Below are 144,179 nucleotides of genomic sequence, written 5' to 3' on the forward strand. Positions count from 1 at the left end.
TTTAAAATGATGTCCCTGCCACGATTTTTGTACGCGCTCCAGAATTCGTTCGACATTATTCCGGCGAGCTATTTTCGAGAGGTGGAGAGCTTACAGAGGCGGCTAGTTTGGGACGGACGTGCGCGCATTACCCTTGCTAAGTTAACGCTCCCCTGGTACGACGGAGGTATGGCGCTTCCGGATATCATGCAGTATTATTGGGCCTCTCCGTTGAGTGCGATTAATCACGCAACGTACGCACCTAGCCCAAACCCGGCATTCGAGATGGACAAGCATCTGTTACCGGGTGGGAACTATAATAGGCCACTCTATTCCAATGTAGCAGGGAGGAAATTAACTGGACCTACCAAGATTGCTGTACGAGTCTGGCGTGATGCGAATGTGGCTATGGGTTGGAGAGATCGACTGACTCGTGCAACTCCTCTGTATGCGTCTGAACGATTGGGATGCCTCTGGAAAATGAAAGGTTTTGAGAAATGGGACATGATTGGTATTAGCAGGGTGGGCGACATCTGGGCTAAGGGCAAAATTAAGACTTTTGAGACACTACAGACAGAATACGAGTTGAGTGACAGGGAGTTTTTCAGATAGGCACAGGTTCGCCACGCTTTGACCTCGGTTTTCACTGTCGGCGTCGATATCCCTGAGACCTCCCCGCTCGAAGACCGCATGCTTGATGGTCATGTGCCCAATAGCACGATTTCATTAATATACAAGAAGTTGGTCAACAATCGGGCGAATCTCCTTGTACGTCTTAGGGAGGTCTGGACTGGAGATGGGTTGGAACTGGACGATGAGGATTGGCAGTCCACGTTATCCTCACCTAAGGAGGTGGCTATTCCTGCCCGTCTCCGCCTTGTTCAACTTAAAATTCTCCATTGTGTGTATGTCACTGGCTCTCGCTTGGTTTGTATGGGTTATTCCACTGATGGGTTATGCAAACGTCGCTGCGGAATGGTTGGAACCTTCCTTCACATAATTTGGGAGTGCCCAGAGGTGGCCGCATTCTGGAACCGTGTACTTGCAGTGATGGAGAGGGTCACTGGAGTTTCGTTGCTGCCTGAAGCCAGGCGATGTCTTTTGAATGTGTGGGAACCGAATGATTAGAATGTTGCTCAGACCCGGTGGGCGACCCTTGGGAACAGGATTGCCAAGAGAGACATTGCACAGTTGTGGGGTTCCCAGCGGCCGCCCACTGTATCGGTATGGAAGGAAAATATGGACTGGTGCATGTTTAGAGAAAAGACTGTATACGTGGCTAGGGGTAGACCTAGGACATGGAATAAAGTCTGGAACCAGTGGAATGCCTATCGTGGAAATATATGTACACCCCCTTTCGTTGAGAGCCTAGATGTCTCCCTTTCCCCCTTATCTGACATTCCATGTATCTTTTACTTTATGTTACTGTTTACCGGCTTCCCCGCTGACTCCCCCGACTCCTTGTTCCAGTTATATGTTGAATAACATTGCACTCAGAGTCCTTCCCGTGTGAACACAAGTCCGTGTATAGTGTACTATTGCCTTGGGTATTGTTCTTTCTTTCTCTTTTATATTAAAAAAAAAACAAAAAAACAAACATAAATTAAGACATGATCCTGCGTTTGATACGAACTTCATTCTGAATCGCTGCCGGGCCTCAGGGATGTCGGCTGAAGAGCTGTGACAAATAGTAATATACTTGCTTCTATTTTTAATTATCGGCGCCCCTGTGGTTGTAGGCCCTTGCTTGTAAAACTATTGGAATGCAAAATAAAGGTTTTCCAAAAAAAAAAAAAAAAAAAAATTGTAAAGTGTTGCTGAACACACTGACAAATTCAGATATTGGGAGACTGCTGGGAGTAATGGCAAGGCAGGAGCCAGGGGGTAGTGTCGGCTTTATGTTTAAATATGCAGACCCTAAATATTTTAAGAAAGTCAGGCTCAAGATTTTGAGAGGCCTGGCTGAGACCTGTTATAGGGTCAGAAAAGCGTTAAAAATACCATATTTCGAGGGGGCGTGGCTTGGCGGGCGAAGATGGCGGTCGCAGCTTTGTAGAGCTCACGCCGGCCCGGACTTAATCCGTTCATTTATCCTTGCCCCCGAGCCCGCAGCTGATACCCAGTGACTGGCATCGATTCAGGGGAGTCCCCTGCCTGCTCCGGTGTCTTGATTCTGCGCTTTTATTTCTCCTAAGACCCTGAAGTGGTGACGGCGACGTGCGGCCTGGTGACCGGCTGGAGACCGGGACCTCGAGTTTCGAGACACCCAGTGGCGGGTGTGGGCGCGCGGGTGGTGGTGGCGTCCACCGCGTAGCCTTCGGCCCTGCTCTGCAGCTGCATCTGCCATCGGATCACAGAGGAGCCGATCATTTCTACGCCTCGGGCGGACACTCGTAGGAGGCGAGGTGTGGTGGAGGCCTGTCCCACCCTTGTGAAGCCGGGACCTCGAGTTTCGCGATGTCGTGCCTGTGCCGGCCCGCCCTTTTTCTCTTTGGGGACTCCTGCGCCGACGTTCCTTGCCGGGGCCTGGGGCCTGGGGCCTCCAGCGCTCGTAGCAGCTCCCGAGTGGTTACTGTGACCCGTCGTGGGCGGTGTCTGCCCCACCCGGTGTGCGATCCGGACGAGCCCGAGATCGACCATGACCAGGGCTGGTGGAGGCGGCCCGCCTAAGCATGGCCCTATTGATAAATTCACCGGGCCGAGCGGTGGCTCTGGGGCGGCCGGTGGCAGCGGCGGACCTGGGCCGGACAATGCAACGATCCTTGCGGCCATCACCCAGTCCGGGGACATGCTTGATGCTAAAATTGGGGCGGTTGGAGCGGACGTTACACTGCTGCGCCAAGACCTCCGCAACGCGGTGGAGCGGATCACCGAGACCGAATCCCGGATTACAGTGACCGAAACAGACATTGGTGCCCTGAAGAAGAGGATGGCGGAGGTGGAGTGTATTCAGAAGACACTGGCGGCCAGGGTGGAAGATGCCGAAGGGCGCGCACGGCGGAACAACCTCCGCTTCATCGGCTTTCCGGAGCGGTGCGAGAAGGATGACATGGAGAGGTTCTTGACCCAGTGGCTGGAGAGCTGGCTCCCCGAAGGGGCACTGTCCGCGTGTTTTGTGATCGAGAGGGCGCACAGGGCCCTAACCCAGCGGCCGCCGGAGGGTGAGCGTCCCCGGCCTGTTATCGCCCGGCTGCTGAACTACCACGACCGCGATGTCATCCTGCGGGAGGCGAGGAACAAAGGCTCGCTCACCTATGACAATCATACCATTACGATCTTTCCTAATTACACGAAGCTGGTGCAGCAGCAGAGACACTCCTTTGTGGCCGCTAAAGCCAAGTTGCGGGGCCTGAAGCTCCAATACTCCCTTCTGTATCCGGCCCGCCTGCGAGTGGTGTACCAATCCCGGACACATTTCTTTGATTCGCCCGAGGAGGTGTTCCGTTGGACAGATGAAGCAGTTCGACTCAGGCCACATGCCCAGCCGGGGCTGGACCCAGGCAGGTCCCAGGGATCGTCGCCGGAGCGGACGAACCGCCCGAATCGAAAGGGACGACACCGGAGGTCTCGATTGCGGAAGCGGTCGGCCTCTGCCACTGCATCGCAGGCTGATGGCGCGAGGGACTCGGAACACTCTGATACAGGCAGCTGAACATTGATGGGGACTGGACCTTGTTTGCCGGATAATGTGTTGCCCTGAGTCGGCTGGTGAGACTGTTCTACTGTGACTTTATACATGCCAGTCCATATACGTCTGAGGTATCCTGTGACTCATGTCGGGAACGCTGTGGGGCTCGGGAGGCGCCTAGTTTGGGCCTCAGACCCTCACGGTTGTGGGTGTTGTGGTGGGGGGGGAGGTGAGTGTGTGCTGATTGGGGTGTTGGGATCCATTGGTATGGCGGGCCCTGGGTCCTCCGTTTTGGACCCGGGTCTCTCCATGCCGCGACAGATACTTCACAGTTCTTTGAGGTATTGGGGTGGGGGGAGCGGGGCGAGGGGGGGTGTTGTTTTCTGGCTGACGTTGGGGGTGTCTCCTCATAAGGCCCTTCGGGTTGTGACGTGGAATGTGGAAGGGATGTTGGATAAAATCAAACGCGGGGCTGTGTTACGCTGGGGGAAACGAGAGTCGGTGGATGTGCTGCTGCTTCAGGAGACCCACATGCTGGGTTCTAAGGTCCTTAGCCTCCAGAGATTCGGCTTCCAGCAGGTGTACCATGCGGGTTTTACTAGGGGCTCACGGGGGGTGGCTATCTTGGTCCATCGCAGGGTGGCATATGTACATGAAAAGCAATGGATTGATCCCCAGGGCCGCTACGTTTTCATTAAGGGACTGCTGGGCACTGAGCAGGTAGTTTTTGGTAGCGTGTATGCCCCCCCTCCCCTGCAATGGGCCTTGTCTGAGCGACTGTTTGCGCTGTGGGACGAGATTCCGGATGTGCTGACCCTGGTGGGGGGTGATTGGAACGAGGTTATGGATGCGGGCTTGGATCGCCAGAGGCGGGTGCCAGTTGTTGTGGATCCCCCTCCTGCTGCTGCTCCCACCAGACTACGTGCAACAGTGGATAGCCTGGGCTGGGTTGATGTTTGGCGCCATTTTCATCCTGCTGTGCGTGAATTGACATATGTGTCGGCGGTGCATGGGTCCTTCTCGAGACTTGATTATTTGTTTGTACCGGGTGCCTGTCTGAGCCGAGTCGGGGATGCTGTGATACTCCCCAGAGGCCTGTCTGATCATTCCCCCGTTATGGCTACTATAGCCCTCTCCTCGAAGAGACAGCCGTTTCGATGGTGGATGTCGTCCTGGCAATTGCAGCAGCCTGAGTATGTGCATCACCTGCGTGAGGCGATTGATCATTATTGGCGAAAGAATCTGGTGGACGGTGTGGATGCAATGGTGGTGTGGGAGGCGCTGAAACCCACGTTGCGGGGTGTCGACATTGCTTGGTGCGTGGCTGCTCGGCCGAAGCATCGGGAGGCCATTGTGACCGCCGCCGCCCGCGTGGAGGAGTTGGAGCAGCGTGGCCGGGATGGGGCGACGACGACACAGTACGACAACTCCTGCAGGCCCAACAGTCGTACGCCTCGGTCCTCTACGACGAGCCAAGGCAGGCATGGCTTGCCACGCGTAGTAGGGTATATCTGTGGGGCGACAAGTCCTGTACCATGCTTCACAGGTTGTGCCAGGCGACCTTCCAGCCCCTTGTTTTACCGGGTCTTACGGCGGAGGACGGCTCGGTTATGACGGACCCAGACATGCTCGCAGCTAGCTTCGCCCACTACTATGAGACGCAGTACGCCCCCCGTGACCTCCTGGAGACGGGTGAGGTCTCCGCCTATCTTGACGACCTACTACCGCAGGCCGTCACTGACGAGACCAGGACCGCTCTGGACGCTCCGCTCACGGCTGAGGAACTCGGGGAGGCCCTTGGTCAATTGAATACTGGAAAGGCGCCGGGCCCGAGCGGCTACCCATGCGAATTCTATAAAAAGTTCCACCTCCAGTTGGGGCCCCACTATCGGCGGGCGCTGGAGGCGGCGCGGACCCGAGGGGAACTGCCGCCTGACTGGCGCCATGCCGAGATTGTGGTCTTCATGAAGCCGGGCAGGGCGCCGGACAGGCACGACTCGTACCGGCCCATTTCCCTTTTGAACATCGAGGCCAAGCTTCTGGCAAAGGCCTTGGCGAACCGTCTGTTGCCCCACATTGCTGACCTGGTCCACCCCGACCAGCCGGGTTCATGCCCTATAGGGCCACCCGACATAATATCCGACGGGCACAGGCGGCGGTTGATGCCATGGGTACCCGGGGTGAGCAGGCGGCACTCCTACTGGCGGATATGGACAGAGCCTTTGACTCGGTGAGCTGGGCATACCTATTTACTTTATTGGCCCGCCTCAACCTAGGCCCGGTGTTCTTGTCGTACGTACGCCTGCTCTACACTAACGTGACGGCCTCGGTCCGAGTGGCCGGGGCTACCTCCGGGCGCTTCCGTATAGGCCGGGGTACTCGACAGGGCTGCCCCCTGTCCCATATCTCTTCGCCCTTGCCATGGAGCCCTTGGCGTCGAGGGTGCGGGCGGATGCCCAGCTGCGCGGCTTTGTCTGGAACGAGGATCTGGTGGATAGGATCGCGCTGTATGCGGATGACGTCCTCTTTTTTCTCTCTGACCTGCAACGCTCGGGTCCCCGGGTTCTGGAGATCATGCGCGTGTTTGGTGAGATCTCGGGTCTCCGGCTCAACCTTAATAAATCGACCCTGTGGGTGCTGGGCGGCGGAGTTGTCACTGACCCCTGGGCTGAGGGACTGCGGGTGGCGACGGATGGCCTAAAATATCTGGGCATTTTCTTATCGGAGTCGCGCGTGGTGGCTTGGGCTCGTGGTGTCCTGCCAGTGTGGGAACGAGTCCAGTCCGATGTCAAGGCTTGGTCCAGGATGCCGCTTACTATCTTCGGGAGATCGGCCATCTTTAAGATGGTGGCGCTCCCGCGTCTCCTCTATCAACTCCAGAATTTCCCGTACCCCGTTGGCCAGCAGTGGTTCCGTCAAGTTAATTCTGTATTGGGCCGCTTCCTATGGGACGGCGGCGCGGCCAGGGTGGCGTTGAAGACATGCTTTCTGTCTATGTACTGTGGTGGCCTGGCCACCTCGGACCTCCTCTCCTACTACCAGGCATCCCAACTACTGGTTCTTAACGAATGGTGGTACGGCGATAGAGGGGATCCGGCGTACGCCCTGGAACGATCGCTCATGGGTGATCACTCGCTTCACACCATTCTATATTCGCCTCGCCTGCGCCGTGTGCTGCCATCGGTTACCAAAATAGTCTTCGCTGTGTGGCGGCAGACCCTGCGCCGCATAGGCTGGTGGGGTAAATTGACGGCCGAGACTCCACTTTGGCATAATGGTCTGCTCCCGGAGCTGGCGGCCCTGTCCGGCTTTGAGGGCTGGGAAGCCATAGGTGTTACGCAGCTGGGCCAGGTCATGTCCGGCACTACCCTCAAATCCTTTGAAGAACTTTGCGCGGAGTTCCAAATGCCTCAGTCCCAGTTCTTCCTCTACCTGCAGCTGCGACATGCCCTCACCCCGAGCATCGCCGGTCTGGATTCCCTGCCGGAGTTCGCCCGGTGAAGGCTAAGGTGTTTATGGGGGATCTGGGGGACAGAAAGGTTTCCAGGATATATCAGACGTTGGTCATCCACTGCTCCTTTACCCTGCACTCTCTTCGGGCGGCGTGGGAGGTGGACATCGTCCCTCTCGACGAGGACGATTGGAGGGAGGCGCTGGAATCCCCACGTGGAACCGCCATTGCTGTCCGGCTCAGACTCATCCAATTTAAATACTTGCATCGCGCCTACTATACGCGTGAACGGCTGTGGAAGGCTAGGTTGATTGCTTCCCCGGAATGCTTGCGTTGTGGGGCAGTGCCTGGGTCCCTGATGCACACTGTGTGGACGTGCGGCCGGCTGACTGGGTTCTGGAGGGGTGTGTGGAGTTGTCTGTCCGAGGTCCTGGGCTGGGACCTTCCCCGTACTCACCGACTAGGATTATTGCACAAAATGGAGGGGGTGGGGGGAAACATTTATAAGCGCCACTTGTTACTCTTGGGGCTTGTCGTGGCTAAGCGGGATTTGGCCCGGGCATGGAAGGCGGTGAGGGCCCCCCCCTGTCTGCGTGGAAAGCTGGGCTAGATTATTTCATGGGTCTGGAGAGGCCGATCTTTGAGGCGAGGGGCTGCCCGCGCAAACACTACAAGATATGGAAGCGGTGGGCCGACTACCGAGGCCTGTCTTTGGATCCCCCGGCGGAGCAAGAGGAGGACATTGGACTACAGTGACATTGTTGGCCTGAACGCAGCTAAGCTCTGGTTGCACTACACCTACATATTTTGTTCTATTGCTTTATATACACGTGTGGTAGGGGGGGCTGGGGGGGGGAGTTTTGGGGTTGGGGGGGTCCGAGTTGTGGGATAGGGTGGGTACCTGGGGGGGTCTACATAATGAGCCTCTTCTTGAGTGTGTTTCATCACTTGCTGCCTCTGTGATTTGCTGTACTGATATTGTTGTGGTGATCTCCGGTCATGGGGACGCCACGTTCTCACTGCTCATTTGCTCAATAAAATTGGTTTTGAAAAAAAAATACCATATTTCAGTCAAATGGCCCCTATATGGGACTCACCTGGCTCACCGGTCTGGACAAAAGATGCACTAGCTCGACTTTTGAGAGAGGCTGGCCTAATGAGATGGAACCACATCACACAGGATGGCCTTTTAATAAGTTGGGAATAGTGCAACCAGCTCTCGGAACAACAAATGTCCAGGTTCAAATATATGCAAATACATATTTGGTTTCAGGACCCAGGTACAGTGATAGGAAGTTCAAACGTACTGGAGGACAGACTTCTGAATGAGACTGTACTAAAAAAGAAGTTTGCAACAATATATTGGCTGTTGGTGGAATTGGAAGATGGGGCCTTCACACTACCAACAGAACTGTGGGGAAGATGCTTAACGGGGTCTTCGCTGGAAAATAAGTGGCAAGTATCAATGGCTATGGTATTTAAAATAGTAAAATCAGCATACATAAGAAGAAACCACCTTTTCTCCATCCATAGAGCCTATTGGACGCCCCAGAGGTTGTCAAAGTTCGGGAGCAGAGGAGATGTGATTTGTCCTAGGTGCGGCAGTCCAAGAGAGGATGACATACATATTTTTGTGGAGTGTCCGGAGATTCAGCCTTTCTGGAACGATGTGAGTAGAGTTCTGTCTACTGTGCTGGACATGGACATTAAGGTAAGCGTCTTGTTGGTTATTTTCGTATGCGTAGACTCCCGTGAAAGTATAACCGTTAACAAAGCGAGGCTGCTTTTTTACTCTATTCTGCGGGCATGCAGAGAAATTTGTAAACAGTGGATAGCTGCATCCCCTCCAAAGCTTTTTGATTGGCTAATTTATGTTGCTAACCTGGATATGAAGGCCTTCAAAAAGCACGGGTTTTGGTCTCCCTTATTAGAGTTTTGAGAGCAATAAATAATCTATGAAGTCCGGTGATTACGCCTTCCTTGCCTTGTCTGGTCATTGCGTCCGTCCCCCATCCATTTTGCATATCGGCGCATGAGGGAGAGCAGGGGAGAGACAATAAGGGAACATAGGATGGAAGATGGTGCTTCAAATAAACAAGGGCACAAAAGGATGAAGCCGATATCCTCCCTTTCCTATTCTCTGTCTCCCTGTTTCCAGCACAAAAGGGCACAACACTCTATTTACAGGTGCAAGTGGAATGGAGCTTTCTTAGAGGCAAATGAGGACAAAAAAAAAGGGCGCAAATCCACCAGTCCAAAGGCCATGGCTCGGATCTCTAGAAAGCCGAGAGTATTGCGCCCCCATTAATGTCTGGAAGTCCATTGGCACATTCAACTGTTCTGCCCCCAGAGTCCCTAGAGGCAGGCAAGCTCACAGCTTCGTTCCTCCAAAGTCTAGGTCAAAAGATTGAAAGAACGTTAGAACTAACCCGTAACCTGCTGGGGCTGGGGCTACTATTGCCTCCACGGACCTCCACCACAAAAACAGACCACTATATCCTCAATGACAGCTCTGATGCCGAATGGCAGAAATGACCTTCGACCGCAATAAGCAGCGCTACCAATAGAGCCCTAGTGTGGCAGTCATTTAAGATGGAAGTCCAAATAGATCTTCAGCAATATATTGCTGGAAGCCTAGTCAGCATAATTTCCAGGGTGGAAGAACTGGAAAACAGGATCACCCAGTACCTGGTCTCCAACCCGAGGGAATGTTCCTGATCCTGCTCAATCCTCATGGAAAAATGGGCGTCTCTGCCTGAGGTGCTAGCGGGCATAGTAGAGATAGCCAAAGGAAACAGGGAGATGCCAACCTCGAGCAAAACGGCCGACAGGGAGATGATTAACAGTCATCCTCAGGCAACGCGACAGATGGAAGGAGACCTATCCGGCCCGAAGATAACGGTCAGATCAGTCCAAATAGTGGAACACAGGATCGAGAATTCCGCCCACAGATCCAAAGTAGTCCAAGGCACTCAAAGCCCCAATAGAGGGTGAAGTAGAGGCAGCGACGCCCTGGCAACTGTCCCACAAGAACATACTCCCAACAAAACGGCCACTCCAGAAACCACTCTATCAAGGAGAGCAAAAAAGAAGCTGAAGAAACAACTGAAAAAAACACTGCTAAGAGGGAGACAATCGCAGCTATGGAAGACCGATGACCTACCTCCACAAGGAGACACCAAAGTTAGCCAGCCCTATCCAATCTTCATAGCCAAAAACTGGGGCAAGAAGGACCTTCCCATCGCCCCGTCTCCCGGAGACTCGCATAAGCAGCCAACCTTATCAGGCAACACCATCACAAAGGGCCAAAAGCCGGCGGCAAGCTCAGGCCAGCTCATAGGCAGAAAAACAATTGTGGAAATAAGCCCTGCACCTGTCGTAAAAACTTTTCAGCCAGGGACGGCCACAATGCCGCCGCAGCCGGGTGGCTCCAATGCACTCCGGTTAAGCCTCGTGCACCCCTCCGGAACAAGGAACAATAAAGGCCGGATAAGCAGGTCTCAAGTAGGACCTGTCATAAGCATGCAAGGAAGCACAAGCTCAGGATCAATCACAGTAGAGCACGTCCTAGGAAGGGGAAAGGCAGCCCAAACTCTGGGTCTTCCAACAATCACCCATGAGGTAGTACTAACCCCGAGATTTTACAGCACGGGCCAGTACGACATTCTGAACCGGAGCAAAAATCACCGCCTTTTTAAACACCCATGACCAGATTCAAGTGGAGGATCTAAAATGGGTGAGATTCTTGAGCATCAAGGGGGACACACACTGCGACTCAATAGTGGTGGGCCTGAAACAAAACAAAATACAACTAGCCATCCTGAATAACTCTACACAACTTGCCGAGTGGGGAATTAATGTTCAGCTGCTCTCCCTCCCAAAATATCCACACGTCTTAGCACCAGATAATGGGGGCAAGGGCCCCTGGTTGGTCTGCATGGAACAGACAGCTCTGGACTCCTTAGCAGAAGACGAACGGGCTCCAAGTACCCAATGGGTATCTGGATTTCTTGCCGAAACACCCACTGGTTCATCTGCGTAAGTCCCCTTGAACCGGACCTGGCAGGAATTTCAAGAAGCTGACAGCTGAAACACCAGGTCTGGCAGCGAAGAGGACAGGTGAGGAACATCTTCTAAGCAGCAACTAACCATAATCTCATGGAACATTGCAGGGATCAGTAAAATCTGTGGGAAAAAAACTTAAATGAGTTCCTGGAAACTGAAGATATACTCTGCCTTCAAGAGACTTGGGCACTGTCCAACACCCCATTGGCAGGGTACCATGAACATTATGGGCCAGCAACAAAAAGGAATCTCTTTGGCCATCCGTCTGGCAGTTTATCATGTATTTATAAAACATGCAAGTACCCTCGCTGCAATAGACATTAATCTGAACTCTTCCGGGCAGCAAGCTCTACAGATCGGTGGCCTGAATTTCAACTCACATCCACTGCGCCTTCTGATAATAAATTGCTATATCAACCCGGCGAAGACCACCATGATAGATCAGATGGAGGCACTGTCATAGAAATTAGAGGACCTTTTAAATAAATTCAAATCATATCAAGTTATCCTAGCGGGAGAATACAACCTGAAGGATCTTGATAAAGCTGAATCCCCCCATCAGGGTCCGGGCAGGGCTGCTCCCCTTTATGACCTTCTTGCTCATCACAAGCTGATCACAACCCACGCATGGAAAGAAGCACGCTCAAAGGCCTGGTGTCCGAACTGACCTGGGACAGCTCCAGAATCAACTACATCATGGTCAGTAAAGCAATGGCGGCTAGTCTGGAAGACTTTGATGTTGTGGATAGGATGGAAAGCGACCACTGGCCACTAAGTGCGGTGTTTCAGCTGGAAGTACCGTCAGCCACCAGTCTCCAAGTCATTGGAGAGTCAAGAGGGGACGAAAAACACAGTGTCCTGAGGAGGATCAAATGGTCTGACAAGATAGGCAAGAAGCTCCAAACCTGGTTGGATCAGAACCAGGAAGGAAGCTCATCAATGTCGATCTCACCCATAACGAACAGGGAGAACACAGTAAAAGATCTACAACAGAAGATCAGTCACCACCAACCACAAGCCCCCAGGTTCAAAGTTCAACCAACTGGCAGAAGCATATGCCTAACCAAAGACATACATGAAAGTAAATGGCTCCTGCGCATGGCACTCTTAATAAAGAAAAAAGGGGGCAGAAAAATGGAGGGTCAATCAGTCGCATCACTTAGGGCAGCCCTGAGGAAGAAACTGTGGGAACACAAACAAGCCCACATAGAGAGGGAATGGCTTAAAGTCTTCTCCCTGCTTATGCAGAAGAATCCAGCAGGATTATGGAGACATACAAATCAGGTGAGCAGCAGAGGAGTTCTAAGAGAAAACGGAGTAGCAGAACATGCCAGCCCTGAAGAGACCAATCAATCAAAACACTTGTATAGTGCGCTACTCAACCGGAAGGGTCTCAAGGCGCTTGGGGGAAGGGGGCCGCTACTGCTCGAACAACCAGGTCTTGAGTTGTCTCCTGAAGGCGAGGTGGTCCTGGGTCAGTCGAAGGTGGATGGGGAGGGAGTTCCATGTCTTGGCCGCCAGGTAGGAGAAGGATCTGCCTCCGGCGGTGGCTCTTCGGATGTGTGGTACGGCGGCGAGGGTGAGGCTGGCGGACCGTAGCTGGCGGGTGGGCGTGTGGAAGGTCAGGCGGTCGTTGAGGTACTTGGGGCCTAGGTTGTGGAGAGACTTGTGTGCGTGGGTGAGGAGCCTGAAGGTGATCCTCTTGTTGACGGAGAGCCAGTGCAGGTTCCTCAGGTGGCTGGAGATGTAGCTGCATCGAGGGATCTCCAGGATGAGTCGGGCTGTTCAGCTGCTCTCCCTCCCAAAATATCCACACGTCTTAGCACCAGATAATGGGGGCAAGGACCCCTGGTTGGTCTGCATGGAACAGACAGCTCTGGACCCCTTAGCAGAAGACGAACGGGCTCCAAGTACCCAATGGGTATCTGGATTTCATGCCGAAACAACCACTGGTTCATCTGCGTAAGTCCCCTTGAACCGGACCTGGCAGGAATTTCAAGAAGCTGACAGCTGAAACACCAGGTCTGGCAGTGAAGAGGACAGGTGAGGAACATCTTCTAAGCAGCAACTAACCATAATCTCATGGAACATTGCAGGGATCAGTAAAATCTGTGGGAAAAACAACTTAAAGGAGTTCCTGGAAACTGAAGATATACTCTGCCTTCAAGAGACTTGGGCACTGTCCAACACCCCATTGGCAGGGTACCACGAATATTATGGGCCAGCAACAAAAAGGAATCTCTTTGGCCATCCGTCTGGCAGCTTATCATGTATTTATAAAACATGCAAGTACCCTCGCTGCAATAGACATTAATCTGAACTCTTCCGGGCAGCAAGCTCTACAGATCGGTGGCCTGAATTTCAACTCACATCCACTGCGCCTTCTGATAATAAATTGCTATATCAACCCGGCGAAGACCACCATGATAGATCAGATGGAGGCACTGTCATAGAAATTAGAGGACCTTTTAAATAAATTCAAATCATATCAAGTTATCCTAGCGGGAGAATTCAACCTGAAGGATCTTGATAAAGCTGAATCCCCCCATCAGGGTCCGGGCAGGGCTGCTCCCCTTTATGACCTTCTTGCTCATCACAAGCTGATCACAACCCACGCATGGAAAGAAGCACGCTCAAAGGCCTGGTGTCCGAACTGACCTGGGACAGCTCCAGAATCAACTACATCATGGTCAGTAAAGCAATGGCGACTAGTCTGGAAGACTTTGATGTTGTGGATAGGATGGAAAGCGACCACTGGCCACTAAGTGCGGTGTTTCAGCTGGACTACCGTCAGCCACCAGTCTCCAAGTCATTGGAGAGTCAAGAGGGGACGAAAAACACAGTGTCCTGAGGAGGATCAAATGGTCGGACAAGATAGGCAAGAAGCTCCAAACCTGGTTGGATCAGAACCAGGAAGGAAGCTCATCAATGTCGATCTCACCCATAACGAACAGGGAGAACACAGTAAAAGATCTACAAGAGAAGATCGGTCACCACCAACCACAAGCCCCCAGGTTCAAAGTTCAACCAACTGGCAGAAGCATATGCCTAACCAAAGACATACATGAAAGTAAATGGCTCCTGCGCATGGCACTCTTAATAAAGAAAAAAGGGGGCAGAAAAACGGAGGGTCAATCAGTCGCATCACTTAGGGCAGCCCTGAGGAAGAAACTGTGGGAACACAAACAAGCCCACATAGAGAGGGAATGGCTCAAAGTCTTCTCCCTGCTTATGCAGAAGAATCCAGCAGGATTATGGAGACATACAAATCAGGTGAGCAGCAGAGGAGTTCTAAGAAAAAACGGAGTAGCAGAACATGCCAGCCCTGAAGAGACCAATCAATCAAAACACTTGTATAGTGCGCTACTCACCCGGAAGGGTCTCAAGGCGCTTGGGGGAAGGGGGCCGCTACTGCTCGAACAACCAGGTCTTGAGTTGTCTCCTGAAGGCGAGGTGGTCCTGGGTCAGTCGAAGGTGGATGGGGAGGGAGTTCCATGTCTTGGCCGCCAGGTAGGAGAAGGATCTGCCTCCGGCGGTGGCTCTTCGGATGTGTGGTACGGCGGCGAGGGTGAGGCTGGCGGACCGTAGCTGGCGGGTGGGCGTGTGGAAGGTCAGGCGGTCGTTGAGGTACTTGGGGCCTAGGTTGTGGAGAGACTTGTGTGCGTGGGTGAGGAGCCTGAAGGTGATCCTCTTGTTGACGGGGAGCCAGTGCAGGTTCCTCAGGTGGCTGGAGATGTAGCTGCGTCGAGGGATCTCCAGGATGAGTCGGGCTGTTCAGCTGCTCTCCCTCCCAAAATATCCACACGTCTTAGCACCAGATAATGGGGGCAAGGGCCCCTGGTTGGTCTGCATGGAACAGACAGCTCTGGACCCCTTAGCAGAAGACGAACGGGCTCCAAGTACCCAATGGGTATCTGGATTTCATGCCGAAACAACCACTGGTTCATCTACGTAAGTCCCCTTGAACCGGACCTGGCAGGAATTTCAAGAAGCTGACAGCTGAAACACCAGGTCTGGCAGTGAAGAGGACAGGTGAGGAACATCTTCTAAGCAGCAACTAACCATAATCTCATGGAACATTGCAGGGATCAGTAAAATCTGTGGGAAAAACAACTTAAAGGAGTTCCTGGAAACTGAAGATATACTCTGCCTTCAAGAGACTTGGGCACTGTCCAACACCCCATTGGCAGGGTACCACGAACATTATGGGCCAGCAACAAAAAGGAATCTCTTTGGCCATCCGTCTGGCAGTTTATCATGTATTTATAAAACATGCAAGTACCCTCGCTGCAATAGACATTAATCTGAACTCTTCCGGGCAGCAAGCTCTACAGATCGGTGGCCTGAATTTCAACTCACATCCACTGCGCCTTCTGATAATAAATTGCTATATCAACCCGGCGAAGACCACCATGATAGATCAGATGGAGGCACTGTCATAGAAATTAGAGGACCTTTTAAATAAATTCAAATCATATCAAGTTATCCTAGCGGGAGAATTCAACCTGAAGGATCTTGATAAAGCTGAATCCCCCCATCAGGGTCCGGGCAGGGCTGCTCCCCTTTATGACCTTCTTGCTCATCACAAACTGATCACAACCCACGCATGGAAAGAAGCACGCTCAAAGGCCTGGTGTCCGAACTGACCTGGGACAGCTCCAGAATCAACTACATCATGGTCAGTAAAGCAATGGCGACTAGTATGGAAGACTTTGATGTTGTGGATAGGATGGAAAGCGACCACTGGCCACTAAGTGCGGTGTTTCAGCTGGACTACCGTCAGCCACCAGTCTCCAAGTCATTGGAGAGTCAAGAGGGGACGAAAAACACAGTGTCCTGAGGAGGATCAAATGGTCGGACAAGATAGGCAAGAAGCTCCAAACCTGGTTGGATCAGAACCAGGAAGGAAGCTCATCAATGTCGATCTCACCCATAACGAACAGGGAGAACACAGTAAAAGATCTACAAGAGAAGATCGGTCACCACCAACCACAAGCCCCCAGGTTCAAAGTTCAACCAACTGGCAGAAGCATATGCCTAACCAAAGACATACATGAAAGTAAATGGCTCCTGCGCATGGCACTCTTAATAAAGAAAAAAGGGGGCAGAAAAACGGAGGGTCAATCAGTCGCATCACTTAGGGCAGCCCTGAGGAAGAAACTGTGGGAACACAAACAAGCCCACATAGAGAGGGAATGGCTCAAAGTCTTCTCCCTGCTTATGCAGAAGAATCCAGCAGGATTATGGAGACATACAAATCAGGTGAGCAGCAGAGGAGTTCTAAGAGAAAACGGAGTAGCAGAACATGCCAGCCCTGAAGAGACCAATCAATCAAAACACTTGTATAGTGCGCTACTCACCCGGAAGGGTCTCAAGGCGCTTGGGGGAAGGGGGCCGCTACTGCTCGAACAACCAGGTCTTGAGTTGTCTCCTGAAGGCGAGGTGGTCCTGGGTCAGTCGAAGGTGGATGGGGAGGGAGTTCCATGTCTTGGCCGCCAGGTAGGAGAAGGATCTGCCTCCGGCGGTGGCTCTTCGGATGTGTGGTACGGCAGCGAGGGTGAGGCTGGCGGACCGTAGCTGGCGGGTGGGCGTGTGGAAGGTCAGGCGGTCGTTGAGGTACTTGGGGCCTAGGTTGTGGAGAGACTTGTGTGCGTGGGTGAGGAGCCTGAAGGTGATCCTCTTGTTGACGGGGAGCCAGTGCAGGTTCCTCAGGTGGCTGGAGATGTAGCTGCGTCGAGGGATCTCCAGGATGAGTCGGGCTGTTCAGCTGCTCTCCCTCCCAAAATATCCACACGTCTTAGCACCAGATAATGGGGGCAAGGGCCCCTGGTTGGTCTGCATGGAACAGACAGCTCTGGACCCCTTAGCAGAAGACGAACGGGCTCCAAGTACCCAATGGGTATCTGGATTTCATGCCGAAACAACCACTGGTTCATCTGCGTAAGTCCCCTTGAACCGGACCTGGCAGGAATTTCAAGAAGCTGACAGCTGAAACACCAGGTCTGGCAGTGAAAAGGACAGGTGAGGAACATCTTCTAAGCAGCAACTAACCATAATCTCATGGAACATTGCAGGGATCAGTAAAATCTGTGGGAAAAACAACTTAAAGGAGTTCCTGGAAACTGAAGATATGCTCTTGCTTCAAGAGACTTGGGCACTGTCCAACACCCCATTGGCAGGGTACCACGAACATTATGGGCCAGCAACAAAAAGGAATCTCTTTGGCCATCCGTCTGGCAGTTTATCATGTATTTATAAAACATGCAAGTACCCTCGCTGCAATAGACATTAATCTGAACTCTTCCGGGCAGCAAGCTCTACAGATCGGTGGCCTGAATTTCAACTCACATCCACTGCGCCTTCTGATAATAAATTGCTATATCAACCCGGCGAAGACCACCATGATAGATCAGATGGAGGCACTGTCATAGAAATTAGAGGACCTTTTAAATAAATTCAAATCATATCAAGTTATCCTAGCGGGAGAATTCAACCTGAAGGATCTTGATAAAGCTGAATCCCCCCATCAGGGTCCGGGCAGGGCTGCTACCCTTTATGACCTTCTTGCTCATCACAAGCTGATCACAACCCACGCATGGAAAGAAGCACGCTCAAAGGCCTGGTGTCCGAACTGACCTGGGACAGCTCCAGAATCACTACATCATGGTCAGTAAAGCAATGGCGACTAGTCTGGAAGACTTTGATGTTGTGGATAGGATGGAAAGCGACCACTGGCCACTAAGTGCGGTGTTTCAGCTGGACTACCGTCAGCCACCAGTCTCCAAGTCATTGGAGAGTCAAGAGGGGACGAAAAACACAGTGTCCTGAGGAGGATCAAATGGTCGGACAAGATAGGCAAGAAGCTCCAAACCTGGTTGGATCAGAACCAGGAAGGAAGCTCATCAATGTCGATCTCACCCATAACGAACAGGGAGAACACAGTAAAAGATCTACAAGAGAAGATCGGTCACCACCAACCACAAGCCCCCAGGTTCAAAGTTCAACCAACTGGCAGAAGCATATGCCTAACCAAAGACATACATGAAAGTAAATGGCTCCTGCGCATGGCACTCTTAATAAAGAAAAAAGGGGGCAGAAAAACAGAGGGTCAATCAGTCGCATCACTTAGGGCAGCCCTGAGGAAGAAACTGTGGGAACACAAACAAGCCCACATAGAGAGGGAATGGCTCAAAGTCTTCTCCCTGCTTATGCAGAAGAATCCAGCAGGATTATGGAGACATACAAATCAGGTGAGCAGCAGAGGAGTTCTAAGAGAAAACGGAGTAGCAGAACAAGCCAGCCCTGAAGAGACCAATCAATCAATCAATCAAAACACTTGTATAGTGCGCTACTCACCCGGAAGGGTCTCAAGGCGCTTGGGGGAAGGGGGCCGCTACTGCTCGAACAACCAGGTCTTGAGTTGTCTCCTGAAGGGGAGGTGGTCCTGGGTCAGTCGAAGGTGGATGGGGAGGGAGTTCCATGTCTTGGCCGCCAGGTAGGAGAAGGATCTGCCTCCGGCGGTGGCTCTTCGGATGTGTGGTACAGCGGCGAGGGTGAGGCTGGCGGACCGTAGCTGGCGGGTGGGCGTGTGGAAGGTCAGGCGGTCGTTGAGGTACTTGGGGCCTAGGTTGTGGAGAGACTTGTGTGCGTGGGTGAGGAGCCTGAAGGTGATCCTCTTGTTGACGGGGAGCCAGTGCAGGTTCCTCAGGTGGCTGGAGATGTGGCTGCCTCGAGGGATCTCCAGGATGAGTCGGGCTGAGGCGTTCTGGATGCGTTGTAGTCATTTCTGTAGCTTGGCCGTGGTTCCGGCGTAGAGGGTGTTTCCGTAGTCCAGCCGGCTGGTGACGAGGGCCTGGGTGACCGTCTTCCTGGTTTCAATCGGGATCCATCGGAAGATCTTGCGGAGCATGCGGAGGGTGTGAAAGCAAGAAGAGGAGACGGCGTTGACTTGTCTGGTCATCGAGAGAGAGGAGTCCAGGATGAAGCCCAGGTTGGGTGCGTGGTCTGTCGGCTTGGGGGCGGTGCCCAGGGCTGGGGGCCACCAGGAGTCGTCCCAGGCTGAGCGTGATGGTCCAAGGATGAGGACTTCCGTCTTGTCTGAGTTCAGTTTCAAGCGGCTGTTCTTCATCCACTCGGCGACGTCTTTCATCCCTTCGTGGAGGCTGGTTCTGGCGGTGTCGGGGTCTCTGCTGAGGGAGAGGATCAGCTGGGTGTCGTCGGCGTAGGAGATGATGTTGAGGTTGTGTTGGCGTGCGATGGCTGCGAGAGGTCTCATGTAGACGTTGAAGAGGGTGGGGCTGAGTGATGATCCTTGCGGGACGCCGCAGATGACTTCCGTGGCCTGGGAGCGGAACGGGGGGAGGCGGACTCTCTGTGTTCTTCCAGCGAGGAACGAGATGATCCACTTCAATGCCTTCTCTTGGATGCCGGTGTTGCTGAGGCGTTGGACTAGGGTGCGGTGGCAGACAGTGTTGAACGCGGCGGAGAGGTCCAGGAGAATGAGTGCCGCTGTTTCCCCGTTGTCGAGAAGGGCTCGGATGTCGTCGGTGGCTGCGATGAGGGCGGTCTCGGTGCTGTGGTTGTCTCTGAAACCGGACTGCGAGGGGTCGAGGGATCCATTTGTCTCGAGGAAGGCGGCAAGCTGTCTGTTGGCGATCTTCTCAATGACTTTGGCAGGAAAAGGAAGGAGCGAGATGGGGCGGAAGTTTTTGAGGTCGGTGGGGTTCGCTGTTGGTTTCTTCAGTAAGGCGCTGAGCTCGGCGTGCTTCCAGCTCTCCGGGAAGGTGGCGGTGTCGAAGGAGGTTGGATGACGTCTCGGAGTTGGGGTGCGATGGTGGAGTCGGCCTTGTTGAAGACGTGGTGGGGGCAGGGGTCAGTCGGAGATCCGGAGTGGATGGTGTTCATCGTGCAGGCTGTGTCTTCGGTGGTCACTGCGGTCCAGGTGCGGAGGGTCGTGGCGGGGTGCGTTGGTTCGACGGTAGGGTGCGAGGATGGTGATCCGAAGCTGTTGTGGATGTCGGCAATCTTGCGGTGGAAGAACGAGGCGAGGGAGTCGCAGAGATCTTGTGAAGGGGTGATGTCGTTGTTGCCGGTGCCGGGGTTGGAGAACTCCTTGACGATGCTGAAGAGTTCCTTGCTGTCGTGGGCGTTGTTGTCCAGTCGATCCTTCAGTGATTTCTTCTTGGTGGTGCGGATGAGCTGGTGGTGCTTGCGGGTCGCGTGTTTGAGGGCGGTCATGTTGTCAGTGGTCAGGTCGAGGAGCCAGGCTTTCTCGAGGGTGCGGCAGGTCTTCTTGGAGTCCTTGAGTTCGTCGGTGAACCAGGGGGCCTTCTTGCTTCTGGGTTTGCTGGGAGGGTTCTTCAGTGGTGCGAGGTCGTCAGCGCAGGCTGTCAGCCACTACGTGAAGTTGCGGGCTGCTTCGTTGGGGTCCGGTGTGCTGGCAGGTGGGTTCTGGCTGAGGGAGGTGGTGAGATGGTCGGCGGTGATCTTGCTCCAGCTTCTGTGAGGAACCTGTTGCGGGTGGTGGTGGGTAGTGGTTTTTCTGAAGCTGAAGTGGACGCAGCTGTGGTCAGTCCAGTGAAGTCCGGTGGAGTGGCTGAAGGCGATGTGCTTGCTGGATGAGAAGACGGGGTCAAGCGTGTGGCCGGCGTAGTGGGTGGGGGTGTTGACCAGTTGCTTGAGTCCGAGGTTTGCAAGGTTGTCCAGCAGGGCGGCGGTGTTGCGGTCCTTGTTGTTCTCCAGGTGGAATTTGGGGTCCCCTAGGAGGATGTAGTCGGCGGAGGGGAGGGTGTGTGGGCTAATGAAGTCCGTGATGTCTTCGCTGAATTGTGTGCGTGGTCCCGGGGGTCTGTAGATGCGGGTGCCTCTGAGGGTCGTCTTTGGGTCGGTGTGAATCGGGAAGTGGAGCTGTTCAGCGGCGGTGAAGGTGTCGTCGGCGTCCGACGTGATGCGGATGGTGTTCTTGTGGGCGATGGCGATGCCTCCTTCGGTCTGGTTGACGCAGTCCTTCCTGATGATCTTGTATCCATCCGGGAAGGCGATGGCGATGTCGGGGGCTGAGGAGGCGTTCATCCATGTTTCGGTGAGGAACGCAACGTCTGGTGATGTTGTGTCGAGCAGGTTCCAGAGCTCGACGGCGTGTCTGTGGACGGAGCGGGTGTTGAGCAGGATGCACTTGAGACCGCTGCTGGGGTTAGGCTTTGCTGGTGCGGTGCATGTTCGGAGGCAGGTGAACTTGCAGGTTGTGCAGGTGAAGGGTCCGTGGAAGCGTCTCAGGGCGGCTCGGCAGCAGGCGGGGTTCCGGCCGGCATTCAGTGCGTTGAGGGCGGCGGCGTCGTAGGTCTGTCGGGTCGTCTTGCATCGTCGGCGGGAGCCAAGGGTCCTGGCGCTGGGCACGGTCCAGGCGCGGACGGGCGCAGACGGGCTTACCTTTGGCGCGCCTTCGGCGCACAATCGGCGCGCCCGCTGCGCGTGACCGCTGCACGTCCGCGCGGTCGCCATTTATGGCGAAGTGGGAGGGAGGGAGGAGCAGCTGGGAGGCGGGAGCGGGGAGGGCACAGAAGGAAAAGGGGGCGTGGCCGCTAGCACGGTGGTGGGAAGCGGGGAGCGGGGCGGGCAAAGACTATACAAACACGGCACTGGGGGTACAGAATGCAAATGAAAACAAGATGGGGACGAATAGATAAAACAGCAGAAAAGGGAAGAAAACTGTTAATGTAAGGCACAAATGGTGAAAATACAAACAAAGTGATGAAATACGGCACATGTGGGGAAAAAGAAATACAGCACACGCAGTTGCGGCGAGGGTCAGGATCAGCGAGGCAGAGGGTCGGAGTCAGCGAGGTCAGCGAGGCAGGCTCTGCGAGCAGCAGAGGGGCGAGGAGCACACGCAGCAACTGGTGGCATTGCGGCACGGGGGTGTCCTGAGACAGGTCACACTCACCTGCGCCGCGCGGTCGCCATTTATGGCCAAGTGGGAGGGAGGGAGAAGCAGCTGGGAGGCGGGAGCGGAAAGGGCACAGAAGGAAAAGGGGGCGTGGCCGCTAGCACGGCGGCGGGAAGCGGGGAGCGGGGCGGGCAAAGACAATACAAACACGGCACTGGGGGTACAGAATGCAAATTGAAAACAAGATGGGGACGAATAGATAAAACAGCAGAAAAGGGAAGAAAACTGTTAATGTAAGGCACAAATGGTGAAAATACAAACAAAGTGATGAAATACGGCACAAGTGGGGAAAAAGAAATACAGCACATGCAGTTGCGGCGAGGGTCGGGGTCAGCGAGGTCAGCGAGGCAGGCTCTGCGAGCAGCAGAGGGGCGAGGAGCATACGCAGCAGCTGGTGGCCATGCGGCGCGGGGGTGTCCTGAGACACCCCTGCGCCGTGGGGCAGAACAACCTCAACATCCCAGTGCAAAGCCAGGAGTAATGACTCCTAGCCCCAGCATCGCCCCCAGGGGCCAGATAGCCTAGGCTAAGGTGCATTGCACACTGCCAGCCCAGATAAACCCTCAAATGATCATCAAGACCCTCAAGAAGATGAAGAACGATGGGTCTCCCGAGGTCAGTGAACTCAAGGGTAAGATTGGAGCTGGGCTTGGCAAGGCCAGACCTGACGTGCCAGGGGGAGATCATAAAGCTAGCAGAGCACAACCTCACCTAAGTGAGGCCATCACACCACAAGCCTGAAGTAAAATTATTTTTATGAGACTAAGCACACTAGGAATTGCCGATTTTAACCCTGCATGGGCCCGCAGGGGGAAAACCACAAATTGCAGACTCCTATGTTGATGTCCCAGCCTCATCAACGAACGCCGGTGACTCCTGCGCCCAATTTGTATAACCAACAGTACAAAGTCTTGCCGTGAAGCGTCAGCCTTGTGCTTTTCCTCAGCAACCACCACGATGCTAGCAATACTGGGGAAATTCACACACCAGGTTAGGATCGCCCTAAAGGCTGCCAATGAACACAATCAAACCCTGGAATTGATCACTTTAATTCCAGCGGAAGAAGGCAGCCAGGCCTCCAACAAGCACCAAAGCACCTGCCCCTCTTCCTTCCCCCAATTAAGATTGCACCATCCTATGGACTCCAACTGAAGTGCCATGACGAACGGCTTATAGACTTGATAAGTAGACTGTTTTTAGCCACTACTGGGGGCTGCTGGCTGGTCGAGCGGTAGTTTGGATGGGGGGGGCGCATATCTTCCAAACAGAATCTGAAGTTTTTACTAATTTTAGTCTTGTCGACCGTTTTTTTACTGTAAAGATTTAATTAATTGTACAGTGAATAAATAAATACCAATACCTTACTTTATGGAAGGCTTTTTGAAAATAAATCTCTGAATCTCAGTGGTTAATCTGTGACTTTGGAAACTATACAAGGGAGTCTTTAAACGACTAAGAGACCCTTAATAAATAATAACAAGGATTATTAGTAATACTTGACGGGAAACCCCGGAAGGTGTATGATATTATTTACCATATGCAAAGAGTGAGAGGTATTGTGATGGTCTTGACAAAGATGGTGTAAACCAGAATGATACCATCGTAACACTTTGAGGTTTATGATTCCTAATCTGTGAGGGGGGCTGGCACAACAGAAAACAGCAATTCAGCCATTAAGAGGACTACAGTCCATCCTGTTATGGATGCTAAGGAAATTTAAAGGTGGAAGGGAGTAAACACCTTTCCAGAATGACACATGGTCTATGAATGACGGTTAAGGGGGTTTACTAAGAAGCGGTAAAATTAAAGGAGGCATTTTTCTTTTTACACCACGACTTTCACAAACAGCATGTTAAGAAAGCGAGGTATTTGACAACATTTTTGAGGGGATATTCTTAAAATATTTAAATATTTGAGTGTGCCTTACTTTTTCAAGAGCAGTAACTCTTGTCCCTTGCACAACAATCCACATATTGACTAGGGTAGTCTATTGCTGCTGTTGAAGTCCATGGGCAGTTTTCTATGCTTGCACTCTAGCATTCCTTAGAGCCTTTTTTTGAAGGTTAAAGTATTTAGTTTGAAGTCTTGAATCAACTGATTATCCCCTTACAATGTATGATTAAAAGAGAGGGACATCCTGAGAGGGTGACTTTATGGTCAGCATGAACGCCCATCTTTTGGAGCAGTCTGTTTTCAACAGTGTTTAACTAAAATCTACCCCTTTTATACATGCTTTTCCCATCAAGAAAATGAGAGCTTATGGAATGGATCAGCATGTGAATTAGCATACCAATGTGCATCATGGTAGATTTATTTCCTGCATCTTGTGTGTATTTATGATCTTAAAGGTAATGGGAAGGGTTCCTATTGAGTGCTAAACCATAATCTGTGAATGTGTGTGGGCTATCTAAAATAAAAGCCTTTTCACTTACATCTCCACATTATCTCTTAGCCACACAAGGAAGATGGCCACCTTAGCCGGTAGCTTACATCCTGTGTACAAAATCTTGCAGTAATATCCTGTACCAATGGACTGGTTAAAGACCCAAGAAGTTGGGGTTAACTCTAAAGAAGACTCTGTGTGCTGCATGGTGTCCTGGTTGGAGGCACCATGATTGGCCTGGCTCAGGGCCTGAGGGGGGAGAGAAGAAATCCTGGAGGTCATCTCAGGGAGCCGTCCTATCCCAGAGCGTGCAGAGGGAATCCCCCCCCCCCCTCAACTGCAGAGAACTGGAGCTATGCCTTTGTTGGCCCTACCAATAGGCCAAACAGTGTCTAAAAGGGCAGCTGAGCCTGGGGAGGAGCTGATCGACTTTAGAATGTACAAGGAGTCCTTTATCCTGCTAGGGGACTGTTGACAGAGATGTCTCACTGCACCCACTCTGCCCCCACCAGTCGTTAGTGGAAATGCGAGGGGAAGTGGACATTGCTCAAGACCTCACAACACAATATATAGAGGGGGGACAGGGAGCTTTTTAGAAAAGGAAGAGGTCCATACCAATACTCCCAAGAGTTAACGTAGTACTCACTAGGTGGTAGCTATACCTAAAAAGAAGAAGACAGACAACGTACATTGGTTGAGAAGATATAGAAGTGGTCTCTCAAGAGGCGATTCAGTTATAGATTTATTTATTTATTTTATTTTATTTTATGTTAGAGATTTTATATAGCGCTGGCTTGACCCAGAGGTATTAGAGCGCTTTACTTGATAGAGCTAGTTACGGTAAGAGACAAATTACAGCATAAAAGAATAACAAAAACATTAGAGCGCTTTACAAGACTGAGGTACATATGGTAAAACAAAATTACAACATTCATAACATTTACGACATCATTATAGGATAAACAACAGGTAAGACAGAGAATAACAAAAGGCTTGAGGTTATACATATCATGTAAACAGATATGCAGAGAAAAGAGTTGAAATACCTATAAGATACGGAAGAGCGCAGGTAGAGAACCCCAATATTTATTGAGGAGGTGAATTTTGAGATCTTTTTTAAAGCTGGTGTAGGAAGGGTTGCATTGTAGGTCTTTGGGTAGGGCATTCCAGATGTAGGGGGCATTTCCGGAGAAGGAAAGGGATTGAGTGGATTTCTTTTTTTAGCAGGGGTGGGACAAGGAGGAGAGCGTTAGTGCTTCTTAGGGGTCGTGTGCTGCCCGCTTTGCAGAGTTTATCGGCAAAGAATGGTAGTGCATTTTGATGGAGGACTTTGTGTGTGATGCATGCGTTTTTGTAGGTGGATCTGCCTTCAATAGGGAGCCATTTTAGAGTTTTGAGAGCTGTGGAAATGTGGTCGAACTGTTTACCTGGCTGCAAGGTTGAGTACAGATTTGAGTGGAGCTAGATGGACCTTGGGGGTTCCGGTGAGGATGGCATTGCCGCAATCGATTTGTGAAAAGACCAGGGATGTAACCACTAATTAAAAATCTTCAGTTGGGAGAAAGGGTTTGATTTTCTTGATAATAAAGAGAGTGAAGAGGGCACCTTTAGCTGAATTTTTGATGTGGATATTGAGGTTTAGACTGTTATCGAAGGAGATACCAAGAGATTTTACTGAGTTGGACAAGGAGAGAGAGCAGTTGAGGGCATTGAGGTCAGAGATCCAAGTTTGAATGGGGAGAGCGTTGTTTTTTGGGGAGAAGAGGATGGTTTCAGTTTTTGGGGGGTTGAGTTTGAGATGATTAAGGTGGAACCAGGACTGGATTTTAGTGAGGGTGTTATTAAGGTGTATGATATCAGCGTGGGTTTTGATCTTGTAATAGAGTTGGGTGTCATCAGCATAAAGATGGTAGTTAATACCAGCTTGATTTAGAATGAGGGGTTACATAAAGAGGTTAAAGAGTGAAGGTGAGAGAATAGATACCGGGGGGAGTCCTAGGTTGACCAGAGTGGGTTTAGAAAGACAGTCTTGAATTTGAATTTTGTTGGGCTCGATGTTGAAGATAGGAGACAAACCATTTGTGGGTAGTACCATTGAGGCCAAAGTGATCTTTGAGCACATTAAGTAGGGCAGAGTGGTTAAAAAAGCTGCAGAGAGATCAAGGAGAATAAGAAGACATGTCTCACCACTATCAAGGGAGTGGTGGATGTCATCAACAATGTTTAGTATGGCAGTTTCAGTGCTGCAGCCTTTTCTGAAGCCTGATTGTAAGGGTTCCAGAAGGTTTAATTTTTCGATGTGTTTGTATGATTGGAGCAAGACATATTTTTTCGAGGGCTTTAGAAAGAAGGGGGAGGTAATTGATGGGGCAGAGGTTGTTTAAGTCATGAGGATCAGCATTAGTGTTTTTGATAATGGGGAAGATTTGACCAAGTTGGAGGGAGCTAGGGACACTTCCCGTAGCAAGGGAGGTGTTGATGATTGAAGTCCAGGATGGGACGATGATGTGCTTTAGGACAAGGTTAGAAGGGAGGGAGTCTTTGGTATGGGAGGATGGTTTTAGTTTAGTAATAATGCTGTGGACTTCGTGCTTAGTTACAGGGAAGAAATTATGCTAGGATGCACTTTTTTTTGGTCGGGAGTATGGGAGGTTGGGTACGAGAGGAGTAGGGGTGGGAAGGTGCGTGCGTAGTTTAGGGCAAGAGTAGAAGAAGGAATGTGTGATGGGGGGCTAGGGGGATGTGAGGTGGGGTGAGTATGAGGGGGGACCTAGGGGTGTCAGGAGTGTGGAGTGTGAATTAGAGGAGATGTCAGGAGAAAGTAGGGGGTTGGTTGGGTTCTGCGTTGAGTGGAAGGATTGATCTATTTTGGCGATTTTTTCTGAGAAGAAGTGAGCAACTTCTTCACATCTAGTGGTTGAGGCTGTCGGGTTAGGCGGAGCTGAGAAGGTTTGGTGCCGGATAATGTTGAACAGTCCTCTAGGTCTGTTTTTGGCTCAATCGAGTTTTAAGTTTAGGAGCGGCCAATTGGTCTAGGACATCGGTGACGGCTTTATTAAAGTGATCAGTAAGCCCATTCGCGTTTTGGGAGAGAGGAGTGAGGAGCAGTTGAGCTCGTATTTTGGACTCAAGCTTGCCAGGAGGGATATGTTTTACGATTTCTGGTTCATTTCATAGGTTTAATTTGTTTCGAGGTGAGGGGAGGCGGCGTGATGGAAATGGTAAACAGTATGAGGTGGTGGTCGGACTAGTCAATGGGGATGATGTTGCTCAGAAAGGCTAGGTCATTGTTGGTAATAATGGCATCCAGGATGGTTTCTTTGGTGTGGGTGGGGGACTGACAAAGGTGTTTGAGGTCATTGATCTCGAGAAGGTTGGTGAAGAGGGTGGTAGTGGGATCATTGGTGTCGTTCAAGTGGAGGTTGAGGTCTCTAAGGAAGAGATTTTTTGAGTTGGATAATGAGGATTGTGTAATCAAGACAGAAATGTCATCAATAAAGGGGTGTGGATCACCACAAGGGTGGAATATAGTGTGTAAACGAATAGAGTGGGCGCCTAGAATTTTAAGTTCAGCTTCAAGGTATTCGAAGGTGGAGTGGCCAGAGTTGTTAGTAAGGGAGAGCTGAAGTTTGTTTTTGAAGATTATGGCCAGTCCACCTCCTATTCTTTCAGATCTGTCTATTCTGAGGATAGAGTATCCGGGGGGGGGGGGGAGAGTAGATCAAGCATGCTCGTTGAGTGTTCATTGAGCCAAGTTTCGGTGAGGAACGCAATGTCAATAGATTTACTAAGGATAGATTTGGAGATTTCAGTGGAGTGTTGGACGGCGCATCAGCAGTTAACAATCATGTAGGCGAGTGGATTGGGGTTATTTTGGGAGGGAACGCAGGAGTGGATGGAGGTGAGTTGAGAGAGGGGTCCGGGAGAGGGGGGAATGGAGGGAATTCTGTTGGTCGCTAGAATGACAGGGATGTAGGAGTAGGGGGAGGTGGGTTTTTGACTGAAGTACTAGGATGGTAGGAATTGCGGATCGGGAGAGGTGGTTCGAGGTGCGGCAAGGCCTAGACATACGGTTGTGGAGTGGAGAAGTATTCCAATGGTGACGATTGAAGTTGGCAGAGATTTTACCGTTGGGGTGGTGGGCATTTGCACGCGAGAGTTGGGTTCCTGAGCTGAGGGATTTAACATCTTTTCTAAGTCCGGAGATTCATTCATCAATAAAGAGAGGTTGTGTTTGATGTTGTGTAGGGTCAGGGTTATAGGGATGTAGGGGATTTCTAAAGGGGAGGATGAGGGTGAGAGGGAGTGGATAGTGTTTGTTGTAGACAGGGGGCAATTGTGTGTATGGTGTGTGAGGTCAATGGTATTGGAATGAGTAGAGTTAAGGCAGTTAGGCGTGGGTGGTGGCATGATGGAAGACAAGAGGTTTAAGAACTCGGGAATGTGGATAGAGATGATATGAGAGCATAAAGAGTGTGAAGTAGGACTGCGTCTGGGATTAACGGTGGAGAGAAATTCAGTGGTTGAGAAGGGGGTTAGGAGAGGGTGATGGTGGGGCCAGAGGTGGTACGATAGGATAAACAGGGTGGAGGGGTAGGGATTCAGGCTGTGGCATAGAGGAAGGAAGGAAGGAGGGGGTTAGTTATTTCAGAAGAAGTTGTGGGGACACATTGTTGGAGAATGTAAGTGGTAGGGAGAGGGGCGTGCAGTGGGGGTGTCAGGAAGAGGGGGGTCATTGGAGGGAGAGAAAGTTTGGGTGACGGTGGTTGGTAGATGGCATTGGCTGTAGAGATGAAAGGGGAGGGGCAGTGGGGAATAGGAGTTTGGAGTATGGTGTTGGTAGGAGTGAAGACAGGGGAGAGGGAGAGAGGGAGAGAGGGGTAGGGGGAAGGGAAAGAGTGGGGTGTTGAGCGATTGGTATTTGGAGGATTAGGGTTAATTTTGTCTAGGTGGAGAGACAAGATGTTGAAGTGGTGAGATGGTGAGGTGTGATTCGGCGTCTTGTATGAGGATGTAACCCGTTCTGAAGATGGAGATGTCAATTTCACCTGGAAAGATTGGGGAGGGAGTAGTGGATAATTTAAATTCATAGGGCATTTTGATTGATTGAGTGATGGGGGAGGGGAATCTCTCCTTTTGAATATAGTGCCCTCACACACCCTTGCGAGTGTCATGGTTCATCATCAAACATTGCTCCTCGTGGGGGTGGCGCTGCTGTCCACCATGGGCTCCGCTAGAGCGCTCTTTAGCGGAGATCTTTTATGGAGACGCCGCAGTTGTAGATGTGGGTGTGTGGGCCTAAAAAGAGTGAGTGAGTGAATTAAAAAATACCCCTGTGGTACCCAGAACCACATTTTATTCAGGGATCCCGAAGGTAATGTATAAAAACAAGGAATAGGGAGCACCTCCAATTAACAAATATGTCAGAGAGATGAGTGTCTTACTACTACTCTCAGTGTACTTGTGTGGAACTGAAGTGTTAGGTCAACATGTTTCGGGCTACAGGGTGGTCCCTAATGGATCCAAGAGTGCTTCGTCAGGACCAGGAAAAGAAAAAATAAATATTAAATGAGATTAGGAATCAGGAAAAGGCATCCTGTATTCCTAATATACCTATATTCAGGTCATAAGCATCTTAGCGCTATTGGGAACGTCTGAATCATGTTTGTTTGCCACACCGCTCTGATCAGACAGTGTAGCCTCGCCGGAGCTCACTGCGGTAATGAGGATGAGTCTAGTAGCTCTACCCTCTGATGGCCAAATATCTGCCCTTCCGTTCGTGAGTCGCCGGTGGTTTGCTCAAGGCCTACCAGACTGTTAACAAAGGGACACGGTGCAGAGACCCCTACTGAAACATGTATTAGATACTGTTAGATATCAATCTCTTGCATGCAGATCTTTGTAAGCAGTCAGAGTGAGTCGGGGCAGTGGAAAAGGTAGTGTCAGTTCACTCCTCCGCTGTAAAAGTCACAAAACAAAACATCGAAGAACTAAAATCAAGTACTCAAAAACTGACCACTAGGACAGACGATACTGAAGGGTGAGCCTGCAAAAACAATGTACTTACAGTGGTGGTATATGAGCAAGCAGCGAGACCTAGTATGGAACTTTATGTTGAGTCCCACATCCTAAACTCAATACCAACCTTTGGGGCAGTGTCTCCACCCAAATCTGTTGCACAACCCAGAACTTAATAGCATGAAGAGACAACTAAAGAAAGCCACAAAAGCTATTCTCCAAACAGGAAAAGTGAATGGACCCTTGAGAATTGACAACGCTAATGTTATTTTTTCCTTGACTTTGCCCAGGCAGTAAAGTGTCAGTGTAGGCCCTTGAAGGCAGTCAAGTGGGAGTGCAGGCAGAGAGGCATATTTTGCATGATGCTATTTTCTGCCAGGCTTAGAGTCATGTTGTATTTGAAACCCTGTCACCTATGTCAGTAACTGGCTGGAAGGCGAATGTAAATATGCTGCGGAAGGGTCTGCATCTTCCTGGGCTCCATGAAATCGATGCAGAACACATGTCACAACTAGAGACATGAAAGGGCCAGACTTGTCTATTCAAGGTCAGATGGTGGAGACGCAAAGTTGGGAATCATGAGCCCTTCTGACTTATGGAGACACCTCTACTGTGATGTCTTTGCCAACTGGATGAACAGAATAGTTGGAGTTCTACTGGTTCTATCATTTAAAGTTATTTGTTAATTATTATATGTTCCTCTTCTTCCATTTAGCCTTTGAGCATTCCTGAAACTATAGCGATGGGTGCTGTTTGCTGACCACCTCAACAACTTGCCAGAGCAGATCAGCCTGAGTGGGACAAGAAGGGTGATATGGAGCGGATATCTTCCAAAGTCTCTTTAGGTAGAGCCCACAGTTCTGTGTGCTCCTCTGTGGCAATATGCAACAGTTTGCTTGACAGATACACTAAGAATTAGGGGTGTGGGTAGTTTGGGGAGCTTGGAGTGGTGGTGCAAGGAGGGGCAGTGGAGTGTTTGATTGAAGTACAGTTATTGATGCAAAAGGTAGGCCATGGAGGATCTGGAATGGACCTTTTTACTTATTAGGCAAAGAGATTACTGATATTGATATTGCAAATGTGCTGCTGAACCACCTGTGTACAGTAATAGGATATTTAAAACCCCCTGATAAGTCTGGTTTTAGGTACAGGAAAAGCAACAGATTGAACCTTAGTTGGATACTTGTTTATGTGGAAGACACAAAATATATCACGGAAACTTCAGTGGTGCTGGCCTTAGATGTAGTGAAGACCTCTGACTCAATTGGATAGCCATATAAGTTTATAATCATTTCAAAAATTGTTTTTTGATTATATTATGCTCTTGGATCCAGCTGATTTAAACAGCCCCTATGAATGGGTTGAGGGTAAATGGAGTTCTCTCTGATCCCCTTCACTCCAGACAGGTATGTCCCTTCTCTCTGGTAGTGTTTTCTTTTGTGCTCAAGCTTTTAACCTGCTGTGTATAAAAGGATGCCTTGGTTAGAGGTATAACCTAGGATCCCTCATGGGAGGGCAGAATATCTCTCTGTCCATACAATATCCTCCAATATTTACCATTCACCAAATCATCCTTAGATAAAGTCCTCAAAACATTTGTGAAGTTTGACCTAGATTCCTAGTTCTGCAGTAACTGGAATACATTGCTGCTACTTCCACTGTCCACTTGCCACACAGGATCCAAATTTGGGCTCCTAGTAAACATTGATGGATAGTATTCTGGTACTTGAGGTGCATGTCATTAGAAACAGGAAGGCATTCCTGGGTCACAACCTGGTTCAGGTGATAAGTAAGTTCAAAGATGATCTGCCTCACAGGTTGTCACTGCCCGAGTCATTATTGGATAGAGCAACTCTGTACAAATATATTGTGCTATTACATCCTACAAAATTTGCATTACTGAGTGCAGGATGATCTGTTTGAGAGACACTCAATCTTAGCATGAGATGGATAAGTACTTAGGATAGCCCTACCTACACTATATTTGGGAGTGAACAAAGGTGGCATTACTCTTCTGGATATCTGGATATGTATAGATATCAATGGGGTTCACAATTACTGATGGAAAATAAGTGAGCCTTCTTTGCAGAATCTATCTCTTAGAACAGAAAGACATACATTTGCCAACTCTGAGAGAGGGTTAAACCCCTTGCCTGAAAACACAGAGATGGTAATGTGGTGGCCAGCTACAAACCTCTGTGGTGAGGAATCCTCTTTACTAGTTCTACCCGACTATCGGCTAGGCACAGTCTGGGGGAACTGAAATGTCTGGTAGGCTTTTTTAAGTGGGATTTGATTGGGAGAATAGCCCTTACTGATGTGTGGGATCGTACGACTCTCAAACTTTTTCCATAACATCAGAAAGAGTTCATATTGGCTGCACCAGAAGTCTTTAGTTACCATGGGGATGAATGTATCATATTGTTGCACTTGCACCATGTAACAGGGTGCAAGGGCAAAACACCACTAAAGATAGATTTATCAAGGCATGCAGGGCCACCTTGCAAGGCCGTGGGTGGCTTGATACCTTTAGAGTAATGCAACAATGCACAAATCGCTGAGTTGTGTTACTCTGCCCCAGGGAGGCATTCCATGGGTGTTCTCATGCATCCACCAATGGATGTTTGCACATTTCTAGATTTACCATTATTGGTAGTCCTGGGAATGCGTCAAAATTCTGCGTGTCCCCAGGGAAGGAGTAACAAGGAGAAATATTTACCATTATTGGTAGTCCTGGGAATGCGTCAAAATGCTGCCTGTCTCCAGGGGAGGTGTAACAAGGAGAAATACCTTTATTTTGCCTCGTTTTTGTCTCTTTCAATGCATTTTGCAGCACACATAGAAATAGGAAAGTGCCTCAGAGGATTGTGCCCCTTCCTGCTCAAAAACAATCCTGTCTGCAACTCAGGCACCCTTGCGCCATGGCAGCAGTTTGTGCGAAAGGCAAAGAAAATGGCAGGAATACGCTGTATAATGTTAAATATGGTGCCTTCCTGCCGTTCACACAGTGCAGAAAGGTGGCTCGCTGTGCTGTGTGAAAATCTGATAAATTTGCCCCCTACAGTTTAGGCATGCCATATCCATATACATTTGAGTTGACTTAAATGTCCCTGTTGGCTCTCTGTTGGAACACAGCCTATTGTCTGAAGCTGTGTTCAAGAAAGCTATCACATTGATCTATAGAGCACTGTTTAATAGCACTCTTACACCATTAGATCACCCGAGAACGAAACAAGCTTAAGACTTGGGAGACTTGCAAAATTCAGACTCAGAGGTGTGTTTGCAACGATCCTGTGAGGAGGCCATAAGAGCAGGTTTTATATTGAGCAAGATAAAAAGTCTACATAGAGCTGACTAAACCAGGACACAATTGTGTAAATTTGGTACAATCAATAGTGACTTGTGTGTTATAGTCTGTGGGTGGGTGGGAATCTTTTACCACATAATATGGTAAGGCCTTAAAGAATAAATGACACACCTTTAGTAACATTCTTTCTGGAGATTACTCTAACAGCAGATTTTCCACCTTAGAATATCCCAGTAGGAAATCTGCTTTTTCTGCATTGTCCATCCAGATCGTTTGCTATTTGCTGGACCGTATATTTTTGCTGGCTTCAGCACTCTGTCTACCTAACCCCTGGTAACCAGTGGTAAAGTGCACATGATCTTTAAAAATTGTTAAACTGGCATATTCATAACTGATTATTTAAATTGCCTATAAATCCCTAATATATGATGCACTAAGTGTACCCAGGGCCGGCAAAGTAAATTCCACTTGTAGACTGCAGATTCTATTGTGACATCCACTACAGTAGCTGTGGGAACATGGTGTCAGTCTGACCCTGTGTAACTGACTGTTACAGTGTAAAATCTGCCATTCGACCTGTCAAAATGACACTTTTTTGATGAGTAAAAACTTCCTTTTTGATATGAATAATTTACCCCTATATAGGCCTTGCAGTCGACAAGGCAAGGTGCAAGTTATTTAAAAGGAGGACATGTAAAAATGTAAAGTTAAAATGTCCTCATATTGACTAGCACACAAAAGCTATTTTCACTGTAGGAGTGCTAGGCTGGCCTATGGAGAAACACCGGGAAGCAAAATTATTTTTTAACTCTGCTGCCTCCGGTCAGGGACCAGATAGAAGAATGATTAAAAAACTTTTATTAATATTCATTAAACGCCTATCTCAATGGTGAAGCCTGTTTTTAATAACTATTCAGGAAAAATAACTTTTAGAAAGTTACCTTTTCCCAGATTGAAGCTCAGAGCGTAAATTGCCTTAGCTCTCCAGTAATACCCCAGGGGTGATTAGCCCTATTAGCACTGAGGAAGTGTGAAAAACGCTCTCAGAGCAGAGACAAAGGCCTAAGTATGGAGAGGTGTTTAAGTTCCTCTAGCAGGAAGACCAATTGGAGTGGACCCAGGAACTTAATTTACTTTAAAGAGGCCTCCCAATGTCAAAGTCAATGTTAACTGACACCTGAAAAAATATAATCTTTTGTCCTAGTCAGGCAGCCACCAGACCCAGTGAGGAGAGAGCTGTCCCCCAGAACTGGTTTGGAATGACCACAGATGAGTTGTTGCTCATTACCCACGGTAACTCCTATGGGTGGGTACTCAGGATCTGCATAATGGGGAAAGGGTCTTTCCATTTTGGAGTTTCAGAGCGCAGGGCACTGTAGGATCATTTGCAGTATGATAAACAGGAACTGCTGTAATAGTGGGTAGGGTAACACCTGTTAACTGATACCCCATTGCTTAGGGAGAGGCCAGGAGTCACCCCTAACCACTATGTAGAGTCAGGCATCAATGTGGTATCCCCAGGCACCTTCTTGCGAACACTTGACCTGAAGAAGATCAGAAGACAATTGGACTTGTCTTCGGTGAGCTGGAAGGAGTTCTGAAGGACTGGACTTGCTCCTTCTTGTACCTAGACAAAGAAGTGGACTCCAAGCAGGGCCGGACTGGGTGGACCAGGGTGTGGCCAATTTTGGGCCCCTGGGAGCCGTCTTTGTTATCTGGCCAGCTTTATCAGCCCTCGGTAACAAAATTGGGCAAAATCGGCCCTAGATAACAGCTCGGCCGCAAATCCCCCCTCCCCGGGGGCTGGCCAAGCAGATTGCCAGGGCCGGTTTTGGTTCCCAGTCCGGCCCTGACCTCCTGTGTGGCTCCAAGAGGCCTTTTCAGCTGATCTGTAGCAATTGGGCCTGGACTGAAGCCTTCTGTTGTCCTCTGCCTGAAATGCAGTGAGTCTCTAGGTGTCTCCCCTGAGTTGGCTCCTGTGGTTAACTTGGATTTAAAAAACTAAGTCAAAAAGTACAATCTTTGACCAGGATTAACCTGATTGGTGTTTCTACCCTGCATTCCATCGAAGCCGGCCTGAAATTGCTCGGCCTGCAATTGCTCAATGGTCTACCATGACCACTGACTATCTTTGGCGCTTTTGTTCTTTTTGTCACTATTTCTATTTAATACTTAAAAAATTCATATGTCTGGTTCTTTCATTGGATTTTTGTCATTTTTGTGTTATTTTGTTTATTAAATTGTAATCTATTTTCCTAAATCGTTTTTGGATTTGTATTATTTTTCATTACGACTTTATTACTTCTTTGGTACAACATACATTGCCCCAAAGTAAGCCTGTCTACTAGTGCCATAGCCTCCTGGGGGTTGAGCTCAGGTTAATTTAGTGACTTTGAGGTTTTTCCCTGACATGGCTGGTGATTATTCCTTGGGGTGGGTAGTCACCGACCCCAAACAATAATCCATTTTCTTACAATCCCTCAGGCACTACACTGGTTGTGGAGATTCTTTCATAGCAGTGCTCCCAAGCGCCACTAGGTGGTATTGTATGTTGGTGCAGTACCGCCCCACAAGTGACGGAGCAGAGCAGCATATAAACACCACACTTTTGCTGATATCTGTTTCTTCACTGTAGCCTTTCCACGCCCGCTGATGTGGAGAATAAACAATTGTTAGTTGTAGTGTGCTGAATACTAACTTGGGACAATTTTAGATCTCTGAAAAAAAAGAGGAAACAGGCAGGTGAGAGGCCAGTGAGGAATCTGAGGTGTGATGGAGTATCCACTAGAAACAGCATTACCGAAGGTAAATAACTTGTTCTAACCCCAGATTACTCACCTTAAGATACCAAAGCAGTACCTCCTTAGGTAGAGGATCTTTAGAATGGGCTCAGAACAAAAAGTCTTGCATGACCGATCAGGCAAAATGTTCTGGCTGTCAAGGTAGTAGTACTTTATGAAAGTATACACTGATATAAATGCCACAGCCCGGCAAATGTCAAGGACAGCCATTATGTGTTCCAAATCAGTGGTAACAGCCATAGCCCTGGTGGAACGGGCTCCCAGGCTTTCCAGAGGCCACTTCTTGGCCAATGCACAGCTGATCTTAATGCAGAGGACTATCCACTTGAACAAGGCCCTGCTCTGCACCTCATTCCATGTCTTTGCTGCAAAGAACCCTAACAAATGCTGACTGTCCATTCAATGGGCATTAGTATGATCACTATAAAAGCTTAAAGCCCTTTTGATGTCTTCTGAGGAGTGAAGGAGAGCAAAGAACTCTGGAAGAGTGATAGATTGACTAATATGGAAGGGAGTCACGACTTTCGGTAGGAATGCTGACTATGTCCTTAGTACAATTTGTCAGGTAGAAAAATGGTATAGGGTGATTGTGCTGAAATTGCCTAAATTTCAATCACATGCCAAGTTGATGTGATTTCAGAGAGACAGTTTTCAAGTTCAGGAGTACAGCGAGGAACTATACATTGGCTCAGAGGTCGTGTACATAAGAAATGTTACAATTAATGAAGGTCCTACTGAGGCATCACAAATGGCTTGGGAGGAAACATGTGCATCGAACCTTTTATTACAGTCATCACAACAAGGTATTTGAACATGGACAGTTTGCCCGACAAAGAGAGATAGGCCAAAAAGGCCGACAAATAAAGTTTCATAGTGCCCACTGCAATGACTTGCTGGGCTACTGACTGAATAAACAAAGGATGTCCAACAGCTTTGCCTGTAGGGGTCAGTGTTGTGAACACCACAACAGATTACAAATTTGTCCCATCTCTCACATAAATGAATTTTGTGGTAGAACGCCTGTTGGCAAGGATGACGTACACCACTTCAGGTGAAAAGTTGAATGCAGTCAATTGCAACCACTCAGTTTCCACACATGTAGGTGTAGACTACATGGATTCAAAAAGGACCCTGCCCTGTTGCTGAGACAGAATGTCCTTAGGAAGTGGTACTCTGATCGAAGGACAGTTGCTCAAGCCCATAGGTTTAGTGTACCACAATCTCCTAGCCCAATCCAGAGCCACTTGGATGATTTGGGCATGGTCACCCTTTATCTTCTTCAAAACTCAGGGCAAAAGACGAGAAGGTATAAATGAGTCTAGTGTTCAATTCCAACCTGAAAACAACTCCTAACATGAGATCTGGAAGAAACTTCAAAGCTCAAAATTATTGACAATGCACATTTCCAATGGTGACTAAAAACCTAGCTCAGGGCCAACCCACTACTGTAAGATTCCATGCACCACCTCAGGATACTCTCACCACTTGTGATCTGACAGACGACTTGTGCTCAGTTTATCTACTCTAAAAACCACAGTTGATGGACAGAATGCAGAACAATGTCATACATTCACTCCAGTACAGATATCTGGGCCCAAATCCATCGTTTTTTTGCACTCCACACCACCCCAGTTCCGACATGGCCATATGCAAATCAGTCTGACCCTGTGCCTCATGGGAACAGGCCAGCCCGAACTGCCAAGCCATGCCTTCTCTGGACCGGAAACAAGCTTCCGAGGACCGGTTTCTGGCATTCCAGCCGTCTTCAGCCCGGCTTGCTTGAATCCAGTGGTGTGGAGAGCATGGGACTCACGTCTGAGCATACCCATCCCACTCGGGGTGACAAATGCAAAAACCACAGTTGATGGACAGAATGCAGAACAATGTCATACATTCACCCCAGTACAGAGATCTGGGCCTAAATCCATTGTTTTGCTAAAGAACGGTGATGGATTAAACCCAGATCAGTTGACTGGGGGTGAGTGTTTGTACTGTCAACGCTCCGTCCATCATCACCTTTGGTTTTTCTTTGTTCCCCTAAGTTGGCAGGGTATGCTCAGACGTGAGTCCCTTGCTCACTATGCCACTGGAGTCAAGCAAGCCCGGCTGAAGACGGCTGTAATGCCAGAAACCGGTCCTGGGAAGCTTGATTCTGGTCCAGGGAAGACATGGTTTGGCAGTTCGGGCTGGACTGTTCCCATGAGGCACAGGGTCAGACTGATTTGCATATGGCCATGTCTGAACTGGGTTGGCGGAGTGAGCTAAAGAACAGTGATGGATTAAACCCAGATCAGTTGACTGGGGGTGAGTGTTTGTATTGTCAACGCTCCGTCCATCATCACCTTTGGTTTTTCTCAGTTTATCTACTCTGGCATTTGACCCTACTAGTTGGTTTGCTAAAAAGGTGATAACCTGATGCTCCAAGTATCTCCAGAGAGGGAGAGCATCCTGGCACGGGATCCAGCACCTCCACCCCCACCCTGCTTCTTGGAGTACCATATTGCGCTGGTGTTGTCCATGAGAATATGCATCCTCCTCCTCTTGATGGGGTGGAGGAATAGCCTCTAATCCTCCACAACTGATGCGAAAACTGCTTGGGATGGGCCAACAGCACCAAGGAACACACAGTAGCTCTGCTGTCTTTAAAACTTTCCAATGTGTAGTCCACTTTGTCTTCAAAGAGGATATGGAACAAAAACAGTCTTCCTCTCTCAATAAATTTCAGGAAATCTCTACTATCTGAATGAAATATTTATTAAATATCCGTAATGACCATTGAAGGGCAATCTGGTAGGAATCATACCAAGAGCTCGCCAGTTCTGGATATGATTACTTACACTATGAATGAATCACCTCCCTGACCAAGATCCAACTCGACATAGTTACCCTTATGTTCATAGCACAAATTGTTTTGCTTAAACTCAAGCTATCTGACCTTATGTTTTGAGACACAAGTTGTTTTGCTGACCAGTCTCCTCTCCTTCCTATTTTTGCATAGCCTTTGTTCCATTGCCTCTCAGAATCCCTGTTTTTGGGCCAATGTTGCCAATATCTCTTCATTGTTCAACTTGATTCTACGTATACTCCGGTTGCTGTCCAATTTTCTTTTTTCAAACCACATCCTTCATCCCTGCACACACCACTATGATGTCAAGCATTTTATCGTATAGTAAAATAACTTGGTCATTTCTTAAGAGGTAGAATGCAAAAGTAAGGTTGAATGTAATAGCAGTATAATATTTTTTTTTACTTCCACAATGCAGGACCCAATAAAAGAGATATCCATTAGAGAGGCCTGTACTCCACCAGACAATCCAGTGGAGCGCATCCACATATGTCTACAAAAGACAACACTACCTACTGCCCTGTCCAGGCAAGCGGTGGTATCCAGGCCTGCTTGGAAACTGTGCTCAATCTGGTAATTTTGTTTTGTTTGCTACAATAAAATCAATAAAATTTAGTTATATAAATGAAATACTTAACTATGGTTATTAGCTGCGTCCTTCACTAGATGCCCCTTGCCTACTGCTATATTGACATCTGAGGTCACCTGCTGTTGTGAGGGTTCCGGCCTGTATTCTGTATATGGGAAACAGGAATAGTGAGCAGTACTGCAAAAAATGTGCTTCCCCCAGGTCAGCCGTGAACTTGTGCTGCCCTTGAGGCAGTGCATTCAAGTGAAAAATGCAGCGGCTGCTTCAAAGTTCCTACATGTTTCATAATGCAGGTGGCATGCCATCTGCACTTTGAAGAGGGGTGAGAGAATTCCTTGCAGGCGGGTGCGGTGACCGACTTCACAGGCCAGCATGGGGTTATCACGGCAGTCCCTGGGACCCCATAATCCCCTTCAGATAGCTGTATTAAGGAGGGGCCACCTTTCTGTGGGGCACTTTCAGTGCAGGTCCTAAGGGCATGTTTGCCTCTTCGTCCACAATACTGCACATGTGAAGAGGCAAAGTGAATCCCTGATTTGCATGAGGTGACACCCCCATGCAAATGAGTGAATGCTCTCTCATGTTAGCGCTGGCGCTACGTGTGTGCCAGCACTATCAGTGTTACAGAAAGAGACGCATACCCCTACTGTAATACTTTTGCCCATAGGACACTCTTTGCACCCCCAGGACATACAGCCTGATTCATCATACTCCCGTTTTGCGAGCCCCTAATAGCGATTCATAGAGAATCGCTATTAAGGACTCGCAAAACGGGATTCATGTAGGAATATGCAAAAAAAATGCGATTCCTACTAATTCCTTATTTGCGATTAGCAAATTGCTAATCGCAAATAAGGAATACCTCCCCATTCATTCCTATGGGCCAAAAGGCCCATAGGAATGAATGGGGAGTATTCCTTATTTGCGATTAGCAATTAGCTAATCGCAAATAAGATAGCGATTGAAAGGGTGCCAGGGGTGTCCAAAGGACACCCTGTAGCACCCCTTAAATGCTAATATGAACAGGGGTTGCGCACACACATGTCCAAAGGACATGTGTGTGTGCAACATGCAACTCAGAAAAATTCTTTTAAAAGCATTTTTCTGAGTTATCGCTATTTACCACGAGGTTTGACCTCGCGGTAAATAGCGGCCCGAAATTGCGATTTCGCAATTTATAAATGGATGATGAATTGCTTTTAAGGAATCTCTAATAGAGATTCCTTAAATGTAATCCATCGCAAATTTGCGAAAACGCAATTACCGATTTTTGCATTTGGGATGATGAATCCCAAATGCAAAAATCTCACTCGCAAAGGGCCAGATTCTCAGAATCTGGCCCTTTGCGAGCCGAATTCAGCTTCATGAATTGGGCTGATAATGTATAAAACGTCCCCTGGTGTCCTATACCCTCTCGGTAAATGTAGGGAATTTTCGAGGTTTTAAATTGTATTAGAGAGCTATATCTCCAGCAGGAAATACGCTTCTTTTCACTGGAGTTTGAATTCAGTAGCACCTGAATCAGTCGTTAGTGCTACATTTCATGTGGGATTCCGCTGGCTGCAGCTTTTCTGAATAACTGGAGATCCTTAATGCCTGTTAAGTGTTGTGGTTCAGCAAGTATGACCGCACAATGGTTTAAAACATTAAGAGGCATATTTACTAGCCCCTATCACTACAGGAACGTCACTTTTACCGACTTTCCTGAGGCAATAGGGGATTTTCCTTATTTACAAGGTGGCATTAGGCCACTTAACAGGGCTTAACACCTCATTGTAAATTTGGCACCCTTCCATGCTATACTTAGCATGAAAAGGGTGGGCAATGAGTGTTGCAGTGGGCGTAAATATGGGGCAGCACCAAAATTAAGACCAGGAAAAACCTGGTCTTAACAAGGTGTGGCAAGGAGAATTGCTTCATTTCTCCTTGTTTTTGCTGTTTCGAAACAGTAAATTGCCATGAATGATTATTTATGTGCAGGAAGGTATCCCTTCCTGCACATAAACAATCATTTAAAAAATGACCGTTTTGCACCTTCGATGTGTACTGCACAATGCAGCACACATAGGAGTTTCAAATTGCTATTTGTGATTGTTTATGTGCAGGAAGGGACATCTTTCTTCACATAAACAATCATTCTCTCAATGCAGGCACCCTTGCAATGTGGTGCAAGGCTGCCTACTTTGGCGCTAGGCAGCTTAATTTAGCGCCAGAGTTGGGAGGAATGCAGGGGTGCACCGTATTTATGTAAATACGGCGCATCCTTGCGTTTCTAAAGAGACGGAGCGCAGCGTTAACTAGTTTGGAGCTAACCTGCGCTCCGCCAATTTTATTGTAAATATGCCCCTACCTTCCTTCTTCAGCGAAATTGTTAATTTAAACTAGCACAATAACAGCAGCATGCTTTTTAAAAGAGGTACTTTTTCTCATTATTTATTGCATGCCAAACAACTAATGCGATACGAATCATGAATATAATTAATTCACTAGTAAATATTCAGAACAATTCATAGAACATGAAGAAAAGCACATGTCGAGTCAGCTTTTCTCAAATGTGCCAATAACCTATGTTTCTGAATACAGACTACTGTAAAGTTCACAGCACAATTCTTGAATGGCACATTTGGCAGTAAATACCTCGCGTAACAGTGTCCTTGATCAATCTAAGCGATAAACAAGCATTGTCAAAGCCAATAGGCCTAGCATGTGTTTTAAGTTCAGATTAAACATTTAAAAAAAAACTCTGCAGTAAAAAAAAAAAATGCTTTCTGTATAGAAAATATCTATAATAAATGTAATTTAATGTGGCTAAGAGGACTTTTGAGATGTAATAGTTCCATATGCAGTGCGGTATAAATACTCCACAAGCGGTAGAATGATGCGCCAAACAGTCAGTAGCATTAGGTGAGAGAAAAAGAGCCCCCTGGGCAAAGAGCCAAAATCCACTCTATGTATATAACATTGGTAACACTAGGTCAAGCAGAAAGCTGTACTATCAAGCCACCCCTTCAGCAAGCATTGTCAAATCCAACAGGTTTCACCTGTGAGACCTATTGGCTTTGTCAATGCTTTTTAGTCATGCTGTACAACATTGCAGCTGCAGTGCAGTATGGCTGTAAAAAACAAATATGCGATGATGTGGCAGCCACATCATTCTTTAGGTACCCGCGCCTTCAAAAATACATGAACTTGTTTGATTTACAGATCCAAGATGGATCAGTACAGTTTTAAAAAGTGGCACTTAATGAAAAAATTAAATAAAATGGTTTAGAGGATTGAGGAGGGGAGTGAAGCAACATGGGGAAGAGTGGGTGGAAGGAGTAGCAACACACCAGGCAGAAGGAGAAGCAACACAGCGGGTAGAGGAAAAAAAACAACACCACGAAGAGAACATGGGGAAAATACAGCAGTGTGGTCATGGAAGAAGCAAAGAGGCTAGATAGATAGAGTAACACATGTGTAGGTGGGAAAAGAGGCGTAGATAAGCGATAGACAGCGACACGGTGGGGAGAAAAGCACACAAGGGAGACAGCTGAAAAAGACATACACGATCATGCAGTGCTTAAAAAAAAAGACGAAAGGTAGTTTCCTAAAAGTGAGCGGAGGAAGTGTAGAAGCCAGGCAATTAAAGAGACGGATAAGAGACTATGCTCATGGGAGAGACGAGTACAAGATGGAGGGCTTAAACAAGGAAAGCCATTTAAAAGAATGCAAGCAAGTAAGAGTGACAATAACGCCAACCAATGCTAAACAACAGTGTTGTAATCAAAGCCAAGTAACTGAAGAGTAATTTGTAGATTATTTATTAAGTCTTAGTTGCAGGTTGGTAAATCCATAGAGAGCAGCCCACCAGGAGCAGCCTGCCTGCTGCTCAGCTCATACTCCAACTGTCACACCTCCCTTCACAGGCACGGCAAACATTCCATTCATCATCAACACTCCAGCATTCCACGCAGCACTTCACACTGGCTGAGCAGCTAGGCCAAAGCAATAGTCTGAGACAGAGTTAATAATAAGTTCAGAGGAGTCGAATGCTGGCAGGTGCAAATCGCCCCTGCTTAAGTTCTTCAGAAGGAAGCCGGCCTCACCTCCGCCCTCTTCAACAGTGGTCCTTCTCTTCAATTATCCCTAGGTGCCTGACCACTGCCACTCTCTGGTTGGCATTGGCAGCTGCTGGTGGAAGCTGTTTAGGTGGTGGGTGGGGACCAGGGTGGCAGTAGTTTGGAAGTGTCAGGCTCCCTGGAGAGTGACTGTAATAAATAAGAGCTGCCGGCGACGCTGTTGTAGTACATGCAAGTTGTTATTCTAGTCTTTCTTAGGAATGCCTACTCTCTCTATTCTATATTCTATGTTCTACTCTGCCTTCTCGTTGTAAGTTCCACTCTGTGGCAGTTGACCGGTTGTTGCTGCTGTGGGTGGTCTGCTCTTACGCTGGTGGTCTGCTCTTACGCTGTCTCCTAACCTGAATAAAGGAACCTGCAAGAATCATCCACCGTCTCTGCAACTTCATTTACTACAGCTGTCACTCCAGGGGTGATAGGCTCACAAATTCAATCATGCTCCTGTCATGATACTGGAGTCTGCCTGTTGCTGGACCCAGCTGTGCGAGCTCTGCCACTGTTGCCCCAGCCCTCATTGAGCACTCAGAGCCATGCTGCTGTAAATGCATCTCCGACGGTTGTGGTTGCCTACCTGCTTCATCCTCAGGGCACAGAGGTGCAAGCCCACACTAAAAATGCATGAATAATGCCTTTTAATGCGATGACGTGGCCCACCACAGTAAAATGCGTCAATCTAACATCTGATACATGGTACTTGAAAGGACTGCAGGATGCCTTTTCATGCCAGAAATCACAGCAAAGGTTCCATGCTAGGAATAACTGCTTGTATAATCATTCCGTCATAAAGGTTCTAACCTTTATGTGGACAACTTCTACACATGAGTCGAGCTGTTCAGCAAGCTGTACAAAGCTGGTACTGTGGCATGATCAATAATGAAAGTACTTCAACTATCACAGTTTGGGGCAGTTGGCAGAAATTCACAAGCCCAGCTATATACTTGTTTACAACAAGTTCCTGGACGGAGTGGATAAGAATGACCTGGTACTTCACCGATATAACCCGAGTTGTAAAACTCGCACATGGTATAAAAAGTTGCTTACACCTTGGCAACATTTATTTACTGTCAGACCACCACAGGAAGACAAATGTTGTCCTAGACTTTCAGTTGGGTGTATTTGAAAGTCTTACTGCTGCAGCAGAAGTTGTCTCTGGTTCATCTGCTGTTGAGGAAATTGCAAGCTGCAGGATCATCGCTTTGCTGACCATCTTCCTATGACAGAGAGAAAGAGTCAATCCATGTTGTCATAGTAGAGTCTGCTCAAAGCAAGATATAGTATTGCATTTCCCAGTGCCCATCTCAGCCAGGCCTATGTTTTCTAACTTGCTTCACTTTGTACAATACAAAAATGAAGTATTGGGAAATTGACTGAAGTGAAGCTGCTCTACTGATACCTTTCAATGGCTGTGTTTGGGTAAAAACATATCTTGACTAGGTAAGCAGCCTTTCAAATTCTTCCCTATAGTTGAGAAAAACGTGGTCTTACTTATGGCCTCTGTCAGAATGTGGCTTAAGTTCTTCACTCCTCATGCATTACAATCAGCACTGCATACAATGGTGGATGGAACATACACCACATTGTCACAGCCCTTATCAGTTTTGGACATGCTCTTTAGGGAATTTAGGATAGGCTTCCCAAGTATGTTTGCTTCGTTTCAAAGGTCGATATGCGCACAGAGTGCAAGGAATGTAGGCCAAGTCTCAAAGACATCCTCAGACAAACCCCAACATAGGTTTATGTGTAAAAGGAGTTGTATGTAGCACAGCAAGTGCATTAAAGGCACTGAAAGATATGTCTTCTTGAGCCTCAGATGGCTGTCTTGGAAGGCATTAGTAAAGGTTCACAACGCATTTGGTATCACTCAGGATTTTGAGGGAGGCAGACACTTAACAGGTAGAAAAAACTTAGCGTAGGTTTTTTTTTTATTTGGGATGTTGTGAAGCTTGTCAGGAACCAACCTCCAGCATGTCCAGCGATATATTGGTGAAGACTTACATTTGTTGTGTTTGTATGCAAGCTAGTCGATGACTGGGTGAGAGGTTGTGCGATCGGTGACTCAATCCTTGGCACATGAACTTTGAAAGGCGACGGAATGTCGATGTGAGTGTTGTGCTTTGTTGTATCAGCTTATGGCTGGAAGTATGAATGGGAGTATGTGTGGCATGTGAAAGGTCTGTGAAGGCCCCATAAAGATGTTGGTGCCTTGAAATGCCTTTGCAACTCACCTCCAGTAGTCATGGGTTTATAATTCCGATACTGTTTTTAGTATTTGCTCTTTGAACCTAGCACTTCTGGAGGTGCTAAACCCCACCTATGTATGGCTACACTTCAATAATGGTTTCTAGAAAAGAGGGGTAAGAGGTCCCAAACCCTTACTAGCCAGAATTTGAGCGTAGGATCTTCTTTTTTGGTTCCTGCCCTTGACAGGGGGAAAACCCCTAACCCCCTAAAGTCAGCAAGTTTCAATTGGTTTGTCTGGGCAAGATTCCTCTTATCTGTAGTTTCACATGAGGTGTTTCTAGATTTATTTGCACTCTATTCATGAGAGTGGGTGAAGGAAGAAACAGAAAACACGTGTGTTGCCCCCTTACATGTAGGGAAATCAAAAAGGGGGGAGGAAGAGGTGGTGCTGTGTGGCACCGAGGTGGGCACGTCCTCCTCTTGCGAAAGTAACAGTAATCAGAAAGGTCCACCTCGAAGAGGGTCAGTGTGTATCCTGTTGTTTATGGAATACACACAATGTGTTAAAATACCCCTCACACGCCAAAAGGGCCCTTGGTGTCATGCTTCATCATCGGGGTCTTCCCGCCCGGCTGCCGGACGGGGCAGTGCTGCGACAATCGACTACGCTGGAGCACCTTTTAAATGTGGGTGCTATGTGAGTGAATTGGAGTGAGTGTCAGTAGGGTCAGGGGTGATGAAAAGTGATGTTAAAAAATACCTGGCCTAGTGATAGAAAAAACTCTTTAATAAACACTGGCTGGTATTATTAAAAAGGTGGTGTCGGAAAGGATAAGCGGGTTAATGGGCTTACTTTCCTGTGCGGGTCCCCTTACATGGCCATCCGGCCTGGGGCTTCCAGGATAACCTTCCAACCTACACATTCGTATTCCGCAAAACACTTGTCTCCTAAACACCGTTCCAAGATGGCGCTCAAACTCACGACCCTCTCTCCTTCGGGTTCATAACCCGGAAGTGTCCTCACACAGCTCCTTCATAATGGCTGCACAGTGTTCACATGTCTACCGACACTAGATGAACACTGCATCCCGACTTGGCATTACGCCCACGATTCGAGGTAGGCCCATCTTAGATGGATATGCATTTGCCCTGATGCACTGAGCCCTTCGCCCGTGGTTAGGCTACACTCTGCACCCTTGTCCCCCTTCAGAGTCCTAAACCTTTGACCTACTCATGACGCTGAAAGAGATTTTACAAGTATCTACCCGGTAAGCCCCTGCTACTAGCATGAAGACTAAGCGATACTTTGCCTGATCTTAGCTATCTGCTGCACACTTAACGGATCGTATCACGTATATGTTTTTTAATATTGTGACGCTTAGCGAGAGACACGCAATTCACCTGAATATCCTTTTACACGATCCTAGATACGACAACCACCTTTGTATCACAGAAGCTCACATGCGCATTAACCACCATTGCGTTAAAATTAGACAATGCCTGACAACGCAAAAATACGCATGGCCATTTTTAAGCGTTGCCAACCGCTTTCTTCACTTGGCATACTATTTTTTACCATCACGGTGTAAATTACACCTCGAGATCGACATTTAAGATGTCATTTCATGGTCACCAGAAACCACGTAATCTAGAAACCACCGCAGCGTCATACCAGTAGACTATTCACATTGGGCAAATACCCCAGCCCAAACTCTGCTTCCAATTTTCAATCCGGGTATATACCGCCTTGCTCACATATCACCTTCACAACCTTTGGCATGTCTCTTCTCCAGTTTGCTAAATAAGACAATTTTATTAACTGTCGCCTCTCTCTCTTCTCGGATCACCGAGGTCCCCGTTGAATCGGATGCCCCACATCAAATTATTGTAAATATACAATTTCTTTATCATCCTATTTTACACCAATACTTCTAATCCATTGGGTGGGCCTAGTGCCTTTGATAGACAAGGGTCCAAAACAAACATCTGTGGATAATGGGGGCAGAATTGGTCGTTACCCAGGGAAACCTACTAAACCCAGACAATTCTGAAAACTATACACCTGATGGAGTCCAGGGTAGTGTGACTTGTATCACAGGGATTTTTACCCACACGCCCTTGCAAACCTCATTTCTGTGAGGGGTAAGTTACAGAATCTGCAGGGACCTACACATTTACTACCACTCAGTGTTCCCACACATCACCTGATAACAAAAGTACCCCACTTGTGTTGGCGGGCCAAGCGCCGCAGCTCAAAGAGTGGTAAAAGGCTACATGGAGAGATCAGTGCTAAGGGTAGCTGTGGTATTTGGGCCCAGGCTCAGCCACCACCCAGAAAACCTGCCAACCAAAGAATTTTTTTTTAAACTAGACACTTGTGTTAATAAAGGTGCAATATTTTACATTGTGGCGGTCACAGGAAACAATTATGCTAAATGGCTAATTTGCTATTTATGTAAAGAGACTTTGCGACATTTGATAAACTTCAAGTTGATGTCCTTAATAACACGTGGCAGAAGAATACAGCCAACTTGGTGGCCAAATGTTGACAAATCTGTAATACAAGCCAAAGACAAGTCTTCCCGGAAGTCATATTTATCTCACAAGATATGGAGGCCTTTCTGCATTTACTTGCTTCCCAAACATGTTTATTTCCGTTTTTTTGAAAGTCTTTGTTTAGAGTGCATCAGAGAACTTGGTCTGGAAGATATGTTATCGCTTTACTGTGTTGTTGAACTTGACCCGGGAGATGAATGGTAGGATTGTTTTAAATTCATTTAAGAAGACATTATTTGTTGGAACCCTCCCAAATGGACTAAGATTCAAATACAAAAATGTGTCTGTTTTCCTGAACCTTTTGTTTTTCAAAAATAAATGCTTTGACGCCTTTGTAAAACGCAAGAAGCTAGACACTAAACTCGTGACTCTTGTAAAAGTTAATTTCAGTATAATTCTGTTCAGTAAGGACCTACCATTGAATATTTGTTTTAGGCAAACACTTTGTTAATCTGTTGGTAGTTTTACAGGTGCTAAAAGCGATAAATCGTGGCACTTGAAAAGCAGACTGGATGAGCTCGTTTAACAAATTTTTGTTTAACTTGAGATTAGTTGTACAAGGAAACGAAAGCCATAAATCATTGCACCTGTAAAAAGACTGAATGAACCTGAAGTATTCTGAGATTTAGAGTCATTCTTTGTTTTGCTCCCAGATGTTTCAGCAGGAAAGAATTATTGTTTTACAGATTCTGTGTTCTGAACTTTTTAATAGTATCGTTGGCATAGAGGTGGGTGAAATCTAGCTATTGACTACGTCAGTGTTAAATAATCAAATCCACGCAATACAAGGTTGTTTTATTCTGCAGAAGTGTCACATTTGGAAAATTGTATAGAGAAGAGATAACTGAGAAAATATATGTAAATCTACAAGTATAGCAATATTTCAAGTGAGAGAATTGCCGAGGTTACATCTATATGTGTGATGAAATATTATTGTTTTGATTTAGACTGCCACTGGAGAAAGACTACACAAATCAGAAGTCAGAGAGAGACACATATATCTGAACCAGCTGTGTTTTTGACTTCTAAATCCTCCTTTGCCCTGGAGCCCCACCATATCAAAACTGAATTATTTTTGGGTAGAGAATTCTGGTGTAGTTGGAAAGTACTACGGAAGTTTGGCGTCCCTAGAAGAATTGGATATCTGAAATCGTGACAATTTGGGAAGCCTATGGAATCTGCTTGTACAGATTTCCCCGATGCCATTAATCCCCAAACCTTTTCATTAGATGACATAGGGGAGCTCTAGTAGATTTACAATAGAAGAAAATCAGTAAAAATCAGTGGCTGAAACAGCAAGGTAATGGAATCTCGCTAAGAATAGACCAAATACCGGCTTCGCAACCACAACTATCCTGACTGGACCTCATCAGAAGCAACTCCCACAACCTCTATCAATTAAAATTCAGTGCCTTGTCCACAAAAGCTGTTGCACTTACAAACACCTTTTGCATCACCAGAGAGGTATTGTGGAGACCCTCATAGAATAAACATTTTTATTAATGAATGCGGCCTGCCCTTTCTTTGTAAAGTCTCTGCCTTTCCCACACCAGAATCTAGGGTACCATTTAGGCTGTCCCTTTTGAGACACCACAGCTTGGTCCTGAGTATTGGTGATGAAAAATAGCCCATTACCCTATAAGGTGGATACATTTAAGGATGAGCTTCGTCCTATGTTTGATCGACAGACATTAACACAAAGTATAGGTTTAGAATTATTTTATTTTGAATAGGAGAAAAAAGAACTAGTAACATATCTCATTCAGTTTCAATGATTAGTTTTACAATCTCATTAGCCTGTGGAGAAACGTGCTGCATTATTCAGTGACTAAACAATGAACATAAAGATATTCTAGCTCAAATTCCAGACACTCCTCCGATTGCGATAAAGTAATTGAATTAACTCTAAAGATTGATCATCGACTAGGTGACAGAAGAGGTGAAACGAAGAAGGGAGATATTAGAAACAGATTTGTTGGTTTCTAAGAAAGATAGAGAATTGCATAGAACAAAGACGTTACGTCTATACTTTGGTTCGGATAAACATTTCCTTTAATTTTGCAGGCTGGAAAAAGACTAGATATATCAGCAGTCACAGAGAGACATTCATCTGAACATGGGGTCCTTTTCTCTTCCAAATCCCCTTTTCCCCAGAGCCCCTTTGTGCCAATAGTGAATTCTTTATGAATTGGTGAATTCTGGTAAGGCAAGGTGAGAAGTACTATGGAAGTCATGACGTCCCTACAAGATAGATATATCTGGAATCCTGACAACAGAGAGGGCATTCCAGGGTGGTGTGCTTTGTGTGTATCCCACAATGTCTTGAGAGTATAGGCAGTCCCCCCTCATTGACCCTGGTTTGATCCATTTCTGAAGCTGGCACTAGGTCCAGCCACTCAAATAGGGAAGCATTTTTATTGGGCTCCCAGCAGATTCTAGATGTTTCCATCACAGAAATGTAAGCAAAATGAGCGATTTTATGCCAAGTTTTAGTGGGTATTGTGGGTAAAAAACATCATGAGATCCACACTAAGCACACCACTCTGGAATCTGCTGGGTGTCTAGTTTTCAAAAATGTCTGTGGTTGGTAGGCTTCAACAGGTGGTTGCCGAGCCCAGCCCAAATACTGCAGCTACCCTTATAGCAGATCTCTCAAAGTAGCGTCTTAGAGCCTTATGTGCCTTTGATGCTTGGTCCACCCACACACACGTGGAGTACAGTTGTTATCAGGAGACATGTTGAAATGCTGGGTGATACAAAATATGTGCATTCCCACAGATTTAAGATCTTTCTCTCACAGAAATTTGAGGAAAATGTGTGTTTTTACCCAAAGAAAACCAAAAGCCAAAGAAAGTTTGAGGTTTGCAAGGATTTCTGTGTAAAAAAAACCTTGTGAGATCCACAGACATCATGCCACCACGGACTCCAGTAATGCATCGGTTTAGTAGGTTTGCCTGGGCAGTGGCCATTCCCAGCACCCAAAATCTCCACCTACCCAAATTGCAAAAAAGGTCCATTTTGTGTTTTAGGGATTTTCAATTACAGGTGCCATGCCAACCCTACAAGTAGATTCCCATTTTTATCATGAAATGTATGGGTACGCTGGGTAGTAAGAAATCTGTGTATCCCCCAGATTCCAGAGCTTTCTATCACTGAAGTATCAGAGTAATGTGTGTTGTAGCCAACGTTTGAGGTATGCAAGGGCTTCTGGGTTAGAAACCCTTGTGAAATCCAGGCATGTCATGCCCCCCTGAGATCCCTTGGATGTCTAGTTTTCAGAAATATCTGGGTTTAGTAGATTTCCCTGTATGCTGGCTGAGCGACTACCCCTCTACAACTGCCAAAATTGCCAAAAAAAGGTTAGCTCCTAGTGTAAAATGTAATCTATGCATGTTTTGAGCCCTTTCCCATTAAGGGTTGGGAAGACTGGGTGGTAGGAAAGTTTTGGATCCCCACAGATTGCAGAACGTTTGCTCACAGAAATGAAAGGGCTTCTGCGTAAAAAGACCTTGTGAGATCCACACAAGACATGCCACACTGGACTCCTCCGGGTGTCTATTTTTCAGAAATGTCTGGGTTTAGTAGGTTTCCCCCGGGTGACAGCTGAGCTAGGGTCCAAAATCCACAGCTACCCAATTTGCCAAAAAAGAGTTGGTTCTTAGAGGAAAAATGTGACCTATCCATGTTGCGTTTTGAGCCCTTACCTATTGCAGCTGGTTGGCCCACCCACACAACTGTGGCACTGTTTTCATTGGGAGACATGTGGGAACGCTGGTTGATAGGAAATGTGTGGATTGCTGCTGATTCCTGAACACTCCCTCATGGAAATCGATTTCTAGGATCACTAACTTATTTCCACCACACACTGCAAGTAGGTTGAAACCAAGAAGAGGAAGACAAATGAGCTTTCTCTAAGAAAAATGGCAAAACTGTGAGTTAAAAAGTGTTTTTTATACAGCAAAGCTGTCATTGATGCCATTTTTACAACAACAAAAAAATACGCTTTCTTGTTTTATACACAAAAACCCAAAATGAAGCTATATTTTGGGTATTCTTTCTACAATTTCTCTAGAGTAATCTACAAACCGAGTGATGATAGAAAAAAGGACGCAAATGTAGTGTGAATACCTCATGTGGAAGAAAGTTAGGATGCCGTAACTGTGAATTATCACAAAGATCAAAAAAGGGCTCAGCACGGAGCTAAAAAGTAACAGCAGTCAAGTGGTTAAAAATAAATCTTGTCAATCTACAAGCAAACACATACACTGCATCTCTCTGACATCAATGCCGTTTTTTTAGGTCGAGCAGACCTACTCTCAATGCGTGAGCATTGAGAGTGTCTGCTTTATTAGGTCGAGCAGACCTACTCTCAATGCGTGAGCATTCAGAGTGTCTGCTTCAGACCTAATGTGGCCCGTATTTAGGAAAGTGGACACGACTCAGACGCGCGCTTTTGCAGTCTCAGTTTTGACCGCGGGAGCGCGCGTCTGAGTAACTCACAGCCCCTGCTCACACACAGACACAGCCAGCCCCCACCCCTCTGCATGCACGCACACACACACAGGCGCGCGCACACACACACATACACACACGCTGCCGCGCCCCACCACCCACCCCCCTGCATACACACAGACACGCAAGCACGGAGCCCCACTCATCGGGACTTCTACTCCGCAGGACTCGCAAGACAACGTGCCCAGTCAGGTCCCGCTCCGGGGCTGCTCACTCCGACGTCAACGGGCACAGGAACACCGGCACTCCGCTCCTTGGCTTCCCGGGCGGACGCCGGCTGCACGCAGGGCTCTCCTCTCTCTGCACCGGAGCCATGCGCCAGCCACTGCAGCCTGCCTCCTGGGAAGCTCCGGTCGCGTGTCCGGCCCCGCCCCCGTCCCAACAAAGGTTGCCTGGCTTCCTGTTGAAGCCGGGCTGCGGCGGTGAGTTTGCTTGTTTAATAAGTGCTGCTAATGGGCTGTTGAGCCAGGCCCAGACATTCCATTACAACCACTGAACAATATATATATTTTTAAGCTGAGCATCAAGCAATCACTGATAAATTGCTCCTCGGTGTACCAGTTTTTGCTTGCGTGCTCGGAGTGTCCCGAGACAATGTGAATGTAAAGTGAACCTGTCACCTTTATTTAGGCGTTTCTGCAAAAATTAATGGAACTGACACAAACTCCATTTCTCCGGTTTATGAAATAAAATATGCTGTTGAGTTGTTCTATATTTGCTTAGGGTCGTTTCTGAAGCTTTGGAATTTTGAAGTAAATCAGATTAGTTACATTGATTTTGTTTTTTGATATTATATTATTTATTGTATATTTATGCGAGGTTCTTAATGTAAGACTATAAAAAAAAGAGAATCTGTTCCCGAGAAAATACGTGTACTGCAGGAGTAGTTTCCCTTTGTTCTAAAGGTAACAGGCAAACTTTCATTTATGGCGTGGAGAAGAGAAGATATTGACAAAAGGTGTGTTTCTACAAAAAAAGCTGTTGAGTATTTACAATGGTGTCTGAGGCAGGCGCAAGCAAAGTTTCAATGAGGGTACAGTGCAACTAGTTTTCACAGGCTGAACCCTTACATCATGAAAGAACACTAGAAGACTCCATATCACCGACACGCAATGCTCCTGGGCAATATTTTCATGTAACAACAAGTTGCATTGTGGGAGCTGTAGGCTGGGTTTCCTTCAATCAAACTAATTGACCCTGCATGCCTAAACTGCACCCTTTCTGCTCAGCTTACAGGACTAGCAAATAGCAGTCCCCTCGAGCCAATACTGCTTGAGACTATAAAATGAAATATAAACAGCGCCCACGACAAATTCACCGACACACACAGACAAGTAAAATGCATGCACACACAACGACTTGTCACACACAGGCAATTATAAATACATACAGTCATACAGATGCTAACATGCAACTCACACCATGCACAGTTACCCCAATACGCACACACACAAGCACAAACCCACACGTTCATGCAGTTACATTCATTACTGTTACATATATGACCGCACAAGCACTCACACACATATGAGCTAATTCAGACATGTACAGATATAATAAAAATTAAGCAAAGACAGACAGATACATGTAACAATTGACATAACGTGCACAAAAGCACTCACGCACAGACAACAAACGGAGACACAAACAGAGAAAACACAAAATACAGACATATGATTCCATAGATAAACAGCAACGGTTGCTGTTTATCTATGCTGCAACACACACATGCAACCACAAGCAGACACGCAGCACACCTACACTACAGCACATCACAAAGTGTGTTATATTATGGCATGCTCTGAGCGTGTTTTTATAGTACATTCCACCCCAGCATCAATCTGTGCAACCAATCAACAACAACTGGTTCAAATATGTTTCAAACTTTATTACAAATGTCACAAAAAAGATGTTAATATTTCACTACTGTTCTTGGATTTTGCGTCACAATAAAATACACTGAACATAATCTTCACAAAAGTTATTTACAAAAGTTTAAGCTATTGCCATTATAAATTAAAATCTCTTTTATTTAAGTATTAATTATTTAAAAAAATTAAAAGCCATTGTAATTTGTAATATTAATACCGCTAAGTCACGTAAATACAAAACATGTTGCATTACAAATGCTATAGGTGTCACATTTGCGAAAGTTATAACTATTGGCATTGTAAATGACAAAGCTATTAATTTAGCTATTTTCAAAATCAACACATGAAATAAAAAAAATTGTCATTTACAAGACCAATAGCTCAAACTTTCCTAATGCGAGACCTATTGCATTGCAAATGCTTGTTTTTGTTGCCACTCTCTATATATAGAATGGGACAGCTACACGTGTAAGGCACCTTACTCGCGTATTTGCTGAGCAGCTTTACAAACTTATTGTAAAGAAATTGTGTACTGGGGTGCCTTCAGAAGGTGCAGAAAGTGGAGTTCTGAAGCAGGCACAATAAAGGGCAACATCTGCAACCACCTCTGCCTTGTGGGCTTGATAAGATCATATCTTACATTCCACGTTTGGAAGAGAAGGGAAGTAACAGGAGAAGATGGAGGGGGAGCTTGCACTATCTGCAAGCCATGAATCCATCCTAAGAAAGAATTCAAACAATGCATCAGTGGGTCCCAATGTATGTGATCTGTTTAGGACTGTAGTGTTATCTCAAATGTTTTTGATCCTGGACATCATTTTCGAATACTCGTTAAACCTAATCTTCATAAAATGCTGCCATTTTCATTACTAATTAAAGCCACATTTTGCAGGTCTGTGTTGATGCTATACAAATAAACAGTAACATGCAACGCAGGGTTGTACAGATGTACACAGTGCTTGAGAGCAACATGAGGTTTGGGAGGAGGGTGGTAAAAAGCATAAAAGGGAGACATATGGAAAATGCATGCATTCTCATGGAGTGCTTCACGAAAAGAAGAGTTCTTAAAAAACTAGTACTCGTGGAAGAATAGAAGGAGACAATCAGATAGGTTGTAAACAGGCAATGAGAGACAAAGAGATCCTAGATGGGCTAAGAACATATAAAGCCAGCAAATAGAAAGCAAACAAATGTGACTGACAAAAGTCAAACCTAATGGTAGGCAATGGGTTAAGTGCAGTCCTAGGTAAGCCTTCAGAATGTCCCCAAAACGTCTTAGCATTTGAACCTAAAAAGCGATTATATAGCTTGGTCTGTGAAAATCAATACATGTAGCAATATCTGTAGTGTTTCTTTTCTCATATGACCACCAGTCTCATTAAGAAGGCATTGATGTTACGATCTTGAATAATGTAGCAAACAAGGTATGATTTGTAAGAATTAGTGGTTTTAACACATTACATTTAATAGCTTCCAAGTCGCAAAAATACATCCTCAAGCTACACCTTTCTGATGATTTTGACTCAATGTGTTCAGTCTACAAGCAATCTATATTTAACTTGTGATAGTCTGGTTGCAAGGCACTTTCACCAATTTCCCAAGGAAGATCAGTAAGCTAATAGTGCTTAATTTGTCAACAAAATAAGTGTCAGGCCCAAGGTTTTACTCAGAAGGCCTGAAGAACCGGGTATTTAAACCCAGCGGCGCCAGGGGAAAACGTCCTTAGTCTTCGGATTCACCTGTCTTAGAGTACAGAGACACAGGATACTTCTTGATGGCGTCAAAGATCAAATTTATTGGCTGCAACCAGGAACAGAGGTCTACGAAGCACAACACGGGTGGTTCGCTAGAGACTGCACAAATTCAATGAGCGGAGCATGGTCTTTTATGCCAAAAATCACATTCCTGGCTAGCATTAATTATTTACAAACTAGCCAATGACAAAGTGACATTTCAGAGGTATCACATAACGACAAACCCACTTTCAATTGTCCAGCCCACCAGAAATGACAAGGCAGAAACTAACATTCCTGCTCGGACAGGCCGGACGGACCCATCATAAAACCTCAACCCTGATCAATAATTAAGCCATAAAGGAAGGAGCAGAAACAGATTGGAAGCAAGATAGAAGGGTGTGTACGTGTGCAATAAAAGCAGCAATGTCCTGCTCTTTGATCTCTATCTAACAAGCTGCCTAGCAAGGAACTGGTTTAGCAAGTTTAGCCTCAGGCAACAGAGTCAGTTCGGCCAGGTCACAGAAAAGTCAGCTAAGGTGTATGTGTCCCAAGGACTTGCATGGCCACAGTCATCCCGTAGTCATCAGCCTAATGTGAGGGCAACCACAAAATGGCTGCTATGCACAAAATGGAACCCAAGGGTTCAGAACGAAATCCATGAATGCGTAGTGTTCTCATTGATCGATTGTGACGAACACATACCGCACTCATCATTTGCGGTCCGCTGATACTAAAATCATCTATTTCCGACAACCTTTATTAAACGGGTTCGGAACACTGAACCACAGACCCTCAAACTACGGAACTACAGACCCTCCTTTTGCCCTTACATAGGCAATAACCTAAACTCACTTCAATCTGAATCCAGGTCTATATTCATCAGATCATCAAGATGTTGCTGTAGCATCATCCTAGTACTTAGTAACTCTCTCTGGACAAGTCTCCTCGAACACAAAGTAGCACAAGGGCCACAGATAGCAGGAGCACACTGTATACAGAGACAGAACAGGAAAAGGATAGCTAATATCATCCCAATGACCATCAGAATCTTCCATCCCCAAGTGGATAACAATTCCCAAAACCATCCCATCAACGACCAATCTCCTTCAGCCATATTTACAGACTCGGAGATCTTATGTAGCTTTGAAATGGCTTGGAAAACTGTCGGAGCGTTGTCTGGAATGAAAACGCAGCAGCTCGATTGGATCAATTTACAAACCCCACCTCTGTCTGCGAATATGACATCAAGAGCAACTCTATTCTGAAGTGTCATAAGTCTATCCGACTGGAGCTCAGCAGTCAAGTTACTAAGGGCACCAGCAGTTTCGACTATGGTGGACTCAACCACTCTCGTCAATTGTCGTATGTTCCTGCTGTTAACCATAGGTCCTCAAAACGACAGAAAACCCTTCAAGGAATCTCCCAATTCTTGTCCTGCAGTATCTTCCTTACTGAAGACACCTCTAGCAATTCTCATCTTGTTGTAATCTGCCGCAGCTGTATACGTAGGAGGCAATAGGAACGAGACAAAACATGTGCCCGAGAAATCAGGGGGCAACCATGTATACGCTCTGTCATGGCAAATGAAGTAGGTACCCTTAGCTGCTAGAAACGATGGGGAAGTCTGGGACGCAAAAACATACGTCTCAGTGCAAACACTCTTCCCTAACTGAGCTCTCGGATTCTTGCCATTACCTTGCAGACAGTAATGACCCTGATGGGGTACAATCCAAATCGGAGAGGATCTTTTCGCTCGCTGGTTCCCACTCAGACTAACTCCATACCCAGTAACGTTCCATCCAATATATGCCAGTGTCTCATCTCTCGGGATAGTCTCATAGGAATCTATTCCTCTAATCATGTCTACTATACCCTTAACTAGAGCACTATTCTTTGGATTGTCCTTCACAGAACGTAGGGGGCAGACTTCACGAGCATAGGTGAACATCGTTCTGTATGCCCATACCGAACCATTGTAGCTGAATGGCAGGACCAGGTAAGGAATACCTTTATCAGTAGTATGGGGCATAAGGCCACACACCCAACAATGAGTCGTGTTCACTACTAGCTGGTGTTGGTGCAGAAGCTGAACAAAGGAATTATTAGCGAATTCCATTCTCCTAATGGACTCATGTTCAGGCAGAGGGTGAAAAGAATGCGAAGAAACAGTAGGAGGAGGCATAGGTTGCGTAGTGGGCATGAACGTCACTTGAAAAGAGAATATCACATATCCAATTAAAAACATCATTAAACTCAATAGCATAAATAAACACAATACTAAAAATATTTTCCGGATGATCAGTTCATGTATCTTGCTTTTAAAACTCGCTATCTCTACAGGTCTCTCCATCTCGAAGAAATCCATCCTCACTAAATATGCTGCTCGCGGTGGTAGGGTGTTCTATGCTTAGGAATGCCTCTGTCAACCCAGGGCAACTCCCTTAGGCCAACCAGAACCTTAGACCTAGTGTCTCAGGCTTGCACTCCAAAGACTTCGGCAACCACAACCCTACAGCTGAACCCGGATGGCGGTTCGAAAAACAAAAATGAGTAGATCCTCGGAGGAGAGTAAACCTGTAAACAGAAAAATCATAAAAACTTAATCTATTCTTTATTAGTCCCACGACTCTTGGTCGCAAATTATAGCGCTCTTTGCCGGGTAATGTCTGTTCACGGAACAAGAGCTCAGGTTCAACAGTGTTCAATCGATTCGAAGGAGGCACAGCTTCTTGCAAAAGATCATTACTTTCTTGCTCAGTGTTCGTTCCAACTAAGCGGGCATCGCTGAATGGCAAAAATCGTGGCACAGTTTCTGTTTCAGAGTCTGTGAGTCCTTCCTGGACCCACCGGTCGTACGGTAAGGGCAACGGAGCCTGTTTACAATCTATGCCGTGGATCCAGTTTTTCTTGCCTTGTACTCGAACCGCAGAACCTGTAGACAGGAGAACTAGGTGTAGTCCTGTCCAGCGGGGCTGTTCGTTCTTGGTTCGCTGAAAGTTCTTGGTGAGAATCCAGTCACCGGGTTTGATGGCGTGACCTGGATCCTCAGAAGCTCGTGGCAGACTCTCGTGAACCTGTTGGTGTAAGACACACAGTTTAGCCGTCAATTCGCGCAAGTAATCAAGTAACACAGGGTGCTCTATTTCACTGAACTTCGTCGGTCTTGGCACGCCCCAAATATTCGCTGGGCGGCCAAACACGACCTCATACGGACTCAAACCCATTCGCAAATGCACAGTCATTCTCGTGGACAGAAGGGCTAGGGGCAAAGCATCTGGCCATTGCAAACCAGAGCTCGCTTGGATTTTAGCTAATTTTAATTTTAGAGTGCCATTATAGCACTCGACTAATCCAGCTGATTGGGGGTGATTTGTAGCGTGGAACTTCTGCCGGATACCTAATCCCTCACATACTCTCTTCATCACTTGACCCACAAATTCACTCCCATTGTCACTCCAGATCATTCTCGGCAATCCAAACCTAGGGAAAAATTCTTTAATAAGGGCTTTAGCTGTGGACTAGGCAGTATTGTCCTTTAAAGGGTAAGCTTCTACCCATCTAGAAAAAGAGCAAACAACCACTAACACATACTTCAGGTTGTTGCATCTCTCCATGTGGATGAAATCTAGCTGCAAAGCCTCGAACGGATACGTTGGAGGAGCAAAATGACCAGCTGGAGTTGGAGTTCCCTTACCAGGATTGTACATCAAACACACCATACAATTCTTAACCAGATTCTCTGCACACTTAGGAATTCCTGTATTCTGCCAAACCAGGGTCAACAACTTGCAAATCCCTTTCACGCTAATATGTGCGATTCCATGCGCCATCGTAACCACTGGAAGCACATACGCATCGGGTAACAACCATCTCTGATGCTCTGACAATTCAACCCAACAACCATTCGAGTCCAATTTACCCTTGCTTTCTCTCCATTCATTCACCTCTTTCTCTGTAGCTTCAGCTTGGATGGATTTCACACTCTCAATCGTATCTTCACACATACTTCTATCTGGAACCCATCTCGCAGGACCCTCGACTCATCACATCTCTCACAGTTTCTTTCGCGACTTCGTCTGCAAACGCGTTTCCGCGACCAACATCATCAGTAACTTTCTTATGCGCACTGCATTTCACGATTGCAACTTGCAACGGCAAAGTAAGCGATTCAAGAAGTTCATTCACCAACTGACCATGCTGGATCTTCGTACCATGTGAAGTCAGGAACCCACGCTCTCTCCACAAACGTCCAAAACTATGAGCCACACCGAACGCATACTGGCTATCAGTATACACAGTCACTCGTTTTCCTTTCGCCAACTCACACGCTCTCGTTAATGCAATCAACTCTGCTGCTTGCGCTGAATTATGTGGGATACGTGCAGCTTCAACAATCGTATGCAAAGTCGTAACAGCATATGCCGCAGTCGTATCACCATTCGGAAGCTTGAAGCACGAACCATCACATTCTGGAAGAGGAGTATCCCTAAGGTCTATCCTCCCTTTCATTTCTTCCTCAGTCCTAAGAAAACAATCATGCTGTTCAGAACCATTTCTGTCTCCGCTGAAATCGGCAACAACGTGGCTGGATTCAACGTGTTGCATCTCTTTATATGCACATGACTCGCTAACAAGGTCAATTCATAACCCGACAACCAAGCACTAGTTAAGTGCTGTGTCTTGGTACGGTTCAACAAGGTATCCACTGCATGTGGAACCATTATGATTAAGGTATTGTCCATCACCAAACCAGCAGACTGTCGAATTGAAACAGCCGCTGCCGCTGTAGCTCTCAAACAACTCGGCAACGCTCTAGCTACCGGATCCAAAGTCGACGAAAAATAAGCACATGGACGTTGCTTATCGCCAAATTGTTGAGTCAAAACTGACAATGCACATCCCTCGCTCTCGTGGACATACAATGTAAAAGGCTTACTGTAGTCGGGAGTGCCCAACACAGGAGCCAAACACAACGCATCACGCAATTCTGAAAAACTCTTCTGACATTCGTCAGTCCAAGGAATAGGATTTGGAGTATCTTTAACAGTAAGAGCTATCAAGGGTTTTGCGAGCTAAGAGAAGTTAGGGATCCACTGTCAACAGTATGATGTAATACCCAGAAAAGCACGCACTTCTCTCTGTGTCATAGGCACTCTCATTTTCGCAATCGCTTGAATTCTTTCTGGGATCAATTTCCTTCCCTCCTTTGATAAGAGGTGACCTAAGTAGGTAACTTCTTGTCGACAATATTGCAACTTCGAAAGAGACACCTTATGATGGAAATCAGACAAATGAAGCAACAACGACAAAGTAGCCTCTCTACAAATCTCTTCATTGTCAGCAGCAACTAACAGATCGTCAACATACTGAATAAGAGCAGCACCATTAGGTAAAACCAACAGATCAAGTTGCGTCTTCAAAGCTTGACTATAGATTGATGGACTCTCACAATAGCCTTGAGGAGCGCGTTTAAACCGGAAACTTCGGCCTCCTAAAGAGAAGCCAAAAATATCTCTACTTTCCACGGCAATCGGGATGCTGAAGAAAGCATTCTTCAAGTCGATCACCGAAAACCAAGTAGCGGAAGCCGGAATCAAAGTCAGCAAAGCAGTGATATCAGGCACAACAGGAAATTGGGGAACAACGATCTTATTCACCTCGCGAAGATCGATCACAAACCTATATACAGGAGGCTGTGAAGAATCAGTTCTTTTCAGAACAGGCAAAACAGGGCTATTGCACACATTACCTCTCGTTTCTTCAATCACACCCTTCTCAATCAGATCATAAATGATCGCCAAAAGTGCTCTTTCACCATCGCTGGGAATCCGATATTGTGGAATACGTGGCAACCTAGCATTTGCTTTCAGTGTCACAACATATGGCGGAATCTCTAGAAGACCTACATCATTAGGACCAGTAGCCCAAAGAGAATCAGGCAGAGCAGACAATTCAGGTGGAAGTCGATCTTTAGACAAATACATCGGAGCGATCACTCTCTTACCCAATGTAAGCTGTACTCCTGAAGGAGAACAATATAGTGTTGCATACAATCTCTTCAACAAATCTAATCCCAACAAGTTCTCACCACAACCTGTCGTCAGAATGAGGGGAGCTTCGAATTCACAAGGTCCAACAGAAATAGACAACGGACTAGAAATCGGATTTGTAACCGGGGCGCAAGAAAAACCTACTGAGACATTCTTTAAGCCAGACAAAGGTGCGCCAGGGAGTTTAGAGTGCATGATAGAACTCTTTGCAGCACCAGTATCCAACAGAAAAGGCTCTGACACACCTGATGCAATCACTTCAACATAGGGTCCACTCTGATCTACTGGAACTGAAATAACTCCCTCTCTTTGTCCATGGCTGTCCTAGCAATCATTACCATCCATATTCTCACCTTCGACATAGTAATCGTCCACATAGTACTGTGGCATCCTACCAGACGCACCATTCTGTTGATCAAAACTATTCATAGAATTCTGTGGAGGCAAAGAACGCGCATTCTGAGGAAACACACCACGTCCTCTACCTCTAGGAGCTTGTTGAACACCTCGACCTCTTACACCAGAGGCACCATTCGTGCGCTGTAACAGAACCGGACAACTATTCTTAAAATGACCCTCTTCTTTACAATACGCACACTGATTAGGGCCTATGGGAAAACGCTGTTGAGAAGGCTCGAACCTTTGCGAGTTTCTCTGATACTGCTGAGGTTGCTGATAGTCACGCTGATTATTACGAGGCGGATAAGCTTGCTGCAAAAGAACCTTAGGCTTCAATTCTTTAGCCTTTTTGTCCTCTTTCTCTTTCTCATCCTTATTTCTATTCTCATAGAACTGGGCTGTAGCCAAAATCTGCGCTGACGTAGAAACAGCCCAAGCACTCTCAGAATCTTTCAACCTATTATATAACTAAGGAAGCAAATTATGTACGAATTTGTCAACGAACAATCTCTGGCCACCCTCAGTGGCCATATCCTGACCACTATGATCTACAAAAGTCTCTTCAAACCGCGTGAAGAAATCAGACACCGTCTCATCTTTCTTCTGCTTACACGCAGACAGCTTGTCCCAATTAACACGCACTTCAGGCATCAAAGTCTTCATATAGTCAATTATCCTACCAGGGAGTTGAGTAATGATATCTTCAGGCTTAGCACCTCCTACTTGTCTATCATTCGCAGCACGAAGATTAACCCATGTATCACCCAATTCTTGGTTATGATCCGTATGTCGAATCTTACTCCAAATAGGCTGTGGGACAACATTTCCAAATAACATATCTATATCTGCTAAATTCATGATGCACGAACCCATAGTCTGAGTGAGCTCTTTATAATATCCTGCCGGATTTTTGCGTGGATCAGGTAAAGACTGCTTAATAGCTAAGACTTCAGCACGCTTCCATGAAACATGTACCCAAACTCGCTGAAAGTGTGCAATAACAGGTGGGTTGGCTTGTGCATCAGCAGGTCTCCAAACTGGAGGAACCTCTCACATCGGATATTGTCGCGCCTTTCTCCTAACCAACGAATCAGGCTCAAACAGTCGCTCAGAAGGAGTGTCACTACGAAATGACAATAAAGTCGCAACTGCTCTTTCAACATCACTCGGACCCACAACGGTCCCTTTCGCAAACTCTGAACGTATACGGTACAATTCATCAGGAGCTTTACCTACTTCATCAACCCATTGTTCATGGAGGAACCCACACATCATTTCAAAAACGTACCGTTGCTTTGGTGCTTCCCATTGAAGGAAGACATCCATAACACCCTCAAGATCATACTGAGAAGCGTACGTAATCCACTTACACGCCAAATGATCCAAAACTGTACGTTCATTTGTGTCAGGCAACTGACTACGCGATTGTCTACGCTCACTAACAGGAGACATACCCAATTGTCCCAACAAAGGAGAAAAGAAACCGTAAACTGCAGCAGTCATTCTCTGTCTAGCAGAAGGAGAAGGTGACAGAATAAGAGAAGACGGAGCAGTATTGGAAGAATCCAGGGTCAGAACAGAATGAGTATTTTAAATAGACGTAGGAGTAGCAGATGAAGGAGAAGGCAAAGTTGGCGGCCTTTGAGAAGGCTGCGCCAAAGGAATAGGAACCAACTGAAGGGGAGCTGGCTGTGGAGGAATCACAGGTGGCACAACAACCGGAGGTTGCAGAACTACAACTGGCGGCAGTGGTGCCGTAGCATTCTGTGCATAAGGGGGTGGCGAACTCAATAGATGTGACATTAAAGGATCTTTCTCAAGATCTTTCTTTTCTTCCTGCTCTTTAGGTGGCAAAACTGGGTAGCACTTATCTACCGCTAACTTCCTAACCCTAAGCATCTGTTCGCTCTCTTGCTCTTCCTCATTATCCCTAAACGCTATAGCAGCTTGCACCATTGACAAACCTCGTTCTGGTTTATTCTTCTTCGCTAATTTAATTTCTTTCTGTTTGGTTTCCTTTCGCCAGAGGCGGAAAGAGTCAAACATTGCCGGCCGGGCTTTCTTTTTGAACAGTTTAACTTCGAGATTATCTAAAATCTCTGTTTCAAAACTACCATAACGGGGCCACTGTAGGACACCGCCTTTCTTCGTATATTTCACCCAGATGTCGTTATAACCAATGGGGCCCACTCCATGCTTCACATAAAGTTCATAGGTCGGAGTTCCAATCGGAGGAACCGGACACGAATCCTCCAATCGGGAATCCCTAGTACAACCACAACAAAATATCTTTCCAAGTCTGCTAAGACCAGGCATCTTCGCTCACTAGTCTAGCTTCAAACTTCAAAGGATTATCCAATACGATAGTCTCGTGAAAACACGAGTCCCTCGGCTTTGGGGCCTGCAGGAACCAAATCAAAGCGATCCCGAAGGATACCAAAACAAACTAAGGACTGGGAGACGCTCCACTCATACTTAACAGAGGTATCGATGACGTCCCCAGAAGACCCGTCTATCGTCTCGCTTTACAAATCATCAAAAGTCTCCAAGACAGGGCGACAGTCAGGGCAGCAGTCCTCGTAGCCGTCGGAAAGCGGGGAACTTCGCAGCAAAGACTTTCGGACCACGACGACATACAGGGGTCGATGAAGTGGCTGGCCTTCCTCCAGAATTTTCACACGAAGCTCCTCACGATTATCAGGCTTGGACCGGTACCGCTGAAGTCGGCCCCGAGTTGGGCGCCAACTGAAGAACCGGGTATTTAAACCCAGCGGCGCCAGGGGAAAACGCCCTTAGTCTTCGGATTCACCTGTCTTAGAGCACAGAGACATGGGATACTTCTTGATGGCGTCAAAGATCAAATTTATTGGCTGCAACCAGGAACAGAGGTCTACGAAGCACAACACGGGTGGTTCGCTAGAGGCTGCACAAATTCAATGAGCGGAGCATGGTCTTTTATGCCAAAAATTACATTCCTGGCTAGCATTAATTATTTACAAACTAGCCAATGAGAAAGTGACATTTCAGAGGTATCACATAACGACAAACCCACTTTCAATTGTCCAGCCCACCAGAAATGACAAGGCAGAAACTAACATTCCTGCTCGGACAGGCCGGACGGACCCATCATAAAACCTCAACCCTGATAAATAATTAAACCATAAAGGAAGGAGCAGAAACAGATTGGAGGCAAGATAGAAGGGTGTGTGCGTGTGAAATAAAAGCAGCAATGTCCTGCTCTTTGATCTCTATCTGACCAGCTGCCTAGCAAGGAACTGGTTTAGCAAGTTTAGCCTCAGGCAACAGAGTCAGTTCGGCCAGGTCACAGAAAAGTCAGCTAAGGTGTATGTATCAAGGACTTGCATGGCCACAGTCATCCTGTAGTCATCAGCCTAATGTGAGGGCAACCTCAAAATGGCTGCTATGCACAAAATGGAACCCAAGGGTTCAGAACGAAATCCATGAATGCGTAGTGTTCTCATTGATCGATTGTGACTAAAACACTCGTACATACCGCACTCATCATTTGCGGTTCGCTGATACTAAAATCGTCTATTTCCGACAACCTTTATTAAACGGGTTCGGAAAACCGAACCACAGACCCTCAAACTACAGAACTACAGGCCGCCGCTGGTGCTGCAGAATGTTGGCTTACCAAATGCCAAGGCTGGGTAGTCTTGATTCAACCTCATGACTTTTTAATCCACCACTAAACACTCCCTGCCTCTTTTTGGCACTCTTGCAGATTCCTGCTTTTGTTGTAGTTCCGTCTTTCATTTCCTCATTGTTCCCCCTTGTGTGTTTTTACACTCTCACGGTCTGGGCCAGAGATCACTCTAGTCCACTAAGGGAAAGGGGGACTGGGATGAGAAGAGAAAGGATTCCATTTGAGGATTGTCTTAGGCATTGTTTGACTTGCTTTTCTCTCTATGATTGTTCCTAATCACTGGTATTGTATTGTCTGTGTTTGGGTTACAAGGCCTCTTTAGTTCAGCTAGATATAGAAAAGAAGTAAGTTAGCTAATGCATATGACCCTCTTTCACAACCTTTCACAACATTTGTCCAAGTTAGCTACCCTCATTCCTTTTACCATGATATTTCCTCTTTCCCAATGATGGTAAAATAGTTGTGGTATACTCTTGGATTGTATTGCATACATATGAAACATTGCATAAGAGCATTACTGCATGTCCAACACTTGTTTTTGATTTAACCAGTGGGTTGCACACGCACCTTATAATTTTTTGCTTTACCCATCTAGTGTCCTTAGATAATCCCTTACAATCAAACATTGATTACAACAACAGTCTCTTGACTTTTGTATTTCTAGTCCACTAAATCTAAGGGTACTAGAATAACCAATTGTCTCTACACTTGAAATAGTCTATTGACTTACCAATGCAGTGTTTAAAACCTAATATATTACTGTGCCTTATGTCTTTGCTTTCTTTTCCATACAGGTCTTTCCAAAGTTTTGGGTCTGGAGCCCTGAGTCCTGACTATAGCTAAGTACTTGTCTTTACTGCATGATCATGCATTACTGTACTTTGATGATCAGATGGGTTGCTGCTTTGTTGAAGTTCTTTTCTGTTTTGTTTTTCAGATTGCCATCAATGATGAAGAAAAGAGCTGAACATGAGACCTCCAACTGGAATCAGGATGACAGAACCCCCAACCAACGACACAGGAAACAAGGATGCTGTTGCTTTGGGAAGTAACTAAAGTAACAAGCGATGAGTAGTGAATGGGTATGGTTTAAATAGTAAATCACACCCAAGATGGGCACCACATTTGCGAGTCTCATGCGAGAGCAGTCATTGTTTTCTTATCAGATTCTGCAGGAACTGCCACACGCTGGTCACATCCCACCACAAGGCCTCACTTTCGTGTTCTCCACCTTCCCTTCTCTCATATGCCAGTTCCGAGGTCCTATTAAAGATGGACATTCCAGAAACTCATAGCCAGCGTGCCTCATGGCAAATTCCTTGGCTCTGATGAGCACAGTGAAGTTGCAGATTGTATTCTTCACCTATTATCAGAGTGATGTTATCAATTTGAAATGGGAGTGAGCGCTGTGGATTCATAGACTTTTCTTCTCCATTTATGCATATCTCCTCCAACTCAGAAATCATCACAGCTAAAATACACAAAAATTCCAGAAATTTAGAGAGCACAGTTGTGTCATGGTGGGCTCACTCTCTGAGAATGGACAGATAAAGCCATTTGAGGATCTCAGAAGGCAATATAACCTTCCAGAGACTGAAGGATTTCCCGACAAGCTAGAGAGGCACTTGGTGCTACACTCATTGATTAAATGTGAAGCCTCACGCCACTAAGGAATTTTGAAAAATGGCTTTTTATAAAACTTTATAAATGAAATAAATAACTGATAAGATGCATGACAAAAACATCACGTTTACACAAACAACTATTGGATGCACCATCAGAGGACATAACATCCGGAGAAAGACGTAAGAGTGAAAGTGAGAGATTGGCAAACCCATACAACAGAAGGAATGGGATGGGTTGTATGACAGCAAAAAACTTGGCCTAGAGTGTTAAGATTGGGAAAACCCAATATAAACGTTGTGCATTGGTATAGAACCCCAGACAAAATAGTGACATGGGACAAATCAAGGACTAACATTTGCATTGATATTGACATTGTATGTACTCGGCTGCATACTAAAGATCTGTGGCTATTAGTAGTTAAAACTGCTTGTTTGATGGATGAACATCACTTTTCAATGGTAATAGCTAATATCTATGTTCACCCATTGTACAAGGAGGAGAAGCATAAGACTGTGGGAATCATAGGTTCACTCCTAATAGAGTTGGAACAAGATCAGAGTAGATCGCCTATTATGCTAACTGGTGACTTTAATATGAACCTGTTTAGCAAACCGTGTTTTGATGACCAAGTAAATGAGCAAGATTTTGCATAGAACATACCATTACAAATTGCTCCGCACTCTAAATAGTGTAATAAGATTAGAGAAGATTTATTTATGAAAATAACTCAGGCTGGCTTAAGAGTTCTTAATGCCTGGGCAACAGCAGAACGACCCCCGCCTGGATTCATGAAATGACTACCGCAAAATATATTCTAGATTACATTATAGTCAATATTGCTCCATGGAATCATATTTGGAACTTTGCAATAGCACTTCGATCTGAGAGAGTTCGCTTACATCAGTCCATTGAGTTAACTATAAGATTGTTCTAGCCAAAGGCAAATTGCCCAGTGGCGTCAGCTTACAAGGAGAATCATAAGAGTTTTAAATGGAATGCATATTCAATTCTGGCTATACAGTTGTCAAGTATGGAACTCCTTAATTTCTGGGAACATAATGTAGAGAATCAGCCACTAGGCTAGGAAGATTTTGCAGAGACACTTGTAGACAAATTCCCCAACACGCAGTCACACAGAACATTTCAATACAATTAATACGAATAGGAACTCTGGGAAGCAAAGAAACTATATATATGAAGACAATTTTTGGGTGAAAATACATATGAAAGTAAAGCTAAAAATTGAAATAGGCTCCGGAAAATAGTACATCAAATTGAGAGAGGGGGTCTGAATGCAAATAACATAAACATTGTGTTGAGTTCTGTTGGGCCGAGTATTTGAAAGCTCTGTATACATCTAAAAAGGATACTGTTGAAGTCATGGTGAACCAATAGGCCGGTGAATATGGCAGTTCTCAATCAAAGGTAGAAGAATTTTTTTTTTAACTAACTTTATTAAGAAACCGTAGCAGTTTGACAGCATAAAGTTATCGCAAGATGGTCATTTTCTTTTTTTGATTCACGTTATGGACATATGTAAATAATACAGAGTGGAAAACCATTATATAGTGGTACAGATATTGTAGTTGCGGAGGATCTGCAATCAAAGGTAGAAGAATTGACTATCACCATAGAGCAGAATATGATGATGCAGCACAAAGGGGGTTTGCTGAATTTTACCATCAGAAACCAATTTCAAAACCTACCAGTCCCTTCCGCTCCGTAATTTAAAACAATGATACCAAACAGGTCACTAATATTCATAATATTTATGTGGTCCTCTCTCTCCGATGACTCCAGGGTGACCAAAGTCAATGTGTGCCCCTGTATGTATGTATGTATGTATTTGTATTTATATAGCATGAAACTAGGTAGGAAGCAACAGATCACTGTACATTACTTGGGGGAATGGAAGACAATCAACAAGATCATTTGCATCAAGTGGGGATTACATAAATACAATTCATATGTTACACATTTTTTGAGGCACAGGGAGAGTACATGATTTGCCCAGTATCACACAATGTGGAGTCAAGCTCTGAGGCCAGCATTCGAGCCTGAGTCCTCGAGTAACAAATTTGGCAGCTCTAGCTACTGGCTACGTCTCCTCCTAAGGCCAATCATCTGGTTACTGACTAATCTGCGTGTTTTTTTTTTATAAGCAATTTTATTGAGTTTTCAATATAACCAAACAAACAGCACCATTCAGAATTACATCGCATTAGAGTAGTCCAGGGTAAGCACATTCCACAACAATACGAAAAGTGACGTGCATGCAAACCTAAGGTCAACATATCCAGAGGCAATCTGTAGATCAAATCAGCCCACCATAACTCTATATCACTCCCACCCTCTTCCCCCACATGCGGCGAAATTTCTTGGGACAACCCCTAGCCACGTAAAGAGGCCGTTCCTGGGCGGCACACCAGTCCGTCCCCCTGCGCCAACGCGCCAATGTTGGTGCGGTAGCAGTCAGCCAATGGGCAGCAATATCTCTCTTTGCTACCACCAAGGCCGTGTTCAGAAACAGCTTTTCAGCCCTGCTACCGTTCAATCCATCAGTGATGCCCAAAAGAACCTGTTAATATGCATGTTTTAACAGTTAGACTGTGTGCTGGGGGTCCCAAATTTTCACCCTCCAAAGACCGTCTAGAACAAGTTTCACACAGTGCAATCGCAGGGAGCCCATTCACAGAAGCATTCTGAATTTTTAGGAGGATGTTTAGTAAAGCTCTACCTTATGTTCTAGCTGCTGACAATCTAATTGTACTCCGCTCCACTGAGATGAGAAATATTTAAAACATGCAGACCTATGAAATATAGAAACACTGATGGGCTGTAGCTAAAAGGAAGTTTGCGCTATATAATTGTATAATATTTTCCCTCCAACGAACTACTGTTAACTTTGTTCTTTTTCCTGTGTTCTTACTATGCTCTTGTAACCGATGTAATTTGTAACTTGTAACGCAACGATCCTCATGTAAAGCTCTCTGATACCGCCGGATCTAGTCAGCGCTATATAAAACTCTTCAAGTAAATGAATAAATACATTTTATAGTAGTCAGGGATTGGCCAAGGATAGACGGAATCCAAACCTTATGAGGTCCAAAATACAGGAAATAATTCAAATAATATAATAAAATGACATTAATAATTAGAAACTCTGGTTACTTATCAACTTGCTTTTAACTAATTTTAGGAAATTGTCAATGCTCATCAAGTACAATATAGCTTGAATCATAGATCATCACACAAGAGAAACATCAATACAGTAAATAATAACAACATCTCTCAATGAGCCATGAGTGTGTGGATAGGTGAAGAGACAAAAGAGCATTTGCAAATAAGATAAATGCAAATTCAGAATATCATACGAACCTAAGGATAACGATAGCACGAAATGCTAATAGTTAGAAGATCCACTCTCCAGCCAGAAGAGTAAGCTGGGCACCCTCACGAAGGTATGAGGAGCAAAGCTAAGGAGTCAGGATCAGCAGAATGCCAGCCAGCCAGTTGAGTAAGGAAAACAGCAACACTGCCCTCTCCTCTCGCAAAGTCAAAGGGGTATATTCACAAGAACGTGTGCTAAACATCACCAAAAAATGCCAACGCACCTTTTGCACATCGCAGTCGATTGCGGGAAAATAACCCTGTGTTAACATGGAATTCACAACAAGGGGGTAGCATGCAATAGTCTGCCGAAACCGCGGCCGGCGGCCGGCGGCCAATGTCCTCAATACAACCACCTCTACGGAGATAAAAACACAAACCACAACACACAAAAAACATGCGAAGAGCCCATTCACGATGAGGAAAGCAGGGATAATCACCGCAAGGCCCGCGTCACACATGACAGGCGGGAATAAGCACAACAAAAACCTGAAAAAAGAGACAATCCAAACAGAAAACAACAGCCAAGCTCAATGGAGGCAACCTGAGCCAGCATACAATCTCACAAGCTCCATTGGCAACAAAACATTATACATGGCAGGCCATCTTGGACAAGGTGAATGCAGCCTGAGAGCGGAGGTGGACAATGGAAGAATACCAGATCATCCGGAATGATGCAAAACCCACAAACTATCAGAAACACACCTACAACAAGAAGGCAGCAATGCACACCAGAGGTGGGAGCCCAGTGCCACACCAGGAGCTGTATGACATGGTGGAAATGGTTCTATAAACACATCATTGGGGAGGGCCTAAGGGATATTTAAAGACCACGCATAGGTTGTATCCCCTGTATACCAGAATATGCTCAACCTGAAAAACCTATGGGTCTGACTTCTGATTCATGTATCAGGAAAGGAGCTGTGGTCTCAAATTAATGAGAGTACCTGCTCAAGGCGTCATCCAGAAGATGGTTGCCCCTGTGTTAGCAAAATAAACACCCGTGTTGGATTCCCATCAATATCATGTATGACCAATATTCTCATGTGGTCCTTTCCTGATTCATGGTGGAAATGGTGTCCACCACATCAGTCTGGAGACGGTGGCAGAACTCACGGACCGGAAACTGCCCAAAACAGACCCAACAGCAACAGGGAGAGGAAGCAGCAGGGCCAGGGGGAACAGGGGAAGATGGGCACAATGGAACACATGCACAATGTAGCACAGCACAACTGCAGACAAACCATGCCCAAGAGTAACAACACCAACCAAGAGCGCAAGTCACACAAACTGGCAACAGCACATCACTGAAGAAGCACAGAAGTGAAAACCACACTGCCTAAAAGGGAGCAGGGTGATCCAAACCAGAGCTGAAGGGACATCTCACACACAATGCAGCACACACACATAGGAAGCAGAGCACCTCAACTTCGAACACAATGTGGCACAAACACCAACATTTGCACAACTGAACACAGGACACAAGTGCACCCGCCTGGTGCTAGTAAACAGCCATAAGCATCTGGCTAAGCATGAAACAGGGACATGACAATGCACAAGTACAAACCCACAGTTTGGCATACAAATCAAGACACAACACAGTTGGAGACAAGTGAAAGTGCGGAAACTTTATCAATAAGTGCGTGTCAGTACGGCCAAGAGAAGTTCCACGTTATGCAGACCAATGCAGCAGCATGTCTGAATAAGGAACGTAGGTAAGTGCCCATGTTCACCTCGGGGGAGTCCATCACCAACACAAGTTAGTGCCAACCCGCGTCAGTTGTCCGCGCATGGATCATGAGTCCAGGCCAATGCAGCCATGTCCACTGTCGTCTTGGGACATGTGACCAGATTCCCAACATGCAACCAGGCGTCGGGACACGTGCAATGGGTCACATCCAGTTGTGGGTGCAGGTACCTTGTCACTTGTCCATGAACGCAAGTGTAGATGCATAGGCCAAAATCTCCAATGAGCGATCGTCATCCACCACATCTGACATGTCGTCGACGTAATCCATCAGCTGACCCGGAGAGATATTCTGACTCCAACCACTGGCCCCATTGTGCACCAAAGCCCAATCGGGTAGTGACTCAATGTGCTCACTGCACACGAGGACTCGTGCAATCTCCCAGGTCCAGTGTCCAGCCCGCATGCCAGACATCCATGTATGCCATAAACGGGCATCACGGTGACACTCTTGGTCGTGTGCCAACAGGTGTGCACACACACATAGTAATCCAGGTCAGCTACCCTTATGTTAGAGAGGCAGACATCCATGGACCAATCGAATTGCACGAGCCACAATGCAACATAGGCTGAATGCAGGTGACGTCCACAAGGCGGAAGCTCAGCCGGTAACTGATCCGCAAGACGGCCAACGGCAGTACCCACAGTACATGCAGCAGACGTGCATGGTACAGGTCCACATGACTGGATCCGAGCATGTGTCCAGGATGGTCTGCTATTGTGTCAGTGGCTCTGCAAGAAGTGGCACTGGCTTGCCCTGTACCCGTCCTGTGTATGAAATGGCACAGCTCGGTGCAATGAGCAGTGTCTGTGTGCAACGGGTGCAGGCCTGAGGTGGGGTGGGAGTACGTGTGAAGGCCAGTTCATGCACGCCAACTACGACCAAGGACCTGTATAAAAACATTTCACCTTTTACCAAAAAAGCAAAAAGAAACAAAAAACCTGCTGAATGTAAAAGGACACATTACATTGGTAAATGCCTAAAATGATACAGATTGTTCCTTACATTCCCTGCAGCTTCCAAACACGGGCTCTGGGAACAACAAAGGCTCTGGGGACAACAAGAGCTCTGGGAACACAAGAGCCCTGACACACAGTTGCTCCTCCTCTTGACAGGGACGAAGGAAGGACACAGCCCACTAACAGGAACAGCAGGGCTTATCCCACACGTCGGTGTGTTGAATATGGACGCTGGAGAGTAGACGCCCTTTCACAACAAGGGCAGCTCTTAACATTGCACTTCCCCACATGCAAACAGAGGGGAAACCTTTCCCTCAGTGCCGTTGGTGTCACAGACCGGAAGGCCCTTTCACACTGTTGAGTCAAATCGGTAGATGGAAAGGTTAACTGGAGCTGGCACGCATAGGTTGGGGCCGACTAATGTCCAGATCACTGGTGGGGCTCAGGGGTGCCAATTTGCTTTAAAATACACAGCTGTTAGTTACAAAAGAAGTTCATTTACCTTGAAGTTTCTGCAGGCTTCAAATTAATGTAGAAAGTGTTTCCAATTGCCAAAGCTTCCATCATCCTGGTGTAATATGCAGGTTCTTTTCAAAATCGTCACGAAAATGTAGTGAATAAAAGTAGATCTGGTCCAAGTAGTTTCCATGTAAGTTTATTCAAGATTGATGTTACAGCGTTGAGCCCCGCCAGGAGCAGCCTTCCTGCTGCTCAGCCCACCCCCCAACTGACAGCCTCATTCATCCAACATTCCACTGCCATTTCCCATGCCAACTTTCCATCAACCCATTCACACTGGCTGAGCAGCAGGTTTAACAAAATCCAAACACAGACCTGTATAGAAAATGTCTCATATCTTTATCAGTAATGTTCTCAAAAGCACTGTACTGTTTAAACACTTGTAAAAGTCTTTCATAATAAGCATGCACTGTTTCTTTCGTTTCCTGAGTCATTCTATCTATTTTTACCCAATCTGTTTCCTTTAGTGAAATGTTTCCCTTTACATAGGTAATGACCTGATTGTTTTTTTCATCACTTCATCTGATGGTGCTTGAGTCTTTGTATCTCTGGGATATTCTTCTTTTGGCCAATCTACTGAAATCTTACACTCAACCCACAAATCAGCTGGAACCACAATATCAAATAAACCATCTAAATCCTTCCACAAGACCAATGAAACCTTTACAAACCTCTCTAATTGTTTATACCACTCAACTGATTTTTCTCTCAATCTAGGGAACTCATTTGTAAAAAACAGTATACCCTGCCTTGACCAAGGGACATGAACATATCCACCTTGTGGCACCTCTCTCATTGGATATATAATTTCTGTTGTTGGCTCTGTACCTGTCTGTCTTACTGGAAACATTGATAAAGCCCCTTGATTTGCCATTGTTTCTTCTTTCTTTTTAGCCAATCTACCTTTCCAACGTTCCAATTCACCCCATCGTCTAAATGTATTAATCAGCTCCCTAATTTGCAATCGCTTTCCTGGAGCATTCAAACTCTGCAAGTCCTTGTCACTAAAATCCAATCTATATGTTCCCATTTCGCCTCTGAGTATCTATTTACTGTATTTCTGTATTTATTCTCAGACCTGTTTCTATCTCTTTTGTAAGCCTCATGTTCCTCAAGTGCTTCATACTTCATAGGTCTAGGATTTGGTCTTAATTCATTCATTTGATGTCTCAGGTTTACAAAAATCCTCACGTTAAAGGTACCATGCTCTGGAAATGTCATAGACGCCTGAGGGTATATGATGCGCTTTACAAATATCAAAAATAAATAAATAAATAAATATTCCCATCTCCTTCTGTATATTTCACCCAATTTTCCAACCTGTACACGTGTGATATCCTCTTTCTAAAGACATAAAGGAAGCAGGAATACTCTCAGGCAGTACATGAATCCCCTCTCTAATAGATTTAGGCTCATCTTTTCTAAACAAGGTCTTCAACAATTTCAATAACTTCATTTTATTTTGTTCGCTACACTAAAACCCAAGCACACAGCAATTCTGCATTAATCATTCACATTAGCGGCCTACTAGAAAAGCACTGGAAAAACTAATCTCTTTCCAGTACGCATTTGCACTATCTCATGTTTTCCCCATTTAAAATGTTTCACTGTTCATTTTAACACGACTTTGTTAATAATCCACAGAATGAGAAGTTTGATCCGAGCAAGTTTTATTTCACAAAAAACCCTGCTCCATCAATGACATCAAGTGAGCCACTAAAACTTGAACCAAGGCACTGACTGACTGAGGCAGGGCAAATTGCAGCTATTATCAAAGCCTATCAATTAATAACTCTGGACGGGAGTGTGGCCAAGACCCGGAGCGAGATGGCCGCCTAAACCTCTCGCTCCGTGGTATCTATTCTCCTCCCAATGATCTGCCACACTTATCCGGTTCCCTGAGGTGGGGAAAACTGTAAGAAGGCAAGTGGCATGACTTGCGCTGCCTCCTGTCGCAGAAGCCTGCCGGACAGAGCGATAGTGAGTACCGCAAATTCTTGGCCTAACAAGCGGGCGAAGCCGAGGACAAAATGTTTGCTTCAGGCGGCCTCACAGCCCTGTGGAGCCAGCCTTGGACGCGCCGGCACAGGGGCGGTTGAGCACCTGCGGGACCCGCCTGACAACAATCCGGTCCTGCAAAGGAACTGCGGTGCATCTGTGACACCCAGCGATCCACCGTGGATGACGAAGTGGGTCACCTACGCCATTCGGATTGAGACCTGGACGAGGTGGCGTGCTCGGCCTCTCCTGGACTGATCAGCACGCCGGGTGCGAGGTGAGGAGGTGGAAGGCCCCCGAGGTATCCCACGGAGTTGCGGGGGCCTTTCCTTCCCTCCCCTGGTGTCCATTAAATCCCGGCTGGCCTGCCCTCCTCGCGCGTGACCGGGCAGGGGTGCGGGTCCCGGGGGGGCCCCACCCGGGTAGGGGTGCGGGTGCCGGGGGGGGCCCCACCTATTTTCCTGAGATTACAGAAGTGGCATATATACAGAGGGCCTAAACCTTCACGGCCTACACCCGTACATTTTGGGGGATCCGATCCTCACAATACAGAAGCACCTCCTGGAGTGTGAAGGGACCGGCTTCTGTTGGAGTATTTTTGTTCAGTCGCCATATTTGATACTACGACGCAAAGTTCACGCAAGTGTAGCTGCTCCTCGCCCTCTCTAAATCAATTCTGCAGGTGACCTGGGGTTTGAAAGTGCCCTGGAGTGGACAGTGCTGGGGACCCGAGCTGGGGCACACATATCAAGGGGCCCTGAAATCCAATAGAAACAGCAATGGAGAGGGGCAAGACGACGGGTGCGAAAGGGCCCAAGACGGTGCAGTCGAATAAGCTTGATCGCTATACCCTCCCCAAGGACATGCCCCAGAGCCGACAGTCGAGGGGTAGCCCTTCCAGTGATCCAGGAGGAGAAGATCAAGAACTTTCACTCAAGGATGTTATGGAGGCAATCTCCAGCGTCAAAACCTTGTTAGAACATAAAATGGACACCATTGCTATCAACGTCAACCTGATCCGTGCTGACCTCACCACGCTCAAAGAAAAAGTCAAACAGGTGGAAATTACTGCCTCCAGCCTGGTGGGTGATGTCACTCAGCTCTAAGGGGACATATAGGACATTCGCTATTTTCGTAAATTTACCGAACGCAAACTGGATGATTACGAAGGGCGTCTGAGTTGAAACAACTTGTGCACCTTGGGGGTGCCGGAGAAGGCTGAGGGACAGTCTCCTGACCTCTTTGTGGAGGACCTCATTCTACATCATCTACAACCTAAGGGCCTCAGCAAGTTCTTAGTTATTGAGAGAGATTTCAGAGTGCCCGGTGGGCGTCCCAAGCCGGGGGCCCCCCGCGCCCAATATTGGCGGAAGTGCTGAATTTTAAGGACATGGACACAATTCTCCAAAATGCCAGAGCGGGGGCTGCCCTCCGATACGAGAATGCAGACATTTCTTTTTTTCCGGAGTTTACACAAAGGGTTAAAAAACAGAGAAGGTCCTTCATCGCTGTAAAGCAGAAGCTCAGGGACAAGGGACTCAAGTACTCCATGCTAATTCCAGCACGCCTACGTGTGGAAGCAGAGGGCAGAACATGGCTCTTTGAGCAACTAGAGAAGGCGGCGGACTGGCTTGAATTCCATAATAATCGTGCCACTCGTGATCACTCTACGGTAGAAGACAATGCCCTCCAGCCCCATGGTTGAAACGACTGGAGCGCACTTTGAGGCCCACGGCGAGGTCGCCTCCCTGAGATATATTGGGAAAGGTAACGGGGAGTGTGGTGACCGCTCATTTGGTGGGGCTACTCCCTATCAGTGATCGTCACGCGGAACTGTGGTACAAGACTCTCCTAGGGAATTCTATAATCAGTATGTTGGGGAGGGAACAAGGAGGCGGTACGGCACGACCCTACATTTTCTACTTTTGGTTCACTACAGGGCGACAGGCAATCTGCAGAGTTTTAAATGGGCAGTTCTGCGCCCAGAGTGCAGGGCAGCAGGGTGGGGGGTTGTTGTGTTGGGGGTTTATGTTCATATGTTCTCAAGGTTTACACATCAGTACTTACTGTCGATTATATGTCAGAGGATGTTGATATCTTTGTGCTAACCAAATAGGTACACACAGAAACAAAGCATTTAAGGTATTGAGCTGGAATGTTAATGGACTTGGCGACAAAATGAAACGCCGTGTGGTGCGACAATACATTGAACGACAGGCCCCTGACATTGTCCCTCTACAGGGGACACACTTAATTGGGAATTAATGTAAGGCGATGCACAGATGGGATATAAGATGTTGGCACATACGGGATTCACTTCCGGCTTGCGAGGCGTAGGTATCATGGCGAAGAATGAATTTCCCCTGGTTGTGAACGCCACGTGTACGGATGATCGGGGCAGTTACATTGGGGTGACTGGCATGTGGGAGGGACGCCTTGTCACTCTTATGTCCATATATACCACCAGGACGACAAAACACCACCTTTACAGACCTAGGCTCTGTTCTACTCACCATTCCAAAAGGCCTATTAATCCTACGGGGTGATTTTAACGCAATGGTTTCAGGCTTGCTGAATCGTTATCCCCCACAGGAGGTGAGTCCTTCCACATGCTGACTGCCTGACTTCCTAGATGCTATGGGGTTGGTAGATGGTTGGAGAACATATCATCCAGACCAAGCTCAGTACACCTTCCATTCGGGAGTCCACCAAAGCCTTGTTTGGAATACTGCCTTATCCCCGCAGCTCAAGTCTCCTTTATAAACGAAATCAGACACCGGGCCAGGGGCATATCTGATCACTCACCACTATGGATACGTGTAGTCCTCACTCAGAACACAGTGGGGAGGCTAGCCCCCATTAACCCATGGTATCTACGAGACCCGAATATCCGTAAAGACCTCCTTAAATCCATAGATAACTATTTCATTGAAAATGAGGGGTCTGTGTCCTCGTCCCAGTCATTATGGGAAGCCTTTAAAACTGTAATCGGTGGTCAGGCTCTGTCCTTGATTGCTGGTACAAAGAAAGAGAAACATGAAGAAGTCATGGACATCGAGGCCGAGATCCATAGATTGGAGGGTGACTTAGAATCAAGAGTGACGCCAGAGGAGCTCCATCAACTAAACCTGAAACAGCATGAATACAAGGCCTTAGTGACATATAGAGCCAAGGCACTGGGCAGGGAGCGATTGGGTAGAATCTACAACCTGGGGGACAAGGCAGGGAAACTTATAGCGTGGCTTGACAAAAAGTAATGGGCGAGCAGGTTGGTGCCGGAACTTAGGGGCGACGGAGGAGCCTCGATTACAGAGCCGCAAGAAATAGTGGCTGGATTCGCCAATCACTATCACACGGTCTACACGGCGGTCTCCCCACACACTGAAGAGGAACCTCAAGACTTATTGCGTGACATCAGGCTCCCCCAACTCACACTAGACTAACCGCACATACATGGATAGTGAGCTGACAACAGATGAGATAGTGCAAGCAATTTGATCCCTAAAATCCGGGATGGCCCTCGGGCCCAACGGACTCCCCATTGAGCCATACAAACTTTGTCCAGATAAATTGGCACCATATCTGAAATCCATGTTTGAGGAATCCAGGGAGAGTGGGACATTGCCCAGAAAGCAGAGTATCACCACCATATTCACAATACATAAAGAAGGTAAACCTAGAACTGCCTGTGCCTCATACATGCCTATTTCTCTCCAAAACGCTGAGCCCAAAATCCTGGCCAAACTTTTGGCTACTCGCTTGGTAAAAGTGGTTGATACCCTAGTCCACCCGGATCAATCGGGCTTTATGCTGCACAGAAACATGGCCCTGAATTTGCGCAGAGTGCATGGTGTGGTGGGTAGGGTGCCTACAATCCAAGAGCCAGCGGTAATCGTATTCCTAGACGCCACCATGGCGTTCGACACCATAGAATGGCCCTATCTCTTGACAGGCCCGGACTGGCCATTGCAGGCACCGGGCAATTCCCCGGTCCGCCGCAATGGTGGGGGGCGGTTTTGGGCCCCTGGGGGCCGTTTTTGTTACAGGGCCGTTTTTGTAGCGTTGCATCAAAAACGGCCCGTAACAAAATCGGCCGAAAACCGTCCCTGGCAAAGAGCCCGGTTGCCCCCCCCCCCCCCCCCCCCCCCACCGGGGGAGGAGGGGGGGGGCGGCTGAGCATTTTGCCAGGGCCGGTTTTGGTTCTCAGTCCGGCCTTGTCTCTTGGTAGTATTGACTAAGCTGGGGTTCAGGCCAAAATACATCCAGTGGGTCCGTCTTTTATATAGCGAACCTCTGGCACAGGTTGTGGTTAACAATAAACTTTCCGCCACGTTTCAACTCAGCCGGGGGACTCGTCAAGGATGCTCACTCTCGCCACTTCTCTTTGCCCTCGTCCTGGAACCACTTGCGGCCTGGATCCGATGGGACCCAATGATATGAGGGCTGAGGTGGTCGCCTGATTGGGAAGATTGCATCTCACTCTATGCGGACAACATATTGCTTTACTTGGCCTCCCCTAGGAGATCCCTGATAGTGGTTGTAGACATCCTGGCTATCTTTGACAGATTCTCTGGCTTTACCGTCAATTCAGGTAAATTCCTTCTATATGTCCTTAAAGGGGACCCACACATCCCGCCGGGGAACTGCCCAATACAGGTCACCACTGTTGGCTTTAAATATTTGGGGATCTTTGTTTCCCATGATCCCTTGCTCCGCTATACTCATAATCTTCTCCCACCCTTGCAAAGGCTCAGAAAGGATATCGCCAGATGGAAATCACTCCTCCTCTCTCTGTTGGGTAGTGCCGCCCTATTTAAAATGATGTCACTGCCCAGATTCCTATATGCCCTACAGAACACCCTAGACCCAGTCCCTACACAATACTTCAAGGAAGTCGAGGGCCTTCAGAGAGCATTGTTGTGGGAAGGGAGGCCACGCATAGCACTCAACAAGCTGACATTGAACTGGTACGATGGGGGGGCATTAGCCTTCATGATATCAAAAAATATAACTGGGCAGCGCACCTGGCAGCCATTGACCATGGCACCTATGGTCGCCCGAGGATCCCGGCTCTGCCATGGATAGATGGCTTCTCCCCGCAGGGAGCTATAGTAGGACACTATATGCAAGACCTAAACGGTATATTCTAACAGGCCGCACAAAACACTCCATCCAGATTTGCATGACGCCACTAACACACTTGGGTGGGGTAGCAGGTTGACATTAGCAATCCCACTGCTGGACTATGAAAGACTTGGCAGGCTATGGAGGTCAAAAGGATTTGATAGGTGGGACCTCATCTATATTTCATGTATCAAAGATGTTTGGGGGAAGGGTGAAGTCAGGCTATTTGATGAGCTGCAGAGAGAGTATGAATTGGCATGGACTGAATATTTTAGATGTGCTCAGGTACTTCACGCACCTAACTCTCACATACCACCGGGCTCTGATCCTCCTGACTCCTCACCCCTGGAGGACAGATTATTGGGCAATCACCTACCAGAAAAAGCCATCTCCCGAATGTATACAAAGCTAATAAACAACATGAAGGGCCCCCTACAACCACTGCGGGAGAAATAGATAAGAGATGGGATTGAGTTGGATGATGAGGACTGGCAAGAGGCAGTGTCTTCCCCCAGAGTAGTTGCCATCCCTGCACGACTTAGACTAGTGCAACTCAAAATCCTTCATAGGGTGTATGTTACAAGCCCCGTCTAATACACATGGGGAGGGCAGACAGTGGAGGGTGCAGGAGGCGGTGTGGGCACTTGGCAACTTTTATGCTCATAATCTGTGAGTGTGCTTCCTTAAACTCTTTCTGGAGTAGGGTACATGATATCATCAGTTCTGTGCTTTCTGTTAATCTCCTTCCGGAGGCGAGAAGATGTTTGTTAAACATTTGGGAACCAACTGACCTGAACATTCATCAGACACAGTGGGCCACATTAGGGCTCATGCTTGCAAAGCGAAATATTGCACATCTATGGGGGGGCAACACAACCACCCACAATAGAAGCTTGGGAAAAAGATCTTGACTGGTGTATGTACCGGGAGAAGACGGTATACTTGGCCAGAGGCTGCCCCAAAAAGTGGTCCCGTGTCTGGGGCCCGTGGCATACGTACCGGGGAGAAATATGTTTGCCTCCTCGTTGTATTAAACATGATAATAAACTTACCCCATTACATTTTCCTTCCATGTAATGATGCACCATTATTCCTTCAGTATCACTGTAGTGCTTGGATGACTAGAATCCTCTGTAATGTTTCTTAAACCAATGTATGTTTAATAAAAGATTTATTAAAAAAAAAATAACTCTGTTGGAAAATAATGCAAAATACTTTGTGGCTCTCCAGTTAAAAGATCTAAGACACTAAATATCATTCCATTAAATCAAACATGATTTAATCAAGGAACAGGTAAACAACAAACCTATTAGCATTAACATTACTTATTAATAAAAACGTGGCTTATAATACCTCTATGCTTCGTAGATTTTAAATCTGCTTTTGACCATGTTTCTAGGAATAAGTTAAAGGAGATATTGGCCAATTGGCACATCCCTGTGAACCTATTAAGGGCATTATAACTCTTGCACATAACACCGGCATGAGAGTGAGGAACGGAGATGGACAAAGAGTCTCCCATTGAACTTCCACTTTTGACGGGGTAAGTAGAGATGTATGCTTGACCTGGTACTATTCAACTTACTTATCTTCGATCTGACTTGTGAGTTGGAATCGATCAACGTTCATACTCCCAAGTTGGGTAAGAAACCAATTTGAAGTTTGTTGTACGCTGATTAAGTAGTACTTATCAGTAAACCCCCAATTGGCTTACAAAGACTTATCAATAGGCTTCAAGAGTATACAGTCCCTAATGAACTAGCAGTTAATTTAAATAAAGTCCAATAATAGTAATGGATGAAAAAAATCAAGAGCAAGTGTTCATAATGATAATTACGCACTTATATAGCGCACGACTACCCGGAGGCATCTCGGCGCTTGATGCGTCAGCAATAACTGTGAAATTGAGGCAACTGGTGCCTACACGTATTTGGGAGTAGTCTTTGACTGTAGAAGACCGTTTTACGCATATAAGCAGCTAATTAATACCCAGGCACGTGTGTCCCACTTAAGGGACCTTCACTTCAGCCAATGCTAAAAATCATGGATATCAAACGAATTGCTGAATATCAGCTATGGTTGTGAAGCTTTGGGAGAGAATCAGATCTACTGGATACAATTATCACAAGAATGTATAAATATATATTTCGCCCAGACCAGCAACTCATGTTTAGTTTCGTCTAGAGTTTGGACTTGTTAGTCAGGTGATAGCAAGGGAAGGGATCTTTTAAAATGCTGTTATAAATTCGAGTCCACAAAAAAAAACTCTTTAAATCATTAACAATGGGTCGGAATCTCCAGTAGCGAGAAGAAACCCCTGTTCAGTCTTGTATGTGCTACAAACTTTAATGAGCTTTAGCATCAGGCCCTTTGGAACGCACAGGTCACTTTATCTGTTTCTGAGAAATATGTCAATAAAGGTGTGAGGTTATTGTCGAGCAACCAACCATGATCGCTCTGAGTCCGTATTACCAAAACAAACGCAAGCCTGGACGGTTTTAAATAGTTGCGTGTTGCTGCGCAGACAAGCTTATTTTAAAACTGGCTGTGCAAGCTTTTGAAACCTTAAACTCTTCTTGCGTTACCACCTAGGCAGCCCGCCAGAACTGGAGCACGCCTCGAGGCGAGACAAAGAATGGGCCTTTAATCTGTGCATATGGCGTCCTCAAAAAACTGAAACAGTAACTCCTCTCGTCTGCGCCTTTTCTGCTCTCCCAGTTGAAAGAAAGGCATATTGCCTAGACACGTTTCATAAGAGGAGTATTCGCACGTGTCTGCGGGTCGATACTGGTGCATTACCCCCAAATTATCCTATTTAAAATACTCGCTTTGTGAATTACATACTGTTGGCAGAAAATAAATTAACCCTCGAATAGTGGAGCTGGTAACATCTTCATGTGGCTTTAGCACAATGTATTGGCACAACGATTTTTTGTCTGATATTCCTTTAAAGTTGGTTGATTCTGCTATTGTATATTGATTTTAATGTTACGTTGTATTTTATTATGCAATGCTTTTAAGTAATCGAATGTAGTTTAAATGACTGTTGTTTTTTTTCTAGCTTCCTTTGGGAAAGGGGTGTGCTGAATTCACAAATTATGTTCTGTATATACTTTTTTAAATATCAATCGTAACTGTTCCACTGGATGTATTCACTTTTACCTGCTTTTATGATTTTAATGTAAAATCGAATAAAGCTATCTTTAATTTGATTTGAAATAATCAAATGAATGAATACATTAATTTGATTTCAGCAATTGCTTGAAGCGGTGTGGAGACACGAACCCCTGACACAATTGCTTTGTAATTGCCCCAAATTGAACACATACTGGGAGGAGATCCTCAAAGAAGTGGAACAGGCTTTTGGAGCGCAGATGCCGACAGAGCTGGGAAGGGTCCTTCTGGGTCCCTCGTTCCATGTCAGAAGGTCCCGCATATCCATAAGGGTATTCCCCAAGACCCTGTCCCAGGAATACTGGGAGCTTGCTTGCCCACATTAGGCTGCCATTTTCGGAGACAGCTCTTCCAAATGCTACAGAAGACAGTATATACACGACAAACAACAGTGGGATCTCATGGCAACTTACATTAAGGTAGCAGTTAGACTGTTAATTAGAAGTCGCCAGTGCTAAAATTGGCCCCAGTAACAAAATAAGCAGGTTTGGCCAGCATAATCCTTCACTTCTCACTCTTGTTTCCAGCCTCCCAGGGCCGGCCAGCCAGTGCCTACGTGAACTCAACGGTTATGTAAAAAAAATATTAACACCACATAACCATCTCCTAGTGGTGTGTTTGCGCACCACGTGACCACCCCATTGGCGTGTTTGCTCACAGAGCCATCAACCTGTAGGAGTACGTGAAAGCGCTACCAATGACAGACCTTGTATAATATCACACCAATCATATCACTTTGTCCTGCCCCATGCTCTCCACCCACCCTCGTCACACACCACATCCTCTCCTCCCTTCCAAGTCATCAGAAGACCTTGTGGTGGTGCTCTCTCCCGGAGGCTGTGCATTTGGTGATGGCCGAGGACAGCAGTCAAGCCCGGGCACAGGTAGAATCCGAAAGCAACCAACACACAGTGATAGTAAATGGTGGCCCTGGCATAATTATTTGTTCTGCCCCGCCAGGCCCCCGCGCTTTCGTCCTTCTCCCCCTGCTGGAGTTTCCCTCACTTTGGCCAACATCACATGTCGGATGAACAGTGTTGAGTGAAGTTAAAAAGAATGTCCCCTGCTAACAGTTGTCCCTGACACTCAGGATCGGAAAACCAGACAATCGGGCAACGGACGATGGGCCTGTGCCCTAGGCCCAGTTGGAGGCTGTTTTTTTTATTTAATCCAGTGATGTCCGCTTGAAAAGGTTTTGCAGTGAGCTGTGTTGTCTGATGTTGCCAGTGACTATGTGGGGCATAAGCACGCTCTCTCAAAGCTTGAAGCAGCAACAGATGAAATCTTGCTCTCTAACCAACTGTTAGGTGGGGCTGGCAGCGTCGTTACATGTCCCCTGCTGTGCCAGGCCACTCCTGTATGGGGCTTACTTGGCCCACCCATGGGCGCAGTAATGTGTGCAGACTGAGGCCGGCAAAGGGAGGGCAATGAGTAGAACCAGCATCGTTGAAGCCCAGCTGTGAAGAGCCTACAGACTGATTATCACACTCTTGATTCATTGGCTCTGTATTGTGTGTGACAAAGTGCTCTGACACCCTACACTACTGGTATGAGATGCTTTATAAAACAATGAAATGCATGTGAAATAGGGGACAGCAAAGATTGACGCACTGAGCACCTCTAAAGCTGGCCCTGCCTAAAACACCACACACATACATTTACAAGTCGATCATGCATATACTATCCAGGAGACTAAAGGAAATAACAATTCTTTTGAATAATTCTTTTTAAACGTATGTTAACTTGCTGCGCTTCTGTTGAATGCAGCTATACATTTAGAAGCAGTGCAAGTGAGGGATGAGGTAGCGAGAAGCCACAAAAACACTTTTGAGATCCATCAACATCTCTTTTGGCTCAACACTCTCACCATACCCATCGACGGCCCATATCATTTATAATTTGAACTGCTTTCGATAAAACATATATATATTTGAATTTTAAATATATTGAATACTACCAAACATTCCGCATTTTAAAGTCCATTCAAGATATGCCTCCCATCAGTGAGTTACAGGAGAAACATTCTCCCTTCCACTGGATTTCAAAGGAGCATTCGATCAAAAATAACCAGAAGAGGCATTTTCAACCCACTGTTGGAGGCCGGCAGCATCGTTCAGCTGACTCCTCCACTGACCCGCTAGCACATGATGGGCGTGGGTTGGGATCCTGAGCAGCCTCACTGGGGCCCAGGGGCAGTGGACCTTTTCACCATTTCACCATTTCACCTCCTGGCTGGACTTAGGTTTATGTTGCCCTTGTCCATCCCTGCCCGTCTGGCTCTCTGCACATGTCCTATAGCAGTGCTGTACCTGCAAGCCCCCAGACTTTGGGAGTACTGGAGGAGGAGGCAAAGAGGGAGTACGTAGAGAAACCTAAACAAATGAAGGGGCAGAGAAAGGGTAGAAGAGTTCCTGAAGAAGATATGGAGCCGGTAAGGTGTGGGATATGAGGGAGGAAAAGACATAGACAAGGCTTTGAAAAGAGTAAGAAGCTCAGAAAGACGTGAATATTGGAAAGAAAGTGCTGGATGGATAGAGTATAATTGTGGTAAAGGAGCAGGCAAGAGAAAAGAGTACCATAAGCGAGTGGAAGACAGATCAAAAAAAAAAATCTTTATTGCATGATTTTGAAAAAAAACCTTTGCAAGTTGCAGAATTTTAAGAACGATATACATATAAAAATAAGTATAAAATCATATGCGTTATGAAGATTATAAAAATGTATAAAACATACTTAAAAAAAGGAGAGCTAAGGATCATGTCCATTATACAGTAAGGTGGCAGTTGGAACTAGGCTAGTAATTGTGCTGGTGAGAAATCGCGTGCTTGGGACACCTCACCAAGTTTTTTTTCTGCTTGTTCCAAAAACCTTACTAGGGCATAGTTTAATTTAGTGTTCCGAGGGTCAAAGCAAGCCAAGACTGCTGCTCTACACGATCTAATCATGTTTGTGTTCCAGAGTTTCCTCAGGAGGGACCGTCTTTCGTTCAGCAGGTTTGGGCAAAGACAAAGGATGTGTACTATGTCTTCTTTTTGATTCCCGCAGAGTCTACATTGTTCCTGTCTGTGGGCTCTTTTCCATTTTGGCAAATGGACAAACAGGTTGATTACTCCCATTCTCAACTTTAGGAACCTTGATTTTATTCGAGCAGTGAATAGTTGAGTTAGGTACTCCTGTGGGGTCAACAGGACATAGGATTGCAAGGACATCCATCCGTGACTTCTTTTTGCCAGCCGAGCCTTGTCTTCCACGGAAGAGAGCTTTTTTGTGCTTATTTTCGCTAGATGTTTGAATTCATTATGGCTTACTTGCATGCCCCAAAGGTCTTTCAGGCCTAGTGTACTTAATCCTCTTTCCCAATATACATGCCCTGCTCGCCATAGATTCATTTGAAGGCAAGACCATAGATGTTGCGCTAGGCAGCCTTCCTTCGATGACCTCAATTTATGACAGCACATTAGAAAACTCAAGGCTCTGGCAAGTGATTGGTGGCAGATTCCCAGTTCCAACCTAATTTGGGCCGGTGATGTTTGACTTGGTAGCTTGAACACTATTCTATAAATTTTTGTAATAATTTTGTCCAATTGGCCGCTATCCAAGCCTTTTAGAACCTCACTTCCGTAGGTTAATGTGGGAATGATTTTTGCTTGCGCTACCTGGATTGTTGGAGCGAACGTTGGGCCTTGTAGTTTCTTATGTATAGAACTGATTGCGAAAGCGAGCGCAGAACCCTTCTTTTTTTGTTCTTCTAGATGTGTTTTGTATCTACCGTTGTTGTTAAAAAAGACTCCAAGGTACTTGTGGCCTTTGGATTCAACAATCCTTTCTTGATTCAAGACCCAAACCAGCTTCTTGGCCTTTCCCGAACGAACCGCCAAAATTTGGGTCTTCTTGCTGTTTATCTGGAGCTCATTCTTATTTGAATAGTCAGAGATGGCGTCCATGAGTCTTTGCAAGCCGATCTTAGTTTTGCTAAGAAGTACAACATAATCAGCGTATAAAAGATTTGACAACAAGAAACCAGCTACTTTGGGAGAATGAGAGTTTACCTTATTTAAGGCTTCTGGAAGGTCGGATAGGAACAAGTTAAAAAGTGTTGGGGCAAGGACACATCCTTGTTTGAGCCCTTTTGTCGTCGGAATTGGACGTGATAGTCTGGACCCGTCCCCAATCTTTATCCTGACCCATGTGTCCTGATGGAGAAGCTGTATGGCTCTTAGGAGATCATTTGGAATGTTTAAACTGTACAGCTTCTGCCAGAGCTTAGCTCTATTCACCTTGTCGAAGGCAGCTTTATAATCAATAAATCCCATGTAAAGTGGACAAGTGCTTACCTTAGCCTGTTCGATCAGACAAGAGAGGGTCATTCGATTGACCGAGGTGCCGGTGTTACTTGTGAAACCAGTTTGGTTCGGAGGAATTACAGAATGATCGTCAGCCCACGTTCTAAGTGAGTTAAGAAGCAAACCAGCAAAATACTTTGCTTCATTGTCAATGAGGGCTATGAGGCGATAGTTCCCGGGAGATTTTTTATCCCCTCCTTTGAAGATTGGTGCCAAAATGGTCCCTGCCAGGAGGGTGGTATGATGTTATTTTGCAGGATACAGTTGAAGAGGGTGGTTAGCTTCAAGGCCCAGTAGGTTGTGTCCTCCTTAAACAGAGCCTGAGGAATTCCACCAGGGTGGGGCACCATCCTTCCGACCCTTTTTGATCAGTTTTTTCAATTTGGGCCACCTCGATTGTTGTTGATTCGTTGTTCCTTTGCGACATGGGGCACTCATTTGGATGCGCAGTTGTCTTGCCAACGTTGAAAGATTCCTTCGTTAAAGGGGATTTGATAATACAATCAGTTGGATTAGCAGCCGCTTTATGAGTGAGAATGTCTTCGACATTAAGATTCTAATGAAGGGTTTTTACTTTTTGGTCATTAAAATGAAGATACAGAGAGGCGACCCACTCAGTCTCCAATATGCATGAGGACGCAACCTTCGGGGCTCGCCCAGAAATGCTGTTGATGGTTCGCCAGAACCTAGCGGAATTGTTTGTTTTGATGTCATTTTGCAGCCTAGCCCAGAAGGAGTTCCAGAGACTTCTGCGTTGTTCTCTTTTAGCCTTCTTTAGGTAGCTGTGAGCCTCTCTCAAATTTGTTAATAACTGAGGATCCGTAGGATTTGTTTTTAAAGCCCGCCATGACCGATTCATGTTTCTTGTAGCAGATTGTATTGCCGGGTTGCGACTGGGCGTCTGGCTTTGCCCGTACAAGTTCGCCTGCCTTATGGGTTTTGCATGTTTGTCGATCAGTTCAATTGCGAATGTTGACCAGTTAGCAATTTCATCGTTTGTGGGCCTCCTGGTGCCCTCCATAATAAGTTTGGCATCTGCTGCTATTTGTTGAAAGTTGCTGAAGGAGCACTTGATGCGTTTCAAATTTATCGTGTAGCAGTCAGATGGCAGTGACCTATCTTCTTCATGTTGAATTAATCTTGTCATAAGCGATATTTCTTGTGGGCGGTGGTCACTTTCAGTTCTGCTTCCAAGGCTAAATCCTGTAATTTGGCGGAGAAGTGGAACACTGACAAAGGTATAGTCAATTAGCGATGAGCCATTTTTACTTAGATAGGAGAAGCAAGGTGGCTTGTCTGGAGGAAAGCGCCCATTTAAGGCTCTGAGGCCCAGATTTTCCAGGTTGCCTTGTAATGAGCGTCCTTTGGAGTCGTTCTTGTGCCAACCTGGGGGGTCCTGCGGAGGTATGACCCAAATGCTATCATGTGATTTGGTTATCTCGTTTTTGCCCAGGTCCGACATTAGCCACATGTTGAAATCACCTGATAGTATTATTTCTGGTTCAAGGGGTCCGATTTTCGCTCTTAGTACAGCTGCTATTGCTTCTTCTGAGAAAGAATGCCTTGATACTGTGTTTGGACGAACATAGGCATTCATTAAGAGCAGGGTTCTGCACTGGGCTTTGTCGGAGGTAAAAAAAATTCCCACGCACTGGAGGGAATGTGATGAGCCACCTAAGTCCCATGAAGCAATTGCATTTTTGATGGATATGTAAATTGCTAGGCCACCACTACCTCTTCCCGAAGATTTCAGTTTTTGTGCTGGAATATGATGTGTTTTGAAGCCTTCGATTTGCTGCGGTTCAAGGAGCCATGTCTCTTGAAGTAGTAGTATCTCGAATTCCTGAAAGTAAAAGATTATGGCTTTGTCTTCCAGTTTGTTGGCTAGTCCGTTTATGTTCCAAGAGCGTATCTTTAGAGGGCACATATTTAGGTCCTTTACACTGTTATTCTGTCATCGTAACAGGCGAGTTGCTGTTTCAGCCAAACCCGAAGATGGTGCTCTTCTCCGCGGCTAGGGGAAGCTGCGCAACAATGTCAAGGCTTCCCTGCATTTCCGCCTTGAAACGTGTCGACATGGAAATGATATGAAGAAGGATGTAATCGCGTGTGACAGAAAGGCACGCATGCCGGAGGTGGAGAGAGTGCTGTGTGCCTTCTTGAACCGAAGGGGTTCATTGGTGGAACATTTTTGCGCTGCTTCCCCTAGCCGCGGAGAAGAGCACCATCTTCGGGTTTGGCTGAAACAGCAGCGGAGCGCGGAGAGGCCATGGAGAGGAATGTTTCCTTTCTGCCAGGCGCACTCTCCTGGGGCGATCAAGCACGCGATACAGAACTTCTATCCTACTATAGGAATTACAAAAGCTGCGAAACAAATATAGGAAAATAGGAACCTACTAAATGGACAAAATAGAACTCACTACTCATGGGACTTCAAAGACCAGCATGCCGCTGGTAGTCATGATGTTGCCACACCCACTTAGGGCATTGTTCATTGAATAAAAACGTGCAATGAATGGAGTGGTGAGATCTTCTCCTTCTTTTCCTATGCAGAGTCCTGATGAAGAGGCGTTCCCGCCTTGAAAAGCGTCGACATGGAAATGATATGAAGAAGGATGTAATCGCGTGTGACAGAAAGGCACGCATGCCGGAGGTGGGGAGAGTGCTGTGTTCCTTCTTGGACCGAAGGGGTTCATTCGTGGAACATATATCGAGTCACAGTCCCATCGATTCAGACGAGCAGGAACACAGGTACAGACCACAGCGTGCTGGAGTAGAATTCAGTGCAATTTTATTTTCGGATAGTTTGGCATGATGTATTTTGGCCGCATTACCACAACCCTGATCACATGACACGCCCGGAACCATTTTTTCTACATATAGTGCATTTACAGACCCTCCTCCTTGCTCAACCAATAGCTGTAAACAATGGACATGAACAACATACTACTTTCATAATGTATACCAGCAGAAACACGTAGAAGAAACACTCTATCATAGTTTAATTCCACAAATGAAATTCATAAATTGTTCATCTTCACGTGTGAAAAAATAAAACCATAGTGGTTAAATAATCATTGCATGGTCATAATTGTGAGACCATAGCCTACTGGTTAAAAACTCTAGTTGAGATCACGAGGCATATGACAAACAATGTGATAGAAATAAACCCAAAGTGAGCTGGTCCAAAACAAATGATAAATGTACATAAGCTAAAGCCTCTATTTCAAACATAGTCTAGCCAAAGGTAAAAAAGATGTGCATGAAAATTAACATAAAAAGGAAAAAAAGAGAGAGACCATAACGGATGGTTCATAACTATGGCAGTTTGTGCAGCTCCGCCATAAAGTGTGGTATAATGCTTTCAACAATAGTCTGAGCAATTTAAAACCAATGACGCTGCTAGGTCTATAATGCTGTGATGAATAACCTCATGAATCATGATATATGAGGAATAAATATTGTCATAGTATAACCAAGGCCTAATATGTACTTAATCAAAACCACTGATACTGGAATCAAAATAGACTTACTCCATTGTATGATATAGTGCAATATGCAATAAATATCAACAATCTATAAAATGTAGATAGAAGTAAAATGCTATAATAGGCTAAAATGGTTAAAATGCAGCATGAGATTAAAAACATCACAATATCAAAAACGGAAGTGCAAGTGCATTAGTGCAAAATAATCAGAGCAGCGATCAATTTGCGCAAGTGTGGTATAGCACAATGCATGTGCAATCAGGGGGTTTTGGTATTATTTGTGTATATGATATTTGCCCAGTAGATCAACTATATGCTGCTTATTTCTGCCTAAGGTAGCAGTATACGAAGATAAAACTGTTGCATCAAATAAACCGTCTAAAAATCCTGAAACTGAAACCTGATAAAAACCTAATCCCAACCGAAAGGTTAAAACTAGGTTAAAACCAAAGCACGAACAGGCTAAAAGAACGATTAAAAAGAGCACACACTAAGCTCCTCCTAACAAAAGAGGGTATAAACAGAATTGGTATTAACAAGACTAAGGGCTCATAGTGCTGTAGTTCTATAGAAAAATGTGTAAATCTTTACCTGTATTAAGCCCATTAAGCATCTTAGTATCTAACAGTAACATGTAATGAGACTCCAGTTGTCTAAGTCTTTTCTCTCTATTACCGCCCCTAGGTAGTTTGGATACCGCATCAATCACAAAATATTTAAGATCATTAAGGTTGTTGTGATGAACTAACTTAAAATGGCGTGCTACAGGGTAACTGGGGTCCGAGTTTACTATTGCGCGGAGATGTTGTAGTATGCGTGCAGATACCAGTAACTTAGTGTTACCAATGTATTTCAACTTGAATGTGCATTCTAAAATGTATACTGCATACTCCGTTTTGCAAGTAAAAAAACCTTTGGTACTGGTTGGCGTCAGTTTAAAGGCATTAGTGAACTCAAAGGTGTTGGTGCCAAATTTGCAAGCTTTATATGAGCTACATTTAAAAAACCCTGTATGGTTAGACAACCAATCTTTAGTGACACCAACCTCAGGGCTAGTTCTCACAAGAGCATCCATCATGGAGGGTGCTCATCTAAAAGTGATCTGCGGTAGGTGGGGCACTAGTTGGGACATAGTAAGATCAGTTTGTACTATTGGACAGTTCTTATAGATTAGTTTTCTCAATCTTTATTCTGACTGCTAAAGGTGGTTATCAATCGTACAGTATCCAGTTCATTAGAGGTAGAATTGGTGCTTGAAATAGCTTTATAGGTGGTTTTACTGGTCACTGTCCCCAAATATACATTAAGACTTAGTTTGTTAGCTTTAACCAAAGCTACTTCTAAATCTTTGTGTTTGTATCCACGAGCTAAAAATCTAGAGAAGGAGTCATTCTGGCAGGCCTCACGATCAGTTTCAGAGCTACAGATACCTCTTATGCGGAGAAATTCTCTATAAGGTATGCTTTTCAAAAGATGGTGTGGCCGGGAACTCTGGGCATGTAATATTGAGTTAACCTCTGTACATTTACGATGTTATTTAGTCTGTATTGTGTTGTTTCAATGTACAGTTCTACGTCCAAAAATTGAACTTTCTTTGTGCTGATCTGAGCCGTGAATTCTAAGTTAAGACTGTTATCAATGATACATTTAATAAACTTGTTGGCTGAATCAATGGACCCCTTCCACACAATACAAATATCATCAATGAAACGCCACCAGCATATAACATGGGCTTCATACAACTCAGCATGAGTGCGCCTGAGGACGTGCTCCTCCCACCAGCCAAGGTGCAGACACCCATAACTAGGGGAGAAGCACGCCCCCATAGCTACACCCTGCAGTTGCTGAAAAAATTAATTGTTAAATATTACGAAATTATTATGTAAACCAATCTTGATCATCTGTAATAACATACTATTATGCTGGTGGAAATTGATGTTTCTTTTGTGAAGATAAAAAATACATATCTATATATATATACATATATACATATACATATATAAATTCCAAAGTCCGCTCTCGAACGCTGACTGCGGCCCCTCGGGAGGTGGCACCAATGCCGGCCGATCAAGCCGGTAATTCAATTATAAAGTTCCAACCTAGAAGGTGCTCTCAGTCCGCAAAACAACACGACACCGCTGTAGTCTTCAAGGGTGTTTATTTAACTAACAACATGTTTCGGCTGCGGACAGCCTTGTTCACGTTAGTTTGAAAAGGCAGTTTCCGCGGTAAATAAAGTGTCCGGAAGCATAATCATAGAAACAGGACTTGAAACCACAAATCATAAATTGCAAGATAAAACAATTTACATCAAACATGATTATGCAGAAAGTCAATTTCTTGTGTCAAGCATTGCCCGAACTTAAATTAAACAGTTCAAAACTTAAAATTCGTACATGTAGTGAAATTCTTCACGAATGTCGGGAATACATGCTTGTCCCGTTATCGAAATATACTGTTGAAATCAAAGATTTTGAACAAAGCCCATTATCAAATTTGCCCAAATTGTACACATGTATATACAGAGTCTCTGCCACCATGGTTGTAGTTTATCACGGGCTGCATTGGACTACATGTTGCTAAGCCAACCAGTCGTTAGCGGTAAGTTCATGTGAGAGCAACACATCATAGGGGCTAAATGGCTGAGTACCATTTACCTGAGACACAGTGAAAACTGGAGCCGTGGTGAGCAATGCGAAGCACTATGAGGGTATACAATGTCGCAGCCAGTGTCAGAATTAGTCAAGATATCATGAGCAGGAATACATTGTGTCTCTTGATGTGTAGTCCAAGATAAACCTAGGGCAGTGTGATTTTGTCACCAGCAATCAACAGGGTCATATACATATTTTAAACATATTATAAACCAAACGTTCCAAAATAAGAGAGGAACTTGCGCATGGGTTGGATATGCAAAGAAGTATGCTGCTTGTGCAGTGTAACCAATGCTCTATGTCGGTAAAATACCATGGGACAACAAAGAGGGCCATAACTGAAAGCCAGTCCTGATCAATGTGCTATGTTGGTAAAATACCAAGCACAACAAAGCGGGCAATGACAAAGAAAATATTAGTTCAAGGTAACAAGTCCATGGTGTAAGGTTGCCCCCCACAACGGGGCCTACCTTGCTGGAAAAACTGCCTAGATGCCAAAGTGAAGGGAAGTGATTACGTGCTCCCAAAGATGAAAGTCCGTTTTAGATAAAACAGGACGGGTGAAAAAAGTGAAGTGATGTCAACATCCCGTGTGGAAGTCAATCTAAAAAAGACATGAGAGGACAAAATCAGTGCTCAACATGTTTGTAAAACTCACTAGAAACCTCTTAAAATAAATAAACAGTGCATTCAGACGTAGGAAGAAGCAAATGATTACAGATAGCATAAACAATGAGGCTAAAACAGTATCAACATTATACACTTATACTTTAAGATGAACTGCTAGCTCCTCATCCTGATTTAATCTCCCCGGGGCCTTAGTTTGAAATTCAATTATGTATTTGGACTCTTTTTGTCTCAGTATAAGGGTCCTGTCTCCCCCCTCTGTTTTTGCCTCTGCTTCCTCGTCCTCCCCCTCTCTGGAGATTCTGGCCCTGTTGTTGGTAAAGTTGTTCTGTCCTTCCCTGATAAATCATCTGAAATTGTCTAGAAAATTCGCTGTTTTCTTTGGCTTGGGCATTGTTGGATTGGATTTTACGGAAGCATCAGAGAGATTCCCGTCTGAGACATCGCTTTCAGAGACTATAATACTAGCATTCTTTGATAATGGTTTCTTTAATCCCCCTCCACTTTTGTCAAACAGGTGATCGTATTTTCTGTGGAACCTCAGAGTTCGCCCTGATTCATAGTCTTTCTAGTCTCTTAAGAATTTACGTTGTTTTTTAGCAGTAATTTCTTCCTCCAGTGCTTCCAATCGTTTAAACATATTTTTTTGTAAAATCTTCAATCACCTCCTTAGTCGCCAGCTTTTCTACTTCAATCAGTAGCTCATCGATTGCCAACAAGAGTTTCTTTCTGTCCTTTAGGGCATATTTGACCAATATCTGCATCATGGTTATTGGTTATTGATTTAAAAGATGCAGAAAATGCAAGGCTTGCAGGAACAGCGTGGATTGCACCATCTTGTCCATTGCTGGCACTAAGAGGGTGGTAACTATCAAGAAGAACTTAAGCTGCAATACCACCTATTGTGTGTATGCATTAATCTGTCCGTGCAATAAGGCCTATATAGGCAGTACTATTTATTGTGCCAAGAAACATGTCTTAGAACATGAAAGGGCTATCCGGCATAACAACAGACAATACCCAGTTGCTAGACACTCTTTTGAGCATCATCGTCAGGATGAGAAACAACTACAGATGGTAGTTATTGATGATGTTCCGGAAAATGTTCGGGGGCAATAGGAAACTCCTACTCCGTAAACTTGAGTCGAAATATATCATCGACTTAGAAACAATGATTCCGCTTGGATTAAATTCCAATCGAGAGCTTTCTGTACACCTTCATTAAGTAGGCAACACTAACTGATACAATAGATTTTGTGCAATGAATTTTTGCTAATGTGTAGGCATAATAATGCAGTTCACATTTTTAAACATGTACATATCTGCTGTCTCTTATAAATAGATGTATTTTTAATGCTGTGTTTTATTTTTTAGGTTACGGCACATTTATTGTGGTGTGGGCGGTCGGTGTCTTTGGATGATTATACCTGCAACAAGATCATTTGGAACGATCTCTACTATTAGTAATGAGGCATTATATGCAATTTGCCCACTCTGGCTTAATTGTGTGATACCATGTCACCGCAGGTGTTTTCAGCCTACTGGGACGTTATAGTGGGGTGTTGTTTTTTCAACCAAGGAGGCAGACGCAATTAGCTACTTTATGTGACTCCGGTACTGGTGATTATGGGTGTATGACTACCATGTACGTCCCACTAAATAAAGTTTGGGGCTTTTTGAATGGAACGGGCATTTAACTGGAACTTCGAGCAAACGGAATATGGCATTTCACAGAACAGTTTGGGGCTTTTTGAATGGAACGGGCATTCAACTTGAATTTCGAGCACGTTAGCCTTCAATATGATAATTTGTATAAAGTCAGTATAGTATGATATGAAATGTTCTAACTCTGTGATACAATCCATCAAGACGATACTATGATTATTAAATTACCATAACCTTTTGGAGTTGCATATTAGGCTTTGATTGTTTTTCACAAGTTTTATTTATTGTACACCTCATGACAGTTTTGACCATGACAAAATGGCGACGCCGTTCCTCACCTTTAATTCAATGTATGTATTGTTTCTCACAGTGTTTTACTAGTCCTTCGTTTATGTTTAGTAAGGATGTGTATAAGGATGCGTAAACTGTTCTGCTTCTCAGCGTGACCAAGACGAAAGTCGAAACACGTTGCTGTGCAGTCTTTGTATGAATAAATTACCTGCAAACCCATTCAAGGCGTCCGTGAGATCTTTCCGGATTGGAAATTGCTGTTTGTAATAGTTTACAGGACTGCCGGTGCCCTGATCACAGACCGCCCTATCTGACGTTCTCTTTCATTACCGGAGTTACTGTTTCATATATAAATATATATATATTTGGCACATGAACAAGGGCTTATGGGCTTGAAACGCGTTGTGTGAGTGTGTCTCTCTAATAAATAAGATTTCTGCCCAGAAGAAACTACAGAGGTCTGTGTCTCTTTCCTCGCCTAAAACCGCCGAGTGTGGTATTGGGAAGTGGCTTGAGTTTCCAGGATGTATATATATATTTATGCCGACGAGGTGTGCCAAATAAAATACTCACCTGCATCCTGGGTCTTCTGTTCCTTCTTCTTGCGCTGTTTCCTGATTTAAGGGCGTGCTAGGTGTTCGGAACTAACAGATATATATATATATATATATATATATATATATATATATATATATATATATATATATATATATATATATATATATATATATATATATATATATATATATATATATATATATATATATATACTTGTTTAAGTACCTTTACCATCCCACAGCCCTACCCACCTGTAGTCAAGACCGATGTCTGCCTGCACACATTGCTATGTTCAGAAAAAACAGGGGTGGCTGGGCCCAATGGGAAGGAGGGTAGGCAGGGCCACACTAATATGAAATAGAAATAATTGCCTATGCCTCCAAACTAGTTAAAGTACACACTAGTTTAAGTACAAGTAAACCACAATTTATTAGTTTACCCAGAACAGTTATGCTATGTTAGCATAACTGCATTACAAGTTTAAACACCATTTTGCAACTTTGCCGCTTTTTCACACAACACTGCATGTATCTGTTATTGTAAGTTAACTTGCTTGATTTTCTTCACACGAGAAAGGTCTGCGTTCCACATCCTAGACTTACACGGCAGCCTCTGTCTCTACAGCTTGTGCTCACAGCATCTAGATCAAATAACAATGTAAGCTGTTGATTCAATGTGATCAGGGTACGCTCTAGACATAACATGCATCTAGCTGCAAGAAGCTGAAATTCGAGAGCCTTGAATATTACACTGCATGCAGGTTTGCAGGCACTTGGAGAAAAACTTTTCCTTCTACAAGAGAGCTGGCTGATCCTTTGATGTGATTCACATAAGCTGATCTTTGAGGTATGGGGTTCCCTGTTGAAACCTAGGTACCTTCTATTATTTTAAAAATTAGCTTCGAGCAAGGGACGGGTGGTACACAAGGCGCTATATGACCTGTATCCATTATCAGTATAATATGATTTCTCCCTTTGTGTTTTATGGAATTGTAACAATGCTGATTGTTTTATTTCTAATCATATGCCTGTTAATGTTAGCCAAAATACTGCATCTTAGAGCACGTAGTTGAAATAAATATTTTAAACTTTATCGTGTCTCTGATTACTCATGTTGTGGACTTGTATGAGAAATACAAACGAAAGAGTGTTTTGATTCCCACCATTCCTGAGAGTATTCTAAGTCACTTGATCTAGGTTGTCTAATCATTGGTAGCTTTGCGGTACGACGGAGAGCGAATGAGACACTGATGCTAGTCGGATAGGGGTTCTGGGTACTGAGGTGAGTTTCTGGTACACCACAAGTCACTGAGGTCCTGGTTTCCTACACACTAAATCCCCGCCATATGGCGCGACTAACCTTTGGTCTTATTTTCAAGACTCTTTAGTAGTTAGTTCTTCTCTTAGTCCACGACACCCTCACTTCTGTTTCCGGTAGACAGTTGTGATGGTTTAACCTACCTATACGGATTAAATATAGGTTCATCCAAGCTTGAAAGTTAAAAAGGTTCACATTGAAATACTACCCTTTTTGTGCAACAAGTAATATATATTGTTTTTCTTCTCTGTGTCCTTATGGGTGATATTGACATAGCTCAGCATAGTCGCACATGACTCAGGCAGCATCTTGCTACGTTTGAGGTGCCTGATTATGATAAGGCGGTAATCGTTGTTGTGAGTGCTGATGCAGAGTTCCCCTTTGAGATTTTCTACTCTTGGGTTAGGTTTCCTGCTGTAGATGCGGATAATTAAACATTCCATGCCTATTCTCACACTGCGATGCCAGTGGCTTATGTTCCATACAAAACTCTAGAGGTTCAGATTTCTTCATGGCAGCATCGAATTTGGTTCAATCGAGCCCTCCCCCACTCAGTGACTCCGGCTCGGTTGGGTCCCTTGTCGATTCCTGGGGCCACTTGGCCATTCTTGGCCGGTCTCATGCAACATCCTAACTTTTTACGAGTCACTATTGGCGAATTACGGCAACTCTATATTTCTGTGATTAAAATACATAGGGCTCTGGTGCAATAGGTTACTCGCAACCTCCAGGTTGAGAAGCGTGGCTCAAATCCACCCGAGTGACTTACCGCACTCACCTATAGTCGCTATATAGGAAGTCAGCCGGACAGTGGAGAAGAATGAATAAAAGTCTTTATTAGGCCAAACAACACTCATATGAGAGGGCCCTGTCCGACCTCACTCCTAGGAGTGCGAACGAGAGGACTGACTCCCTGCATCACAGCAATACATTATAATGCAATACAGTAAAAAGGGGTACGCCCCTTGTGGAAAGTTACCGAGCCTCGGACCAGTGGACAATGCTCTCATACAGCAGGCATCTGCACCTGCAAGGGATACATCATTATCTCTACTCAAGGCCATGGAGCTAGGCTTCGGCGTCTCTGGGCATGAGAACATTACTGATAAAGAGACTTGTTAGTTTCGGCCACAGCAAGCCGAGAAACGAAAACTGCTGTCTTAGTGAATTTCTGTATTCATGCGGGAGGGGCATATGAGCGAGCAGGGCCCGCAGGCACAGAGGGATACACAAAATGGTGGCACACAGGCTAAGCTAAGAAAGTAATATGGTCACACGTACATTTGAATATAAGTAAGGAGCAAGTAAAATAATTCAGCATAGGTGCATATACGAACTTCATCAGTTAGCCATATGATGCTAACTCACACATCATCAATGGGCAAATAGGGTATCGAAAAGTGAATTCTATCAGACCCTCCTTTTAGCATCATTGGCTAACTATGGCCTCATTTATTTGCCAAAAGGTAGTGTCGACATCCATTCTAGGGGCAAGACTTTTCTGCACCTTTATTTATTTCTTTAGTCTAGAACATCCTCTGCAATAAACATCAACCAACTTGCATCGGCAGGAATTTCAGTAATCATAGAAGTGGTATATTGACCAGGTAACTTCTTTTTCGGATGTAAATTCGCAGCACACATTGAGCAACATGGAGGGAGGCAATATATGCAAAGGCAGCAAGTCAGAATTACACTCACCACACCAACCAAACCCATCAATATTTTCCAACCCCAGGAAGAGAAGGCACCCCAGAGCCACCCCTGTAAGGACCATGTCCCATTATCCTGATGTAGTTCAGTCGCTAATCTATGTAATTTCTGTACTGCCAAGTTAACAGTCGGGGCTGAGTCAGGTATATAAACGCAACAAGACGTCCCGATGACGCGACAGGGCCCGCCCCTATCAGCCAGTATGACGTCAAGCACCATCCTGTTCTGGATCGTAAATAATCTCATTGCCTGAATCTCGACAGATATGTTAGTCGTGATGTCAGCTTCAGTGAGAACTACCTTTTCCATTACCCTAGACAGTCGTCGAATAGCTCTGCTGTTAAATATAGAAAGGTAACAAACCCTTAGAAAAATCAGTCCATTGTTGGTACAAGGTGTCCGTCTGATCAACGTCATCTACCTGAAGTTCCCTCCTTTTACGCTGCTCTTGTGGCTGCTCCTGTGGACTGGGGAATCGACGATGAGTTTTGTGATAATCAGAAGGAGCCACATATACAGGAGGAATCATGTAGGCTAGGTAACATACCCCACCCCAACCCTCGGGCAACCATAAGTATCCATTATCTCCACACACAAAATAGATACTGGGTGGGGCAATCAAAGAGGGGCTAAGAGGCAAGCGTATCGAAGCAGTCACATTGCAGGAGCTATTACCGACTTTGATGGGACCCCTTCCCTCTATGCAGAAAAATGGAGAAGGACCTACCACAGCTAGAGGTATCAGAGACTTGGAACTGTTGTTACTCTTCGGGGGTGTCTGTAGGACAGAGAAGCATTCAATTTCAGGAAACTTTCCCTAAGTTTGTCAGTATCATTTGGTGTCAGAAACCGGCCCAACTTTTTCTCACACGTCTCTATAAAGGTCTGGTCAAAACGTCCATCAGTGTATATTCGTCCAAGGGAGGATGGAGGCAGAGGGCGTACTCGCATTGTCATTGTCCACCCCCTATTCTGCAGTCGAGGAGTTAGGGAATCTGGCTGCTGGAAATATTTAACAAGACCTATGAGAGTATACCACCCCACGCAACTATTCACTGGCGTCAAACGGAGGGCAAGGAATCTATCTTTCTTATAGGCAGCAGAAGGCAAAAGCCCACAAACCCAACAATCTGTCAAGTTGGTAGTGGCGTGTGCATGGTGCAAAGTCTTAATAAAAACATTGTCTTTATAACTTTTTCTTAACATTCTTTCACCATAATCAACAGTAATCATATTGTGTTCAGGAACGGCAGTGGGTGTGGGTGCAAACACATGAACGGGGTAAGCTTTATCCAGGAAAAACAATATTCCAAGAGTCACTATAAAAGCAATCAGAATAATAATGATGACCACGATCTTTCCTTTTCGGGGAAGGGCCAACCAGGGGGAATCAGGCATAGGTCTCGGAGGAGCCGCAAAGGGCTGCTCCTCATCAGGAATGGGGCGTCCAAAAGGATACATTCTCAAGAACGTTCAAAATATATCAAAAATCAAAAATGAAAAACACTTCTACTAAAAAAAAAATAGTCCCAGACAATCCTCAACCGGCCAGAGGGGTTCTTCAACCCTTAAAAAGGGATCTTCTCCCTGTGTCCTTCAAAGCCTCACAGGCAGGCTTTTACCGTCCATACCTTATTCCAACGTCGCTGTTCAACAATTGAAAACAAGGGAGCACTTAATTCGGGCCCCGCGCCACTCTATAGTCTCATAACACACAATCTTCGGCTAAACACCAGGGCTCTTACAAGTCCATCCCTACCACTAAATCTTCGTATTCAGAAAGTTCACTAAGCCCTTCTTCCAGTGTTTAGTCCATCATTTTTCAGCACTGTTACTTATTTTTTTTTGGGGCCGCAAATTATATCGAGTGCTCCCTGGCACTTCGGGGTCAGTGAACAAAACAGGTGTATCTGTGGCAGATGCTGGACTCTCTGGTGTCTCTTCACTAGTAGCAACAGGAGTAGTAGAGCTCACTGAACTTTCTATTCCGCTTCGCTCTTCTCCAATCAGTGAAGCATCCGAGAAAGGAGCATACCTCGGGATATTTTCATGCTCTTCATCAGCAATGCCATCCTTTACCCATTGGTCATAGGGCAACGGGAGCGGGACCCTCTTCACATGTGAGGCGTGCGTCCACGCCTTCCTTCCGTCCACCCGAAGTGCAGTACGCGTGGTGAGGAGCACCTGGCGCGGCTCCGACCACCTTGGCTCCAGACAGGACTTCCGCTGATATTTTCTGATGACAACCCAGTCCCCTGGGTTGATGGAGTGTCCAGGCCCCTCCGGCAACGGCTTCAGAGTGTCTGCTACCTGCTGATGAATAGAACGAAGATCTTTAGTCAAAGCATACAGATAATCTGTCAACAAAGGGTAAGGTACTTCTGTAAAACATTTAGGCCTGGGCACTCCCCAGATATTGGCCGGATGGCCAAATACCACCTTGTGGGGGGGAGACGCCCATTTTCGCATTCACAGTAACTCTCATTGAAAGCAAGGCTAAGGGAAGGGCATCTGGCCAACGGAGACCTGTACTCTCACATATTTTGGCCATCTTTAATTTGAGCGTGCCGTTAAACCGCTCCACGAGTCCTGCTGCCTGAGGGTGTAAGGCTGAATACAATTTTTGGGAAATCTGTAAGCCTTTACATATTTGCTTCACTAGTTCTGCATTAAAGGACATACCTTTATCACTCCAGATCACCCTAGGTAATCCAAAGCGAGAAAAATACTCCTTGATCAACATTTTTGCAGTAGACATGGCCGTGCAATCTTTAGTTGGAAAAGCCTCCACCCACCTACTAAAGGCACATACGACTACAAGGACATACTTCAAGTTATTGACCCTTTCCATTTCGATGTAATCCATCTGAATCACCTCAAAAGGGAAAGAAGGGGGTGCGAAATTTCCAGTTGGGACAGGGGTACTCTTTCCAGGATTATGTCTCAAACACACCATGCACTGACGAACCAAGTGAGTGGCCACTTTAGAGATATTCTTATTGCTCCACACTGGGTCTAACAATTTACAAATGCCTTTGGCGCTAACATGAGCAGGCCCGTGCGCCATCGTCACTACTGGAAGGACATATGCATTCGGGAGTAACCATCGTCTCTTATCGGTCACATCTGTCCAACATTCATCCGCATCCAATCGCCCCTGCCCATCCTTCCATGCCCTCAATTCATCTGCTGTCGCTTTTCCTTGTATGTTCTTGACACTCTGTACTGTGTCTGAGAACATATGAACATCTGGGGCCCATCTAGCTGGTCCTGTCACAAACATTCGTGGTAATTTTTCTCTAGCAGTCTCTTTTGCTGTTTCATCGGCGAAGGCATTGCCTCGTCCTACATCATCCACTATTGTCTTGTGTGCGCTACACTTTATCACAGCCAATCTTTTGGGTAGTGTCAGTGCCGCTAGCAGTCGTAATATCAGTGGGCCATGTTGTATGCGTTGTCCGTGAGAAGTCAGAAATCCCCGTTCTGCCCAAAGTCGCCCATAATTATGAGCCACGCCAAAGGCATATTGGCTGTCAGTATAAATGTTCACGTCTAGCCCCTCACTCAATTCACATGCTCTCAGTAAGGCTATAATCTCAGCAGCTTGAGCAGAATTGTAAGGTATCCTAGAAGTCTCCACTACCGTCTGTAATGTTGTTATTGCATATGCTGCTGTCGATGTACCGTCTGGCAATTTAAAACAGGACCCATCCACATACAACTCCCCGTCTGGTTCGTCCAAGGGCCTGTCTGTCAGATCCACCCTCCCCTTTGTCTCCTCTTCGGTCCTAAACAAACAGTCATGTATGTCATCGTCCTTTGTATCTGTGGGGATAGGTAACAATGTGGCCGGATTCAGTGTAGCACACCTTTTGATCGTCACATGGGGTGCAAAAAGAGTCATCTCATAACCCGTAAGACGAGCACTAGTTAAGTGCTGCGTCTGTGTTCTGTTCAACAAAATGTCCACAGCATGCGGTACCATGACTGTGAGGTCTGATCCCAATACGAGCCCTGCCGATTGTCTTATAGAGACCGCAGCAGCCGCCGTGGCTCTCAGACAACTCGGCAGTGCTCTTGCCACATTGTCAAGCATTGCGGAAAAGTAAGCGCAGGGTCTTTGTTTCCCCCCAAAACACTGAGTTAGGACAGACAACGCTCAACCTTCCGCCTCATGTACGTAAAGAACAAAAGGCTTCTGGTAATCAGGTGTTCCAAGAACAGGCGCAGAACATAAAGCAGTTTTTAGTGACTCAAACGCTTCTTGACATGCGGGGGTCCAGGGTAGGGGCTCGCGCACTTCCTTGGTAGTCAGATACAATAGGGGTTTTGTTAGTAACGCATAGTTAGGTATCCACTGGTGACAATACGATGTTATGCCCAAGAACGCGCGCACCTCTCGCTGCGTGTTAGGTACACTCATATTATTGATAGCTTTTATGCGCTCAGGCGTCAACCTTCTCCCCACTTTCGAAAGGAGGTGACCGAGGTAGGTGACCTCCGTTCGACAGTATTGAAATTTTGGAAGGGACACTTTATGCCCTCTTTTAGCCAAATGGTGGAGCAATTTCACAGTAGCATCCCGACAACCCTTCTCGTCGTCCGATGCTATCAGAATATCATCCACATACTGCAACATGACGTTGCCAGGTGGAAGTTCCAGTTCATCCAATTGTGCCTTCAATGCTTGACTATATATGCTCGGACTCTCAGTGTACCCCTGAGGAATTCTCTTAAAGCGGAAGCTTCGGCCAGCCAATGAGAATCCGAAGAGATAACGGCTTTCTTCATGTACTGGAATACTGAAGAAAGCATTTTTCAAGTCTAGGACAGAGAAATATTTAGCAGAAGGGGGAATCATTGTCAATATTGTAGTAATGTCCGAGACCACCGGGTACTGTGGCTCCACTACTCTATTTACGTGTCGCAAATCAATCACAAATCTATAAACATCAGGAGTATTATCAGTAGCTTCAGGTGACCGTCTTTTAAGGATAGGTAAAATAGGGCTGTTACATATGTTCGAATCAGTCTCTTCCACTACACCAGACCGTATTAAATCTTGTATTATTTGTAACAGGGCCTTCTTTCCCTCCCTAGGAATCCTGTACTGAGGAACCCTGGGCAATTTCGCTCCCACCTTCACTCTAATGGTCACCGGGGCAATATCCATTTTACCTACATCTGTATCATTGACAGCCCACAAGCTGTCGGGTATGCCTTGGAATTCAGGTGGTAATGGGTCATCTTTCGAAAAACACTGCAATGGGCAGCCAACATTCGGGCCCAAAGTAAGGTACACGCCATCTGGAGAACAATAGATGGTGGCGTGTAACCTTTTTAGTAAATCTAGGCCCAACAAATTTTCCCCACAATTTGATGTCAATAGAAACGGTGAATCAACAGTGAAAGGGCCAATCGTCAACGTGAGAGGTTTAGAAATGGGGCTAATCACCGGAGTTCCTGCGAAACCCACAGAGATGTTATTTTTGCCAGACAGAGCCGCCCCTGGGACCCGAGAACGAGCCACTGAACTTTTCATTGCACCCGTATCCACTAGAAATTTTTGTTGAGACCCCAATAAGTCTGCTTCGACATAAGGTCCCCTCTGATCAACTTCCATAAGTACTGGTCCCATGCTCTGTCCTACGCTGTCCTAGTTGTGAGAAAACCCTGTCAAATCGTCCACTGAGTAATCATCGTTATAGTACTGACCACCGCCCCTCTGCAACTGTTGTCTGTCTGCACCATTGTCAAAGTAATTTCCTCCCGGTCTCCCGCCTCCTTCTGATCGTGTAGCCTGTCTCCCAAAATCACCACTACCTCGTCCTCGTCCTCGTCCTGGACCAGCGCTCAACTGAAGCAGTGGGCAATCCCGCCACCAATGCCCCTCCTGCTTACACTTTGCGCACTGATTCGGTCCCAGCCTTTCCCGACTCTCACCTCTCCCAAAACCGCTCCCACGACTCGGCGCTGCACCCCTTCCTCTGCCTCTAGCCACTTGTTGCAACAAAACTCTTGTCTTTAGATCCTTAGCCTTCTTTTCCTGCTTGTCCTTACTTTCATTTTCCCTGTGTTCATAATACTGTGCCATACTGAGAATGCCCGAAGGAGAGGACGTCGTCCACGTGCTCTCCGACGCTTGCAATCTTGCTGAAATTTCAGGCAATAAGTTCACAACAAACCTATTAACAAAGAGCCGTAACCCGCCATCTTGTGACACATCTTGCCCACTAAAATCTATGAACGTTTCTTCAAACCTCGTAAAGAAGTCCGAGACTGCCTCATCCTTTTTCTGCTTACAAGCCGTCAACTTGTCCCAATCTACCTTTTTCGGGGGAATGAGAGAATGCATATATTTTATTATGCGCCCTGGTAAAGCTAAGATCTCGGCCTTCGGCTTCTCCCCTGGCTTACGCTCCTTGTCCCAATCCTGCAACTCCTGCCACGTACCTCCTAACTCTTCCGCATGGTCAGTACCTTTCACTTGCCGCCACACATCAACCGGGACCAAAAGCCCGAAAAACAATTCAACATCAGCCAAAGTCATCACAGTGGAAGACGCGGCTTCTGTGAGCTCTTTGTAGTAGGCAGTCGGGTTCTTTCTAGAATCCGGCAGCTGAGCTTTCAATGATAATACCTCACTTCTCTTCCATGGCGTATACACCCATTGCTCCTGGAAATGCGCATCTATCCTGTTCCTGGTAACAGCCTTCGTTACTGGATCTAGCAACTCGGGGACCTCGGGATGAAAAATAGGGTGCACCTCGCGCATTGGGTGGAGACCTGGGAAATGGGGTGTGCCGGCAGAGGGTAATTCATTCCTGTATTGTAATAGTGCACGTAAACTACTCATCACTTCTTTCACCCCGGTATTCGTTCTATAGGCTCCAGCCTGTATATCTCGTAAAACCGCTGGAGCCACACCTCCATACCCCTGCTCCCATAGCGGTATCAATACATTTGACATGTGCCACAAAGCGTGCTGCTGCATCAGAGGCTCAAAATCTTTCATAGTGGACCAAATATCTTCAAACGAATAAATATTATTCCTGGCCCACTGACATGCCTGATTAGCCACCATACTCTTTTCATCTAAACCAACTGTAGAACGCGTAAGCAACTTCCGTACCTGCGAGAGTAATCCACTACCTGCGCCTCGACTCGGTGTTAGCATTTCCTGACTGGGGGTGGTGCTAGCTGAAACAGTAGGGAGTGCTAAAGAAAATTGGGAGGGTGCGGGTGAAGTGGTCTGGAGTAAGGAAACAAGGGGTGTCGAGGGCGAGGATTGTTGGGGGGCACTTGCTGAAGGACCCGGAACTCCACTACCGGGGGCTGGAATTGGCAAAGAGGGATACAAGGGCTGTGGGGCATGAGGGGGAGGGGGTCGAGTATTCAAAATGTCTTCCATTTCATCTGGGTCGTCCTCTCGCACGACATAACTTTTATTTTCTTTCAACCTACAAAGTCTATCTGAGCGTTCCATACGTAGCGCATTCTCATTTCCAACCTGTTCTCTCGCCTTCTGCGCCATAGTGTGGGTGGACTTTTTATACGCCTCTTTCTCATCTCGCAGCTTGCGTTTCCTGGCCTCTTTCTGCCACACTCGTAAAGAATCAAACATACTCTGACGACTACGCCTAGCAAACAGTTTGTCTTGCAAATAGTCCAACTTAGCTTCATCGAAAGAACCCGTCAAAGGCCATTGCAAATCCACATTATCAGCAGTGTACCGGTGCCACAAAGTACCAAACAAAAGCGGGACCAATCCATGTTTGACATACATATCAAAGCTTGGAGTGCCTTCAGGGGGTGCAGGTTGGCTCTCGGCCAGTCTAGTATCTGAGGGTCGACAACAACAGCCAAAGCATCGTAACTTACTAAAACACGGCATCTTTACTTCGGTGTGAAAGAAACACTTCACCACAGGCTACGTTACCTTGAGTCGCTAGCTCGAGCTCGTTCATACACACATATAGACATACATTAGGAAACCACACACGCACATATACAATACCTCCAAACACGTGTTACCAAATAGGACAAGGCCCGTCGACCAAGTCCTGGGGAACCTGGACTCTACCGCAGACCGAACAGTAGACTAGCTGTTCTGAGGATGGGGAACAGATCCGCCACCCGTGCGGCACTATAGATCACTGCGCACTTTACCACGGGAAACCCAGATCTCACCTCCACTGAACCACCACTCTAGGAGTTCAGGGTAAGCACCGGAGTCTGCCCGCAATGAGCCACGCCTTCACCACAGTACCACCCGGTCGGATCGCCACAAACAATACATCTAGATATTTCCCCAACCCCGTCAAGTCTGTCAGAGCACCTTCTCGTACTCTGAGTTCCCCGGAGCACACTAGCCCCAGGAGCACACCGGCTCCTCAAACCACTGGAGACACCCTAGTCTCCCGGAACACTCCTGTTCCTTAAACAATCACAGGTGGACCACTCACCTTCCGTAGGCGGCACCGACCTCTACCGTTCTCCACCTCCGGCTGCCAGGACCAACACGGTCAGCTTCAAGTTCCGCCTTCTGGACCCCGGCGTAAGATCCGAACCGGGACCTCTCCCGATCAGCAGGGTGGGGCAGCGCTGCGAGAACCAAGCTCGGCATCAGATGGAGAAGAATGAATAAAAGTCTTTATTAGGCCAAACAACACTCATATGAGAGGGCCCTGTCCGACCTCACTCCTAGGAGTGCGAATGAGAGGACTGACTCCCTGCATCACAGCAATACATTATAATGCAATACAGTAAAAAGGGGTACGCCCCTTGTGGAAAGTTACCGAGCCTCGGACCAGTGGACAATGCTCTCATACAGCAGGCATCTGCACCTGCAAGGGATACATCATTATCTCTACTCAAGGCCATGGAGCTAGGCTTCGGCGTCTCTGGGCATGAGAACATTACTGATAAAGAGACTTGTTAGTTTCGGCCACAGCAAGCCGAGAAACGAAAACTGCTGTCTTAGTGAATTTCTGTATTCCTGCGGGAGGGGCATATGAGCGAGCAGGGCCCGCAGGCACAGAGGGATACACAAAATGGTGGCACACAGGCTAAGCTAAGAAAGTAATATGGTCACACGTACATTTGAATATAAGTAAGGAGCAAGTAAAATAATTCAGCATAGGTGCATATACGAACTTCATCAGTTAGCCATATGATGCTAACTCACACATCATCAATGGGCAAATAGGGTATCGAAAAGTGAATTCTATCAAGGTGGGGGCAGCTGGGGTTGCTGCGCATCCAGCTGAACTGGCCGGGATGAAGATTAGTCCCGTCATGGTTAATTCGGTTATGGACAAGCCCCCCCAGGATGAGGATGATATGCCTTATTGGCTTGCTGAGAAATGTGACCAACTGGAAGCAGCGTTTCCAAATACAAGTCCTGTGGGGAAACACAGGATCCTAGCCATTAGTTTGCAGAAAGACTTGGTGCCTGAGGTAACCGATTGCGAAAGTTGGGGTAAAATATTTGCAGCTGGGTAGTCGAAGTGCTTCGGCACACCGTCTATGACTGTACTGCCCTCTGTGATCAAGCGTGTTCAGGATCAACACGGACTAGAGGCGGCTGTCGAGTTGGGTATGGGGATTGTCAGAGTGTTTGACGTAGTTTCTGATCTGATCCTTGCCAATGTCAAGGGGGATGCAGTGAACTTTCAGGTGTCTAATGATTAGCGCCTTGTCCCAGATGCCGAGAAACCCCAAAGGTTGCTGAAAATAATTGCGGATGCTGATAAAACCGTTGGCCGCAATAGTTTGGGTGTTAAGCTTTTTGCTAAAACAGCATCGCAACAGCAAACGCAGATGGCTAAGGCTAATAAAGACGACCGTCCTAACTTTCCAAAGCAAAATTGGTAGGGTAAAAAACAGGGGGAGCAGCAACAGAAAAAGGGGTTGCGTCCTGCATCACCGGTTGCGGTGTCTGTTGAACACACATATGAATTGCGTGACCGCACACACCCCTACCGACTCCTAGCCCCTAAATATATATATAAAACACAGACACTCACATTACATATACTTGCCTTGAAATGTAAAGGCATGTGTTGTGTAAGCATATTTGTGGTAAAGGCTTGTGTTTTAAAGGCAAAGCATGGTAAAGGCATTGTATGGTAATGGAGATATGGTAAAGGCATTATGTTGCAATGCCAATTTGTAAAGGCTGTTTCCCTTCTCTCATATTAATCTTCCATATTCCGTTTTCCGCCTCTCTTACCTCCACCTTTCCTAGTTTTCATCCTAGCTCACTCTTGCTCCTGTTTCATCTCACACTGCTCTAGGAAATTAAGAGCTTGACATCCGCAGAAGGCACTGTGGTCTGGGGAACGTTGTCAGCCAGATTGCCTCACCATCTCATAGACACCCTGCTCAATAATCTTGGTTTGTTGCCCTTCATGCACTCCCTCACAAATAATCAAAGACAAGCCATAGATTCAGGGCATTATGCTGCCTGCACCTCAGAATTACAGACACCCTGTGCATGGGTACATCCGTGAGGTGAGGTGGGTGCAGTTACTGGGCATTACAAGGTGTAGACTGAGGACACCTTCAGAAATGAGAAATTACATGGGAAATCAGGAATATCACACCCCAGTTCCCTTGTAATTTCCTATTTCTATACAAAATTTCACCCAGGAATCTCAGCTATTATCAGTGCCTGAAATGTCTGATTCATAAGCACTAATTCAGTGGAATCAACACAGATTGGGTAACCCCAATTATGCCAGTTACCACTGCTACTGGTCCCATAAGGATTACATTGGAAATTGCAAAGAGGCCCTCAGAGAATTTTCTTACTGCAATTTCATTCATCTTCAGGCAGCAGAGAAAGTGAAAATGCACTGTCCATGCAAATGGGTTATTGGCCACACCCGAGAAAGGCTCTATAGCTTCCTTGTAAGGACATGCGCAGCATGGGGGTCTATCCAGCCCTCCCTAACTCCTGCTTTTAAAAGTGTCCTTTGCTCTTGCAGCAAAAGGGCAACAATAAACAGTGGTAATCAGGACCTTGGGAGCAGCTGTGGAGATGCTGGTTACACCTTCACATGACAGCATCATGGTAATTCAATAGTGTGTGTATTCCATTTCAGATTGTCAATTTTCCTAAGTAATAATATTTGATGTTTTTTTGGACAGTCTAATAAATTAAAATGTTCCAGTGAGGATGGTGCACTGGAAAGTAAACAAGACGCATTAGCACCCCACTTTCTTTCTTTTCCTGGCACTACGTTTGCATCTCAGGGGATACATGGGGTGTCCCAGTGTTCATAAGGGTACCTTTAAGGACATCCATGGAAATTAATCCTGCCCTGGCCGTAGTCTCCCATGTGCTTTGGCATCTCTCTTTTGGGCTTGCAATTAAGTGCTAAAAACTAAATCAACCTTTATACGGTTAAAGGAAATCCTGCTCAAAAGTAGCTCAATTAGTATTCCAGCTCACCAAAAGGTCTTTCCCTCAAAGGTAGGATTTCCAGTTGCAGGAGCATTGGTTTGCCATCATGAAGCCTTAAGGCATATATTTCGTGCAATATAAATATTTTACTAACTCGGTAAGAGTGGGAGGACTGCAGGATGCCACAGAGGCCACAAGAAAGTCGCCCGCTGTTGTGGAGGTTCTCTTTTTCCTTCCCCCTTCATTTTTTTTAGAAAAATCCTTAACAGCTTTTCAATTCATAAAGTTGTCACAGTTTTAAAAACAAAGTTTTTAGAGCCTAAACATAACTTTGTGATTATTGCCATTAAAAGGCCCTGATTATAGGTTGAGTTCCTGTATGAAATTCGCTCCACTCAATCATGAGTAGTCTATTGTTCCTACACCTGGATTTACCACGTGTTGGGACATTATAACGTATTTTTCCGGATGGAAAATCCTGCTGGTAAATTCAGATTAAGAAAGGACTGCATTGGAGTCTGGACCTATTTCCCAGCCCTGCCTCACTCTCAAGAAAAGTGTGGAGGAAGTATGTAGTGGTCTCCCACAATTCAACATCTTCCTTTTCCCCACCCACCATTCCCATTACCTTAATCGCCCCACACTGAAGTACCTGCACATTTTTACCAGCTGCTCAGAACATGTGTTAAATATGTGTGTTACACCTCTTTGAATAGGACATACTGTGCAGAATTCTGCCCCGCAATTCCGAGTGTGCACAATTATTCTCCATTCCAAGGGGTTTAACTCGGAATTGCATGGTTCTGGTGAGGTGATACGATAGGATACCGTAATTTATGGGTGCAGAGTTTGCACCCTAACAGCACTAAGCAAATCAGAGTAGGGGATAAAGGGAAAAAAGTAAGGCATTGAAATGTCACACAAATACACAATCAAGCTGACAGATCACTTGGCAGCAATGCCGGACTGTCTGTATCGGGCTGGGTGAGGGCTGGTTTTGTTACTGGTTTTGGTACTTGGGCCAGATTCTGGAGCAGTTCAGCAGTATTGAAAGCACCCGCTGCAGAGTTCCTTGAATATTTAGCAGCTTTTAGGCAACAATAAGCAGTGTCAAGATAACTCTTGTGATTAATGTATCTGTTGGCAGGAGATCAGAGTGCTGTCTAGTGGCAGTTTTGACCCATTTAAAGTAGAGCAGAGGATTAATATGCCTGCTGCAAAGAACCTGTACCATGCATTTGACAGAACAGGATTTTATTTGCATAGCTCAGTGGCTTACAGCTTTTGTTACAGAGACTCCTTTGTTACTGTGCAGTTCGTAAATTACAATCACAATCGTAATCTTAACATTACGAAGGAAGGCTGCACCTGGTGTTCCTGGGATTTAGAGAACCAGGGGAGTAAGGTAGAACAGCTCTCAGTTGAGGGGGAAGAAGGTAAAAGGGTAGAGACGGTTGCTCTGCACTGTGCAGTGGTGAATGCCCGTTCCATAATTAAACACAGCACTGAAATCTGTGATTTGATAGAATGTGCTAAGCTTGTCTGTTTCTTCTTAAGGAGACTCGGGGTCTGACTTGGTAGTAGCCACTCCCGGGGCTCAAGGTATTTCTCGTGGGTACACTTCAGTTGGTGCAACCCGCATGTCACTTTAAACTTCAGGTTTAAGTCTGAGTTTTACAGATAAATTAAACAGTTAAATGCTCCACTAATGAGCCTTGATAAAACCTACACACATAGCACCACCATGTGATGGATTTTAATAGGTGCCTGTGTTTATAAATAAGTGCTGGTGTCGAGCACCAGAAAACACCAGCACAAATTAAGCACTGGTTCCAAGAGGAGGTGGCGTTGCTATCACTTTTAGAGACCGGTGGAGCTGCTCCTTAGAACCCATCATTACCACAGCTCTGGAGGGCTGTGAGTTGGGTAATTTTAGAATTAGGAGGAACCTCACCCATGTTTTGGAGGGATTACTGGTATATCGCCCGCCAGGGCCGAGGATAGTTTCTTGAAAACTGGATCCAGATATTGGAACCCTTTATCTCCTGCTATAAATTTACCATCTTGGGGGATTTTAATTACTATTTTGTAAGGAAGCTGCAATGGCACGAGAGCCCTTGCCGATTTAATGAATAGCTTTGGTTGTCATCAAAGGGTGGATTCCCCGACGCATGCAGCTGGTCACACGCTGGATGGAATTTATACCAATTTTATGTGTCTTTTAATTAAAGACTGCCTGCCCCGCAGCTGGAAGGATCATCTTTTATTTTTTTCAATTTAAATATTTTAATAATAATAATTAGGGTGCACACTACAGAGTAAACCACATGCAGGTGCTAAGAACTAACAGCGAAGCGAACTAGCCAGCAATTTATCAGAATTAGCAGAAAAGCCCACTCTTGCGGCTCGGCAGAAGTATAACAAGATTCCTCCATTAGGATGTGTAATGGGAGCTGGTTCCAGAATTTTGTATCTACTTAAGAAAATAATTTATTTTTTGGGGGTTTCAAAAACATCTTTATTGAGAAGTTGCACGGTACATCAGTGTTATGTAAACCACAAATCCAATGTTGTAGCAATTAGCATATAATTAACACCTTCCCGTATCAGCATTGTAAAGTATTAAATCCACCCCTGGTAACTTTGCTCTTATTCAATAACCAGCATTATAAGAAGTCCGGGTAATGTCGGTACAGCATTTTGACACATTGTACAGGTAATGATCTAGTCCAACATGTATAAGGTCTTGATGACATCTGGTACGGAGATGACCTAGCTATTGTTTGGAACAGCTATATAACAACAGTAACTCCTTTTGTATTATTATGACTTTTAGGGGTCACAACCCAGCAACCTACTGCACTGCCTCCGCGCAGGATTTATCCCACACTCAGCCCTCCGTGCGGCGGCTGGGAGGGAGCTATGGTTCCGGTTACATCTCCCAATGTCGGGTCTGTTCTCTCTCGGTCCTCCTCACTGTTCGCTTCTAGCGCAAGAAGGTAAAAAGTGAGCGGGCCCCATATGTCTTTTGGGCGCGACATAAAGGTAACAATTCCGCATAATAATGCATGCGGTCTTGACAGGTGGTCATAGTGTGTACCCAATCTTTGAATTTAGTCGCACGGCCCCTTCCCCATCAACACGCCACTTGGCATTTCACAAGTAGCATACTCATTGCTAAGAATTGTTGGTGTACAGTATTTATATCTTGAGTGAGTCCCAATAGGGCTACGAGTGGGCATGGCATCATCTGGACCCCTTTCATGGCCGAAAGTCCTTCAAAAACCTGCGCCCAGTAAACAGCTATCCGTGGGCAGCTCCAGGCTAAGTGTGAGAAGTCCGCACCCTCCCTCCCGCACCGACGCATCTGTCATTATCCATGAGGTGAAATCTGTGTAGCCTAGTTGGGGTATGGTATAAGCAGTGTAAAAATTTTAAATGTATGAGGCGTACTCTGCTGTTGGTTGTGATTGCCTTCCTTTTGCGCGCAACTAAGCCCCCACTGGTCGTCTGTTAATAGTTCATTGAGATCTTTTTCCCATACCTGCCTGGCCCGAGGGACTCTGGGGGGTTGGTGCCGCCTGCATGTGCTTGTACAAGAGGGATATCACATAGCGGTGAGTTTCTTTTGGTAGTAGGTCAAGTAGGGGTGCAAAACTATCAGGTTCTTCAGGGAATGCGGGAGTTGAGCTGGATGGATCATTATGTGGTAGGATTTGCTGTACAGGGTGAAGAGGAGGAAAAAACAGATGGATTAGATGTGCCACCGATAGAAGGTTATTATCAAAAAACAAAGGCTCCTGTGGGCACTTAATGAAGTAATCTCAATGTATATGGGCACAATGGCAATATATTGGGTTATAGAGATATTGGAGAGAGAAGGAAGCAAATACACCTCTGATTTGTTTTTGAATCAAAAATATTTATATAATCCTTGAAATGAAATACTGTTACAAAGTAATACATTTGAACATATAGCTCTGAGTGAAAGGTGTCCCAGTGGAAAACGGAGCCTAGGAAATTAGTGACATATATGTGAAATATATACAAGGTTTCCAATGCTTCATATAAACGACCATTAACATTTATAAGTGCAGTGGACAGCGCTAGATACAGTGATCAGTGTTGGTAAACAATGGTTCGTTTATGCACCTTGTCCACAGCGTTTTTGACCCTGTGTGCAGTGTAGGGTCTCTTCAGGACCTATTATCGTAGGGACACCTGAAGGGTAATGGACCAGCTTGTGTGGAGGGTGTGGCACCATGCAAGGGCTAAGAAAAATATACTCACATGGGTCCCAACCGGGAGCCCAAGTGTGAGGTGAGTGCGCACAATGTAGGGCTCCACGTGTGCGGAGGATGGTATGATCAAAGTGCTGTCAAGACGTATCGAGTTCTGATTCTGAGCGCATGAATGGAAGCAGGCTACTTCCTTCTGTCGTCAATCACGAAGAGGCCATACTTTTATCATATGAAGGGTGAGAATATTCTCTCTTCGGTGTCTCTTATGGAGAATGAATCAACTGCAGGCAGTGGCAATCCTTCCAAGTGGCAGGACAGCGTGTGTCTGTCTGCTCAGGTACGATGTACCTGAGCAGACAGATACACGCTGTCCTGTGTTGACAACACCTTGACATTTGACCTCCAGGTCAAGAGGACGGTGAGCTCCTGCTTCTGGATCGTCAGGTACCTGAAAAAGATTTTGCCCTTCTTCCCCGAGGAGCTAAGAGTATCATTGGTCATTGCGCTCATAACATCTCGCCTTGAATACTGTAATGCTCTGTGTTTGAACGCTAACCAGTATTCCCTGAATAAACTTCAGGTTATTCAGAATGAGGTGTTATAACTGGTTTTGGGAGTTCTCAAACATCAATCAGTGAGGGCCGGGCTGAGGCCTCTGCTTTGGCTCCCACTGAAGAAAAGACTGTTGTTCGAAGCCCTGTGTTCGGTCTTTAAGCCCCTAAATCATCAGGGCTCTGACAATTTGAGAACCATGTTCAGTTGGTATCGTCATCTAGTCAGCTATGATCCTCCGCTTCAGGAAAGCGAGATGGGGTGAGCGGGCTTTCTCTGTGGCAGCTGCTAGGCTATGGAATACTCTGCCGGTACACATTGCTAGCATTGCTCATACGCTGTATTTCGCAAGAACGTGAAAACATGGGTTTTTTCCCAATTATAATAGATTCTTGGTTCTCCCCAGTATTCTCTCACTGCCACTGCTTTCAGGCCTTTGGTTTAATGAGCTCTATAAATGCACATTTGCCTTACAATACATTACACAGTGAGCTTTGAACTGCCATCAGAGACCTGCATGAAAGCTGCATGGCACAAGTTAGCAAGGTATGTTTATTCCAAGTCTTTAATTATCCTAATGTTGCTAAAAAGGGTGTGCTTGTGTAGAAATAAATTGTCATTAGTAAAGCCAACCCTAACAACTGTTTTATGTTCTTAATCCTGAGTTTGTGTTTCTCAACAAACAAGCACTTTTAAAAAATGCCTATCAGTATGGATGGCATGTGAATCTTACCCCTTGTTGTCCCCTTTGTGTTTGTAACGTTTGTTTTCTATACACTGATTTACACTCAAATGTGATTTATTGTCTCTGTATGTGTGTGTGTGATGTAAAGGGCTCCGACACCCTACAGTGGTATGAGAGGTGCTATAACACAAAGTAAATACATGTGAGAGAGGGGCTTTGGAAAGATGAGAGGCACTGTTGGAGGATGAGAGTGAGGGAATCATGAAAGAGCCCCAAAAAAGATTGTTATATCCCGTTGCACTGTAAGGTTATCATTTACTATGTTTTAAAAGCTAATACAATTGAATATATACTGAAAACTGTGCTGTAGAATGCATCCTTTTGGCAATTTTCCCCCAAATGTTCTTGGTGGAGAACCTCCCAAACCCCCCCAGCTTGACAGATGTATTGCTGCAAGGGCACATAATCGTACATTGGTTTGTAAATATTAAACAAATTAAACAAAAAGTAAAATGAAACCACTTACTGGAACTGCCATGCTGTGATTCCTGGCAGGTTGCAACATTGATTTGTTCTGCAAATGTGAAGGCCACATACCAGAAAGAAGCTGAGGTCCAGCAACACTGGGAAGCAAGACAGGCCAATCTAGAAGCACGCCAGAATCCACAGCCTGCAGGCCAAGCTGACTCCTGCTTGATGGAGGGTGGAAACCTCAAAAGGTGTTGCTAAGCAACAACTTAGCTGTTGAGACAAGTTGAAACATTTAAATGTTTCAATGTTGAAACATTTAACTGTTTCAATTTTGCTCTGAGTCCTGCTGCCTTCGCTGCTCTTCTAAGGAGAGAGGAATGAAAATAGCTGGTGCTCAGATTCCTGTTTCTTCCTTTGCAGCCTGAGTCAAGGGATTGCAAAGGAAGTGCTAAGGATCACAAGGGGCAAGTTAGGAGTCGTAAATGCGACCCCTGGTGACCCATAAATGACGTTCATGTGAAAACCTAGCTGTTTCTGTCAGTTTAATTAGCTCTGGTTATGAGTTCTTCTTTTAGCCCTAGTAGCTTCGAGATGTCTGTTAACTGTGTGCTTTATAAATATTTTCATTCATTTTCTGCAGACTAATCATTGAAAACAATTTGGCCCAGATGTACGAAGCCTATGTGCTATCGCAAACACCTTGATTCGCAGAATAGGGCTGCTTGCTACCACAAAAAGACCTTTTCTTATGTATGAAACCCAAACTGCGATTTAGTAACACATTACAAAATCTCAATTTGGGGTTACAACCAAATACCGATCCTTTATTTGGAAGGGATGTGTTTACGGCATCCCTTTAAATTACCAAATTGTAGTGGTATATATTCAAATTTTGCAACTGATCGCAAGACATTAATATTTCACCACCTCCTCACGGAAGGTGTTAAGCCATTTAGAAATGGGAAGAGGTCCCCATGGGATGCCTTCCCCTTTGAGAATGCTAAAGAAATTGTTTGTTTGTTTTAAGAGCAACCAGTGGCCCAATTATTATTATTTTTTATTGATATGCATCCTTTTTTCCTGTAAGGAAAATTGACAAATTCTTTTTATAATTGCTTTCATTAAAAGCAATCACAGACAGCTGTCTGCTGACCCCAGAAGTCCACTATCCCTGTGATGGTATCATTCCTAATGGATCGCAGTTATTCATATTCATGAGGTAGTTCAGTTTGGGACTCACTAGGAATCATACATTTAAAAAACTAATTGTAATGCATAAGGATTAGTAATTTCTTAATTGCAGTTCAGAAAAAAATCGAAATTTGGAAATTGCTATTCCTAATGTTGGTCAATCGACTTTCTGACAAGGCTCCAGAACTGAGGTTGCTCTTCTAGTGGTCGTAGCGTTTGTTAACTAACCTATACATCAGAAAAAAAGGCAGTGGTTAATCTCCTGGATCTCTCAACCGCTTTTGATACAGACTCTCATGAGATCCTTATAGAACGACTAGAGGAGGCTGGGAAAGCTGGCACAGCACACTGCTGGTTCAAGTATTTTCTATCAGAGAGGCAGCAAGCAGTCTAATTTCCACCTTTTATTTCAAGAAGCAAGGATCTGAGATATGGTGTCCCCCAGAGTTGAGCCCAACATTGTTTAATATTTATATGGCTCCACCTGGGAGGGTGGTTGAACAATGGAGCTTAACCTTGTATTATATACAGATAACACCCAGCTGATGCTGTCATGTCAGCAAAAATAAAATAAGGTTGTGGAAAATTTCCACAGCTGTTTGATCACGGTTCCAAACTAGATGAAATGAAGTTGTCTAAAACTTAACTCAAATAAATCTGAAAGTAAATCTTTTGGGAAAATTCACCTCCCCTTGACCTCAGAACCTTATGCCCTAAAGATGTCAGTAAACTTCCGACCCCCCAATCGATGGCAAGAAATGTGAGTATCCAACTTGACAAAGATCTCCCCTTTAAACCTCAAATAAGGGAAATTACTGCCACATGTGTTGCGATGCTCAAATCATTTGAAAAGACAATGAATTTACTTCCTGAGCATACTCAGACAGTGGTGATTCATTCCCTGGTCGTATTTAGGTTGGATTATGCAAATTGGCTTTATTTAAGGCTTCTGAATAAGATACAGAAGGTTGCAAATGCTGCGGCCAGTTTGATTTTGAAATGCCCTAAAATGCAATCCACTAAGCAGCTGCATCGACTTCTGACATTTGACATCTGATCAACCGAATGATCACATTGAAAACCATGATAATTTCCTTCAGAGCACTGCACCAAAAAGGACCTTTGTATCTGCAGAGAAGAGTCAAGATTCACACTCATGTAAGAGCTCTTCGCTCTTCTGATTAAGTTAGTTTATTGTTGTAAACAAATAGAAGTCCGGACTCCAAGCGTAGATTAGATAAATTATTTTATTTAAGTTGGTATAAGTAATAAGGGAAACCTCACCAGGAGCAGGGCACAGCCCTTACCCAACTGACACTCACAGACATCTCACATTCCGTCCATCCAACATTCCACATCACACACATTCTAGCTGAGCAGCAGGTAGATTTAATTTACAACAGTTATGCACCCAGAAGATTCATTAAAAAAAAAGGTTGGGTGGCCGATCTGTCTCATTTCTGGCAGCAAGTTTTTGGAACTCTGCCAATCGCGCTGAGATTACTTGATTCTGAGCAGGCTTTTAAATCTGCATTGAACACATGTATTTTCAAGGAATTATTTATAGTTTATAGTCTGCTTACTGGTATGAGTCCTGGGGCACTTCCATTCGAAACAGCTGTATGCTAAACAAGTGGCTTTGTATTCAGTAATTTATTCATTCACTCAATGTAAGCACATCTGGCCCTTTGCGACTCATGCACAATTAAAAAACATTGTATCCATGAGTAAATGTTTCTAAATTCTGTTTGTGATTTGGATGATTCTATAATTGCTTAGAAAAATGAGAAAACTCGAATAGTTTAAACTTACTTGTTTAAAACTTTACAATTCAGCACATTCATTGGATTTACCAATGGCGATAATCTTCCTCAATGTACATATTACAAACTCTCAGCAAGAAGTACCACTGATTTCCCTTTACTCTAGTATGGCCACTTTATGTATTGTAAATTTTACTGTTTTCTAAGTTGGCAAGTTTGGGACTGCTTCTCTTTAATATTTTCTCGTATGCTTCTTGGCAAGCATCATACTTACATGAAATTGGATAAAACTATGCATGTGATAAATCCGAAATGCATCAATTCCAATAATGCAATCAATATGGAACATGTGAGTCTGCAAAAAGCAAGGATTAGGCACAATGAAAGACTTAATATGTGACTAGAATTCAATGATGGGTTAGTACAGTGTTGTACAGTGCATGGAGGCCCTTGGGTTCCATTTTGGAAACCCAGGGAGCTGGAAAAGCATATGGACTTGGAGGGGCCATTTCAGACAGGTTTATGGGCTGCCTGCATTCGTGAGAGCCTGAGGGGGGATATACACACTAGAGGCTGGGGGAGATAGGATGTCCTGTACATTTTAAAAGGGTGTTTGAGTTTGAAAGGGTCACTGGTCAGAGTGCCTGGGCACATTGTCGGATATATGATGGGCCTAATCAGGGAAGCAATGAAGAGACAGGGAATCATAAAGAGCAGGGTGGGGGCCTTTGTAACCTTGTGTTAGGCATATATTAGTGAGGCAGACATACAGGTCTGAGCCTCAAGTCACTCTCATGACCTGTCTTGTGAAGCTATCAAGATTGGATTCACTCCAGCTGTGACAGACTGCTCCCTGGGCAAAAGGTAGGGCTGAGGAGTGGGCTCTTCAAAGGAGGCGTTGGTGTGGAAATGTTTTTATTTTAATCAGTTCAACCAATAACTTACAAGAGTGGCCTCCAACTCTGTGCCTTGTTCTTCTCTAGGCAAATTGATCTTTTCCACATTTTCTGAAAGGAGCATAAGTCGAAAACATCCCAATAAACATCCTCAACTTAGTTCAGTCAATGATTAGAGTTTGAACTAGTTCAAAAACCTTTACTTATTGGTAAAAGATTAGCACATTGTTTTGGGCTCTTATATTTAAATTAATAAACTAGATCAATTTGTTTACAGAAATATCAAGACAATCATAGTTAGGATCAATCAAGAAAAATTATAGTGTGTTCCATAAATGAATTTAATTCCCAATTCTACTCTAGCGGATCATTACCTACCAGAACTCATGAAGAGTTCTTTCAGAAAAGAGAGAGATTAAATGGAGCATTGAAAAAGAGTCAAGTTGAAGTTGAACTCCTCATGAAGAGTAGTTCTAGAAGCTCAGCCCAGCCTATTCTCTCAAATTGTATCAGAAAACAGTTGTGGTGACAACTGTTCAAATTCAAGCTAAGAAAATAGTCATAGCAGTAGCTATAACCGTTAAAGAAATGGACAACCACAAAGTAGTAGTTGTTAGAAATCACTGTTAGCTGTAGTTCACAGCAAATGGGGCAAAAAGTGCTATGAGGAAAAAGGATAGTCGCAGAAAAATAGCCTGGACCAGTCTGGACCAGTTTGGGCAGCAAAAAGCTCTGAGTCTGTCTAACTAGGAACGCATTTTATAAACACAAAAACATATGCAACAATATGCTGGTGTTAAGTCCTCTTACGCCAACGAAGAAGGATTGTCCAATGGTCTCCATCGCACTGATTTCTTCTCATAGGCAATGGATCTTTGCCGATGTTTTAGAATGGAGCATCAACCAAAGACATCACAATAAGCATCTTCTTATTAGTCATTTAGTTAAGTCAATAATGAGAGTTTTGGATCAGATTGAAAAAATGTATTGATCAATAAAAAATAGTATGTTGTTTTTTGTCTTTTTATTAAATCTTAGTAAATCAGATAAATCAATTTATAGAAATGTCAAGAAAAGTCATGGTTAGAGTCAATCCAAATAATTACAGTGTGTTCCATAAAGGAAATTAATTATATTCTACTCTAAGTAGATTCTAACCTGTCCGAACCCATAAAGAGTAATTTTGGAATAAAGCAAGATTTATAGGATCATTGAAATGGAATTTCATTTGAAGTCAAACTCCCCATAAAGAGTAATTCCAGAAGCCCGTCCGAGTCTCTTCTCTCAATTCTGCATCAGCATACAGTCACAGTAGTAACTGTCCAAAATTAAGCTAGGAAAATAGTCACAGTACCCGCCAAAACCGTCCACAGTAGTCTACAGCAAATAGGGCAAAAGGGGCAAAGGGAAAAATAGAATGGTAGCAGCAAAATGGCCTGGACCGGACTGCCTTAATTCTAACTAGGAACAATTATATTATTTTCTAATTTTAGTTTCCTTATTTGTAGAGTTTTATATAGTGCTAGCTTGACCAGAGGGCATCAGAGTGCTTCAAGGTGTATACATGGTAACAAATATGTAGTTTACATAAAACATATCTGGGTAGACACAAAGGCAAAATAACAATACATAGGCAAAACATAAGAAGGTGTAGGGATCAGTGGCAATACATTTCTGAGGTAGACACAGTTTATGACTATATAATTTCTTTTAAAAGCGCATATACAATAGTAGCTGTACCTATTGGGATTGGCATAAAGACATCCTGGTGGTACTTAGGCAAAACGCAGAGGCATTTCTGAGGAGGAGACAGTTTATGAGATTGTTTTCATAGCAAATCAGTATTAATTTGGTGAGACATAACGAAATACTGGCTGTACTCATGCAAAATAAATTAATGTATCAGCATCAGTGGCTAATACAGTATCGAGGTAGCGACATCAATAATGAATATATAACAATTTAACAATACATGGATACATTTGCATTGGGTTACATGTGGTAAACAAGTAAACAAACATAGAGCCAATGATTCACTTTGGGCTGCGGCGCATGCAGGTGAAATATAGGAGGGCATTAAGAACATTAGCTGAAAGGTTGTTGAGGTAGAACAGAACATATTTATATATGTATATAATATTTTAATGAAGCATAGGTACAATTGCACAGGTTGCCCGGAGTAGAAGTAGACACAGTTAGGACCCAAAATAAACAGAGTTGCGACGTGCAATAGAATTGTATGGGTGAGATATTTCATGCATAGCTATGGACGTGCTTCTTTGTGGTGTGTGAAGGAAATGGCCAGCAAGGGATTTCAATTGAGGAGTTTGTACAGCACTATTAGGACTTGTTGTTTAATCACAGTACCTAAGTATGAGTTAAATCAATGGCTGTTAAAATCAATTCAAAATAGACATAAGATGTTACCACACTAACATCATGATAGAGCAGTATTGCTCAATAAAACAAAAACCAGAAACCAGGATATATTGTCTGAAAATTATTATTAAATTTCAAGGCAAAGTATATATACAAAAACAGTGAATGAACATAAAGTGCAGGGTGCATACATCGATATACAATAAGGATAATCAAGGTCTTGTTTCCTTTTCCTTGGAAATATCCAAATTAAAGTCCAGACTGCTGTATTTCAATGATTGATTGGTTTTAGCCCAGAGTCAGAAGAAAATCAAAAGATGACTGAGGGACCAATTAGGCAGACTTGGACTGAGCAGGTCGACGTTTCGGTCTTGTTATAGTTATTTTTAAGACCATCATCAGGACTACAAGGTAGTATATGCAATTGATGACCCTCTGTAAAAAAACAATAATACATTATAATATATACAATTAAATTAAATACCTGGTTCATGACATACAATAGTTATGGCACTGGTGAATTTATTTACAATTCCTATTTACACTAAACAAAATAGCAGTAGGTTTTATCCTAAGATAAAATTGGTCGGTGTGGAGACCAAGAAAGTTTGTTATCATAATCAAACAAATTTAAAAGCACATTGTGCTAAGTAGGATAGGTCTATTCCGTGTTCTACTCGCCGCATATTGTACTTACTAATAGCAGTATAGTAGTTTTATTGGCACCGTTGTTTGAGATTATTGACACTGGAGTAGTACACAAAGAAGAATCCAATGTGCCACGGTTGCGCTATAAGGAACAAGGAGTCAATTTAGTTCCTATCAAATGTACATGTTAATTTTATATTATATATAAAGGTTGAGGCATTTACCTTGCAACACTTGGGTGCAGTGATGAATAGAAAAGGATACACCGTCTACCTTCAATTGTTGATCGGTTATCTCTAAGTATAAACTAAATGAAACAGAGAAAATGGCTTTTAGTGGTACCACTAAAAGCCATTTTCTCTGTTTCATTTAGTTTTGCATTTAGTGTTGCAAGGTAAATGCCTCAACCTTTATATATAATATAAAATTAACATGTACATTTGATAGGAACTAAATTGACTCCTTGTTCCTTATAGCGCAACCGTGGCACATTGGATTCTTCTTTGTGTACTACTCCAGTGTCAATAATCTCAAACAACGGTGCCAATAAAACTACTATACTGCTATTAGTAAGTACAATATGCGGCGAGTAGAACACGGAATAGACCTATCCTACTTAGCACAATGTGCTTTTAAATTTGTTTGATTATGATAACAAACTTTCTTGGTCTCCACACCGACCAATTTTATCTTAGGATAAAACCTACTGCTATTTTGTTTAGTGTAAATAGGAATTGTAAATAAATTCACCAGTGCCATAACTATTGTATGTCATGAACCAGGTATTTAATTTAATTGTATATATTATAATGTATTATTGTTTTTTTACAGAGGGTCATCAATTGCATATACTACCTTGTAGTCCTGATGATGGTCTTAAAAATAACTATAACAAGACCGAAACGTCGACCTGCTCAGTCCAAGTCTGCCTAATTGGTCCCTCAGTCATCTTTTGATTTTCTTCTGACTCTGGGCTAAAACCAATCAATCATTGAAATACAGCAGTCTGGACTTTAATTTGGATATTTCCAAGGAAAAGGAAACAAGACCTTGATTATCCTTATTGTATATCGATGTATGCACCCTGCACTTTATGTTCATTCACTGTTTTTGTATATATACTTTGCCTTGAAATTTAATAATAATTTTCAGACAATATATCCTGGTTTCTGGTTTTTGTTTTATTGAGCAATACTGCTCTATCATGATGTTAGTGTGGTAACATCTTATGTCTATTTTGAATTGATTTTAACAGCCATTGATTTAACTCATACTTAGGTACTGTGATTAAACAACAAGTCCTAATAGTGCTGTACAAACTCCTCAATTGAAATCCCTTGCTGGCCATTTCCTTCACAAACCTTGCCCAAGCCCGCAAGGGTATATTGGGTTGCTCACCCTTATACACATTCTTTGTGGTGTGGGCATGGCCTGACTGGGAACCACAACCGGCCCTGGCAAAGTTCTCGGCGTGCCCCCCCTCCCAACTGGGGGGGGTTGTAAGCCCTGCCGAGCTCTTTGCCAGGGGCCGGTTTTCGGCCGATTTTGTTACAGGGCTGATTTTGCAGCTATGCTGCAAAAACGGCCCTGTAACAAAACAAAACAAACCAGCCCCACCCGTGCGCCGCACCGGGAGATTGCCCGGTGCCCGCTATGGCCAATCCGGGCCTGGGTGTGGGGTGTGGCAGCAAAAGGGTTTTCCCAGAGAGAATGGTACTGAGGCTAGACTTGACTTTTTGAGTGGCAGCAGGTGCTGTCAAAAGCTTTAGGAAGGTGCACTTAAATATTTGTTAGTGAGAAATGTTTCAGTTTCATCTTGAAGTGAGGGAGAGAATGATTTTCATGCAAGTCTTGTAGAAGAGCGTTCCAAATTCTTGAGGCATTTCCAAGTAAAGAGCAGGCAGGAGATTTCTCTTCTTTGAATTTAGGTGGAATCAGGTGAAGGCTGAGTGAACCTTGTAGAGGTCTCTTTGCCCAGCTTTTGAGAGCTTATGAGAGCTTATTTGAGAGGTACAATGGTATATCCATGTGGATAGCTTTGCATGCAGTCTTGAATATGGCTCTTGCTTCTATTGGAAGAAATTTGAGCTGCTTCAGAGTGGGCATGATGTGGTCATGTCACCTCTCTCTCTATAAAATTCTGGCCACAGCATGGAGAGTTGCATTCAGGGGGATAGGTATATTTTTGGAATGCCTGTGAACGTTGCGTTACCATAGTACAGCTTAAGGACAATGAGGGCTTGAACCATGGTCCTTAGGTTATCACTGGGTATCAAGTGTTTGACCTTTTTTTTTTTAGATGTTTCAGAGAGAAGAAGGCATATTTTGCAGAGGTGGTACTATGCTCCTTCATAGTTAAGTGACTGCCGAGTGTGATTTCCAGGAATTCGACCGAGTTGGACATGGACAGTATGCAGTTTAGTGCAGTGAGTTGTTTAGCCAGTCTGTTACAGGAAAAATAATATATCTTTCAGCTGAATGAGGAGGAGCTCTGTTTTGTTGGGGTTGAGTTTGAGGTGGTTGCTAGTTAGCCAGGATTGAACTGTGTGAAGAGTACTATTTGGTATTAAATGTCTCTGACTGACGAGATTTTCACGTAGAGTTGGGTGTCATCGACATCGAGGTGATAGACAACTCTCAAGCTTCTTTTAGAATCACTGCAAGAGGTTCCATATAGAGGTTGAAAAGGCAGGGGACAGGGTTGACCCTTGCGGGACTGGCGATGTATTTGAGATTGCGTTGTTTAACTTGATTAGCTGTGTGCTCTTGTTCATGAAGGAGGTGAACCACTGAAGGACAGTTCCATTGATGCCTGCTCTCTTTGAGAGGATGCTTACAAGTATGTCATGGTTGACAGAATTGTAGATGACTGATAAATCCAGGAGGACTAAGAGGCAAGCCGGCTCTTTGTCAAGAGACCTTTGAAGATCGTCTGTGATGTTCAGGATGGCGGTCACTGTACTGCAGCCTTTCCTGAAACCTGACTAGAAGGTGTCATGTAAGTTGCATATTTTAATGTGGGTGCTGAGATGTTCAAGCACACATTTCTCAATGTTGTTCACAAGGAAAAGGAGGTTAGTTATTGGTCTGTAGGTATTAAGGTCATTTGGGTCAGCATCTTTTTTTATGAGGGAATGTTACTTGGCTGAGTTTGAGGGGAGCCAGTATAGAGTCCTCAATAGGGAGGAGTTGTAAGTACTTCCGGGAGAGGGTCTGAGATGTGAGATGTCTGCTTCATGTTCGCAAGTATTTTTCGGACATCTTCATCACGGACATGATTAAATTCAGACCAGGTGGCATTGTTTTTTGATTGTAGGGATTTAAATTTGGGGAGCTGTGTCGATGAAGGGCGGAACAGTGTTTACAAGGAGGGGATATGAGCTACATTTAGTAGATGGGGTTCGGAAGGGTCTTTTCTGTAGGAGCCATCATTTGTGTAAGGTGGTGGGTTAGGGAGGCTGAAGGGAGAGATTGATAATGGATACTTTTTGAGTGAAAAATATTGCAAATTCTTCACAGAGTTTGGTCGAGTTGTTAAATTGCAGGTTGAGGGAGGGAGGATGTGTGTTGCTTTATGATGTTGAAAAGATCTTTTGGTCTGTTTTTGGACCAGTTCAGTGGGGCATGGAAGGAGGAGGACTTTTCTCTAATGATGTTTTTGTATTTTTGGTGTTCAGCCCAAAGGATCGCGAGATTACCTTCATATGGCTGCTGTCTCCACTTTCTTTCAGCTTCATGGAGTTGATGCATTCCCATGTTTAGTTCGTTATTAAACCAGGATCTGGAAGGGATACTTCTAGACTTCTTGAGTTCCTTGAGTTTCAGAGGTGCGATTGCTTCAACAAGTTCTGTCATTTTTGTGTTGTAATGGTCGGTAATGAGTTACTTTTCATGTGCTAGTTGGTTCGAATATTTGCCTGGGTATTTTATTCACACTTGTAATGGTCGGTAAGGTCATTGGTGGAGGAGAGGCCAGGTGGAGGTCAGATTTGGGAGTTGACAAGAGTTTCTAACTCTGCTTGGGAAATTTGGTGGCAGTTCCTCACCCAGTGCTTTGGACGGATGGGTTTGGGGCAGACCTTTGACTGGAAGGTATTGAGATGGAATAGTATTAGATGATGATCGGCCCAGCCTGGTGGTAGGATAGACTGAATGGAGAGTATTGGTATGTAACTGTTACCACGGATTTTTTACAACGCATACCATTACCACGGATTTTTTACAACGCAGGTCATTTTACAACAGATACCTTTACAACGCAATACACTACAACGCAGATACTATTACAACGCATTCCTTTACAACGTAAGTATAATTATAGGTAAGTTTATCTTTTTTTAAAAACATTTATTAGTGGTATTTTGTTTTGGGGTACAGGGGTATTTTTAGGTTTTAGGGCTGGGTTTGGGTTTTGGGGTACAGGGGTAGTTTTAGGTTTTAGGGCTGGGTTTGGGTTTTGGGGTACAGGGGTATTTTTAGGTTTTAGGGCTGGGTTTGTGTTTTGGGGTACAGGGGTATTTTTAGGTTTTAGGGCTGGGTTTGGGTTTTGGGGTACAGGGGTATTTTTAGGTTTTAGGGCTGGGTTTGGGTTTTGGGGTACAGGGGTATTTTTAGGTTTTAGGGCTGGGTTTGGGTTTTGAGGTACAGGGGTATTTTTAGGTTTTAGGGCTGGGTTTGGGTTTTAGGGTACAGGGGTATTTTTAGGTTTTAGGGCTGGGTTTGGGTTTTGGGGTACAGGGGTATTTTTAGGTTTTAGGGCTGGGTTTGTGTTTTGGGGTACAGGGGTATTTTTAGGTTTTAGGGCTGGGTTTGTGTTTTGGGGTACAGGGGTATTTTTAGGTTTTAGGGCTGGGTTTGTGTTTTGGGGTACAGGGGTATTTTTAGGTTTTAGGTCTGGGTTTGTGTTTTGGGGTACAGGGGTACAGGGGTATTTTTAGGTTTTAGGGCTGGGTTTGGTTTTTGGGGTACAGGGGTATTTTTAGGTTTTAGGGCTGGGTTTGGGTTTTGAGGTACAGGGGTATTTTTAGGTTTTAGGGCTGGGTTTGGGTTTTGGGGTACAGGGGTATTTTTAGGTTTTAGGGCTGGGTTTGGGTTTTGGGGTACAGGGGTATTTTTAGGTTTTAGGGCTGGGTTTGTGTTTTGGGGTACAGGGGTATTTTTAGGTTTTAGGGCTGGGTTTGTGTTTTGGGGTACAGGGGTATTTTTAGGTTTTAGGGCTGGGTTTGGTTTTTGGGGTACAGGGGTATTTTTAGGTTTTAGGGCTGGGTTTGGGTTTTGAGGTACAGGGGGATTTTTAGGTTTTTGGGCTGGGTTTGGTTTTTGGGGCACAGGGGTATTTTTAGGTTTTAGGGCTGGGTTTGGTTTTTGGGGTACAGGGTTATTTTTAATATATATTTACAAATAAAACAATTAAAATTAATTGTATTAATATAATTTTTATTCATTAAATAATAAATAATTACATTTAATAATTCAAAAATAATTATTTACATTATATATTAATATTATATACTTACCTATAATTATACTTACGTTGTAATGGTATGCGTTGTAATAGTATCTGCGTTGTAGTGTATTGCTTTGTAAAGGTATCCGTTGTGAAATGACCTGCGTTGTAAAAAATCCGTGGTAATGGTATGCGTGCTAAAAGTACGCGTTGTAACATCATACATCCAGAGTATTTTGTGTTTGGAGATGTTTGCGTCAAGGGTGGCTCCCTTGTCATGGGTTTGTTACTTGCAGTGGTGGGTAAGCTTGTTCGCTTCCAGGAGTGAGGTAAGAGATGGTATTGAGGGATCCTTCACATTGTTCAGGTGTAAGTTGAGGTCCCCTATGATAATATTGGTGCCTTCATTGAGGGAGTTTAGTGATATTAGGTCTCCTAAGGAATCCGGAATTGTCACCATGAGGGTGGTAGACAAGATGGAATTTAGGGATGGGGCCTTTTGAGGAGAGCTACACTCCTAAGTAGTCAAAGGAGGGGAAGGTGGTAGTGTGAAGAGGTGTAAAGCAAAGCTCGTTTTTGTGTATAATGGCTACTTTGCCCCCCGATACCCTGGTGGTCACTGCAAATGATTGAGAAGCCCCAGGGGGATGAGGAGGTCAATGAATGATCTGTTAGTCAAGTTTCTGTGAGAAAGCATATGTTGATGTGTGTTGAAGGATAGTGTTCGCTATATCTGTGGCATGTCTAAATTCAGGAGCAGTCAATGGGGCAAAGATAGCAAATTCGCTATGGGATGGGTGGGCTGAATGGTAGTTAATTGAGTGGGCGGCCTAGGTGGCCGAGCGATGTATAGGGTCCTATTCGAGTTGAGGACGACCAGGATCCTACAAAGGCCTGGCTGATTTGGGGCACTGTCCGAGGTGTTGCTAAGCGAATTAGCCGCCCGATGCGGCAGTACGGCATGCTGTAATTGGTATTGGGTTGTTGGGGCATGCCAGGTGTTGTTTACTTAGGGTGTGGGTTGTGAGGTTAGGATGAGTGTGTGAAGCAGGGTCTTTGTTCAACTTAGGTGCAAGTGGGAAGGGCATAGATTTATTCGCCCTAGCATTGCAGCTCAGCGAGGAAATTTCTTCAAGGATAACATTGATTTTGAATTCAAGGCGTGCAATTGTAAGGAGCAGCTGGGAGGGAGCTAGGGTTTCCATAGGGACGGGAGAGAGTTTGAATTTATCAGAGTCTATGGTGGGGCCTGGGAAGAGCCCCTGCCAGTTGCAATTGGTGGATTGAGCGGGGGTGAGGGCAGGAGATAGTTCTAGGAGGGTAGTAGATCAGCACAATGGGGAGGGGGAAGGTGATTCTGACAGGGAAGACCTAATGTCATGGCTTCCAGAGGTGGGCGGGCTGAAAGGGGTAACTCTCAGCCCACGTGGATCTGATCTCTGGCGGAGGAAAGGGGTGCTTGTTTTAAAGGGGTTTGGAAGTGGAACCAGGGAGCATGGGAATGAAGAGACCGGAAGGCATTGGTGAGGTTGGTTCACTGTAAGAGAGGGGGTGGAACTAGGACCGGCTGTCCATGACTGGGCTGGCTCTTTGGGGGAAAGGAGCGGGTGAGAGTGGGATCCAACAGTGATTTAGTACAGAGCGTGGGGGAAAGATGCTAGCTTTTGTTCCGAGGCTTGGATTAGGTTGTTCCCGGATCTGTATGTGGTAATGGATACTTCTCCTCCGAAGGACTGCTACAGGCAAATGTCGAGCTTTGTTCTATAGGGGACTTTGGTAGTGTTGGTGAGGTGAAGGTTCTGGCGGAAGTTTGTTTGCTATTTGGCAGGGTTTTTGGTGAAGAAGATGAAGTCCGTCTTATGGCCTGCATGGGTTGGATTGTAACAGAGGTATGTTATTAGTGTTTCTAGATGGTCTTTGAGAAAGTTGTGCTTGAATTTTTTTGCAGAAGATTTGGAGAGATTACGTGGAAATTTTATGCAGAAAGAGTTAAATCTGTGCTTTTCCATGATTGAATTGCAGTAGGCCACTGGTGAAAGGTACTACTGCAGTATCGACAGATTAGGCAGTCAGAGTAGCCAAGGGTTCCCAGGAGGCCAGGAAAGTGGGGGGAAATTTACTAGCAGGGGGTACATATAAGGAGGTGTAGTGAAGACAGACGGGTGCTAGCGTCCCCCATCTTATGGTTATCTTAACCATCACACAAATTAATTTGCCATGTGTGTCCGTCCGTCTCAGAGTGCACATTGGTTAGCTGTTGGATCCTGTCTCTCATTTCCTACATCTATACTCCAGTGGCTTATGTAATCCAATTTAAATTCATTACACTTTATTTGGCCAATTGTCATAAAAGAAATGAATAAAAACTGTACAAAAATTGTAATAAAAGTATAAATCCAAAGAGAATACTTTTTACATAAAACAATATCAACAGGTATGAGAGTCAATGCGTTGCAGCATACCAGTAAAATATATTAATAACATTTGTCCAATTTGTTTAAAACAAACGTACATACATCAAGCATAAAAGGAGCAGGAAAGAATCTATGTGACCCAAATCCATGTTTTAGTCTAAGCTGTACTGTGACCAACAGTCAAATTGTAACAAATAGCAAATAGCGGAATGGTATCAAAATATACAGTGACTGCAAGGGCTATTGTACCCATATTAATAAGCAGCAAAAAAGGAATAAACTCCTAAGGGATGGAAATAAAAATAAGGCTGGAAACACAAAACTGTTCCACTCAATATCAGAGCGATAGTCAGCCTATATCGGCTAGAAATGTAGAATTAAGAACAATTCCACTGCCCAGCATATCCAGGTAGCATTCAAATAGCTACAAAGTATCGGCTCACATCATTCACATAACGAAAAAGTATTGAATATTGATTGGCTATTTATGACAGCCAAGGTATTATGATGATCAAGTGGTGGGGGACAGGGCCCTTGCTCTAATAGCCCACATTTTGTCCAAAAACTTTGCAACTGCACATGCATAGACTAGGTTGGGGTCTGATCTAATAATTCTAAGAGCAGCATGGCTGCTTCGTGTCCCCCTTAGCCTGCAGGTTGCTTTAATCCTTTTCAGGCGTATGCCTGCATACACCATGCAGGCAAATATTACCATGCAGGCAAATATTACATGTCCAACTGATTCAAGAGAAGTATTGCATGTCAGACACTAAACATCTATATCAGGAGTCCAGCTATTGGTAAATGTTTTGAGAGGCAGTGAGCAAACCCTGAATTGGAAACATAGTATTTTGTCAAAGGGTTCCATGATAGCTTCCCAATAGGGTTCTAAAAAACGGGTACATTTGAAATCATAGAAGTTTTGAGTCGGGGGCAGCCAATACTTCCTCTAACCGCATTTTCATCTACCCTGAGCCAGTAACCTTTCTTTAACAACTCTGTAATCAAGGGTGGACTACAGTAGGGGTTGTCCCAAAATTTTCTGAGTCCTAGGGCCGATAGACGTTTTTGGTCTTATCTTAGCCAGAGTATTTTGTGGAATCGATCAGCCTCCATCACATCCCTTAGGTTCATGGCATACTGAGCTAATTCCTGTTGCAGCCATTACCTCCTACAAAACAGCAAGGGATAGAGTCTAGCTCTATCTGCCAGCGTGTGCTAGTCCATATCCATCATCAGGGGCTTAAGTGGGGTGCTTTGTGGAATTCGGACTAGGTTCCTTAAGAATCTATTCTCTGAGCTGGTAAGCGGGACAAGTTTGGCGAATCCCCACAGCTCTGAGCCATAGAGAACTGAGCTGACTGCTTTGGCATCATATATCTGTAATACTGGCGATATTGGTTTTGTAAAAGAGCTGCTAAGTTCTCTAGCAATAGCACCTGTAATGTGTCTATGTTTAAGAGTCAGAAGTTCCACATGGGGTTTCCATGAGAGGTTAGAGGATAAGGTGATGCCCAGAAAGCTACATACCTCAACACTTTCAGGGGTGCGCCTTCCAGCTCAAGCCTACCTCCAAACGATCTGTGTTTGTTAAAAGCCAAGATCTTGGTCTTCACAGAGTTTATTTCTAAACCACAAGTGGTGCAATGTTCCTCAATATGGGCTATTGCTTGTTGGAGTCCACCTTGGATTTTCAAAATCAGTAAGGTATCAATTGCCAATAGCAGAATGGGTGTTTTTGTGCCTGCCAGGGACAGTGCGTTGATTGAAAAAGAGGACAGATAATGAACAACATCATTAAGATATAGAGAAAACAGGGTGGGCAGTAAAAGGAAGCAGAAGACCTGATCTATTGTGGATGTTTTCTTCCTACAGCCTGCCAAAATTAGGGATATGATGGCACTATCAACGGTCCATTCCTCAATCTTGCTCAATCGGGCAAAGATGTTCTGTACAGACGATCAAGCTGATCAGCCTGTAATTGGCTGGATGGGATCTATCCCCTTTCTTATATATCGGGATGACCTCAGGTACTGGAGCGCCACTCATAATGGCATTAGATAATAAAAGGTTTTACGAAGACCATCTATCTCTCTCTAACAGAAAGATGTCAGCCAGGATGCGATCTAATCCAGGATTTCAGCCTCTGTTTATTGCATCCAGGGTTGAGGATATGCCGGCAAAGTCGAAAAAAGGGTCAGTTACAGCTGTGGAGTCATCTGTGTACACAATGCCCGGATCGTTATGAGGGAGTTATTGAATAAAGAATGGAAACATTTTCAACCCAGGTCTGGGGGGAATGTTATTTTGCAGAGGTGAAGCAGAAAAAAATTCTCCCCTACTTTACAAGTGCCAAAACAGTGGTGGAGTCCTTAAAAGAGCAAACCAATTTGACTTCCTGCCACTCTTCATTCTTTCTTAGCCCGAGCCTGGGCACTTTTGTACCTCTCCCTAGCAAGATGGATTTCTGAGATGTCCTTTTTTTGTGGTGCCTTTTTCAGGTATCTGCGTAAAAGTCTTGCCACAAGAAAGGGAGGGTCTATGAGTCAGTTCCAGCAAACAATCCTCTAAGTCTGTACTTATGTAACGGTGGCTCCACAACTTGAGACCAGTTTAGATACGGCAAATCGTTCAAGGGGATAAAATCTCTTGCATGGGCTGATATACTTTGTAAATTTTTACATTTTGGACAGAAGTCCATGGACAGCCTTAATGGGAAATGGTCACTCTCAATCCTGTTTATGACCTTCATATCTATGAGGGATGACCATAAACGAAGATCTAATTGATGCGATTTGAGTGGGTGGAATTGCTATAGGTGCTGGCTGGCTAACTGCCTATCAGAGAGTGCTCTTTTATTAGTGGCACTTAAGCCAAAATCTAACGTAAAGTCCTTCAGCTGTAAGGCAGCCTCTGTCTACCTTAGTATAGATGGAAGATCAAGCTACAGAATTTCCAAGATCTCGTCCTCTTCTCCATCTCTAATGAGATCATCTTTGTTAAGGGGCTCAAATGAGGTGTTAAAATTGCCCCCTATTATCAGTCAGATATTCTTCTAAGTTCAAGATAATTTGGGACATTAAACCTCCCCAAATCCCTCTGGCATACACATTAAAGATGTCATTATCAAGAGACCTCCACTTGGATGTCACTAGTCGAATAGCTAAGATGTTTATGGAGTCAATAGGTTTCCTTTGGATGTTGCAATCCAATCTAAGTCCAATTTGACCCATATGGTAAGACCCCCTACAGGCCTTCCAACAGGTCCATGTGTAGCAGGGATAAAATAATTTAGAGTTTAAGGGCAGGCTCCATGCTCCAGGTTTCCTGGAACAGGCAGATGTCATATAGCTCAGTAAAAGAATCCCAATCTGGGAAGGTGGTTTTAGATTTAAGCCCTGCTACAGTCCAAGGTAAACCAGAAATCCCCTTTCTGGCAACAACAGAATAAACAGATGAAGGTTGACTAGGTTGGGGAGAGGATGTAGCCTTACGGCTAGAGCGGCCAACGTAGAAGCTATTGAACTGGGTTTGAGTCTATGCAACAATTCTCAACATCCTGTGATTCTGGGCAAATCACTTAATCACCCCTAACAAAAATGAATGTGTCCTTGTGTAACGAAACTGGTGCTATGTAAAGCGCTCTGATACCCGATATCTTCAGGTCTAGTTCGCGCTATATAAAACAAAAAAAACTAGCATTCGCCAAAGTAAATAGGGCAAAGCAGGCACTACTGGTAAATAAAGGGTGACCTTCCAAAGGGTGTCCATCCAGGCTTAGAGGCGGTTTAGTCAAGTTGGTATAATTTGCGACTACTTAATACAACAAGCATTTGCAATGCAATAGGTCTCGCATTTAGGCAATTTTGAGCTATTGACATTGCAAATGAAAATGCCTTTTATTTTTGTTTTCGTTTTTAAAACTTAAATAAAAGGCATTGTCATTTACAATGCCAATAGCTTAAACTTGCGTAAACGCGAGACCTATAGCATTGCAAATGCTTGTTTTTTGTTAGGCATGGAGAGATACAGTGATTTGCCCAAAATCACAGGATGTTGGGGCAGCGTCGTTGCCGAGACTTGAGCCCGGTTCCCCAGCTTCGAGGTCGACAGCTCTAGCCGTAAGGCTACATAAAGTGAAAGAACTTCTCCCTTCAATGCCTACCTTGGCACCAGAAACCGGTTTGTAAAATGCCATTTCAATATTTGAGGAATAAATGTTTAATGCTTGCGCTCTTCTTTTAAAATGCAGATCTTGGAAGCAGGCCAACTGACACACAGGATTGGCACGCAACAGTAATATCGCTGAAAGTCAATCAAGGTGACTGCAAATATTGAACCAGAAGCAATCATGCTTACTAGAACACAACCAGAGATTCACCCACAACACAGGAACAAAAGGAAAGGGTGGCTTTCCTTCCAAGTGACGACAGATATATTTCGGTGAAGACAGATAAATATAAAAGGATTGCGCCATCAGGTCACCTTGCAGCACAGCAAGCACAGGGCAGAGAGGATCCGCAGCTCCCAAAGTGCTATGCGACACAGACCAACCTATCAATAGATAACCAAAGTGCAAACATCAGCCAGGCCTATCAAGTGCACAGACTGCCTAAAAGAATCCTGCATCACAACATCCGGTCTGGTCTGCTAATCAGAACTGAATATTAAGAGACTATGTAAGGGCAAACAAACCTTTTAAGAACTTATTTCAACTGAAGCCCACTCCCTTACCAATAAAGTATCCCAAAAAATAAGCAGTAAAAAGCGCCCGTTTCTTAATCCTTCTGTTGGACGGTTAGAAAGACAATCATTTCTAAAATTCGAACCCAATCTGAGGATTCTTAAGAAAATGTTTTTCGTGTTAGAGCGTAAATGTATCACTCTATGAAAAGATACACGGCTTGTGGCCCCAGAAGCAGTCTTTTGCCATTTGACTTAAAACTCTAAAATGTGCAAGGACTACATGCAGCACAGCCTTTCAGTGGCCACTAAACGAAGCTTGTTCTCGGTTCTGAACATGTGTCAATGGCTGTAAGCAAATTTTGCTCAGCTGAACAGAAAAACTTACCTGGACTACTCCTGCGATTCGCCCTCCCAAACTCTTAAGGAGAAAGATGATCACTGCCTTTGAACCAACATAGACACCATGCACTATGCCCATTCGAAACACAGATTTCACAATGCGTTTTGCTTTCAACAGGTTTATGATTTGCGCTATTTGAGGACATCATGAAAACAGAGTGAAAACAAGACGGGCACTCAAGAGGCCAATGCCAAGATGATGTATTCCTGCAAGTGAAAGCGTTTTGGCAAATCTGATCAGCACAGCAGGGAGGTGTATTAAACTTTCACATTAACTTTTATCTAGAATCAAATCTTAATAGATCCAAAGATATCCCCATACATGTGCATCCTGTATATAGTGCAGAACTGGACTGCTGGAAAGAGGTGTTCAAGCTCTGGAAAATGAGACAGGCAGGAAAGTGTGGGAAATAATGAGAAGTTCCTTGGGAGCGCAAATGTAACAGAAAATATAAAGAACAAAAATAGGAGCAGGAAAGAAGAAAGGAAGAATTAATCATGAAAATAAACACCGGAAGAAAGGAAACAAAAAGACAATTTCTTCCTATGCACCGGAACACAACACCAGGTTTTTTTTACGTGGTGAAAAAGAGCAAACACAGTGACCGATTTTTTTCCATTTTTGGAAATATTGGAAAACGCTGATAAAAACCAGTAGGTTTGACAACAACTAGAGGCTGAACATAGGAAAACCAATCTACAATGTAAGGCTGGAGTAGTCATCTCAAGAGTAAGGGGCAATAACCTGACACTGAAGAATCGAGGTGTGGTTTGGAATAAATTGTAAATACACAGTGAGATATTAGAAGGGTTAAGAAGTAAGAGGTCATACGATGAAACTGAAGGGAGAGGGGTGTATTATACCGTGTAAGATTAGAGTGTGTGGCTTAGGGGTGAGAGGTCACGGTGTGAGACACGACGGAGCAGGCCTCTCAAGTATTAAAGGGGGTGATATCAGACGACTGAAGGGTGCCACAGGAAGAGACCACAGTAAGAGGCGGAGGAGTAAGGGCCTCTAAGGAGATGTAGAGAGGCCACGCTGAGGAGGCAGATATCATGATATCAAATTGAAGGAGAGGCTGGGGTACTGTAGCATTCAATTCTCCACAGGAGGTTGCTCGCCGGATGACGGTCAATTCAGTATTTCTATGACACACACATACAATCTCGCGATGAAACGAGGGGCGTCCCCCATTATTGCTTTCTACACCCTTCGAACCTGCAACGGGTGCAAAAGGGGCCCGGGCGGAGGCCAGCTAGAAATGACGTCTATAAACTGAAATTTTTGCAGGAACTAAAGAGGGAGACAGGCCGCCCTCCCTTCCCTCCGGCGTGGAGTCACACGGCGAGGTAACCTTCCTAATATAGAAGTATCATGCCATGCTGCCGGCGGGTCCTGTGACCGAGGGAAGGGCGGGGGGCACTAGGGGGAGGCCGCCCCGCACACCCTCAGCGGCATTTCTATGCATCCACCTAGAGGTCCGTTTATTCATTCATCCCTTTGTGCATTTTAGCCTGAGGTATGTACAGCGCCAACACGGCCCTTTTTCCGATTCAGAACGCTTCGTAACCCTGGGAGGGTGGGGGGACTGAAACGCCTCACCGCAGAAATAGCAACTGCACAACTCATTATAGGAATGCAGAGCGGGTCGACACCTACTGTATAACCTTTAACATCCTTCCTTCTGCGGTTGCACACCCTGATCAAGGTCAGTAATAGTCAATTATTTTAATTAGGTGAAGTGATTTATAGCGGCCACAAAAAATCATCGTTGCTGTCGAGAAAGTTATTCGCTGAAACACAAGGATACCTGTCCGATTACATAAAACTTGTTATACCAAAATAAATAATAGGAAAGCGCCCGTGTCTTTGCCGAATTCCTGGGCCACGTGTGTGGTGAGCGGGGAATTGCATCGACAGGTGTCTGTTTCAGTCTATTACATACCTTCGAAGTACCTGTCATTTTTACTCAAAGCAATAGTATTCCGTGTACAGACTTCACGTAAATGAAAGGCATAACCAGTCGTGCCCATGATGTGATCCTATATCTGCATACACCTCGCTTCATCAAGAGCGCTCAACCCGCCGAGCTACCTCACCGACTTATCACCACCCAGTGTTCACCTCCCGTGGGGTCTGCTGGCCTCGTTTCCTGGTGGCCCGGCGCCGGCTCCGGTCCCGCGACCTCCTGGGGGGCTCACTCAACTCGGGGTGGCGCGGCTCGGCTGCCCGGTAGCGCCCTCCCTTGCTCGGCTGGCGGTGCTGGCTCTGCCCGGCTGCAGGAGACGCTCAGCGCCACTCCTCTGGCGGAAATGGACGGTAGGGGGGGACCGGTGTCAACAGCCGTGGAGGATGCTGTGCTGCATGACAGCTGCTGCCTTCAACTTTGCAAGCCAAATAACTCAAGCGCCGACAGGTGAGAGCCGGAGACACACAGAACACGCTTCGTTCCAGTCATCACATGTGCACAAAACCGAGCCCAACTTGGAGACACCCAGCCCGCGAGAGCGCCAATCTGGAATGCAGCATCAAGGGGCTATTCACGGGCTACAGTACGGGCGCCGCGCCGCTGAAGGGCGTTTCAGCACAGATACAGCAGAGCCGTGTCACGCAGGAACCTGTCTGCAGAAATAAACCAGCACCGCCTCTCCCCTACCTCCTCCACCGCCCAGGAACTCACAGGAATGACGGCACAAACGAAACAAACAAAAAAAAAACAGGGCGGAAACAAGATACTGAATCCCGCCCCTCCAGGACTCCCTGACCTGCCTCATGGTTGCCAAGGCAATGTTTCTAAAAATATTGTCGTGCTGCCGTAAGGCAGGTCATGGAGTGCTCGAGAGGCGGGATCCAGAGCAGACAAATCTGCTAAACAGGAGCTTTTTCCAATGGCAGGCCTCCATTTCCAGAGGCCTGCCAATGGAAAAAAGGGGCGTGGCTTCACGCCATACTGAAATCCCCTGCTCACAATATCTCTTTGCCTGCAGCAGGGCATGCCCTGCAATGCAGGCTTCGACCTAAAAAGGAGCTAAAGGGGTAGAGAACAGGTCATCCCCCACTTAATATCTCTTGTACAAACTAGGACCTGTTCACACAGTGAATCTAATCTTCAAAATCCCACCCAACAATTGGAATGTTTGTTGGGGCAGCAGCTACCAATATGCCGTCTGTGCCTACTGGATCTGGGTCACCACTTTCAATGAATTAAAACTGGTTTAAAATGTTGCGATGTATTACCCACTGTCATCCCCCCTCCTCTCAACCCTCCCCTCCTTTAAAGGACTACTTCAAGTGAGTAAAGAGGAAAGGAGAGAAAAAATGTGAGAAAAGGGATGGTGGAGCCTCACAGGAGTAACGCCATGGAGGTCTGCAGGATGGTACTCGCCTGCTACCTAGGTTCTCATCATCAGCATCCATCAACCTGAACAGAAATTGTGATAGTGTACAAAAAGAAAAAAAAAACTCAGACAGAGGTGCTCGGATGTCAAAGCCTGCCTGTACATCAAGACAAGTCTGGTGTACCGCAGGTCTAGACCCACAAGGAGGACTTAATACACCAAACCCTTTGGTGCATCTGTCCTAAGTTAAAACCGAGCTAAACCCCACTGGCTAACGGACCGTTATTTAGTGCTGTGTGTCTGCTCATATAAAAGTCAACATGTTTCATTGCCCACAGATGACTCACGGCAATTTCTTCAGGGCATGTGTCTGTCACTCCAGCCTGCACCGATAATCTTATATTGTTAGTGTTCCGAGATCAGGCCCTTTGCAGGCATACCTGTACCTTCATGCTTATGTGAGTATGTGCTTGGTCACTCTCTCACTGGTTGTCACTTTTACTGCCACCGTCCGTCGTGACCTCGTTTGGCGTGGAGCTGGTGATGAGACAGAGCAAAATTAGCTGAGTTCCTTCTGTCAACTCAAATGTGTGTTCATAACTACTAATTCCTACATGTCTGTTTCTTTTGGGTGTTCTTCTGTAAATGTACATTTTCTCTTTATGTTGGCTTTCTAATCTTAATTTAGGGTAAACCATTTTCTTTCTGAATTTGTTCTCTTCCTTTTTTCAAACATTTTCTAGACCATCGCTATTATTATCACTAATTTGTGCTATGTTAGTGTACCTTTATTCTAAAACTATTATATATATTTTCTCTATTGCTCACACCAAGCATTTTAGATTGTTCTTGTAAGCCTTAACACTATCTATTGGTCTGTATGGAAATAAATAATACCAGGCTGTATCTATTTCCTTTGCTTGTGGGTGTAAATTCATGTTTTCTACCAAAAGAACCCTAGAAAGTATTAGATCATAGTTAGTATAGAAATATTCAAAATGTCCTAATCTATAAACCAATGAAAGTAAGATACCACATGAAACAGCATAATATAAAGGCATGTGGTAGTATGTTACTTCTTCTAAAACAGATGTTGGTTATTGTATACTGACATAACAGTCTTTTGCATCAGTGTATTCTTGTACTAATCTAGAGTAAACATTAGTCAAGAAATCATCTTTCTTATAGCTAACAAAAGAATATTTAGGTTGATCCTCCTCACTAAGGTATGTATGTAGTTTAGTAAAGTTCTTTGCTTTAGGTTCAGTCGCTGGTGTTTAATAAAATCCTATCACTACTAAAGAGATCGTTATTACTGTTATTACAAAAATCAGTTTCAGCGCTTCTTGAATTCCGCAGTT

This window comes from Lissotriton vulgaris, chromosome 3_1, assembly GCF_964263255.1.
Source record: "Lissotriton vulgaris chromosome 3_1, aLisVul1.2, whole genome shotgun sequence".
NCBI classification, from domain to species: Eukaryota; Metazoa; Chordata; class Amphibia; order Caudata; family Salamandridae; genus Lissotriton; species Lissotriton vulgaris.